Source organism: Gordionus sp. m RMFG-2023, chromosome 4, assembly GCF_954871325.1.
Source record: "Gordionus sp. m RMFG-2023 chromosome 4, tfGorSpeb1-WG-v2, whole genome shotgun sequence".
NCBI classification, from domain to species: Eukaryota; Metazoa; Nematomorpha; class Gordioida; order Chordodea; family Parachordodidae; genus Gordionus; species Gordionus sp. m RMFG-2023.
The window spans coordinates 5,846,666-5,990,844 of record NC_088778.1 but is presented as its reverse complement, the minus strand read 5'-3'; the positions used below and the strand labels follow the sequence as shown (position 1 = coordinate 5,990,844).

The 144,179-nt window shown below is 26.2% G+C and overlaps 6 protein-coding genes across 8 annotated transcripts; 2 read left to right on the top strand and 4 right to left on the bottom strand.

The window, feature by feature from the left end:
- The first annotated feature begins 13,023 nt into the window (after positions 1 to 13,023).
- LOC135928507 (homeobox protein 2-like) lies at positions 13,024 to 32,849 on the top strand. Of its 2 annotated transcripts, XM_065464969.1 has the most exons (18): positions 13,024 to 13,258; positions 13,301 to 13,506; positions 19,897 to 20,339; positions 20,486 to 21,075; positions 22,321 to 22,831; positions 24,134 to 24,449; positions 25,804 to 25,857; positions 26,008 to 26,118; positions 26,317 to 26,381; positions 27,501 to 27,591; positions 30,730 to 30,871; positions 30,935 to 31,006; positions 31,056 to 31,232; positions 31,317 to 31,400; positions 31,621 to 31,785; positions 32,062 to 32,131; positions 32,294 to 32,424; positions 32,505 to 32,849. In XM_065464969.1, exons 1-18 carry the CDS (start codon positions 13,097 to 13,099, stop codon positions 32,643 to 32,645), a joined length of 3,531 nt encoding a protein of 1,176 aa, XP_065321041.1. In that variant the 5' UTR covers positions 13,024 to 13,096; the 3' UTR covers positions 32,646 to 32,849. The 2 variants fall into 2 exon arrangements, 1 of the variants encoding a protein (XP_065321041.1); XR_010572361.1 differs by lacking the exon at positions 32,062 to 32,131 and having other exon boundaries at positions 32,505 to 32,644.
- LOC135928508 (uncharacterized) lies at positions 32,809 to 42,462 on the bottom strand. Its single transcript, XM_065464970.1, has 9 exons — positions 42,443 to 42,462; positions 42,270 to 42,395; positions 38,557 to 39,736; positions 36,927 to 37,145; positions 34,731 to 34,856; positions 34,555 to 34,663; positions 34,470 to 34,509; positions 33,869 to 34,352; positions 32,809 to 33,471 (listed from the first exon to the last, which is right to left on the bottom strand). The coding sequence occupies exons 2-9, from the start codon at positions 42,324 to 42,326 to the stop codon at positions 33,140 to 33,142; spliced, it is 2,547 nt and encodes an 848-aa protein (XP_065321042.1). The 5' UTR covers positions 42,327 to 42,395; positions 42,443 to 42,462; the 3' UTR covers positions 32,809 to 33,139.
- Positions 42,463 to 50,418: 7,956 nt separating this feature from the next.
- Positions 50,419 to 54,211, bottom strand: LOC135928268 (alpha-ketoglutarate-dependent dioxygenase alkB homolog 3-like). Of its 2 annotated transcripts, XM_065464679.1 has the most exons (7): positions 54,012 to 54,211; positions 53,938 to 53,972; positions 53,849 to 53,896; positions 53,609 to 53,807; positions 53,311 to 53,562; positions 53,136 to 53,234; positions 50,420 to 50,730 (listed from the first exon to the last, which is right to left on the bottom strand). In XM_065464679.1, the coding sequence occupies exons 1-7, from the start codon at positions 54,111 to 54,113 to the stop codon at positions 50,638 to 50,640; spliced, it is 828 nt and encodes a 275-aa protein (XP_065320751.1). In that variant the 5' UTR covers positions 54,114 to 54,211; the 3' UTR covers positions 50,420 to 50,637. The 2 variants fall into 2 exon arrangements, with proteins under 2 accessions (XP_065320752.1, XP_065320751.1); XM_065464680.1 differs by lacking the exon at positions 53,938 to 53,972 and having other exon boundaries at positions 50,419 to 50,730; positions 54,012 to 54,190.
- A 14,631-nt stretch (positions 54,212 to 68,842) lies between these two features.
- Positions 68,843 to 84,698, bottom strand: LOC135928357 (endothelin-converting enzyme homolog). The gene is made up of 18 exons (XM_065464807.1): positions 84,642 to 84,698; positions 82,739 to 82,930; positions 82,066 to 82,269; positions 80,737 to 81,140; positions 79,943 to 80,032; positions 79,243 to 79,391; positions 78,673 to 78,898; positions 78,521 to 78,619; positions 73,553 to 73,630; positions 72,469 to 72,572; positions 71,268 to 71,326; positions 71,134 to 71,185; positions 71,014 to 71,081; positions 70,688 to 70,812; positions 70,332 to 70,397; positions 69,587 to 69,682; positions 69,466 to 69,542; positions 68,843 to 69,070 (listed from the first exon to the last, which is right to left on the bottom strand). The coding sequence occupies exons 2-18, from the start codon at positions 82,908 to 82,910 to the stop codon at positions 68,971 to 68,973; spliced, it is 2,169 nt and encodes a 722-aa protein (XP_065320879.1). The 5' UTR covers positions 82,911 to 82,930; positions 84,642 to 84,698; the 3' UTR covers positions 68,843 to 68,970.
- An 18,123-nt stretch (positions 84,699 to 102,821) lies between these two features.
- LOC135928554 (endothelin-converting enzyme 1-like) lies at positions 102,822 to 114,164 on the bottom strand. Its single transcript, XM_065465010.1, has 15 exons — positions 113,993 to 114,164; positions 113,212 to 113,415; positions 111,848 to 112,239; positions 111,063 to 111,152; positions 109,747 to 109,845; positions 109,182 to 109,259; positions 108,447 to 108,550; positions 105,206 to 105,264; positions 105,077 to 105,128; positions 104,966 to 105,033; positions 104,651 to 104,775; positions 104,297 to 104,362; positions 103,413 to 103,505; positions 103,282 to 103,358; positions 102,822 to 102,944 (listed from the first exon to the last, which is right to left on the bottom strand). The coding sequence occupies exons 1-15, from the start codon at positions 114,162 to 114,164 to the stop codon at positions 102,845 to 102,847; spliced, it is 1,779 nt and encodes a 592-aa protein (XP_065321082.1). The 3' UTR covers positions 102,822 to 102,844.
- A 12,070-nt stretch (positions 114,165 to 126,234) lies between these two features.
- Positions 126,235 to 138,086, top strand: LOC135927902 (DENN domain-containing protein 5B-like). Its single transcript, XM_065464147.1, has 7 exons — positions 126,235 to 127,087; positions 131,252 to 131,491; positions 132,659 to 133,096; positions 133,879 to 134,102; positions 134,674 to 134,814; positions 136,905 to 137,366; positions 137,532 to 138,086. The coding sequence occupies exons 1-7, from the start codon at positions 126,250 to 126,252 to the stop codon at positions 137,895 to 137,897; spliced, it is 2,709 nt and encodes a 902-aa protein (XP_065320219.1). The 5' UTR covers positions 126,235 to 126,249; the 3' UTR covers positions 137,898 to 138,086.
- Positions 138,087 to 144,179: the final 6,093 nt, after the last annotated feature.

Sequence of the window (144,179 nt, the reverse complement as noted above, 5' to 3'; positions counted from 1 at the left end):
AACATTGCCACAAAATGAGGAATGAATTTTAATGGAAAAACAACATGTTCAATAATATTTTACCTGCATAAGTTATTAATGCGACCTTTATCTGATAGGATAAAAAAAATAACAGCAATTTCTAGCTTGACTCTCTCACTCGTGGTTGTATAGGGATGGAACATTTTTTTCAAAATTATATTTTTAAAGTTAAATTCATGAAAGAAACGAGAGATATTTTATTTCAAATTTAGGAGAATCGCCACTGATGGCGATGCCCTATGATTAATTTTCAATTATATTCTTTTTCCCCTTCTTTTCATTCTTTTAGAATTAATTAAAACAAAACAACGAACATATTCTTTAAAATGTAATAATAATAATAATCAATCATCTCTTTCGAAATTAATACATCTGTTAAAAGAAATTATTTTATCAAAATATATGTATAGCAAGTTATAAATACAACATGCTGGCCCATCGTTAACCGATCAAGCGCCTTTTATATTTATGAATGCCACAACATAATAAAAATGCGCATAGACTTATAATAATTTATTATTTTTTTCTTTCTTTTTCTTATGTTTTGTGCAAAGTTTTGTTGGCCATTATAATCCTATAAATATTCGAGCATCAGTTGCTTCCTAGTGGCTAGTGTAAACGGCTTCATTTTGAGCCAATTTTTTAAAACGGCTAACTCAATATTTTGATAGGAAAATTATTATGCAACCCTAAAAATAATTTTGCTCATAAGTGGCACAAAGGTTCGGGAAATCTATTAACGAAATCTAGAGGTTTAGACAATAATTTTCTGGATAAAATATTTTGTTAGCCTTAGCCGTTTTTAAAAATCAGCTCAAATTGAGCCGTTTAACAACACTACCAGTGGCTTGTTTGAACATAATTGTTTAAATATATAGGTAGTGATAATATCCTACAGTATGAGGCATTAGTTTGTTTTTCAATGGCTTTGTTGAACATCATTATCCAAATATATTATCAGTGACACATGCGGTGATTTATGAAGTCAGAAGTCCAACTTGGTACTTTATGTCTTCGGACAGAAAGTCCGCTAATATCATTATAAATAACTTCGTAATTTTCTCATCACTTTACACTGGCAATAAGAATTAAGAAATTCGGCTTTCTGTCCATAGAAGGACACCATTGGAATCTTCTTTGTTACGCATTTCCCATAAGAAATGACGCTTTTTTGCCCTTAGGAGGACGTCGTTTAATTCATATTATTTGCGAATATACAATAAAATTTAACACCACGAATTTTCATATTTCGTAAAACGAATTTACTCACTCGATTAATTTCCTATATGATTTTAATTTATTCCAAATTACATTTTTTGGATAATATAGCAGCATGTCGTCATCCCTCGGAAAAACGATTTCGAATAATTTGATGAATATATTCTGTTTCGTAATTATTTTAATAATAATAATTCCCAATTTTGGAATATGTATTATACAATTTTACTTTGATAAAACAATTCCCAATTTTGGAATATTTATTAATCTTATTTTACCATTAGCTATTTTTATATATTCGGAATTTGGGATAATTATTTTATACATTTGGATATAAATACAATTTTTCTTCGAATAATTTTGATACGAGATGAATTTAATTTCTTACCAATAATATCTTTAGAGAATTTCGTAGCAGTTATAATATTTTCAATTTAAGAATATCGTCATAATTAATTTTCCATGATATTTTTTTTCTCATCTTTTTATTCGTTTAAAATCCTGTAAAACATGAAAGATCCACGAAATCAAAAAAGTGATCAGTAAAATTTCTCAATGTAATAATATTAAGCAATTAGCGCTTTCGAAAATTAAAATACATCTGTTAGAAAAAAAAAACTTTTATCAAAATACAAGTTCATAAAAAATATAATGTAAAAAAGTTGTAAATACTACACATTTTTGGTCCAATTTTAAAACCACTAATTTATCTCAGCATTTCTAGCTAATTTTATCGGTTTAAATAAAAATGCGCTAAAAGTAAATTTTTAGCAAATATTACAAATAAATTTATTTTAAATTTACAGATTGTTATATTTGAATATTAATTTGAATAGAGAATAATTGTTATATTTTTATGAATACTTATATTTAATTATATTTTTCAATATATTTTTATGAATACTCATATGTAATTATATTTTTCAATATATTTTATGAATTTTAAATGTATTTGCTTATTAAAAAATCGTATATAATGGAAAGATTTTATATAATCATCATCATTATTATTTTTATTAGATAGAATTGGAATAAAGAGTAAAATTAGTAAATTTAGTATTGAAATTATTAAATTATTAAATAATTATATATTTATTTATTTATTTTAGTTCCACAGATATTCCAGTCTCTCCCACTAATTCGACATTAATTAACAATAGTAACACAGTTTACCACATTGGTGCCTTAGAGTGATTTATCAGGCTTTAGAAAACCAAAGTTCATTCTAATAATACTGTGGAACTAGCGAATTTAAGGTAAAAAAAAATAAAATAAATATATATATATATATATATATTTTCTTTTATTTTTAATGCCTTTTTATGCTTTTATTTTAATCATAATAATAATTACAATTGTATAATTTTGGCCGCAGCATTAAGTTATTTGTGATAAAAATTATTTTGAATTCTTTGTAATGTATCTAAGTCAAATTATTTTAAGGAATTTATTGTTGGAAAATATAATGGCAATAATAATTTCGGTAATAATTTTGCATTTTTATTAGGTTTAATTTTAGGTAGAAATACATCGTACATAAAAATAGAAAATAAGGAATTAGATAAGATAAAAAATATATTAAATGAGGAAAATAAGGAAAGAAACATAAACATTTCTAGAAGTACAGATATTTTCAGACGAATTAGTTGCTATAGCTGTGGTCAGCCAGGCCATATGTCGCGTGATTGTGATTTAACAAAGGATTTGAAATGCGCGAGATGTGGCAGGAATGGCCATTTAGCTATAAGATGTAGATTAAACAATATAATTGTGAGATGTAATATTGGTGGCCAGGATGGAACACTCAAGAAAAATGTAACAAATGACTAAGAAAGAAATATTTTGATAATGAATTTAATAATTTTTTTAATGTTGATAATTTAGTAGCAAATAAGAATAAATATTTTAATTTTAATAATAATTTTGGTAATAATAGTTTTTCTAATTTTAGTTCAGGTAAAATTAAGCATTTTAATTTTAATGATAGATTTGATAATTATAATAATTTTGGTAATGTTAATAATTGTAGTAAAAATAAGTATTTTAATTTTAATAATGATAATTTGGATAATGTTGATAATGCTAGTGCAAGTAAGAAAAATTATTGTAATAAGAACAATAAATTTTGCGATAATAAAAAGTGTTTTAACGTTGATAATTATAATTCAAGCGATATTAATAGAAGTGATATAAAAATAAAAAGTAGAGATTTTGAAATATATAGAATTAAAAAGGCAACTTGTGTAGACGTACTAAAAATGGAATTAGAGAATTTTTTAATGAAGAATAGATGCCATAGAGTAAAGATAAACATGGATGAAGCAGAAATTTGTTTTTTTTTTAGATACAGGAGCAGAAATTAGTCTGATAAGTATAAAGGATTTTATGAGATTTTGGCCAGAGAAAGAATTTATTACAAAAAAGATAAGAGCCAAACAATTGGATGGTAGCATGGTGAAAATTTTAGGGTATTATAGGGTAAGGTTACCAGGAGTTAATAAAAGTATAAATTTGTGGATAACTACGTTGAAGATTGAACCAATTTTAGGATGGTATGATATAAGAACGTTAGGTCCAGTTTACAATTGGTGGAAATTTTTCGATACTATCCCTGTAAGTAATGATGAAAATAGTGAAATAATAGATTTCGAGAAAATTAAGTTACCTAGTATAGAAGATAAACAAGAATTAGTTCTCGATAAACTTAGAAATCGAACACCAGAATTTTTGATTAAATATAGAGTCGAGAATAAAATGTCAAGAGATATAAATTCTTTAAAGGTAACACCCGTCGAAATCAACAAACAAATAATTAAAAAGACAGTAGAACAGGAAGAGATTATCGAAAATAAATATAGCCATGAAATAAGTATGATTTTGGACCAGTACTTGGAGGTTTTTAAAGAAGAATTAGGGACTCTTAAAGATTTTGAAGTAGATATACGATTAGAACAAAATTATCGACCTAAATATTGCTACGTAAGAAGATTGCCGTTTTCGTGGATGGAAGATATAAATAAAGAATTAAACAAATGGTTAAAAGAAGGATTATAAAACCAATAGTGCATAGTGTATGGGCAACACCGTTAGTTCTCATAAGAAAACCGGATAATAGTTTAAGACTGTGTATAGACTATAGAGTATCAGTTAACCCGTGGGCAATAAACGAAAGATATCCATTACCTAGAATAGAGCAATTACTGGCTAATTTAAGAGGAGCAACAATTTTTTCAAAGATAGATTTTTCGAATGCTTACTTGCAAATAAAGGTGAGTGAGAGAACAAGTAAGATATTAACGATCACAACGCATAGAGAATTATTTGCTTTTTGTCGTTTACCATTTGGTTTGAAAGTATCGGCTCCAATATTTCAAAGAACAATGGCGGAGTTATTTCAGGGAATAAAGGGAATAATGTATTATTTAGACGATGTTTTGATATCTGGTAGAACAGAAGAAGAGCACAATGCTAGGTTAATTAAAGTGTTAAATATTATATTAGAAAATGGTTTAAAAGCTAATATAAAGAAGAGTGTTTTTGGAGCAAGAAAAATAAAATATTTAGGACATATTATAAATGGAAATGAAATTACTCCAATTGCAAAGAATATAGATAAGATAATGAGTATGAGAGCCCCAAATAATAAAACTGAAGTACAGGCGTTTTTAGGAGCAACGAATTATTATCATCGGTTTGTTCAAAATTTTGCAGAAATCGCCTCACCCTTGTATGACTTATTAAAGAAATATAAAAGGTTTGAATGGGGAGAAGCACAGGAGAAAAGTTTCGAAAAATTAAAAATAAAGATGGTAGAGAAACCGATTTTAAATTGTTTCAATGAGGAATTAAATATGATATTAGCGGTTGATGCATCTAATGAAGGTATAGGAGGAGTTTTGTTACAGATGACCGATAATGTTGAGAAACCGATTTTATTTTTATCTAGACGGTTTAGTAGCACTGAGAAAACTCCACGATCGAGAGAGAGGCTCTGGCTGTGAAATTCGGACTAAAGAAGTGCAAAGAATATCTGATAGGAAGAAGGTTTGTCTTATATACTGATCATAAGCCTTTGGTAGATTTATTCAAAAAAGAAAATAAGGAGCTAATGATGTCACCCAGGTTACAAAAATGGTTAATTTTAGTTGGTAATTTCGATTTTGAAATAAGATTCAGAGCGGGTAAACAAAATTGTTTACCAATATATTATCGAGATTGTTTAATAAAGACATTGCAGTTAAGGATACAGTAAGCAATAGTTTAGAATATATTAAAGAGGATGAAAAATTAAATAGTAAAGTGATAAGAGCTTTGAAGATAGATGTAAGAGAAGAACCGATAACGTTCGAAAGAATAGAGGAGATGTCCAAAAAAGATGAAGAATTAGTAAGAATTATAACTTGTTTGAAAGGAGAAGCAGAATGGAAAAGTGAAGACAAAGCTTTTAAGAATATAAGGAATGAATTAAATATAGAAGACAATTGTTTATTGAGAGGATATCGATTAGTGATACCGAGTAAGTTAAGGAAAGATACATTAGCCGTATTACATGCAGGACATCAGGGTATAGAAAATATGAAGAATAAAGCAAGAGAATATATTTGGTGGCCAAAGATGAATAGTGAAGTTGAAGATTTAGCTAGAAGCTGCGAGACATGTAACATGTGGGCTAATGTACCACCAAGAGCAGATAAATGGCCAGAAACGGACATTCCATGTAAAAGAATACATGTAGATTTTTAAGAATATGAAAAAAGAAAATTATGGTAGATGCAGGATCGATATGAATAGATTGTCAACAGGTTTCAGGTTTAACGACGAAGATAGTGTTGACTAAAATAAAAGATTTTGTAGGTAAGTTTGGATTAATGGAAACTTTAGTTTCGGATGGAGGACCAGCGTTTAAAGGTAGAGTGTTTGACCAATTTTGTGAAAGGTGGAATATTAAGCATTTATTATCGCCACCACATTACCCGAGAAGTAATGGACAGGCCGAGAGAATGGTTTCCATTGTAAAAAGCTGGATTAAGAATGAAAAATATGGAGAAGGAAAATGGTGTTTATTGTTATTAGCTTACAATAACACTAAGACAGCCAAGGGGAAGTCACCCGAGGAGATATTTTTAGGTAGAAAGACAAGAACTGAATTAGATTTTTTGAAAGAAAGGAGAAAGCAAAAGGAGGATACATATGATGAGAAATTTAAAGTTACAAGTTTAGTATGGATTCTACTGTTTGATGGTCCAGTTAAATGGGGGAAGGGTATAATAAGTAAGAATATAGGAAGGAAAAAGGTAAAAGTAGAAATTGAAGGACAAGAAGGAACTTTTACTAGACACCTGAAACAAGTAAGACTTAGAAGTTTAGGGTAAGAAGAGAAATTGGATACCATTTGAAGAAATAAATTGATGATAGACATTATTATGAGAATTATATTGATGATATACATAATTATGAGAATCAATTTTTAAGAGAAGATAGACATAATTATGAGAATCATAATAGTGATAGACATAATATGAGAACCATAATTTATAAGAAGATAAATTGATTATAGACCTAAATGGAGAATCATATTGTCGGATGAAATGATGATAGACAATTTAGGAGAATAATAATGTATCAAGGGTTAAATAGATGATAGATTTAATTAGAAGAATCATCATGGTCCATGAAAGAAATTAATGATAGATTTAATTATGAGGGAGTAAATGGTTAGGAATGACCAAAGAAATAGTAGATGATTAGAAGATTATGGAATACATATTTTATAGTAATTTTTTTAGATGGCATCTTACTTCAGAATAGGTAATAAGTTCCTTAAGATGGAAATCAGAGAAGTGGACGGATCAGCCGAATCCCACAGATGGATGGAGGCGGCAAGAACAGAGGCGCAATAAAGATACGGGGAGATATTACAGGAGGTACCCCGAAGACAGAGGATTGAAAGAAGAGTGGAACGGTATGGGGTTAGGAGAAACAGATTAGAATGTTGGTCGTGCGGAGGAAGACACAAATTGAGGTTTTGTCCGACGATAATAGCGTCCTCGAGCAATGGTATAGAGTTTGCCGTACTGGAAGATGGGAATTCAACAAAGGCGGTAAAAGACTAATCTTAAGGGGCGGAGATGTTATATTTGAATATTAATTTGAATAGAGAATAATTGTTATATTTTTATGAATACTTATATTTAATTATATTTTTCAATATATTTTTATGAATACTCATATTTAATTATATTTTTCAATATATTTTATGAATTTAAAATGTATTTGCATATTAAAAAATCGTATATAATGGAAAGATTTTATATAATCATCATCATTATTATTTTTATTAGATAGAATTGGAATAAAAAGTAAAATTAGTGAATTTAGTATTGAAATTATTAAATAATTATATATTTATTTATTTATTATTAGTTCCACAGATATTCCAGTCTCTCCCACTAATTCGACATTAATTAACAATAGTAAAACAGTTTACTACACAGATAATTTTGATCCTGCAGAGACTATTCTTTAATTAATATTCAGAAATTAAAATAATAAACGACTAATTATTCACTTGAATTAAAAATTGAAAAGGTCATAATTTTTTTTCCTTACTTGTTCAGGCTAAAGAATACGATGAATTTGTAATTGAAGAATAAAGATAATTTTAGTAAAAAATATTCGAATTATTATGAATTTCTCAGAAGAACGTGACTAGAATCCCCTATTAAAGAGGCGCATATTATAAATACTATTGATCTCTGTTTAGTTCTTCAATATGATTTGGAAAATGTTTTTTTAATTTAAAAAAAAACTGGTAAATTAGTTTTTTTTTTGTGGTAAAATCATTTATTTATTTTAAAAAAGGATATATACAATAGATAATTAAATATATATAAATTAAAAAACAAATAAGCATATATTAAAAATGAATTTAGAAAAATATATGTATAAAAAATAACTGAGAAAAAATATTTAAAAAAGGGTACATATCACCCTAGAGAAGAGTGAATGCTTAAAAAATTGGACCTGCAGATTTTCATAGGAAATCTTCCGACCAAGATAAAATCCTTCACTGGGGTCCCACGCGATCTGTCTCTTTTTTTTCCTATGATTTTAATGAAATTTAGGGCATCACTTCCAAACATGTCTAGGGTATTGGTATATGAACACGATGTTGGTAAGGCCAGCATATTTGTTTTTTTTAGGATTTCAGCCTTCAATGGCAGAAAATGAGAGGTTGGACTTTGCTGCAAAATCGACACAAGTATAGTTCCAAGCGAACGCAAGACCATTAGTCCAGGAGATGAGGATCCCCTCGGGGCATATGACGTTTTCGTTTGAAAAGCTCATTGGTTCGAGGGTGGATGGAATATTAACTTTTTTGAGGGCAGCTAGGAGAATGTTGTTTTATAGATTTATGGCGCGGTTGTCGTCCATGGAAGAACTTGCAGTGCAAGGGATGGTAAGCTATCGATTCAATACGAAAATACAGCATTACAGCCAAGGCGGAGGGCTATAGAAACGCTTAGCTGTTCACCAGTCAAGAGGAGGCCAAGATTGGAACTGGGGATGGCTTTCAACCATTCTTAACCTGAGTTTACATATAATATTAAATTATTGAGATTGTCCTCAAAGGGAAATGTTCGAACTTAGGTATTCAATGGAAAGGGCAATCAGAGGAGCATCCCAGTCTTTTTGAATTCTGGAGGCAGGACGACAAATGGAGGATGAGCAATTGAAGGCCTGAGAAAGGTCAGTATTTGAAGGAGTGGATCCATTATCGATAATAGATTGAGCAGTCAGGCGAGAAAAGATAAAGGCTGAGAGGGATAGTTGTATCGGGTATCAAATACCAGTACCATCTGTAGGAAGAGTGACCTGAAGCCTGGATGGGCTGGAAAATTTATGGTTTAATATATTTTCAAGAATGCCATTGATTTGGGTTTCATGAGAAACGAGCAAGTCGCTACATTTGAAGATCGGACAGAATCTCAGGGCGTAGAGGATTTTAGGTATATTTAAAAAAAAAGATTGATGGGCGGGGAGGTAATTAAATAATGGTTTAATTTGGACAAATTATTAAGGGATTTGTTTAAAAAAATTATTTTTTTCATGACTAAAACAGGTATCCTCACTAATTATGGGCTATTGTAAAAAAAATGATACATGTTTAACTCTTCACAATGACTAAATTTTTTAATAAGTAAGTTAAGATTTTCCTATAAAAATGGCTTGAATTAAGTGATATGCGATTTATGTTTCTGCCCTCTTTGTTGAAGGTTCATCAGAGCTGCGGTAGGTTTTCTTTATCTTCTTCTAGCTAAATAGGTTGGATGAAAAATTAAAAATGGAAAAAGTAAACTGAGAATGGATAGGTAAAATTTTATATATAATTATTTTTAAATAATAAATTTCGATATTTTATTGATTTTAAAATATCATTATTTATTTAGTAAATAACTAATTATATATATCGCTTATGTCATATGTTTATTATTAGTTTTTGGATGGGTGTTTTTCCCAGACAGATTAGAACGATAATTCCCACCTTCTCATTGATTATTTGTGCGTTCTTCGTAGGATAGAGTGCTCTGATTCACATTCGAAGTTTCTGCAGGAAATAGAGGCTCAATTTGATGTGTTTGGAATTGAGAATTGCTTCTTGTGACATATAAATATGAAAAAAACCGGGTGTTTTTTTTCCCGGGTTTTTTTTCCTGAGGTTTATTTTCCTGGTTTTTTTTTTCCTAATACTGAAATAATAAAAGTTGGAAAATAGATTTAATGATATATTAATTAGCTCTGTTTTATATGAAATGGAAATGTAAAAATTATTTTTTTAGTATACAAAAATCGAACGTTTTGGTTAAGCACTTTAATAAAAAATTAAGGTATAAAAAATTATATAGCAAATATTTGATATATAGGGATAAAAAATTAGTGTTAAGTATTTTAGATAAAGTTCAAAAAAGTAGAAACTTAGTGTTAAATATTTTAATTCACCAAAGCTTATCTGGCAACGATTTTAGGTTTTTGAAATTTTACAAATAACAGTAAAAATAAACAATTTAAAAATTATAGTACAATATTAATATCTATTAATAATATCTGCTGTATGGGGTAATATATTATATTTTGTATTTAACTAATATAATAAGAATTGTATTATTTTATTTATCCATAAGTAATTTTTTGTTGATGTACTAGCTTATATAATCGCAAAATTCAAAAATTGTTAATTTTGATAATTTCCTTTAAAAATTATACCGAAAATAAAAGTTCATTCTCAATTTAGTCTTTATTTTCTATATATTTGGCGTTTAGTCATTTATTTCAAAAAATTTAATTTTTATTTTTGAAATAATATGGTAGATACTAACTTAGATAATTTTAAAGCTCAAAAATTACGATTCTATAATTTCTCTAAGAATTTTATCGAAAATAAAAGTCTATTCTCAGATTAGTCATTTTTTTTAAATTTTTTTTAATTTATTGTAGATATTAACTTTATAATCATAAAGTAATAAAAATTTTGGGTTTCCATCATTTCTCGAATTATGCTGAAAATTAAAGTTATTGTCAGTTTACTCTTTTTTACCTTAGATTTTTGGAATATTAAAGATATTTATTTTTAAACGAATTTTGTAGATACTAACTTTATAATTATAAAATGCAAAAAATCCGGGATTTCCACAATTTCTTTAAGAATTGTATCGAAAATAAAAATCTATTTTCAGTTTTGTCATTTTTTAAAAAATAATAATTTTTTTTAAAAAATAATGTAAATAGTAACATATTTTATATAATCTTAGAGCGCAAAAAATTTGGATTTCCATCATTTCTTTAATTATACCTAAATGATAGTCCATTCTCATTCTAGTCATTTTAAAACAAAATTTATATATGTTTAAAGTAATATTGTAGATACTAACTTATAAAATCACAAAGAACAAAAATTTAAGGTTTCTATCATTTCTTGAGTTATATTCATTCTCAGTTTAGAGTTTTCTATTTTTTTAGAGTTATGGAATATTAAAAGTATTTATTTTTTGCACGAATTTTGTAGATATACTATAAAAAATCAGGCGTTTTTATATTTTCCTTAAAATATTCTATTTTTTTAAATAATAGTGTAAATACTACTAACTTATATAATCTTATAGAACAAAAAATTTGGAATTTCTATCATTTCTCTAAGAATTACGAAAATAAAAGTCCATTCTCAGTTTAGATATTTCTATTGTATGCAATATATAGATTTGATCAATATTTGGACAATATCATTGTATTATAATAGATCCATCATAAAAGCATTAATTTTTACAATACATTTTGTCCATTTAACAAAAAATATATTAAATTACCTTTTAATTATTTATTCTGCTCCAAGTTTATCCCCTTAAATGTCTACCCCTATAACTTTAAAAATTAGAAACAGACTGTTCCACTCTCCTGGCCATGTAGACCTGCGTAGAAAGACTCTGATACTGTCCAATCCTCCTGCGTCTTAAGATTAAATATACAAAATATTAAATCAATTGCTCCTATTAATTACTCATAATTTAAATGCTGAAAAGGCCATATTTCAAAATTAAATTCTCAATTCAACTCATCAAGGGGTTGGTATCAAAGGTGGCTGCGATTCTGATGCGCATATCACTAGAATATTTCTTCAAAGTAACCTTCAACAAGCACCATATAAAATCAATTAAAAAGGTCGGCCTTCTTATAATTTTTCACTAATAACTTTTTATGCTACTTTAGTTACATCCTAAGTTGTTAAGCGGAGCTAACCATAATAACTGTTATGAATATATATAATAAAACATTTTTAACAGTTTAAAACTAACAGTTTTAAATATATTAAAATATAAATTTAGCATTCAAAAGATAAATATGAAAACTAAAATATATATTTTTTTTGAGTAAGTAATTAAAAAGGAAACTAAAATATATTTTTTATAGTACAAAAAATTTGTCTTTTTAAGAAGAAGCAATCCAAAAAGATAATACACTAGAATTTATTTTAATCTGTCTTGGAATTGACAGCTAAGTGAAGAAAATTAAAAGTATCCGTCAGCTAGATTCTCGTCTCCATATATAAGATGTGAACGGTGTCCAGAAGATAGTCAGAGCCATAAGAATTTTACAAACGGATGGGACAGATGTTAGCCCCCTCTTAAACATCTATAAAATTGAATTCTACAAATTTATCTCTTAATCTCCCAACTGTTATTTCTTCATAGGGTTATGGCCGGGGATATAATATATCTTGACTCGCCAATTAAATGTTACTTAGCAGTTGAAGCCTTTTTCTAAGCTATGTTAAATAATGTAAACAATATGGAGGAGCTACTCATATAGCTCTTAATTTTATAAGGAATGGGTAAAATATTAGATTATACAAATACTCCTCAATACCCTTAATACTTTTCATACATAGCTATTTATATAGTGTCTAATATAATGTAATATTTTATTTGATTCTACAAATACTACCCAATACCCGTAATACTTTTCATATATTTATATGGTGTCTGATTAAATGTAAAACTATTTTAATAGTAACTTTATTGTTATTAATGTTTAAATTAATTATAAGTATGTGTATGGATTCAATAAAACCTGTTTAACAAGAAAAATATATATTTCAAGAACAGAGAAATAATATATAAAAAAATTAAACAGGATATATTTATAGATTATATTAAATAATATAGATTAAAATTTATTTATATAACTAATAATTAATAAATTTAAATAATATTTTTATTAACATGTGAAAAATGTTTAAAATTTTGTTCGATTGACATTCTTTTTACAACTCCATTTTTATTGCATTTCAAAAAAATCTTTCTAAATGCAAGCGAATATTAGTGGACAGATTCAGCCTTCATGGCCTAACCCACAGCCTAACTTTTGGCCAAACAATTTTCAACCAAATCCTTTTCTAGGAATTCCCCCTAATTTTCAACCTATGCCTAACTTTCCTATGATGCCAGTCGAAGAGAAAAAATCGGAAGTATTTAAAAATTTTATGCCTTTATGATAAAGAAAATTTTAGAGTGAAAAGTCAAATCAAGATGAACAAAAGTTAGCAGCCCTTCAAATCCAAGCTCAACAATGGCAGCAACAGAAACAATATCAAGAATGGATAAATAGCCAAAATCCTCAAGTTGCACCTAAACCAGATCCAGAACTCCAAAAATCAATCAAAGAAAAGAACGAGGAGTTAAATCTAGTTTTAAAAGAGGAAACAGAATTTGACAAGTTTATATAATATATATATATATATACCAACTTATAACATCTATGATTTAATATAAGTATATACTATTTATTAGACTGTTAAATCATGCTTGTCATATTATGATAAATTTATATGAGTTTATTTTATTTTTTTTAGATAAATATCCTTATTTTTCTAGACTATATTATTAAATATGCTTAAATAAAGAATATATATATATAATTAGAAAGCTCAAAATTATTATCCTAATTTGTATATTGTGATTTTGAAATGGGGAAAAATATTGAATCCTTTGTATACTTTCTCAACTGATTTAACATTCTATGAAATAGTGGTATGTTATTGATTGGGAATCTTTATAAGATATCAATAGGCACAAGATGATACTATAAAAGTAATATTACATTTTATGTTACCCCACAAAATATAACAATATAATTAATTTTTTTTTCTGGTCTTGGGTTACTTTATTTGAATATTTACCTTTTTTTTAAAGAGGTAATACTCTTATGTTAATTTAAAGTAACCATATTAAATTTTTTTTTAAAGTAACTAGAGGATTATTATCTAAAAAAATTAAATAAATTCTTATTTATAAAATTCCCAAAATTTTATAAATAATTGGACTGATTTTTAAATATATTTAGCTATAAACAATTTTTAGGATTGCTTAACTTTTAATCATGTTTGATTTACCTAACACATGTTCAATAGATGCTGAAAATGGCAGGGGTATAATAACAAAGTTTTTATGCTTTGAAATTGTCTAGGGTTCTTTAAAAAATGCAATGTATTTTTTTATAGGATTATGATAGTTTTAACACATGAGTCATCAGACATCGTCATCACAAAAAAATGTTTTTTAATATGGAAATGAATTTTGGCATAAATATTTTCAATAGATGTCTTATTTTTATCAATTTATTTATTGAAATTCTGTTTATTTTATTTATTTGGCCCTAAAGTAATTAGGAAATAGTTTACATAATGTTATTTTCTAACCTTTCTTGTATATAACTAGACATACAACCCACTAAAATTAATAGCTGGAAAAAGAATAAATATTAAAGATAAAATAACATAAAAAATACAAACTACCTTAATACATATTTACCTGTTTTTTCAAAAAATTAATGCTTTTAGTAAAGGGATTTCTAATTACCATGTTATTTGGTTCTATTCAGATTGTACAAATAAATGAAAGAGTCAGGTCTGGTGGGAAAAGAGTAGAAATGCCCAACACTTGATTGAGAATTAAAAAATAACTATTAATAATGTCTAATTTTGTTAAAATATTATTTTATTTTGATTATGATTTTAATGACTTAATTATGACTTGCTATTATGGATCTTTTATTTATAAATACTTCTCACATTATAAGCTTATTAGTTAAAAATTATATCATGAAACCTAAATCCTCAATGATTAGGATATATTTCTGAATTTAAAAATGGATAATAAACCTTAGTATTGGAATTGGATCTGGGTTAGTACAACCTGGCCAAACAAAAGCACCCCAACTGGGTTGGACCTGAAAATCTTGTCATTTGCAGATCTATACTATCAACACTAATATATATTTTGATTTATTGCCAAAATAATGTAGTGTTTGAAATTTTAAAAATGAATAAATATAGTAATTATTTATATTTTATAAATGTTAAAAAATTCTATTAAATAAATACAACAAAGGAACTATATTTTGTAATATTTGATTGGTTATTACCAAATTTAAAATCTTTATTGATAAGTTGACACTATAAGTAATAACATATAAAGGCCTTGTTAGAAGAAACAATAAATAAATCCTTTTTAAAAATGGGTCATTCTTTGTCTTTAGATTTTCATGATGCTTGATATTCTAATTAAGGCTAATATAAATATTTGCCACATTTTAGTTTCTTAGCTATCAATGCAAATTGTATCTAAAACAAATTCTATTTTATTTGATTCATATTTTACAAAATGAATAGCCATATTATTTGATTTGAGAATTTGAAATGGAAAATAAATTATTTATCAAATAATTTTTATGCTTTCAAATTATTTGTATTTGATAATTTTCATCTCATTCAAAATTTATCAAAAATATTTGACATTATTTATATTTTGAAACAATTGTAGATATAAAAGATAATTTGTAAGTATTTATAATTATTTGTAAGTATTTAACCTGTTCCTTATGAAACATCTTAATTTTTTACTATATTTCCAGATTTATGACTAAATTTATAATTCACTTTAGATTTCCAAATTACTTTGTAAATTATATTATTTAAAAGATTTTATTCTGATTTTTTCATAATGAATGAAAATCCTATTTTTAATAATGATATTAATGTAGTTTTCCAGATATTTGAACTTCTTCTAGTCAATATAGTTAGAAAAAAATATTAAAAAATGATATTGAATAAATAAGATTGAATTATTGTTTTGATACCAATGTTTTTAACTAAATAGTTTAATGTGTATGGTACTATTTATGCAGGATGCTACAGAGTTTTTTTTATGACAACTACATTCAAAAAAAATAATATATGCCCTCTCTTGGGGAATAGTTTATTGGTGCTCTTGTTCATGGCTCTTATATTATTGGAGATATTAATTTTTAATAATACTTCTTTTATAATTGCTTCAGTTTTTTATTATTATCATGGATACAAAATGAAAGCATTCATTATTGGGGTTGTGTCGAACGACAAAATTCTCACCTATCCCATTCAATATTTTCCTATATTACAAAACAATCAAATCACAATAATTATTGATTTTTATTTACATTTTATCCTTTAACGAATATAAAAGAATCAATATTTTCTTTTTTAAAAAAAACCAACTAACTTTCATAGAATGAATAAATGTATCTTGTTTTTTTTATTCTTCAAAAGTTAATCAACTCATTTTAAATATGGGAAATGTTTATAGCTAAATGCAGGTTGTTAAATGGTGATGATAAATTATGATATTATTGGAAAGTCTGAGCCTCTAAATCAGTCAATATATGGTCAAATATTTTTGTCTTACAAGTCGAATAAGTCAAACCATTTAACAATGCTAGCATAATGTGTTTCTTTAGCCTTTAAATCCTTTACATAATAATTACTTTTTTTAAAACAAATAAAATTTGGTTTATTTGATTATAGAGTAACTACAAATAATTTTAAAAATAAATGAAACTTGGCATAGAAGTTAATTAAATTGTATACTTTATACAAATACAAATTTTTAATGTCCTAGCTTAAATATATCCTGAGTTATGAGCATTCAAAGTTCGATTGGAGCCATTTCCCTTATAACGAATCTCAAAATATTTAAAATATTTTTGGTCTAAAGTAACAAATTTTATATCATTTTGCAGCCATTAAAATTCTCCTTAAGTAAATGAAATAATTATTTTGAAAATATCTTCTTGTCATTGTATTTCTGGTAAAACAAAAAAATATTTTGAATAGTGCTCCATTTAAAATAATCATACTCATGAAATGGTTAATTACCAATAAAATTTAAGTAAAAATGTCAATGGAGAGTATAGAAAAATTAATTATAAAGTGTTATAAATGGAGTATATATATACCTCTAAAATAGTATATTATATGTTACACGATAATGACATTTCTGTCATATTTGTCTCATATCTACTATAGAGTGAGCTTGAGAGTTTCTCTGACTTGGAGTGTAATTACTTTCCGCACTAAAACTTGCTAGCTTTTACTCTCAATTTTCTTTTATTGCCATGATGCCTAACATAGGTTGATTGGTAGTTTATGTTCATTAGATAATTTTATACATTATCGTGGTCATCCTATTTTATAATATTTATTCACAAATAATATACTTTTGAAAATTTGAAATGAGGATTCCAGTTTTTTACAAATTAGATTAATAAAATTAAAATTCGACTGATTTCAAAAATCTAATTTACAAAAATTTTAGCAATAAAAAAAATACATAATCATTTTACTCTCCACTATCAATTTGCATTGTAATCAAAATCTTGGTTATTAATCAACTCAAAATTATTTATCAAAGGGGGAGTGAATATATATAGCGATATCTTAACTTAGAGATATATAATAAGGGGAGTTAATCTATTGCGTTTCCCTGGTACTAGATTGATGAATAATATAAACTATTATTTCTTAATAAAAGTTTGAGCAAGTTAATCTATTGCGTTACACTGGTATTAGATTAATGATTAATAATATAAACGATTATTTCTTAATACAAGTTTGAGCAACCAAAAACTCAATCTATGGTCTTGGTAAAGAGATTTTCAAGTGGAGGTCGATAAATTATAAAAATATTTTCAATGACCAGGTCTGAAGTTTAGAATTTTAAAAAACTTTAGACAAAGTTATATCTATCCATAATTAAAAATTATTACAAATTTTACATGCTGAATATTTTTTTACAGGAGGACAGGAAAACCTTTTAAAAATATTCACCTTCTGGAATTTGAACAACACAATCTATTTGCCATAAATGATAAATTTTTTCTCTATTTTTAAGTTACAATTACTTCACTTTCAGCCTAAATTGAATTATGTCATTTTTAGGGTTGCACTTTTTTTACCAATCCTATATTTTTGATATTTATTTTAAACATTTACATAGATTCTTTTGTCATTGTTTTATATAATATAAGATAAAAGAATAATGAAAATTTGTCTATTTTTTAAAAAAAAACGTTTTTCAGAATATTCACTTATCCCAACTCTTAAAAATCAAGAGTCAAAGCTATAGGAATAAAATATGCCTTATCTTTAAATTTGTAGATTTATATTTAAAGATATATAGTATTTAATTTCTTATTTTATTAAGTTACAGCCCTTAAAGATTAATTATACATATAGTTCCATAATATATCTTTTTATGATGATCAAAATTTTCTTGCCTATTTTAGCTAATAAGTATAAGTTTATATGCTAGCACCATTATATTCATATCAAATTTTATGTATAACAAACTGTTTTTATTATTTCAATAAAAAGTAAAAACAAAATAAATACTATCAATTAATAAAATAATAAATAATGAAATACTTTAAATTATAATTAAGGATATTGCTTATAAAGAAGAGCTTAAAGTATATGTGATAATAACCATCCCATATGAGGACTATATCACTATCTGTTATGAAGACTGTTTTTGATCTTGTTGGAGGAGATGCCAAATATTTACCTGCAAGGTTTGCCAAAGTTGGAAACTTTAGGACATGAACTTTCCAATAATAAAGAGGATTGATTGGAAATAAAACATTGATATCTTTGTTAAATAAGAAATTTAAATTAGCATGATATATATAAAAACAATGGAATATACAATAGACATAAAAATATACAAAAATTTTGGGTAATTTTCTTTTATTACTATCCTTAATAAATATAAAATAAATAATAAACATTTTTATTTTATAAGTGCCACCTTCTTTTACACTTTTTGATTAGAGTTATGATGATTTATTATGAGAATGGGAAAAATTAGTTCAATATATATAAAATTGGTATCGATTAATTTTTTTTAAAAATATCGGTCATTCCAATTTTTTTCTAAAAATCTAATATATACACTTATCATATTGATACAACCCTAGTCATATTCAATACCTTGACATATTATATATCTTCAACAAGATAGGAGCAAGAGAGCTAATATTTTTATTCAAGTTTAGTATTGTATACATGATTTCTCAAAATTGAAAGGGTTTGGCTAAAACATAATTGTATTGTTATGAATTAATGTTAAAATGATAGAAAGAATAAATATCCCTAAGATAATCACAAATTCATTCATTTATTGATTGAGAAATTTTATCTTCCAAACCCTTTTCCAATACAAAGAATACTGATACTATTTTTTAATGCTTATTTTTTTTTCTGAAATAAACAAAAAAGGAGTTTACTGATGTTTCATTTAGGCTAATTAAATTTTTTTTTAACTACTTTGATTATAGTATGCAAAAACTAAAAAAGAAACATGGTAATTATTATCCAGCACTTGATTGCCAAGTCCGACACGATGGGTTTTAAACCAGGGGGATCTAATACAATGCTATTTTATATTCTGTTCACTTAAGATCCTTTTATAATTTATCGTATCTATTGCTACCTATTCCACTCCTATTTTTTGAATGAAAATGTTCAGGTTCAGTTAGTTTAAGTTTTATATTAAAAACATATCAAGTTGGAATAGTTTAGAAAAACTTGGGAGCTTCTGGAACATTTGAATCATATTCCTTTTTTGAAAAATCTTTAAAATAATGTTTCCATTCCCTTATTTTTACAAATATGTCACTTTTTGATTACCAAACATTCCATCCTTTACACTATTATAATCATTATTTTTAATTACAAAGTTTCTTATTCCCTTTGAGTTGAATTAAATTTTCTTAAACATTTTTCTCAATTAGCCAATACAAGGATTGGGAGAAACAGTTTGATCAATGGAAAGAACAAAACAAAAACCATCCTAACAAGGAACAGTTTAAACAATATGAGGAGCAATGGAACACCTGGAAGACTCAAATGAACGCTAAAAAGCAAGAGATTAGCACTAAAAAATCTGCCATTCAGATATCCCTTACTGAACTGAAGACAAAGGAGACTAGTAATAATGCCACTACTGTCAATAATATCAACGCCAATCAACCCTTTCAATCACCCTTTCCCTCTGCTTCTAATTCTATGATGGGAATGGGTTTCCCATTTAACAACTCGTTTCAATCTGCCCCCATCATATACAACCCAAACCAAAATGCTCAGATGATGTCTCAACAGAATAACCTAATGCTTCAGCAACAACAAAATCAAGCTATGATGCAAATGGCAGGATTCAATGTTAATATGATGGGAGGTTTTTTAAAATGTGTGATTTTGAATATGTTGCCTTTTAAATAATTCCAAATATCAAATATTAGATATTACCTTATCTCTATTTATAAAAAATGTAATTTACTAAATATTATCACTTCATCTTATTATATATAAATCCCCAATTAGCAAACAATTCCTCAATGTTCCACCAACAATCACTAACTTCCAACAACCCATCTGTCCAACATCTTCAATCTGCCCAACATCCCCAAAACAACTCATCCACCCAAATCAGCCCATCAGCCCAACATCTTCAAAATAACCCATCTGCCCAACTTCAATTCCAAAACAACTCATCTTTCAATCCATCATCCTTCAACAATGCTAACACGTCCCAACAACAAAGCTCTAATAATATGTCAGGCTTACAACCATCAGCCAGCAATATTGGGGGTAATATGACAGGTTTTAATGGAGGAGGCTTTAACCCTATGGGTGGGGGATATACCTACAACCCTAATATGACGGCAGCTATGATGAATAACTCTTCAGGATTCAATGGGAAGTATCAACCTAATCAAGCTGCCTTTAACTCTCCCAAACCACTTTTCTCACCCAAACCCAAACCATTGTTTCCACCAAATGAAAATGTTAATAGAGGGAGAAATGATGGACGAGGCTTTGATGATAATAAAAATAATAATGGTGAAAGGAAAAGATTTAGTAGATGGGGTGGCAATGACAATAGATCTGGAGGATCTAACACTGGAAAACGAGTTTGCAAATACTGATTTATTTTAATTTTTTTTAATTACAAGTAAAGATGTAATGGAACCAATTTTTTCATCAATATTTGATTCTAAATTTTATAATCTGACTAGGTTTAGTCTGGAAAATAAAAAAATGTATATTAACACATATACATAGATTTAGTGTTGTTAAATAGCTCGATTTAAGCCCATTTGAAAACAGCTAACTATATATTTTGGCCAAAAATATTGCCAAGCCTCGAGATTTTGCTATTAAATGTCCAAACTTTTGGGCCACATCTATGAAAAAACCTTCTGGCTTTTATTATAATTTTCTGGATTAAATATCGAATTAGCTTTAAAATAAGCTTAAATCGAGCTGTTTAACGCAGAGATGTGAACCCGAACATAATTGTTTGGTTGCGCATTTACCAAACAGAGACCGATTTATGGACAACTTATCAACCAGGGGTAAAACGGACCCGAGACAAGTTACCTCTTTAGATTAAGTTCCTGTTATAAAAAATTTCCGTTAAATAAAGGTTATAATTCCTGAACCCGGGTTCAGGTTCACATCTCTAGTTTAACAGAACTACATAGATTGCAATTCAATAAAAATGTATTAAGATATATAAATATATCTTAAACAAATAAATATAATTAATGAACAGTTTTCAATATTTTATTCATAAAGATAAATTTTTTTTGTATTTTAACCAAATATCTTGTTTATTAATTTATCATTTTTAAAAAATAATAAAAAAAAAACCTTTTATTTATAAACCTCACTTGTTTCCAATACAATTTAATTATGAACTGGCCAGATCTATAATCAAGCTATAGGCTTATTCACTAAATCTCCAATTGTAAATTAAGATGCTCTATTGCCAGATGGTTTTTATTTATCATTAATTGGAGATTAAATACTGTTTATTTCATATTAGTTAAAAATATTTTTATTACTACAATCTTTATTTAAAGTTTAATGTACTCATTCACTAATATTTCTACTTGGCAATCATTTTATTAATTTTATATGGAATAAAATAAGCATACATACAACATTAGAAAATCAAAGATTTTCATAACATTATAACCTATGTAGATAAGTTTTTAGACTCAGTCTAAAATTTTAGGGCATTATACAATTTAACTAATATCTGTTTGCTGACCAGCATTGTGCTCTCGGAATATTTTCCTTTTTTGTGTGTTTTTGTTTATGACAGATTATACCAATCTATACATATAAATTTTGCTATTATTTATTTTAAGAATACTTCCTCAAATTATCAAAGAAAGCCAGACAGGTCTCCTAATAAAGGTGGCAATCTTAATAAAGGTGACTTTGGTAACAAAGGTGACTTTTCTAAAAAAGGGGATTTCCCTAACAAGGGTGACTTTTCCAACAGAGGAAACTTTTCTAACAAAGGGGATTTTCCTAACAAAGGTGACTTTCCTAACAAAGGAGATTTTGCTAACAGAGGTGACTTTCCCAGCAAAGGGGACTTTCCAAACAAAGGGGGTTTTCCTAAAGATGACTTTCCTAACAAAGGGGGTTTTCCTAAAGATGACTTTCCTAACAAAGGGGGTTTTCCTAAAGATGACTTCCCTAACAAAGGGGGTTTTCCTCTAGATGACTTTCCTAACAAAGGGGACTTTATTGACAAAGGTGACTTTCCTAACAAAGGAGGTTTGCTTGGAGCTCCGCCAGCCAATAAGAAACAAGGATTTGACATTCCCAATGAACCCAATGATAACGAAGATGATCAAAACAGTGGCGATGGTTAGTGAATTATAATAATAATTTTACTCATGATATACTGGATACTTATTTTGAATGAGGTAGTGGACTTAATTCCAATTTTTTTTTGACACTAGTTTAATTCAAGAAACTAATATATTTAAAAAAAACAATTACAATCGTTTAATTCAATAAACTATTATATCAAAAAAATTCAATTACAAAGATCAAAGCATAATTTATTGACTATTATTTAATCACAATAACTGCACCATATCAATTTATCAATTTGAATTGCAATAATTTGATGTTATTTAAAATATAAGTGCATTTATAGTAGTTAAGTGTATCTTGTTTACATTAAATATAAACAAGTGAAAATATATATTTTTTTATATTTTATATAAAATTTCAAATTTTTTGTGATATTTATTGCAAATATCTTTGAAACCCCAAATTAAAATTTTATTTTAGATCTATAAAAAGAATTCTTGATTTTTTTTCTTCAAACTATATGTACTAGTTAATCACTCTGGTTTTTTATTTTAACCACAAAGATTTTGTACATAAATACTTTTTAAGTTAAAATGTTAAATTTTCTTTTATATCAGTTTCTAATTCAGATTAGCTATGGTAGCTTGGTAATTTTTGAACTCCTTTGTAGAAGCCCTCAGCATGGACTGGTCCAAATTGATACCCAAACCTAGTCTGATATGACTCTTGGGCTGGTCAGAATTAGACAGATTTTCTCGAACTAAATTAGATTTGAACCTTAATTTAAAAAATATTTTTGTCACTTACTCAGACCTTCAAAAAATTTAAATCTTTTTATTTTCCTAATATTTATATGAATACTATTTCAGGAATGATCTCGAACTTGTTTAATAATACTTGAGGTTTAGTGCTTATAATTTTTCCGTTTTTTTGGAATACATATTTTTTTCAGGAATCCAAATGTTCAGACAAAAATAACGGTTCATGATTTAGGTTTGGTTCTATAAGAAGGAAGAATAAATTTTGTGAGAACACTTCTATATGCTAATTTAGGTAGTTGACGTCAAATAGCAATATCTGATTATAATATTCATCTTTAAAAGAGTTGGATTATCTAATGGTTCAAACCAGTTCACATACCTTTTTGAGGTTCGGCTCAGGTTTGGAAAGCAATTTTTCAGTTAGGTTTGGCAAATAATACCGCTTTTATGGTTTGGTTTCACACCCTGATTTTTTTTCAACAATCTAATTTTATAAAAATTTGGATCTGAAAATATAAGTACTTCTATCTTATACACTTATTTTTAAATACCATATTTACACATTAATACTTTTAATATATATTATTAGATGGCGATTTTGTTAATCCAAACTTCATTTCAAATCGTCCGGCCTTTCCTCTCATGGGTAATCCTCGTTTCAATCCTCCTCCAAACGCCATGTTGGCTATGCGTATGATGTGGATGCTACGAATGCGAGGTATGGGTGCCATGAATTTTCGCGGAGGTAGAGCACCTGGGCCTCCTCCCTCCAGGTTCAATGCAAGGGGAAGCCCATTTCCCAGTTTCCGGGGTGCTGGTGGAAGGGGAAGGGGAGACTCAGGATCTAGATATGGTGGTAATAGTGGTGGCGGTAGAGGACGTGGTAAATGGCGGGGAAATAATAGGTCAGCTAAATAATGCGTCATATTATTTTTTATATACTTTCGAGCTTATTCTTTATTAAATATTTTAAAAGACAGAGATGTTACCATTTTTAGTCTATTACTGATAACATTGCACAGTATTGACTAATAGTAAAAAATAATAATTTGATATTTATTTAAAAGAAGCAATGAGATTAGTGTGGACAAATTGAGCCTTTCAAATGCAAATAATGCATTCCAAATGGTAATATAATTTAAGTCTCACAGCAAACCCCCAATTTGTTTGCATTATTATCTCTTAATTTTATCATTTATATTTAATTTATATATGTGTACAAAGCCATGAATAGTATCTTTTTTACAATTTTAAATGTTTAACATCTTTATGTTGAGACCACAGGTATCTGGTAAAATCAAAAGTATCTGCCAATATCCATACTTAGAATTGGCTAATGAAAATTAATTTGATTTAGCGATTTTAATTACCCCGATTTATTTAAAAAAATCATTAATTTATATCAATATTTTTAAAAAATTTTTATTTACTACATACTTGTAATCATGACTTATTAAATAAAAATATTAAATTACTTTATTTATTTTGATTTTCATTATTACAATTTTTGATATAATGTATAAAATATTGTATAATTCTAATATCAATGTAGTGAGAAATTATTCATTTTTGTAAAAATTATAACAAACTTCTAATAATAATAGATTAATAATTAGAAGTATTTTTCATATGCCTGACATTGGTATTTGAGTTTAATTGTTTAAAAGAAAACTAATTTTCCTAAACACATCTTAAGTTTGGAATGCACTCCTAATGATGAAAATACTCTTTCTACTGAAGCTGATGTAAATAATCTTTTTACTATAACTTTACCCTGTATAATGGTCCTGCTAAACCACCTTTCTATTTTTTAAACTTTATTATTTTACCTGAACAGTTTAAAAATGGGTCAGCTTTATATTTGACAAAAATCAAATTAGTTTATGGCTTATTATTTTCTAAAATTTTATGACCTGGTCACCTGTAGCATTACCCGTGTATTTCCAAAGGTGTATATTACTGAATTAAAAAAATTCTTACATGTTAGTTTTGGATCTAAATCCGTACTTCTCTAATTAAAAAGTATTTGATCTAAATCTTGATTTAAATAATAAATATGGAAAATCGAATTTTTTTAAAAATTACGAATTGGGCCAACTTTATACATACTGACCAATACCCTGAGTATTGAATCTCTGATAGGAGGTAATATTTGCTTAAAATTAAAATTGAGTTAGCTCATACTTAGCTTAGAATAAAATGCTGAGATTTGACTAACCTAAATAAATTAATTTTTACATTATAATCTTTTATCAATAGGGATGGAGGGAGAGATAGAAGTCGTTCTCCGAAAGAAAATTCACAACATGGAGGGTAATTAAATGAATTTAAATATTTTTATTACAAAGATTCAAAAAAATGGAAAAGGGATTATTTTGGGTAATATTGTTTTGTTATAAATATACCATTGATAATTTGAAACTATATATAGTATTGTTGTATATATATATTTCTTTCTTGCAGTTCAAATTACAATGATCAGGGTTCCAATTCTTGGCAAAATGAAAACAATGATCAGCAATATCAGTTCAACAATGATTCTTCATACGATGATAATCAAAATGATTCACAAGGGTAACGAATTATATATACATTTTGAGAGCTTTGCAAGGGCAGAAAATGTTTTTTCACATATTTTTTTTACTAATTATAATGATTAATGATATTTAAATCTTAAAATGCATAAGGCCATCTCATTATCAATAAATTGGAAATTTTTTCAAACTATTTTATCTTTGAAATACTGAATAATTTATATTAATTCTTTTAAAGCTATGATCATAATGACTCCAATGATAATTTTGAGTATCAACAGGGGGCTACTGCTCACGATGGAAGTAATTGATATGAACGATTGATAAAATTATATAGTAGTTTAACCTTGTATAACCATAAAGCTCTATTTTTAATTAATGACTAAGTTATAGGGTTACTGCAGACAATTATTTAAAAATTTTTTATAATAAATTATTTTTGTAAAAATTTAATAAACTTTTCCCTTTTATTATTTAAATTCAAGATCAAATCAAATAATAAGGTATCTAAGATACCCTAAATCTATACAGCAAATTGTAATCGCTGCTACAAGATTCCTTTTTTGATAAATACATTTCTCATGTACTATACATTTAAATATTACATTATATCTTATTATATGGATTCCGTACATTAGTGAATTTTAAGCTTTGATGATCCTTTTATCATATTAACAAAAATGATAATTCGAACAGATTTTGTTTAATTAATTTAAATAAAGTAAATGTAAGGTTATTTTTTTAACTGCATTACTATAAGCTTTATAAAGCCTATCCATCGCCCATTTATATTTAACTTGTATTGTAAATAAATTTTCATATTGTTTAAGAAAAGAATAGCATATAAGAGAGTAATTATTTTATTTTAAATTGCTAAAGATAGTTTGGGAACAATATTTTTTGTTGGAATAATTAATTTAAATGTTATAAATATACTATTTGTGCGTGGATAGTGATCTTTCAAAGTGTTTAATGAAACCTTTTTTATATAGTAGATACACCATACATATTATTATTTTATTATATACAAATTATATTCAATGTAAATTTTATTATGGTATACAAAAATAAAAGTGGTATAAAAAATATGATGTTTAATTTTATTATGAGTTTGAATAAAAAAAATTATATAGAAAATTCTTTTTAAATTTAATTTTAATGAATTTTAGGTTATTATCTAAAAATCACTTCTAATTAGGGAATTCTATTAATTAAAATTTAATTCTAGTGAATTTTAGAATATTTATCTAAAAATCACTTCTAATTAGGGAATTCTATTAATTAAATTTATGTTATTACTCAAGAAATAAATAACATGAATTATTAGAAATATTATCAATAATCTTTAATTGATTATATAAATATTATACGTGTCAAAATCATAGGCATTTTTAAATAATAAAATTATTATAAATATGCTAGGTTCAGAAATACGCAGGCGAGACATGCCTCGTCATCATTTCCAAAATGTGAATTATGATTTCCATCACAGTGATTCTCCTAATTTTCACAGGTTTATTATCTTTTAATTTGCCCAATCATTGATTCCTTCCCTTATTGCCATTAAGATTGAATAATATTACACCGAAAAATCAACAAAACAAACGTTCAATGTTGATCACTATTAACTTAAAATAATATGTAGCTCTGTTTTAATGTGCCATAGGCTTTTAAGCTATATTGTGCGTTTCTATTAATTTTTAGATTTTGTTTCAAATTATTAGTTCTGCATATATCGTAAGATCTAATCTATATTTCGAAAATACCATGTTTTTACTTAATTGCATGGAAAATTATTACTTTCAAATTAGGCTTAAAAATTTCCATATGGATTTAATTTTACTTTTCTTACTATGAAGGATTAATCTAACGAAGTTAAGCATTAATCAATTTTATTAGTAGTCTTGAATTAATATAAAATAAAAATTATCTTAAACTCAGCTTTGCAAAATCGAGATGGAACAAATAAACTAAAGAGTAAAGACCATTGAGATAATGAGAGGTTTAAAAAACTAATAATTAATGCCTAAATTGATCTGTAGAATCGATTTTAAAAAGTAAACAATTGACGTTGTACTATTAAATATAATTTTGCATTATATATAATCAAGCCTTTGTTGCATGGATAATGAACCTCCTCCCTCGGACTTTTCTTTTTTTTTATAAATGAAAACATCCCTAAATTATTATTATTTAAATTATAATTATTTTTTATGGCATGGGTGGCGTTGCTAAGATCTAAACCAGTAGCCCACCGAAAATTTTAATTTTTAACTTGTCAGCCATTAGTTTAAAAACAGTTTGACTAGCTCATCCAATTTAATTTTTTCTATCCCCCGCCCATTGCAAACCTGCGTGGCAAAGATTGCACAAACTTTTATAGGGGTTAAAAGAATATGCACCAGCTTTGAAAAATATATCAGGCTGAGATATTAATTAACCTCGTTTTATCAAAATAATTTAACCTGACCTACTTGATAAAAATATTTATATTGAAAAATGGGTATACTTTTATTTTAGTAAAATTTGATAGCTTGGCTATATTTATCTGACAGGGATTATCATTCACAGGGCTGTGCCGATATTTTATACTTAATCGGCACTGGTATTTAGCACCAATCCGACATTTTTATTGTTTTTGTATAAACGGTTTTAGCAAATTTTTAAAAACGGTTAACCTAAGATTTTGACAAAAAGTAAATAACTTATTTATTTTGTAAATAGATGACAGAAAGGTTAGAACTCTATTGGCCAAATTTCGAGGATATTTTGCTAAAACCTTGAGAGCCGTTTTTAAAAATCGGTTAAGTCAAGCCTTTTAACTCTTGCAAATATTTTAAATAAGATTATTAGCTTTTAGTGAATAAAACAAAATACACTTAATAATTTCTTTAGTTGGTTTTTTTAAAATAGAAAATATTGATATTTTTATTGGTTCAAAGATAGATAGTAAATAAGTATAAATATTGGATTGGTGAAAAATTTGTGGATCGACACAAATCAAATCATTAGCCTTGAAAAGCAAAGGTGCTACCATGGTATAATTTTCTAAAAATTTATATTAGTAATAATTAACTTAAGTTTTTTTTCTACCTTTTAAATTATATAAAAAAATTAAATATAACATATTATAGTAATATTGTATTTATAGATGCCACTATATATGCTATCGTCACTCTTATTTTTTTAAAATTAAAATCATTTTTATCGCGTTTTTTAGAACGTAGAAGTATAATTTTACCGAAAATAAAAATGATATAAAGTTCAAATATTCATGGCAAAACTTCTAAATATCGCAGAGTAGTGATAAAATCAGATTTTTTTAAACGTAAAAAACGTGCTCAAAAAATGATTTAAAGTTAAAAAAATAACACTGATACTAACATACAGACATGAAAGTTACTGATGGTTTGTATAAATAAAATCATGATGCAAAGGGAAGGTAATAAAGTAAGTTGAAAGGAATAATTGTAACCAGTAAATCTTGATTGGAAAATCTATAAGAAGAATTTCCGATATCAATTTTAAAATCTATGTGTATATTTTAGTGGTCTAATCTTATTTGAATCAATAAACTTTCTCCAGTTCAATACTACTGGTACACATTTATCTATCTGATTGACACATCTAAATTAATGCTGAATACATATGATTAGGGCCTCTGAATCTATAATTTCAAACTTCATTTGCTTCTTTTCGGTACAAAAATAATAATTTTACCAAAATGTCATTTAGCTCTTAGCTTGCCAAAAATTCTTTATCAAAAAAGAAAACGATTATCTAAAGCTTCTTATTTCCTTGAGGAATAGAATCTTTAGTCCTTGAACAAGTCTTAAAAAGAATCATAATTTTTTGAAAATGTTTAAGATATTATAATAAAATATTTTAAATCGTTTGAGACTAGATCATTCCAAAACCTTATTCTATTTGACCTTCTCTTGAAATAACTAATAATTCAACTTATTGGATAAGGAGTATATTTCCTTGGTAGTTTAAAAATTATTTCCCAGTTATCTAACTTCATTATTACACTTGATAATTTCACTGCCTTTTTTTATTTTCTATTTCATTTCTAAGTGTTAGAGCCTTTTAAAAAATGTTTCTGCCTCATAAATCTTATTAGAATTAGATTTTTCTCACAACTTCATATTAATAAATGGGCTGCCGATATTCTAATATCTCAACCTGAATAGGATTTAGATCAAAGATTTTTATTTATACAGATCAAAAATATTTGGACTCGATTGTTTTCTTCAAATGACAAGAAATCAAGATAAATGTTTCACATGAGGAAAAATATGTGTTTTAGTATAGTTATATTTACAATAGTAGATGATAGATCTTTTAGAAATACCATTATCCCATTAGGTTTTATATCCATTTTCTTAAATTTCTGATATAGTAGGAAGAAATTATGAATTACCTTTACTATTTTTAAAATTATGGCTAGTAAAATATTTAGGTAATTCGATTAATAAAAAGTACTCAGACCATTTCTATGTTGGAGTCAGGTTATCATGATAGCTCTAATAAGATAATTTATTTCAGTTCATTCCACCTGTTTAACAATAGATATATGACGTCTATTGTAATATATTGGGGAAAATCCAAGTTTCATTAGCACCTAATGTCGATTTTTCTTTACATAAAGTTATTCTGATTACCAAGAACCCATTGATCCTCCTATTGTCAAGAAGATCCAATATATTTTAGATTCTCCTAGCAATAAAGCGCTTATTATAATGAGAGGCTTACCTGGTTCAGGAAAATCTTATCTATCCAAACTTATAAAAGTATTATTTTTAACAACATACGAAACACATTCTATAATACTTTTTTTTATATAAAAACGGCAGGATATAATCTCGAAAGTGAACAAAGCAGATATGCTTCGAATTTTATCTTTAGATGACTATTTTATAGATGAGGTTGAATATACTATAAATTAAAAATCCTTACATTTTCACATTGACATAGGATAATAAGTATAATTTTGAAGCTGATATGGAATCCCAGTATGTGCAAAGCTTGACCAAATCCATCAAAAAACTCATGGCATCTGGCACTCATAATTTTATCGTTATGGATAGTGTCAACCGAAAATTGGGAGACCTCGGGGATTTATCTCATTTCGCTTCTCAATTAGGATTTCACGTTATATCAAATACACAAGATTCGTTAAAACATTTATATATACTCTTTTTATCAATTTTATAGTTCTTTTTCTTTAATCCTTAGGTGTACATATGTGAACTAGAGGCTGACATCAAACAATGTTTCGAGAGGAATATACATTCACGAACGTTTGACGAGATCAAAAAGGTTGATATATATTAGATATTTATTACCTTAAAAAAAGAATAATCAATTCTAAATATGAACCGTTTTCTTTTTCGATATATTTTTAATTTTTCGCAATCCATTCTCTATTTTTCTTTTTCGATATATTTTTAATTTTTCACAATCCATTCTCTATTTATCTTAATCGAGATTATAATACTTCATTTAATTAAACTTATATTTTATATTATTTTTATGAAAGTTGGTCAATTATTGGGAAACCTGTCCCAATAATTATGTTAGGTTAGACGTGGATTCGATCTTGCATTATAAATATCTAGATCTCGATAAGAATGAAAATGATAAAAACTTTTTACAAAATGAAAGTACCACCAACCTCCTAAAAACGGACGAAAATACCATTAAAGTGAGTTGTTTGAAGGGCTTAGTAAATCATATAAACTAAGATTTATTAATGAACAATTTTTTTTATTATGGTTTTTTGTTATTAATTATAAAAAAAAATGTCTATAATTTTATCCTTTCTATCCTCTGCGAATATTGATTTTCTTAACGTTAGAACATTGGGTTATTTAAAAATATCATTAAATATAATTTGATTATCTCCTGACTTGCCAAATTTTATAAATCGCGCTTCAACGTTTACAAAATAATACTAAATTGTGATCGAACCAATTTTTAGGCGATTAATGATGACCATTTTTTCATTCCATCTCGATGGGATAATATGGAAACCAAGGAAACGAATTTAGGTAATAAAAAAAATCGCATGATTTATCTATTTAAAAAAATGTTTATCATTTTTTTGTTAAAATATTTAATATATTGATTTTTTTCGCTAGATAGTGCGCTCTTTATATAAATATAATTAGACATTGCGTAACTTAGTTATGTATTTTTTTTGTCTTTATCAGACAAGCTCGATGGTTTGAGAAAATCAAAAAGGAACGACCACGTAAACAAGATCAATTCCATTGAAGAATATTTGCGACTTTCACCTGACACCGATAAATCGGATATCAATTCTAATTCATGCAAAAAAAGGGTATTTAAAAAATATTAACATAATATTTTAATCTAAATACGGGGCATAATACTAATTACTACAAATCATTGTTTAAACAGGTGAGATGGGCCGATATTGAAGAGGCCAAAGATCAAGCAAAGAAAAGAGCCATAGGGTTTGTGGTAGGCAAAACTGATTGGGAATCAATGGTAGAAAATGACCAACCCCACAAAGCTCTCAATAAAACAAAATACATATGATGATTTATATTCGCAGAAACATATTAAATTAAAATTCGCAAAAACGTATCAAATGATGATCGTGAGTTCAAATAATGCTGTATATCTGAAACATCCTAGGCCCACATGAACTAAAATTCTTACTTTAAATGTATATATTAATAGATATATTTGACGACTCTTTTGTACATATATTTATAAAAAATAAAATTATAAAAACGATTATATATTTTGCTATAAATGACGACGAAAAATTGGTTTTATACTAGAAGCAATAAAAATACATGCGACTTTAAACTAATAATATATATAAGGATTTATTATAAAATATTGCACAAAAAAATGGTCCGAAATTATTGAGTTAAATATATGATTGAGGATTTTCTGAATTTTTTTTTAAAAATGAGCTTTTAAAATACACAAAAAAATAATGCTCATTATAATATTGCACATCTTTGGTTGATTTTTATGGCTATAAATATTTTGTTAAACTGGAAACTAAACAAATCACTTTATCAAATATCTTCGCTTTCAATATTATTTGATGTTATAGGAGTGCAATGCCTTCCAATTTTCCCTTTAGGCTTATTCAAACCCCTTGTAATTTTATGTCCATTGTTATTCTGATTACTTTTTTTATTCCAAAGCTTTTTAGCGGCAAAAGAATCTAAAAAATGTTGGCTACCCATACTAACGGATCCATCTAACATTTTGTTATCTTTGAAGGCAACCTTAATAATGTTATTCCTGGCACTTCCTTGGTAATGATTATCAAAATATTCGTTTTTATAAAAATCTTGATTTTCGGCAAATAGTAATGGTTCTAATAAACCTTTTCTATTGGTACCTGTTAAAAAAATAATTTATATTCGGAGTTTCTAAAAATTTCTATTTGAAAAAAAATATAGTAAACTTTAATGAGAGCAAAATTAAATTAACTTGCAACTTAATTCTTAGCAGATTTTGATTTATCTAACTATCATCAAGAGTAGTGTTGACGGCCCAATTTGTGCCGATTTAAAAAAACGGCTAATTTAATATTTTAGCCAGAAAAATATTGACTAAGCCTCGAGATTTGGCTAATAGATGTTCAAATCTTTGTGTGATGTATGAGAAAAATCAGGCTTGTATAATGATTTTCTGGATACGTTTTAAAAAATAGGCTCAAATCTAGTCGTTTAAACAACACTAATTAAGAGTATTAGTAAATCCCAAAGTGGCAAAAAATAATCAATAAAATAAACCCTTTATATTATGTCCATTATGTACCACATCATGAGTATCTTTCCCTGCACCGATTTCGTAGTCCTGACGACGAAACAACTCGTCCTCTAAGATCCCTCCCTCCTTTTCCTTGTTAGTCTCTTTTTTAACGTTTTTTCTTTCGGTATCCTGGTATTCATCATTATCTTCTTCATCTTCGTCATATTGGTAGTCGTCAAACAGGGTGAGACCATTAACGTAATATTTTTTATCAGGCTTCTTAAGCCCGTTATATTTGTTAAACCATTTGTGGTTAAATTCAAAATCGAAAAGATAGGCTAGCGGGAAAATTTTAAAAATTTTTGATGCCCTCCATGATTTATTATTGCCCAGATATTTCTTAGGGCTTTTATTTAGGCGATGGGAGCTGTAGCAATATAAACAGAGGAGAAAAAGGAATAACGAAGCGGAAAGGGTGGAGAGAATACCGATCAGTAATTTACGTTTTTTGAGTTTAAATTTGGACTAAATTTTTTTTTTAAATTTAAATATTTAAGCTGTAAATATGTTTAATAAAATAACTGACAAAATGATAACAATTTATGGTAATATTTTGTATGTATATTTCTATATAATATTTACCCGAAACAGAGATATTTTGCCATAAATGAATGAAGAATCCCTAAATATGCAGATTATATTTGAATGAAGATAAGTCATGTGTTACCTGGAGTCCGCATTGCCTGTTTTCAACAAACGGCTTAGATTTTTTGTAAAAATATTATTTGTGGCATTCATTGCCACACTTTCTTTAGTCTTAGTCTTGCTTTTAAATCCTAGTTTTATTAAGTAAAAAAAAATATAAATTTTAAAAATACGATAATATTTTTAAAAAAATCTTACTAGGACAATCTATTTCATCACTGCCATCTTGGCAGTGTGGTATTTTATCACAAACATCGTAAATAGCTATGCAAGAAGGTGAACCAGAAAGACATTTAAATTCGTATTCACTGTTGCACTCAATATCTGTCATAAAAATATACATTTTTTTTCAAAATAACATAATTTTTAATTAAATAAAGTATATTTTGTGATTGTAATCAATATCTTATTATTTAATAACAGTTGTCAAAAATATATAATGTTTACTTTTTGTTTAAATCTGGGTCGAGTATAGTTTATTAAGCGCCGTTTGGGTCAATTTGAACAGCCCAATTAAAATTTTAGCCAAAATAATATTATGTGAAGCCTAAGGATTTCGCTAAAGATGTAAAAAAACTTTCTGCCATCTATGAGCAAAATTTCCAGGCTTGCGCATAATTTTGTGTCATCTATGAGCAAAATAAATAAGAAATTTATATATGATTTCAGGAACGTTCCGGAAGACCTTCCGATTTTGTTCCCGTTTCATAAATTTACTCAAAGTACCATTCCATGTCCCTGGTAATTATTTGCAATTTATAAGTGTTGCCTGATTAATCAAGAAATTTTCATTCATTTGAGTTATAAAAGTATCCAAGAGGCAGATAAAGATATTTATCTTATAATATTCTTCGACCAGTCCTATATAAATAATATTGGCACGATGGGCTTGCTTTGCTGTGAGTGGAGCTTGACAAATATTAAATTCATAAAGAGCTGATTTTGACTCAATAAAGTCATATAATTATTCATTATCTACATTTACCCCAATTTTTTTAAGCTACAATATAATACTTTCAGCTATTCTTCTGTCTCACAAATCGATGCCATTTTCTTGAAATATTTTATTAGTTTTGCAGGAATTGATGGGAAATTTTAAAATGATAGAAAAATAAAATTTAATGCCAAGAATTTAAAATTATTCATTCGTAGAACAAATTAGTAGCGTATTTATTTCAGCTGTGAATGTGAAAAATAAATGTAATTGGAATATATATACGATAAGAGTTAGGAATGATTATTATAAAATATAAATTAATAATCATAAAAGAGTAATATTTTTTCTTAGCTGGCATCTGAATTTTTTAGATTGAAAGGGGGGGGAGGTTGGTCCTCATGCCCCTCCCCTGCTGCGTAAGTGACTGGTCAAATTCATTAAATGTCCTTATGACAGTATTCATTTATTTGGTATATGCAATATTTTGAATTGATTCATTCTCGCATTCTGTGACAGATAATTTTTTTTCTTCTTGAGAAAATATTGGATTTTAGCATGATTAAATAATATGGTATTCTAAAGAACATATTATTCTTTACTTAAGGCAAAGTGCAATTGTCTCCTTAGAAACTTTAAATTTTCATCCAAACTTGTTCTTCGTTCTAAAAAAATAATCACTTATTTCTCGTGGGCATATTTGGCAAACAGTTTCTAGGAAGCCTATAAAACTTCGTTGTTAGTATTTGTTGTATACATTTTATTGAAGAAACAGGCTTCGTTTAACTAAATGTACTTGGCATGTTGATTTTTCAGTAGCGAAAAAATATTGCACTTGGTATATTTAATTTTTTAAAAAAATAACAATTTTTTATTAATGGATATATGTGAATCAAATAACTACTCGTTCAATATATATTACATTAGAGTATTTGACCATATTTGACAAGTCAATTGACCAGCCTGGAACTCCGGTTCAAATAATCAATTAATATAAATTTTAAACCAATAAAAAGTATGTATTAAAAAAATTATAAAACAATTGAAAGAAAAATTAAACGAATTAATAAGTTAGATTATATTAATCCCAGACAGTTATCACTAAAAAATTACCGGGTTTAAATAAAATTTAACTTGCATATATTATTTATGGAATTTTAAGTAATAGCGCTTTTCAAAGGTTTGGAGCATAGTATCCACCTTGTAAATAAAGGAATGATTTTATTGGAAACATTTTATAAGTAATTTCGTTTTGCAGTTAAAATTGTAAAAATAATCAATAATGAAGTGTATAATAATCTAAGATAAAAAAAATGGCAGAATAATTAATCAATAAAGTCATTAAAAGCTTTGAAGATAAAAAAAAACATTGGAAAATATTTAAATAAATTTTTTCCCGTTTTATCTCCTATACCCAATGTCTTCCAATGATATTCATTAAATATTGGGATAAAACTAACCAATAATACGTAGTTGACTATTTGTTCGGGTAATAGGGTATTTGTAATCGTATAAGGATGTCGTATCCGCCTTCTCGTTTTGATCGTAAATATAATAATTCGAGCGATCGTCTGCTTCGTTGAAATTTTGGATGGATGGTTGATACAATCGCTTATTATTCGATGGGGAATATCTGGCAGCATTATTTCTTTCTCGAGATGTCAAAATCTGAATCTGGGCTACATTTTTATTTTAAATAATAAAAATCTTGAGTCTATGGAAAAAAACGAATATAAATTATAATTAAGTCCAAAATTTCATAACAAGATTGCCTGAAATTCATAGAGTAGGTTTTCCAAACATGACGGAATACATTTTCGACAATTCAAAAATTTAAAAGAAACACGTTCACGAAATGATTTAAAGTTGAAAATATAACGCCATTGCAGGTACTAACATACATAAAAACAATTCATTTCGAAATTATTGATTTTAAACTAAATTCAAGTGCTCAACAATAATTGAAAATATATTTATGATAAATTAATTATCTACATTAAACCCGGGCCATTGTTTATAATTATTGTCAAAAATAAAAAACGTTTTTAAAATTTTAAAAATTTATAACTATGGGCGAAGGTATCTAAAATATTTTGAAAAATAGTGAAGGCATGTCATTTTTATATCAAAAATAACATTTTTAATTATATCCTAGTAAGATACCGATTAGAAATACATGGGAGGGTGCTTGATACCTTGCATCGCTAACCGTGAATGCAGGATTCAGTTAAAAATATTTCTAACATTGGGCTGGATAGCGGGTTAAAAAATATTTTTAAAACAACCCGCAGGTGAGTTAATCTGAAATATAACCCGGATTGAAAATATTAACCCTTTCGCGCCTAGCGAGATCATTTGTCATCAAAATTTTTAATCAATTAATTTTTATATTTAAGAAACTAATGGGTTGGTACTTAAAGATATTAATTAATAAAACTATATTTATTATTTCGTATTTTATCATTAACCTATCAAAATCATTATTTTATTATATCAAAATACAAATATTTTTTGTTCATAGGAAATATTCCGGGCGCCGGAAGGGTTAAAATAAATAAAAAATCAAATCAACTAATCAAATATTTATATAGATAGGTGGGCGGATGAATTTTTCGCCTATGATATATCAATACCTATTAATAAAGGAGGTTATTGAATTTAATGTTTTTTTATCATGTTTTAGGCTAGATTCTGGGATTCGATCCGGCAAGATTTTATAGCTAGTCGATTTTTAAAATCTGTTTATGGGATTAATTTTTCTTTGTTAAAATCAAAAATTTTTAGATTGATTATTATCATGAATGGAATTATAGAAAAAATTGATCTTAAACGAATTCTATAAATCGATCAGCTATTAAATCCGACTATTCGACTATGAATGTAGGTAACTATATAATATTTTTAAAAAAATTGAAAGGGTTCGAATTTGAAGAACGATCGATTACAGAACAAATCACTTACCAGTCACAAAATATATATCATTAAAATAAATAATTATATTGTCGATTAAGAATTAATTAAATATTAAATACCTCTGATATATTAAATGTATATTTATAGATTATTATAATAATAATATTAAATGGAGACCTGCGTTAAAAGGTGAACGGGGTGGAGGCATTAAAGCATCGTTGGGTTCCTTCATTAAAAACAACTGCGTGGCTTTTATTTTCGGATAATTCCGTGGTCTAGCACTCTCTAAGTAAGGCAGAGGCTCTAAGCCACTATCAAAAGACGCTTGACGTTTGAATGGATAAGGTGTTGGATATGGCGCGAAATTCTTTGACTTTACATCGGAAAATTGGGTAAGCTTGAGCCATCTAGGGGAAAAATTATTTTGTTTTCCTTTCCTGTTGTTATGGGCATGATCGAGATGCCGGGTAGAATCTTGCCTCGCGCGTCTTTTAGGCTGTTGTGACTTGACATTTTGGACCAACTCCTCGGAATTTAGATAAGATTTTCTTCCATCGTCGTTAACGAAGATATTAGCCAAACTCCTGAAATCGTTTTTGTTATGCTCCACTTTGGAGTAACTGAATGGTAGGTAAAAATAATTGAAATTTCCAGGATACCTCTTAATATTATCATCATTATCTTCATAATGCTTACGAAACCAGTCATTGGGATCATATTTCGGAGTAAATTTAGAAGTATTCCCGTCATTTTTATGGGCAATTTCGGATTCGATTTGGTGTTTAGGGTAATGCGTAATAATGTCCTTCGTGACGTTATTGCTCATCGCAATAAGGCTCAATTTTGATGCATTCATTTCATTCGGCATATTCCTATTATTTACAATGAATTTGACTTCCTTAGGTATATCGGCAATAGGTTTGAGTATATAATATTTGGTTCGAACTCCCTCATTCGCATCGTGCCTTTCCATGATTATATCGTATTGAAATGACAAATTCTTAGCGTTACTCGAGGGATCAAATTTTCTGTTTTTTAACTTCATGACGCCATCGCTATTCAAACTTACGTTACCCCTTTCAGTTGGTCTGAAAGATTCGTTTTTTATTTTTCCATCATGGTCACCAACCTCATTTTTAGCGATAGAGTCGTATGTAAATTCCTCACGGTGTATATTGTGTTCCACATTAGGATTGAAGTAATAAGATGGAGGATAAATGTTAGGATCAGAATTTATATTCTCAGGAGATTTGGGCCTATGAAAAGAGAGGGAATAATGATTGTGTCGAGCGAAAGTACATAGTTCGGCATTCAAACCACATGAGAATAAGTAACAATTAGGGCTCGAATTATCTTTCTATCAAATAAAATATAATAATTAATGGAATTTTTCCTTTAATGTAAATTTATTGAGTTATTTTTGACATCTTGGAGGTTATTTAATATTTTAGGGATTTTAAAGTTCATTTTTTTTAAAGTAATATATAAATTCTTTATCTATGAATCACAAAATCCTTGAACATATCAGTCATGGATGTACGAGACGGGCCCGAATAGGAACCAGACTAAATCGGGTTAAACCAGACCCATTTTCAATTTTTGAACGGGTTATAATTTGATTTTCATCCAAAATTATAACATGTAAGAACCTTTTTATATAATATCATAAATTTATGATATTACGGTGACGAAGCAGCGTTCAATATATCATTTTTATACAAACTTTAAGATATTATGATTGATTAATACATTCGGGAAGCAAATTAAATATTGGCCCTCCCCTCTATTTTTTTATACCCTGTTGCTAAAACGTTGAAAAAAAAAAATTTAATTCGAAAATTTTTAAAACCTTATCGAAAAACATGTAACATAAGTCTTTTTCTTTTAAATGGAAAATAAAAATTCATGTTTTTTAATAATGTAAAATTTTTATAACTATGAATCTTTCTTAGAGTTTTTAAAACGTTTGAAACAAGTTTTGGCAATAACCTTAAATAAATAAAAGAACATAGATATATTTAGTGAGGGTGGGGGGGGGGGTCACTCCTTACAGTATATTTTAAATTATTTTATTAACATTTCTTCTTTTTGACTCCTTGCAACCTTTTTCTATCCTGAAATTCATATTTCCCAAATTCATAAGATTATCCCAAGCCAATCATTTGTTTCACACATCTTTAAAAATAAAAACTTATTAAAAACAGGACGAGTCACAATCAATTATTAGATCTATCATTGATTTCAATTGAAAACAAATTATTAAAATTTAAAATCTAACAAGCTTATAATTTAGTACCTATATTACTCAAAAGCAAAGGCAAATTAAGCTCATCAAAACTTACATACTTTAACCAATTACATATCAGTTACAATACAATACTTAAAATCTTTTATTTAAATGCTAAAATTCCCCTAGAGATAATAGTGATCAACATCCATTTTACCAAAATATTAGTTGCCAGATAAAAATATTAAGATTTGACTATTTTAGAAATGATATATTGCTACTTTCTGCACCATTTATATGCTAGACACCAAATTTTTGCATATGAAGAGTGCACACTTTTCTTTTAAAAATGCCAGACTGGATTATGTTATTAGATAATAAAATTATTGTTGGCACAATTTCCTCTTCTAATGATGAACAAGGAATTCTTAAGTCGTAAAAAAAATATGAAAATAATATTCATTAACAATGAAAGACATTAGACATATATTTTACTGGCAATTTCCTAGATCAGATCATTGATTAATCTATTTATATAATTTAAAATCCTTCAATGATGATCTATAAAATTAGGATTTAAGAAGACCCAGTCTGACTTTTTCAAATTCTAAGATCTTAGGAGTTTTAATTAAATAAATTACTTAAAATTTCTATTGCGACTATATAAATCTCAAATTTATTTCTAGACTTAAATAAAATTTAAAAAAAAGAGATATCTATAATCATACTTTTGATATTTAGGACTGTGCCAATATAAAATATCAGATATATTATGTAAGAAAAATAACTCAGATTAAAAAAAAAAAAAAGCTCAGAAAGTCTGCTTAAGTAATGTCAGTCAAAAATAATATTTGAAAAATTGTGAATCCCAAATTCCTTATTATTTAGTACTTATTTATAGTTTATGATAGCTAATGACCCTAAACTAATAAGAAATTGATTTATAATAAGAAATGCAAAAAATTACATAATTAGAATGATTATTGGGAAATATTAAATAATTTGAGACAAATTTTTAAAGATGCAATTATCACAAAAACACAAAGGACAAATAAAAGGTTGGGTTATATCAGAGATATGACCACCTTTTTTAGCATATTTAATAAAGCAATACAAACATGTTGACTGTTGATATCACCTATAACAAAAAATTATATGATTATTTTATGTAGAACTTATATAGGAATGGCCAATGTTAAAATTGTTTAATATTATCACATATAATTAATTTATAAAAGAAATTAACCACCTTCTTTCTTTTTTATAGTTTTAGAAATTTGTAAGTGAAATATTTATTCATGACTTAAAGCTAAAAAAATGAAAAGTCTAAGAGCTTTGATAATTCACCTTATAAATTACTTTATAATGCCAGGCCATAATTTCTTATTTGTTTATAGGCCTAACTGAGCCCAACCCAACATAAGCCTAGTCCAAAATTCTTTCACATAAAAATATTTTATTTTAATAATTTGTTCAAGTTTGAAGTGATTACAAATATCAGTATATGATTAATTTATATTTGTTTACATAATTAAAATGTGACCTTTTTTAAATTAATCATGAATAGGTTAAATTTTATAATAGATAAAATTAATTATACTAAGAAGGTTATTCCATAAAAACTTATATTTTAACTTAAGTAAAAAATGATACAAAGGATTACTTTATCAACTGGGTTTTCAAAAATAGAAACGGAACATGTCATTGTATGGCAACACATCCGAGAGCATTCTTTTATATCTTTGACTTTAAACAATGTTAAAAACAGAGCTCCACTTTGAATGGAAATCTTGATGTCAATAATGTTATGATCTTTTATATGTGTATTTAATAAACATTGTTCCATATTCCATTTTTGATAAGCGTATGATAGATTAAATAAAAGACTTAGTAAATATGTATAATATCTATACATATCTTAAAAACAAAGCAATCAATAATAAAATAATGTCACATTTATATTTATGACTAATGATAATGCACGTCTAACGTGTAATGTTTTTCAAAAATAACCATCAGCTGTTTTTAGATTGTCATTAATGAAAAGCATTCTTTAGCAGAGTAATATGGAATTATATATTATTATTCAATTTTAGATACTATTGTCATGTAATAATTGTAACTATAGAAATAAATTAAATTTTTTTATACAAGTAAATATATAATTCTGTAACGAAGCGTTGTACTAAAAATTGATTTTTATACAAAATATTAGGATTTATAAATGACCAGAATTTGTCTGTTTTAGAGTAGAATTTTTAAGAACTAAAAGTGTTAGATTTTAAACGTTTTGATAATTTTTTTAAATTGAGATATTGAACTTGAGGTTGTTTAGACCAAAGTTAATTTTCAAGTTATGTAAAGTTGCTATTAGTCTTTTTTCAAAAATCAATTTCTTCATAATATATATCAAAATATAATAAATTTATAATATACGATCTATTTTTTTATCCAAGGTAAATCAATCATATAATATTGTATATATAAAGTAACGTTATCCAATTACAAATTATAATATTAAAACGATCGCCTTAAACCTTCATTATCTAAAATGGAAAAGTATATTAATACAATATGAATACATCGTTAAAAAGTTTATATAGTTCTAACATGTAACATGCACTTCCAAAAAAAAATCATAAAATAAAAATAATAAAAATTGGGAAAAGTAGGGAAAAATTTGCTTAGCAAGCGAGAGATATCCTAAGTTAGGATAATACAATCAAAAGTACAAACAACATAAATACTTTATCAATCTTTTAGAAAGTGAAAAATAAAGTAAAGAACTATATAAAAAAATTATAGAGAGTCTTTAGTTTATGTCCAAGGGAAATATTGTTACATTTTTTGAATGCAATCAATAAACAATATATTTTAATTTAATACTACTAAAGGAAATAATATATCATGTTAACATTATCTTGTTGTTGTATTTTTTTTTTTTGTAAAATAGAGGAATATATAAATTGGGAAAATTTTATAATTAAATTGATTAGGTAGGGACAGCGTCTACATGACAGGATTTTCACTGGATGCAAACCCCCTTCAAAAACCCTTGCCTATCCCCCTAAAAAATTACTACCACATTCGGCGGCGATGTTTCCCTATTATTATTTTTACCTTTTTAATTTATTGATATTCTTTTCAGAGAATTTATAAAGGATAACTTAAATTAATAAATCTCTACTACCAACTAGTGTTGTTAAACGGCTCGATTTGAGCCTATTTTTTAAAACGGCTAACTCATTATTTTATCCAAAATAATATTACGCAAGTCTGAAGATTTTGCTCATAGATGGCACAAAGGTCTAGACATCAATTAGCGAAATTTCTAGGTTTAGTTAATATTTTTCTAGCTAAAATATGGATTTAGCCGTTTTTAAAAATCGGCTCAAAATGAGCCTTTTAACTACACTACTACCAACTATCGATATTTTGTGAATATAAAGAATTTATTTTTTAGATAATAAATTCTTTTAAAACCTCCATTATTTACAATGAATTAATTATCATGGCATTATGGCATTATGAGCTTGCTGAAATATTTAAATCTTTTAAATTACGTATAAACGGATAGCAGGAAGTTTTATTTTGCAAACAATGTGTATGATTGTTTGCAATATATAAATTTGGTCGATGAGTTGTATTACTATTACAGCAATAAATTTGTCCTATTTCATCTCAAAATTTAATAGATAACCCCCCCCCCCCCCCAAAAAAAAAAATTTATCCTACCCCCATTAAAGCAGCCTACCCCCTAACCCCCCCCCCCCCCCTCAAAAAAATAGGATGCAAACTTTTCCTACCCCTCCCGCTTATGTAGACGCTGTAGGGAATTAGTAAGACTGTTTATATATTTTCAAAAAAAATACATTGGACATAATATATATAGGAAGTAGTATATTATTATGTTAATAAAATAGGGAAATAGTAGGACTATATATATTGGGAAAATTATATCAATAAGTTGATAAAGTAAGGGACTATAAGAACTATATATAAATACATTGGAATTTATATATATGAAAATCATTATGTTGCTAAGATAGGGGACTAGGAGGACACTATATATACATTAAAGAAAAATATAATACTTTATACATATTTGGAAAAAAATATATTGTTGATCTGCAAAATACAAAAAAAATATAAGTGAAAATTTACTGAATATTAAGTGAATAAATGAAAATCCAATTAAAAACCTCTAATTTGATCTATGTGAACAATCACTATAATATTATCTATATCTGGCTTTGTATTTTAATGGCTAAACACTATTTAAAGTATTATTATAAATAATTAAATTTTATATGATATATAAAAGTTTATATAGTTAGAATTAGGCAAATTTTTTTTATAATATATAAGAATATTTTTTTGTTCACTTTAAAACTATTAATTTCAAACTTTGCTAATATATTGTTTAAAAAAATGGTATTTATATATAATAAATAAATTTAAAAAAATTTTATTTATGTTTTGAATGAATGTGAACGCGTTCCTTTTTTTTGAAAAATTTAAAGCACTACAATTTTATATTTGGTTCCCCAATGTTTAATTTCTTAACGTAATAAACAAATTACCTAAAATATATGGTATGGGAATGGTTTTTTTCTTTGATTTATTTTAAATAATTTAAAATTTTTTTTACGTAGCAAAAATAGTATTTATTTTAACGTAGCATAGAGATTATATTAATTTTTTTAAAAAATTTCTTAGGAGAAAATTACAGGGGAAGCGATGCTTCCCTTGCCTTTTAGTCACTAATATAATTACAATCTTAATATTTCGGTGAAGCTAACTAGATATAGAATTTTATGTTAGAATATATTTATTATATATCATTTATAATTTGTATTAAATAATTCATTCTTATTAATTACTATTATAAATTTGGATTTTTTTAACCTATATTGATTATCATTTTAAAATATTAATTTAATAAATGTAACTTCATTTGCTTCAAATTTTGTTAATTATATATTCATTTTTTTGACTATTAAATATTATTAGGGCAAAAATATTGATTCATATAATCTATGTTATTTAACAAATTAGGTTTGGACCAAGAGCAATTTTTTATATTTTGTGTCTAGCTGAGTGTTTTTTTTAAAAAAATTTCCCCCTCTATGCTTTAGTTAAGGGGATGAATGGTTATATTTTAGGCTTCGTGGTTCATGCTAAAGCTTGTTGTGAGCTAGGTTTAACCTAAGCCCAATATTAGATGATTATGATTCTAACAATAGGTTTCTATTAGCTTTTAATGGACCGTGTTAGCAGTTAGCTTAGGGTTATGAAACAAAGATAAGGGTTGTTTATATTAAATCAGGGGAAACACTAATTTTATTAGACACCAAAGCCCTCAAACTTTGTAAAATCTAAAAAACAACGAAGTAGGCAATAAGTTTAATTTAGTTTTTACCAAACTATGCGGCTCATATTAAGGCTTGATAAAATTCTAGTTGACCGAGTTAGCTTAGGGGAATGATACAAAGTAAGGGTTTATATTAGATGCAGGGCCGTAGCCAGGAATTTTCACTTAGGGGGGCCAAGTGCTTACTTGGAAGGGCCACTATTTTTTTAAAATCAAACAAATAATTACGCATTCATAGAAATTTTTTCCTATTTTTATTAAAAATTTAATAACAAAATAATACTATAATATGAATATACAAAACAAAATAATACTATAATATGCATATACAAAACAAAATATTACTATAATAGAATACGGCGATTTTTATTTTTAAATTTTAATATAAATGAACTAAAAGATAAATTCTGCGTTATTCTTTTTTTCATACGCAATTAATACTAAATTTTGTTTACGTTTATCCTTCATAGACTCTCTACTGCTCGATAAAACTATCTTTAATGTAGAGAACGAGGCCTCACAAGAAGCCGTTGATATCCCAATGATTATCGCTGATGAGTAGCATTTATATAATTCTTTAAATGTATGATTATATTTTTTTATACATAATATGTAAGATATTTTCAAAATTATGATTTTTTTTAGCTTCTAGCAATCCTTTTGCTATCTTCATTTCATGATGCAGTGTTTCCATATTTAAGTTTAACATGGATTTTAATGGGGCCATTTTATCTGATAAAAAATAATCAGGGTCAAGGGGGGACAATGTATTAAAAGATGAAAAAAGATTAAAATCATCTTCTGTAAATCGGTCTACACAAACGATCTTTTTCACAATCGAATTCTAGTTTGTTATCAACTAAAAAATCTTGGAAATTTTTAGGCGTTTTACGTACCCGTGATGATTTTTAGGGAGTAAGATTAAATTTTGATAAAAGTTTTTCAGCCTTAATCATAATCAAAGCAAAAGAATTATCACTTCTTTTATTTTTTAATATATTGATAGTAGAATCAATACAATTTTTAGCATCCACTAGATTAGTATCTACTGATTGTAGATAATTATTTAGTGGATCTATTGTAATTAATATCTCATAAATTATGATGGCTAATATAATGTAATTTATATTAATACATTGAAATAAAAGACCAGAGGCTTCGACTGAATCATGATTTGAAACCTCTGAATTAAGAGTTCTATTGGAAAAGTAAAATAATACTTCACCAATAGCCTCAAAATTCTCATAAATAATGCGAGATGTTTCCAAATGACCAGTCCACCTCTGGTCTAAAAGTCTCTTAAGGGTGTGGTGGTATATTTACAAGATACGTTAAAACGCCTGAGAAAATTATACAATGCATTTGATAAATTAAAAAAATTAGAATAATATTATTATACCAATTTTGAACCACAAGATGCAACTTGTGATTGTAGCAATGTATAAAAGGAACATTTTTATTAATTTATTTTTGAAGAAGTGTTTGCACTCCTCCATTTCGGCCAGACATAACGTTTGCATCATCATATGCCTGGCTTATTATATTAGCTGAATTAATATTTAGATCATTAAGTTGCTTTAAAATGCAATCTGTAATGCTTTCAGCAGAAAGACACCCTAAATTTATGATTCCTATTAAATTTTCTTGGATTTCTCCAGAATAAATATAGCGAATTATTATGCTCAAGTTTTCACAACCTGAAGCATCTTTTGTCTCATCAGCCTTAAGACAAAAAAAAGGCATCTCGCTTTTATTTATTATTATACTTGTCTGAAATATGTTCAAGCACCATATCTGCCATAATGGATATTACTTCGTTTTGAATCTGTGGTGATGTATACTGGGCATTTTGGGGTATAAATTTCATAATTTTATTTAATTCAGGGTCTTTTTGGATGGTGAAGGAAAACATTGCTATAAATAGCCCAGAAGAATAAATTATGTTTTCATCTTTTGCAGCAACCGTAATATTTGTTGAACCAGTCCCACGGAAAGGTAGCTCTTGTATGCTAAGAAATAGCATCAAATCAAATATTGATTTAATATAATATTGATTACGATTTTGATCACCTTCCAACATTTTAGTTATTTCTGTACCTTTGTTTATATTTTGATTTTTATCATGCCGTATAGTAATTGAATTTAAATGAACTTTTGAGCTCTCGTGTTTTAGCAGTCCCTTCTTGGCAGCTAACGCATTTTTCCAATTTCTGAATCCCGTTTGTCTAAATTCATCACTTGAATTACACAAGTATTTCCTACATGGAAAACAAAAGGCAGCGTCAGCTTCTACACTATACTCCAACCAGTCTTGGCCTCTATACCATGATTTTTGAAATGATCTTTGCCTTCCATGGATATCTTTTTTCGCGTAATTGTTTAATTTGATTTATTCTGGCCAAGGTCACCTGGGATTTGAATTGAACCATTAGAGGACTTTTTTAACACTAAAAATATTATAATTAATAAATTGTAATGAGGGAAAGGGTCATAAATAATAATGGTCAGCAGGATGGTCGAAGGAAGGGCATGCTGAAAATGAACAAACACAAAATTTATCTTGTATTTAAGATACAAGTATTTGCTATACTGTAGTGCCCAACCCTGATGAAGATCATCAGTAAAGTTGATCAGTAAAATTATAGATATTCAGTATTAAAAACTAGAAAAAGGTCAAAAACATTATATCTTTAAAGATTAACAAAAAAATATATTTTTATATTTATAAATCAATTACTAATTCCCTCTTGACAATGAGAGACTGAGCTGCTAGATGAAGATGATTGAGTCTCTACTTCGTCTTTATTTGTTTTAAAATCAAAATGTAATAATGAAACACCATAATCTCCTACTCCTATTGATATTGTCAAAAATATATAAATAGAAAAATTTGGGTTAAATTTTAAACTATTTACCATCTTCCTCCTCCTGAGTGTAGTGAGGATCATTTTCTAGATTATTAGCTTCATTCATATCTTGAAATATGAGTGAATATATTTATTTTAATAATTAAAATTATTATACAAAAATGATAATATTAATATTAAATGTCTGTCTTTTATCTTATATAAAATAAATATAATAATATATAGGTATTGCCCTATATCAATATCATATAAGTCATGAAATAATAATATAAATTTATACTAACTATGAGAAGAATCAGTTTCTGAAATTGCTGATGTAATATTACTAGTAGTTTGTAGAGGTGATGTTGCTTGACATTTGTTTAACTTTAACTTAAAATAAGAGTTAATAACTGATTGTTTCTACATAATTTTAAAATAAACGCTGTAAAATAAAATAATTGGTTATATATTATAATATAAATGTGATACCTATAGAGAATGTTATACACAACAAAAACAAATGAAAAAAAAAATAAATGAAAAAAAAATGAATGAATGATAATTTAATATTGGGTAAAAATAAAAATAAAACAGGATAGAAAAAAATTTACAAACTAGACATGTTTGTAGAATAAATATTCAAAATTTATTTTAAAAATATAAAAATAATCATTCTAAATAGACATGTTTTTTGAATAAATTCAAAATTTATATTAAAAATATAAAAATAATCAATTCTAATTCCGGGGGGGGGGCAGGGATTTTTTTTTTTGGGGGGGGGCGGGCCCCCCGTGGCTACGGCCCTGATTAGATGAGGAGAAATATTAATAATTTTATGAATTAAACTAAGCGGTTCAGGTTAAAAACTGATATTGAGCTCGTGCTTAGAGCTATGCAAAAGATAAGGGTTATTGTTTATATTAAATCCGAAGAAATTCAACTTTTATTTATGTCCTTATTTTTTTTGACTCCGAACCCTCAATCTGATTCAGGAATTTTCCACTGAGCCCTAACTCTTTTTTTTAATGAGGGCTAAGAGCCTTGATTTCAATAACCCTCTATTGCACTGGAGTATAAAAAGATGGAATCAAGTATTCAAATTATATTATTTTTCTTATTAAACTGATCTAAGACAATAATTTTTCCTAATCAGGTTGCTAAATCTATAAACAAAGAACAATTATACAAAATTATTAAAAAATATATTTCCTCTTAAATATTACAAATTTTAGTTTTTTCTATAAATCATTAAATACTCATCCATTCTTGAAAAGAATCTGCTTTTGCTTTACTATAAAATAAAATTATATTCTTTGTTCCAATATGCAGAGGAAACTATTCAAAAATATGTTAAATATGAATATGCCAATTTTAATCAACGCGATTTCTTTTATATTAAATATTTTTATACAGTACATACTGCAATACCTATAGCCATGGCAAAATTTTATGTCAAATTATTTAATTATATCATGTTTTTACAAACTATCTTCATACTTGAAATATTATTCATTTGAATTGGATTAATTTAGTAAAAAAAAAATTAACAAAGCAAAATCAACTTCAATTTTATAAAGCTTTTAAACAATATGAATAATACTATTGTAATAGAATCAATTAACCTTGAAAACAAAGGCAATTGGTAATATGATTAATTGATGATTTATAATGATTTGTAAAAAATATATAAACTGAAAATTACAATAAGATATATAAAATAATTCATTCTTTTCATCATAATAGTTCAAATATATTATACAATGTGTACCAAAATTAAATATAAACTTAAATAAAACCGAAGAATATTGCTATTGTAATTTAAGAGCATTAATGTCATAAGTTCGTCTGAAGGTTAAATTGATCCTTGCTCCTTTATCGTGGTACTCTTTAGGAATTTTGTGCTTTTCAAAAGAGATTAAATACAATATAATATAAGGCTATAATATTCCATCGTCAAATAGATCACACAGTTTTTCTGGAAACTTAGTAATTTGTTTGAAATTTAATATACAAACGAAGTAACACGTAGGAGGAACAAAGAGAAATTCAGGACTTATTAAATGTTTTGTCTTGGTATAATTTTTTTTCCTTTGTTTTTAATATTGATCTTTTTATTTTTGTTTTAAAATTTTTGCTGGTTTATTTTAATATTATTTTTTTTACCTATTTAAGAAGTGCATTTTCGTTTAAAAGTACATCATTATTTTATTTTTTTATAGGGTTTAATATTGGTCCCATCACTAGGTAGACGTAATTAAAATAGTATTCAAAATTTAAAATCATAGCGCTCATATTTTTGAAGATATCAAAGAGCAAAATTATAAAAATTTACCTATTTGTATGCTAATCGATTGTCATATAAAAAAAATTTACTAAAAACTACTGGATATTAAATAATGATTCTAATACCAAAATTAAGTGTGCACATTCAATTTTCTTTACAGTGTAAAAATAATGAGCTTCTCAATTCTAATAAAATTAATAGCAAATGCCATTAAGACCAATCTAAATCTGTATATTAAAAAAAATTAGACAACCAAGTTTTAGTCATGGAAAAAAATAGATAAAAGCACTAAAAAAATACAAGAATATTATTTTATTCAATAGATAAAATAAAGTAATTAATTGTTCTTATTTCACTTAAAATTTACCTATATGATATTAGTTTTTTAAAATAATATTAAAGAATCTACAACAAATATTTATGCAAAATTTTAAATTTTACAAAAAATTCTGTTATATAATATTGAATGTTTTATACATTTTATATTTTGATATCAGATTTATTATTAAATATTCAGTAGTTTTCGTAAATCTTTAATTGAATGACAATCGATAAACCTAAAAATAGGATATTTTTAATACTTTGACTCATGTATTTACAAAAATATAAGAGCTAGGATGCTAAAATTTAAACGTGTGTTAGTTACGTATATCTTAGTTTGCATACAAAATTTCATAGAAATCCCAGGGAGTCCTGAGAAAATCATGTTTTTTTTATAAATCGATTTGAAAATGAAATGACCTCCGAACCAAAAAACAAAATAAAAATTAATCAAAAAGGAAAAAAACAATTATAGCGAACTTGATGTTATGATTAAAATTTAACACCTCACCCAAACTTTTAAAAGGAGAAAAAATAGGTTGGGTTTTGAGTTATAAAAAAACAACTAAGCTATATAAATAGAGAAGAAAGAAAGAGATATAGTGATACTACTAAATGACATATAATACTTACTTTGACTGATAATTTATTCCACAAAATGTATCTGAGGCTGATTAGAAATCAGCTGGTAACACGTCATAAACAAACTAGCTGTTAATCTTTAGTTTAGGCATTATTATGTTTTATACCACCAATACCAAAAGAAATATAAGAATATTCATTGGGCAAAATTATAATTTTTATTTATTAATTTACATTTGTAAAAGTAAAAAGAAACAAGAAGCAAAAATTCTTAGCATCTTTTTTTTCTTTTAATTTATGAAATCTAAATTTAACCGTTTTTGAAAAATCGACTAATTAGACGTTTTCAAATACTAATCGGTATTGGTGTATATTTTATGATTGCAATTTGTGTCCATTCAATTATATTAAAAAGCTGCAGTTATAGCGTCATTTAAGGAGAGATGCTTAGGGGTTCAAACCCCTAAAATTTTGGAGGGCCCCTTAAAAATTTTAATGTTTTTCTCCTTTAGTTAATTTCCTTTTTTTGCTAATTTTTGATAAAGTTTCCTATTTTTTGGCTCATTTTAGGATAGAATTATTATTTTTTGTCAGTTTAGAATTTTAAATGTTTAAAAAGATATGATATTTTTTTAAAAAATAAATAAAGTATCTATTGTATGTTTTAAATTTTTTTTGTTTAAATTTCACTAATAATTATAGCAAGTTAAACAATTTTATAAGAATTATATATTAAATAATATAAATGGAAATGTGTGATAGAAAATCATCTAAATACTGTAGGTAAAGATACCTTTTAAATTAAAAAATTAAGTTATAATGATGAAGCCACACTTTTTTTAAATGTTATAAACTTGATTTTCATTTAAAAATATCAAATGATTTAATATAATAAAAAAAACGTGTGTAAAGTAAGAGTAAAAATAAGTTTGCCTGATTGTGCATATTGCCAATAATATATATAAGCTTTTTATAAAATAAACTTATTCATCTACAAATTATTGCTATAATAGTGGAGTAAAAAAAATTAAAATTATAGCAAAACTATGCTTTATAAAGATTTAATTTATTTACTCCAAAAATCATAGGTTGAATAATTTTGGTATTAAATAATGTTACTTGCCAGTCTTTTTGGGTTGCACCTTGCATAATAAACAAACTACCATGGTTTAATGGAACCTTGATCTGTTGTGTGTATTCATAATCTTCAATATTACCCTGGAAAGTGTTTTTACAAAAAAATTAATTAATAGATCATTATTAGATTGAGTATATATAAATTAATTAATATTACTGAATCAGGAATACGTCTTAATAAAAAATTTCTGATTTCTCCCAAAGATAAGGAGGCAATAAATGGAAATTTACCCAACTCTATTTCATCATCACTGTGCCAATCAACTCCATCTTTTTCATTTCTATATAAATTGCACAAACAAGAGTTGAAACTAATTAAATCTGCTTGTTGATTATCTTCTGAAAATTTATAGTTAGTGTTGCAATATCTTTCCACATCAGCCTTAATTTTAATTAACAATGGGTGCCACTGATGATAATAATTAAATTTTGTATATAAACTAACATTAAATTACATTATTATTAGGTACATGATGTGTATTAGAATATGTATAAGATACATCACCAAACCATGTTATTAAACGTGATTTATATATTTTCTCACCAGTTAGTTTTGAAATATCATACCGATTTTCCCAATTTAATGAATTTATTAATGTTCTATATAGATTATCAGCCTCCCCCAAACTGTATAAAGTTTGATTTATATGAATTCTTTAAAAATTCTATTTATAGATATGCTTGATTAAGTAAACTTTGATAATCCATATAATGAGGTACTAATAGTGTAATCTCCGGATTCACTAGATTAATATTTAAAAAATAAAGAGGAAAAATACAATACCTTATATTAATATCTTCAGGTTTAAATTTTATATTCTAATTAATCTATTAAATATGAATATTCATATTTTTAACTTGATCTGGTGGTTTATAAACAATTGTATTAGAGGAAACATTATTTCTAATAATAGGTTGTTGTGGTTTTTTGTTCCAGCCTCCTTGAACTCGGGATTTCATAATTGTATTGAATATCAACCATATGATGGACCAATCATCATATTCAGATTGCGAAAATGTATTAAAAATTCAAGAATAGATTGAGTGACCCTTTAGACATACTAATGTTAAATAGTCCGATTTATTATTTTGTAGTGTCAGATCAGGCAATTAGAATGCAAGTTTTTTTAGATATCCTCTATCTCAACTCCTCTCAGAAATTAATGCAATTTATATATATCATTGCGCAATAATTTTTTTTTTATCTTGTTAAAGTTCTGAATGGGCACAGGCTTATAAATTAATAAAATATTTAATCAAGGCTTGTGTTAAAATAATTAGGTTCTACTTAAACCACGAAATTGTAAATGGAAGAAATTCCCAAAAAATATTTCTCCTCCACCCCTTTAGTATGATTATGGTAATACCCTTGGGTCAAACCTAAGAAGATCTCAGACTGTACAATCAACACAGCCAGGATATTTAGTTCATATAACAAAAATATTTTTCATAATTAATAAAATTAATAAAAAAGTTTTAACAGGCAGATAATGTTTATACTAAGTTAAAATAAAATTATATCAACAGAAAGTTAAATATAATATTAAATTATGTATAGACTCACCCATCTTAAAGTCTTACGGCGTTTAATATCACCTTTTAAAAATAAATGGTTCAACGAATTAGATTAAAATTATTATTAACATATGTTTCGTAGAGAACTTATTTATTTGAGCAATTTTTTTTATATGATCTGTTATTCGTCAAAAATTTGAAAATAGCTTTCAAATCTCTCTACATTTATATTTGTTAGACTATCATATATGGAAAAAATTAAAAAAGAGATGAATTAAAAACCTTTTTTTTAGAGTATTGCAACAAATAATTCGCGATATATGACTTTTCAGACCAGTTGTCAAACAACAAAAAAGGACTTTAGTCTGAATATAAGAAAACTGAGATCCTATCCAACATTGATTTTGATAAAAAAAATTAAGAAATTATATATAAGTGTATTTCTAACATTTAAAAGGTAAATATTTACTGAACTGAATGGAATAAAATGACACGTACATAAATCTTCATAATATATATTAATTTTTTTCAGAGTTGTTGAGCGGAGCTACAGGAGCGCCTTTAATTTTTTCAAAAACACCTGGAGCGCCCCTGCTTTTTAAAAATGAGGAGCGGGGAGCTAGCTCCTTTTAGGGCTAGAGTGGAGGAGCGCCGCTCCATCGCTCCTTTAAATTTATAGTATAAATTAAATTAATTTTTAATATTAATAATATTTGTTAATTAAAATTCGATAAAAATAAAATTTTATTTTATTTTATTTAAATTTATCAGAGTTGTTAAAGTAACGAGCTACTTGTAGTAGCGCGCTATCTTTTTTGGTAGCTATAGCTAATAACGGCTACTTTTTTTGCAATTATTTTATTTTTTAGCACGCTACTTTTTTTGAAAGTAGCGCTACTTTTAAAAAATATAATGAAGGTAAGTATAAACATGAAAATTTAAATAATATCATAATTAATTAAGATTTTTGATTTATTTTTTAATTTTGAAATTGAAATATATTCTCAATTTGTAATTTATATTTTCATTTGTATTATAAACCTAAATCACGTGTTAATAATTTAAAATGTCATCGCCTATGGATATCCAAATCGTTGAAAGTGATTTAGACAATGATATTAATGAAATGGAAGATACCAGCGAATAAAATATTCTTAATAGCTATAATACAAATTTCCCATTCCCTAGATTCGAAATTTTTTTAATAATAAATAGAAAAACCAAAACTGGCTTCAAATTTATTTGTTTAAAATGTAAAAAAAATATTTCCTCAAATCAATCTAGTTATAACCTCAAGAAAAACCTAAAGGTAAATTGTCATTTTTACATTCTAATAGTAGTTATTTTATAAGAATGTTCATGCCAATAGTTTTAAGGAAATGGAGAAACATCTAAATAATTTTGGTATAGGCGACTCTACACTAATTCAATTTTAAATTAATTAATAATACAAATGCCAATATTTCTCAGAAATTGGCTGATAAAGTTATTGTTGATTTTATAATTGATACAGTTCAGCCAATGTCCTTGGTAGTTAATCCTTATTTACCATGATGATTCCCCTGGTGCGACAATTTTATGTCGCCAGACGTTAATGAATAAAATAGCAGATAACTTTTAAGTGATGAAATGCTCTAATAGTAGAGTTATCAGGGATATCATATCTATGTACCACGGCAGATAGTTGGACACATAACACAAGGTAAAAACATAAAATGCAACAAATTGCCATTAATATTTATTTTTATTACATAAATTTTTTTATAATCAAAACTAACTATATTTTAATATTTATAAATGTTGATTTTTATATATTTACTATACAATAACATTATAAGCAAAAAATAAAACAAATTTGTTTCTAAATTTTTTTTATAAAAGGTAACTTAAAAAGTAGCTAAAGCTGCTTTTAAAAAATAGTAGCTAATAGCTGGCTACTTTTTTTGGCAAATAGCGATAGCGGTAGCCCGCTTATTTTTTTGACAAATAGCGATAGCGGTAGCGCGCTACTTTTAAAAGTAGCTATTAACAACTCTGAAATTTATCCATTATTAAATGTTGAGCCGAGTTTTATTTGGTTCTTTTTCTAATCTTTTAAATATTAAACATCAAGTTTTTCATTTTTATATTGAAAATTTTGTGGAAAATCTTGTAAGTTTTTGATATTATAGATTTAGCGATCACAGAAGAAAAAATCAAATTTCCATTTCTATCTTACAAAAATATTTTAAACTTCTAAAAGATGTTGATCCAAATGATCAAACAAATTTAAGGGCAAAATGCCTTTTGTGCTTAAGTAAAAGTATTTCATTTTCAAAAGTGAGCAGCTCGAATCTAAAAAAGCATCTAAAAGTAAAAAATCTCTCTTTACGAAATGATAACTATATTTTTTTTATTTTGGAATAATTTTTTTAAAAATAATTATTTTTGGGCAATTCATTATAGTTGAACTTGGGTTGTTAGATATGATACTTTTTTAATATATTTTAATATTTATTTTAATTTTCTCATTACTTGTTCAACCTCCTTTTTTATACCTGAATTAAAAAATATCTTTATAAACTACAATACCCCGCTTCCCTCTAGTTCGCAAAACAGGTCTCAGGGGGGAGGCGTGGATGTTTGTTAGATTCTAATTTAGAAAAATTATTACTTTTAAAGGCTAATAAAAGATTACAAATAATCATTTAATTAATATAATAAAACATTTTGATAAAAAAATATGATTTTGTTTCGTGCACCTTCTAAAAAAAATGAAAATCAAAGGAGAGGTTATTGAGTGACACTCCATTATTTGGAGCGGGAGCTAGCTCCTTTTAAAAAAGTAGTAGCGGGAGCGGGAGCTAGCTCCTAGGAGCGCTAACAACTCTGATTTATTTAAATCCGTTGAGCTGTTTATTTTACGAATGTTTGAAAATCATTTTTGGGCCATAGGTATATAGCAACATATATTTTGTATCAAAATAAATTCAGAATTAGAACTGTTATGCAAATTTGATAATTATAAACAGCATAAATATTAAAAATTTTTGAAATAATTTAGCCCTTGTTAAAATATTTATAAACAAAAAGCTTATCTACGCTAATAATCTGTAAAATAGTTGAAGAGGAAATCTTTTTCGATATCCTATAAACTTTCCTTCATTTGAAACATACAAAAATAGCCTTATTTATTAATAAAAATTTGATCAAATTTGTGATACCCGATGACATATTCATGTAAAATAAATTTGTAAAGTATAGAATTATTGTATATTATGAGGAATGTTTAGAAGAATATCTAAATTATTCCTTTCATATTATTTTTATTTATAATAGCGTGAAATTCAATTTTATGTTTCAGATATAAATGTTTTCTTCAGTCTACAAAACTAATTTAGATAATATTTTGTATATATAGTCTAACATACGGAAAATAAAACATCGACTATGAATATTGTCGTGATTATCATCGACAAAAAAGTTTTATATGCAAATTTTATTTTGGCAAGGTTAATTGAAAAAGAAGAAAATGTCCTGTTTTCTTTTCAATATGTAAATAAAACTAATATATATAGCGCGATTGTATTATTCAAAAAATAATTAACTTACGTTTGTATTAAATAAGATTAAATTAAAGTTTTTAATTTTGTAATTGCAGTACTTGTATATTAGATTAATAAAGTTAAAATTCTTAAGATTCTTAATTGGCAACTTGTGTCTTATTATTACAAATTTTACTATTAAACAGAATTTTATTCGAATTATATCCGTGGATTTTTAAAATTGGTGATTTTAAAATATCAAGTTTTGCAGAAAGGTTTACAAATCAACATTTTATAACTATCATTAACATCGGATGAGTTTGATGAAATTATTTGGGAAGACTTGATGAGAATTTCTCTCATTGAAATTCTATCAAAAATTCAAATTTATTATTCATAAATAAACCTTAAATATAAATAATATATAAATTTGGAGAAACCAAAATTTTTATTTATTTTTTAAAAAATTATAAAACAAAATATTTTATAAATATTAAATATTATGGCCCCAGATTCTGATTGGTATGGTTAAAATAATTATTGGCTTGACGGCAGCTTTACACATATTGGCCCCATGAGGCAACATTTGGTACCATATATATATATGTCAGTATTTTAGCCCAGCCAATACGCTATCAAAGGCACCGACTTATAAAAATGTTTACGAGGGCATGAATATTTTTAAAAATATAGGTTTAAAACTTGCAAAAGAAACCTAATCAAATTTTAATTGTAAAAAAATAGAAAATAAAGCTTGTAATTTTAATTTTGCATGAAAATTATATTCTTATCCTTAAAGTTTTTTTTTATAATAATATAAATGATTAAATAATATTTAAAATTTTTTAATTTTTTGAATGATAATATAAATATAATAAATGTTAATATTTTTTTAAGGTAAAATGTGTTTCTTCTTATTTTATTTTATCTATATAAAAATTCATTATCACATTTAAATCAAGTTATTTAACTTCTTCTTTATTAATATTTAAAATTGCGATTCGTTGCCGTATCATCGTAGAAAGATTTAAGACTTGGTAGCCTTAAAAACGTTCTGCAGAACAAGCACCTACTACCATTATAATATATTTTACATACTATAAATAATCAAAATAATTTTTTTCTTAAGCTCTTCTTTTAATATGGTTATGATGCCCTCTAAAGAATTTAATGCATATTTTTCCCAATTTGGAGTAGTCCAAAACCATTTGACCCGATGCCTTTAAATTAAATTCTCTCCAAAACATATCAAAACTATAATTTATATCGCATCTAGAATTGATCAGGATTTTTATATCATATTTATCGTTTTGAAAATGCAATGATAAAATTTTGATTTCTGCATTTAAAACGTCTACACTCTCAATTATTCTTATCAACACTTAAAAAATAATGCTCTCATAAAGCTTTATTTGTTGATACAAATTTTTCACGGTTGTAGCAACCTCACTTCGAAATGTTCTTTGCATACACCGGCGTGTATGACATAATTGACTTGAAGAAGTTGAACTATTATTTTCTGAATATCATTTTCATCTGGCCTTAAAGAAGTTGAACTATCTTTTTCACCATAAATGGAACGAAAAATTTTCATGCGTTTGGGAGAATTTTGAACAAAAGATAATGAATTTTTTATTATTACTATAAAACGCAAATATTTGCAATAGCATTAAATGAATCTTATACCGCAAGATTTAATGTATAACCTGCACAATATACATAGATTGCTCTTGATATTTCATTACAAAGACGCAGTTGTAAACAGGATATCTTTCCACTAAATTTAAAGGCTTCTTCATGACCTCTGCATTTTCTTTTATGTTTAAAGAATATTTAAGCAATATATCTTTGATTAAGTTAAGTAAATGTTCAAAATATTTGTTTCCGAATAAAATCCGAAATATATTTCATTTAAATAAATCCTTTTTAACTTATCGAAAGCTGTTCTTTTATGAATATATCCACGGTTTCATCAATTATCGGCAGTCAAATTTGTATAGATTTCACTAATCTTTGCAACTTGTGAGACATTATGGTGAGAATTTTATTAGTTATTATGTAATAATCCATCTATATAGGGATCGAGAAAAAAGAGACGTAAAAGCAGAGTAATAGAGAAAATTCATTTTCAGATGAGATACAATAATTTATCTATTTTTTAATGGTGTCCAGAGAGAGAGGAGGAGTGAAAGAGCATAGCAATATGGAAATAATATTTTTTTTCTTCTTTGTTTCATTTTTGGATGAGATATAATACTTCATCTATTTTTTTATGGGAGCACAGCCGTCATATAAATATAAATGTAAGCAAGAGCCCGCTGCTTTATTAAGTTGCTGTCATCACCTCGATACTATTAGGTATATGGCTCATTTAGAGAATTGACAAATTTGGTATTTGCAGGTAAAAGAATTTGCTACCGAATCCAAAATTTATTTTCGGAATAAAACATAAAACCTTATTCTATTTAAGAAGGGAATGGAAGTTTTATTTCTCATTTTTTTACATTAAGTAAATTTCCTAAAAAAATTATTAAATGTATCTATTGATATTTTTTAGCAAATAAAATTTGCTAAATATTAAGGTGAAATTTTTTTTTTAAAGAAATATAGAATTTTTAATTATTATATGTGAATTAGAATAATCTTACGAATTCAGGTTAAATTTGGTTCAGAAATCTAAATAACTAGTTTGAACTTTTTATAAAAATTAATTGAAATTAATAAATATGCATTGAAGTCATAATCACTCTTTCTTAGCATAAATACACACCACTTTTGACCTTTTCTATTCCACCTTTTAGAGAACATTTCTTATTTGGCTTGCATAAATGATTACAATATACTTTGATATAAATCAATTATCGCTTAATTTAAAAAAGAAAGAACATAAATATATAAATCAAAATTTCGTTTTAAACCCAAATCGATCAGCGTTATTTTCCAGAAACTTATTAACTTAACGAGAAAAATATAATTGATAATTATTCCTGAAAAAAATATATGCCTAAAGTAATTAAATATATAGACTTAATTCTTATTTTCCATGAATAGTTAAAAGTTGAACAAACATATTCATTTTTTAATTCTTATTTCCTATGAATAGTTAAAAGATCAAAAAAATTCATTTTGAGACGAAGACACGACGTAGATGATGTAGTTTTCTTTAATATATTACGCTCTGATCTAATGACAAATTCATATTTATATGCAAGTTATATACAAATAAATTTTGTATTATTTGATACATTTTAACCTGTCGAGAGTTGTCGTTTCTAATCTTGTTAGAGGCTAGGAAGTTAAAAAATAAATATAACACAGCATCCAAAAAATGTGGCTGATTTTGTCGAGTTGGATATTGAAATCTTCCCTTCCAGACTTATCGTCATATAATATTGTAAGTAAAATAGAAAAATTTAATAAATATATTTGTTTTTTTGATTCATAGTACATGCTAGTGGTGTTCTCATACTAAAAAAATATTTTAAGCTACACATACCCATTAAAGAAAATAGAGCCATATTATCTTTTCTTAAAAATTTAGAGCACACCTATATCATCTATCTCCATTAACACCACACCCTGCCATAGACAAAATGTGAAATTCCTTTATTTAAACTATGTTATCATCTTCTTTTCTGTTGATTGTCAGATTGAATACTACTTTCAATATGAAGAAACCCCCTTTTTCTATACCAGTCATAATTTAACTCCCTGATGATCCTAATTAAATGATAGTTTTCGCGTTCAACATCTTGCTATTTCCTACTATTAGTTTAGAATAAATGTTTACAATCATGATATTATGACAAGATAAGTTAAATTAACCAAAATTAAATGTGTTACCTTTCAAAATTAAATGTGTTGCCTGCCTTTAAATAAACTCGAAAATATTTTTATATAATATGGATCTCCTATTTCATTTCTGTCGTGTAATCAGATTCTATAGTTCAATAGATTTAAAATATTGGTTGATTTTCTCAAATTTATAAAAAAAAACTTAGGATAAACATATATAGTTGTTTTTTAAAAAAAATCTGATTGTATTAGCATCTCATATTATGATGGTAGACGAATACCACAAATTATCTTATAAGAGTTTTCATAATACACAGATGTTCAATTATATAGTTTTCTGCTTTGTTAAATATTATGTTGATGATATCATGAGTATTAAATTGTTAAAAAATTCATTATTTTATTTAAATAATAAATATATCAGAAGTCTAACAATCAATATCTCAAAATAGGCATAATCATTATTAACTATTTATCCTAAATTTATGAAAAAATTTTATGCAAAGTAAATATGATTATGAATATAAATTTTGAACTTGAATTAGTTATTAATATAACTCAATCTTGTGACCAGCTAGTGAAATAATTATTAGAAAAGATTAAGCGGGGAAAAATATCTACAAGCCGTAACTTAAATTCTCAAGTTATATATATAATTTATCTATTTTAGGTTGTAGACAAATATTGAGAATAAATATCAGTGAATGAGGACAATGCTTTGTATTGTGAAAACTTAAAGAAAATTATAACCAAGATTCTAACTAGGAAACCAAAGTTGAAGTTTAATTTTGTTTTTCTTACTTAAATAGTTAATATGAGATTTCACATAAAATAATTATATATGGGGGAAAGCCATCATGATTACCTTAAACTACTTAACACTAAAAATTTTCTAATAACTTTTTCATTATATAGGTTTAAAATCAATAGGAAATAAATGACGCCATCTATTGGTTTTATTATTATAATATGTTATAGAAACTTTATAAATTAAAATCGATAAGTTATAACTTTGGTATCGGGTCCGGGTGGTGGTTCAGTCTTTAAGAGAGGATATACATTTTTGTTTATTTAATGTATATTATTTTATATTCATATTAGATTATATTTACAATATGAAAACAAATTTATTTAAAATATAATGGTTTACCTATATAAATCTTTGGATAAAATTATTTAAATGCTAATACTTTGAGGTATTTAAATACAAATACTTTGACGAATACTTTTTGCAAGTCGATTTTTATAGTAACACTAACAATTTTTATTTACTTATGTAATTTAATTATTATTTTGTAAATTTCTAATTTATGTAAGTAATATCATCGTGCCAATCAGAATTAATAGGCGAACATTGGCTCAGCCTACTTTTGTTTTCTTTATATAATCTAATTAGCTACCATCAAAATTTATCACTAAAATATTTAGTGATATAGAAAATGTTCGGAGGTCAGCAACTCATAATAGAATTTCAAGATTAAAAAAACACAGGTAAAGGTGAAATATTTATTATATAACGCATTTTTATAAATATTATTTACACAATTCATATTATATATAAATATTCAAAATGAGACAATTTTAATTAAAAGAATTATTCATTAAAAATTTATATATTCATGTTGATGTGTCAAATATAAAATATCTACATACATAAATCAACAAAACAATGCTTGGTTTAGACATTTATATAAACTTTAAACAGGATATTATAGGTAAAATTGACCCTCTAAAGTTACAAATATTTTCGTAAAATGTTATAATAATCACATCAAGTAATTTAAAATCAAAAATATATCATTCATATTTTATATGACGGTCTACTACCATATTACATAACTTCAACTTGATTAATAAAATAAATGGGCAAGTAAAAGGTAAAATATATATTTAGGATATATATATATCATTATTTCAATACTTTTAAATGGAGAATGAAATCGATTCATTTATTATTTTGGTATTATTTTTAATTGAATATAAATTATATTTATCTTTGATGATTCTAAAAAATTAACCATGTTAAATTACATTTAGAGGAGGAGGTTGATGTTGTAACATTTCATTGTAAAATAATTATAATATAATAGCTAATTAAAAAACCCAGTCGGAATAGTGGTATTTATATTTTAGTCCATTATCAATCGGATGAGATTAGATATTAATTTTTTGCTAACTCGGGTCAAACATTTCATATTTTAATTAATAAATCGTTAATTTATAATTAAAATTCAATTTATGAATAAAATTCAATTTATGAATAAAAAAAGTATTTGTTTTAGTATAGAATTAAAAAGGTCGTTATAAATACTAAATACTTTTTATTTTTTAGATTTAAAAAATATTAAATATTTTTTGAAACGTTCAAATAAATATAGATACAAAAAAGTATCTGTATTGCCTCAACCCTGATTTTAGATTGTTTATTATTTTACAATTTTGTGTTCATTTTAGATTATATATTATTTTATAGTTTTGTTTATTCAATATTGTATATTATTTTACAATTTTATATTTATTTTAGATTGTATATTATTTTACAATTTTATTCATTTTAGATTGTTGCAAAGAATATGGGTGGTGACGATATGGTGCGAGGTTCGAGTCAGTAAAAATATATTTTATTAACTCATTTCTTTTTCTTTTGTTAAGGTATTTATACATTTTCTAACATATAAATTAGAATATAAAACGAAATACAAAAAAGTAAAATAATATATAAAAAAGTAAGGTTACGCCGTTTATAAAATAAAATTAGATTATAACAAAAATAATAAAAGTTCAAATGCAAAAAACAAAAAATAAGATAAAGGAATAATGCAACATTCTCCCTCTTCTGATAATTTCATCGGAGAAGTCATAGAGAGTTTGTTGTTCAAGTGGTTTATAATTTTGGTAATCAAGTTGTATCACAAATCATCATAACGTTGGCTTGTCCAATCGTTGGTTTGTATAAATCGATTTTGCACGTTGGTTTGTTTAATCACAAGCTTGATATCCATATAATTGTCTCCATTAATCATAGCTTGTTTGATCGTACTCAATTGTTAATTATCATTTTTCCAGTTTGGAATTTGGAATAAATCAGAATATGTAATTTGGAATAGTTGATCAAATCAAATATATGAATAATATGCACGAATAAAATTTTGAATTTCGGAACAATAAAATATGTAATAATATGTAATAAGGAATGATAATTTAAGGAATAAGGAATAAAATCCAAAATAAGGAATGATAAATGATTATATTATTTTTTAGGTGTTTATACTTTTAGCGTTTTACATTTTTTACGTTTTACATTTTTTAGCGTTTCATTATTTAATTACTAGCGTTTTAATATTTAATTTATTTTTATTTATTTTCAAACTCCGAGGTTAAAATATGCAAATATTATGCACATTTCCCTCTCTTAAAAAAAAAATTTAAATTTCACACCCTAATTTTAATTCAAAAAAAAAAAAATTCTTCATAAGATAGTTTTGAAAATTCACCATATATATTTAAATATATTTTTCTAAAATGAATGTTTTTTTACATAACTTTTTGTTATCATATTAAGTATTACTTATAAGGGTTATTTGAATCAATCATGTGATTTAAAAATTACATTTTAACATATTTAAAATTAAGTTTTATCTTCTTGTTTAGGATTTTTAATATTTTTAATTATATTTAAGAATTCATCTTTAGGTTTATGTTAATTTACAACAATTGGTCATCATTCAAGAAATCAAAAAATATCAATATTATCCATTATGATTTTACATTTTAGTAATTTTAAAAATTTATAACATGCCTTTATCCTGGCATAAAATTTTAATTTATAATACTTCTTACGTGGATTAGAATAATAAGTAACCATCATTGGTCTCACAAAATAGAATTCATAACCTATCGTTCAACTTCCATATCAGTTCTTCCTAGGTTGTCACATTAGGTTAGGTGCTGGCTATTATATTCCAGTCCAACATCCAGAGCCGGGACACCATAAAGAAAGAAGCTTTTTGCATGAAAGAACGTACTAAGGTTTGATTCTTGGTAATCTCAGTAGTTTAGGTAGTCACAATAGATAAGGTAGTCATAACATCACAATAGATAAGGTAGTCATAATAGGTAGTCATCTCCATAGGTTAAGCACAAGGTAGAGTCATAATAGGTAGTCATCTCCATAGGTTAAGCAATCAACACAATAGGTAGTCATATAAATAGAGTCATCTCAATGGATTAAACAATCGTCACAATAGGTAGTCTAAATAGAGTCATCTCAATGGATTAAGCAATCATCACAATAGGTAGTCATATAAATAGAGTCATCTCAATGGATTAAACAATCGTCACAATAGGTAGTCATCTTTTTCTAGTCCACCACCCAAAGGGCACCATGTAAAGAATATGGGTGGTGACGATATGGTGCGAGGTTCGAGTCAGTAAAAATATATTTTATTAACTCATTTCTTTTTCTTTTGTTAAGGTATTTATACATTTTCTAACATATAAATTAGAATATAAAACGAAATACAAAAAAGTAAAATAATATATAAAAAAGTAAGGTTACGCCGTTTATAAAATAAAATTAGATTATAACAAAAATAATAAAAGTTCAAATGCAAAAAACAAAAAATAAGATAAAGGAATAATGCAACAACAGTGTTGTGATGATTTAATGTAACATATTAACGATTTAATTTAAACACATGCATATATAATTATGATCCTTACAAATGTACAACAAAAGAAATAATTTAATTATATATGCATGTATTTAAATTAAATCCTCATTATGTTACATTAAATCATCACAACACTGTATATTTCTTTATAATTTTGATCATTTTAGATTATATATTATTTAAAAATTTTGTGTTCCATATTATTTTACATTTTTCTTTATTTAATATTATACATATTATTTTACTTCGTATATTTAATATCGAATAATATTTTACTAATTTGTTTTATTGTATATCATTTTACAATTTTTTTCATATTAGATTGTACATTATCAATATGATTTGTTGTAAAACATTTCCATATATTTGTAACAACCTTCTTAAAAAATTGTTTAACTTGCGATATTTTTTTTAAATGGTATGGTATCAATATGTTATTTTTACAATAATTATAGCAAGTCAAACATTTTATAAGAAATTTGTTACAAATATATGGAAATGTTTTACAACAAATCATACACACACTGTATATTATTCTATAATTTTGTTTTTAATCGTATATTAATTTATAATGTTGATTATTTTGGTTTGTATATTATTTTAAAATTTTATTTATTTTAAATTATATATTGTTTTACAATTTTAATTTATTTTGAATTGTATATCATTTTATAAATTTGTTCGTTTTAGTTTTTATATTATTTTACAAGTAGCCGATCACCCCAAAATGACGGTTGGATATCAATTTTCTCGTTTATTTTATTTTATGATTCATGAATTAGAAATTTGACGACTCGGACATTTACCTTAATTTTGATGAAAGGTAATTCTGAAATTTGCCCAAAATCACCTCTTATCCACAACTACACGAAAACTACAAATATTTTTGTATATAAGGATAAATCGCTTTATAATATTTTAATAAAACACAAAAAACTAATAACGTTCAACGCAATACATCGTTATTCCAAATAATGGCAAAAATTGATGCTTATCTGCTAGTATTTAATAATTGCGTGTAAAGCACATGTTTTTGCTTGCTATCTTACAATTTTCGACCATTCTAAATGCAAAGGTAAAAAAAGATATATGCCTGGACGATTTCTTAACTTATATAAAAGGATAATCAATAGCTGCCCAATTTTGTTTACTTTTTTTTGGGCTTACTAAGCAGTCCATGGTAAGGTCTATGATCATAATAAATCGAATAATTTGAAATTCTACATTGGCTGATTATATAGTGTTCCATATCTACATTTTAGTAAAATGCATTTTTTTTCGATAAATTAATTCTTCAGTTTAGTGTTGTTAAACGGCTCGTTTTGAGCCGATTTTTAAAAACGGCTAACTCAATATTTTAGCCAGAAAAATATTGCCTAAGTTTCGAGATTTCGCTAATAGTTGTCCAAACCTTTGTTCCTCCTACAAACAAAATCTTCATGCTTGCGTAATATTATTCTGGATGAAATATTGGGTTAGCCGTTTTTAAAAATCAGCTCAAAACGAGCCGTTTAACAACACTACTTCAGTGCTGTATTCTTCCATATCAACAATAATAATATTAAATATAACCCTGCATTCACAGTTAGCGGGAATTAGCAGCGAAGTATATAAAAATACCAAAATAGAGCATATTTTGATTCGCCGTAAATTCGGACGAATTCCCTTCAGAGAATACAAAAATGTGGCGTATTTTGTATAATTCGTCGCGAATTCGCTCTTACTATGGAGGGATATTAGGATAATACCTTTATTTACATTTTTATAATGTGATCTCCTATTTTAAAATTTAAGAAATACGATTTTATTTTTTTAAAAATGGATACTAAAAATAAGACACTAAAATACTCAGCGATATCTTGAATTAATTGGATATTTTGGTAATTATGTGTTCGCCTAATTTTGTTTTCCTCTATAGCTTATTTCAAAATTCTTTCCAAATTTTTTGCAAATATTATTTTCTTAATAATTTTGGATAATCTTTTTATTGTCAGAAAATTTATTATTTTATAGTATCTCTTTTTAATATTTGTTATAATATAAATAAACACTATCATGTCTAATTTTAATATATATATAGTATTACAGATCTAATATACAAAAATTTAAAAAATTTATATACATATGGTACATTTCTAATAACATCTAGATTAATATAATTCATATTGATAACATAAGGTGTATAAAAGTATATAAATGTGAGAATTAATTTGCGTAAATATAAATTGATTGTAGAATATTATAAAAAGGAATGATTTCGCTTTTTATTTTCGTGTATTGTATTTTTTCCCTAAAAAACTTTTCTAAAAATTACCATAAAGTGCATTTTTTAATGGGATTCATGATTGATTTGGCTGAACAGTTATATGCTTCTGAAAACTGTTTTAAATTCGATACAACTCCGATTATTCTGTCCATTCAATATAATAAAAATGATAATTATATTTTTAAGAAATAAGAAGTTATATTAAAGTCGCACAAATTCGCGAGCAGAGTTGAGTTTTGAACATAGAGGTACATTGAAAACGTTTTAAACGGCACGTTAAGAAATCTTTTATAAGAAGGTCTAAAACAATTGTGCTTGATACAGTTTTTAACTTTATTAAAAGGAATTGAAAGTTGGTAATTATTAAATTTTAAAAGATGTCTATCAGGACACTAATTCAATTTAGCTGGGGGAATTATGATTCGCTTGGTTAATTATAGAGGACATATAAGTTTAGGTTTAGAAAGAAGATTCAAAATAAAAATAATTCATTTAATGATACATTTATATACTATATATATTTTAAATTTATAAATAACCTGTATTTGTTTGGGCTGTGAAAATCGGTCTTAATTTGTAAATATTGTGCCTCGGGTGTTTCTTTAGAACAGAAAGCCTAATTAGTATATTAAATTTATAGAAAATTATTATATTATAAACTTGGGCAAAAGCAAGATAGAACAGTTGATCATCAGTTATATTAGAAATAGAAGTGAATGTAGCAATCTTGTTCTTGGCCTGATAATTTTTTAATGCCTAATTATAAAAATAAAATAGTTTCATAAAAGTATTAAAATTTATATCGAAAAAATAAAATACTGGGTTATAAAAAAAAAATTGTTATTATTATAGTGCTTAAGAAATGGAATCGTTTTGGTTTTTTTTGGTGTCCTTTTAATAATGGATATCTAATGTTATCCACTATGTTGAAAAACTTTTTATTTTGCGTTAAAATCAAAATAAGAAAAACAGATGGCTAAACGCTTTTGCTTAATTTGTAAGCACTATTATAATGAAATAAGAGGGGATTGGAACGCGATATTTGGCCTTGGTTTGTGTTGATCCGTTATTTAAAAATATTTGAAAACGGAGGGATTAAGATTTATTCCCCTTTTATTTATTTTATGATTATATATATTATAGTAAGCTTATTGTAGCTAATATAAACTGAACCATTCTAACTTAATATACTAGGGGAGACCGGGGTTCATATGAGCCTGTAGTTTTGATGAGTCTGGTTCTTATAAGATTGGGATTTTTATCAGCATGGTGTTATAGAAAACCCTGTAGATTTTTCCTAGACCATTAAACTCTAATGTTTATTTTTTACTAATATTATAATATTATTGTTTTTATAATTTTAATCAATTATTGATAATTTGCTTCACGAATAAATAAAATTAACTTGTAATGATATGGCGACCCCACCATTATCTGCTATATTGTCTCCTAATGCTAGTTTGCCGTTCAGCTTTAAATATTTTATGAGTTACATAATATATATTATAGTTATAGATATTATACTGTTATATATTAGAAATATTAATAATATGAAAAATATTTATTCACCGGCCACACGCTACATTATATACAAATTAAATTCGTATTTCATATGGTGAACATTAAGTCCGAACTTGGAATATTTTAAACGTTGTTTTGTAAACAACAAGACAAAAAAAATATATAACTCTCAAAGGCAAAAAATATGAAATAATCCTAAAACAGATCGCTTTTATTCTATCTATATGAGAGAAGATAAACCTTATGGCCATTAATCGAGTAATCTGAATATTGATCTTTATAACAATTCGTTTTGTCGACGAAAGATACTATTGATTTGTTGGTCCACCACAGGTTCCAGTTCCCATCTTTATCGAATTTCCTACCTATAAATTGTCAATTTCAGTTATTATTATTATTATATCTCATTAGGTGGGAAAAACGTGAGTAATTAAATGGGTTATTTCCTCATCTAACCAAACTCTAACCTTACCTTATCTTACCCTACCATACCTTACCTTTAATATTCTTTCCTACCTTACTTTTTCCTTTTGCCTTTATATATATTTTTTTAACATAATATTTACCATTATCATCAAAACCATGTGTTATTTCATGAGATATAATGGATCCTATAGCTCCAAAAAGATATGGGCTATAAAATGAATAATATATTTATTTAGTATATACATATATGTAATTTTTACTCTGGATAGGCTTTATCATAGTACGGTTTTCGCAAAATTCCAGCCAAAAACACTTGTATTATATATATAATATACATATATAAAATGTGCCATTTATTTAAATTTTTTTTATATATATTTAAAACGATGAAAACCTATTTCATTTTTGGAAGGATAGTAATATGCGTTAACGGAGTGAGGAGGTAAAAACCACCTATTATATATAAAAAATATAATTAATTGTATATAAATTCATATCCTATTTTGATGGAAACGACAAGAAAAAATTTTAACAAAGCTATCAAGATTTGCTAGAAAAATATTGGAAATTCCAGCAACCAGTGCTTCTTCTGAACGAGGAATTAGCATGGCTGGAAAGGTTTTAAGTATATTTTATATTATTTCATAAATATTTTATTAGATCAAATAAATTCCTTATCCCTAATTTAAATGGAATATTTTATTTTATGCTTAATATAGCAATTTTCAAAATTATAAAACTTTTTTTTTAGGCATGAACCGCTGAAACTAAATCATTTTTTATTTTATAAGATATTAAAAAAATTGAAAGAATGAGCTTATATTTAAATTTTATAGTGTGGCGTGGGTTAATGAACGGGTGGGTAAAGAATTTTATAAATTGGTGGGCGGGTATATTTTTTATTAACTAAGGGCGGGTTGAGCGGGCTGGTTAAATTTTTTAAAAGACGGGCAGGCTTGTGGGCTAAAAATCCGCTTATTGCATCTCTAGTTGCAATAATTTATATAATTTTTACATATTGAAAAAAAATCTATATTTTGTAACTCAAAAACTCCTAACGGGAAAGCTTATTCTTCCTCGGATGTAGTTTTCATCCTTTCCCCAATTTTTTTTTCTGGAATAATGAATACCGTTAAAAAATAAATATTTCAAAGAATTATTTTTGTGTATATAGCATAAGTGGGAATGAATTTTTTTATACATAATTATTTACAAATATCGTATTGGGATATTGAATCCATGGGAATTTTTTTAATCCCTTTTAATTTTAAATAATTTGTTGAAGACGATTTTTAAATTTCGAAAATCTGATTTGACCAGAAATATATTCCATCCCATATGGAATAAGTATCCACACTGAGAATTTCAAACAATTGTGTCGTAAACATTTGAAACCACACTTAAACTTATATTCATTTTTATATAGATTTTTTCATAATCAAATCAAATTTTCCAAATTTAAAAAATTCCTTCAGAACTCCAAATCACAGTGGATTTTATACCCCATTACGAAATTATATACAGTTATCTTGTGTATGAATAATTATCTAATAAAAAATATATTTTTAAAAAAAAAATTAAAATATTGTTCTTACCGTTTCTTATCGACAGGCCTAAAAACTCTATTGATCACGTTTACTTCGTTTACCCTTTTTTGGCGAAAGAAATTTTTAAAGAAAGTGTCACCTCTCATATCTAGCTTTTTTTTTATATAAAATAATTATAAAGGAGAAAATGAAAATAATATTTATAATTAATATACAAAAAAAATATTGGATTAATTTTCTAAAATTAAATTTAATTGGAAGACCGGTATATGTAAGACAAAATTTTAGGGTGTGTTCCTTATTTCACTAATTTTTTAGGATTAATAAATAAATTTTAACCAAAAGTGATATAAGGATTTGAAAAATATTTATTATTTTTAATTTTTATAAAGGTATATTATCGAAAGCGTTAAATATCTCAATAAAAAGATTTTAGGAAAGTTTGCATCCTATTTTTTTTAGTCTGATAATTTTACAGAATTATAAAACAAATTAATATGATTTTAAATAGCATTGATGTTGGTTGGTTTTTATTAATTATTGCATTATATTTTATTTTAATTGAAACGGTATGCGGAAAATAATTCCCCAAAAAAAAAAATTCCCCGGGAAAAATATCCCCAATAATAATTCTTAGAGAATAATTCTCCGGAATTGATTTTCTTAAAATTTTTAAATGTATTATTTGAGGATTTTTATTCCACGGATATATTTATTGGGAATTTTTCTCCTATTTTATTAAATTTGTAATTTTTAATAGCAGGAAAAAAAAGGAGATTTTTTCCTGGGAATTATTTTTATAGACTCTATTTATCTTGAAAGTATAGAACTTATCAAGGTGAGCCCCAAACCCCCAGTCTCCCCTCAAATAGTGTTGCTAAATAGCTCGATTTGAGACGTTTTTTACTCATATTTACTAAACCTCTAGATTTTTTGTTTAATAGATATCCAAATCTTTGTGCCATCTAAGCAAAATAAGGCTCTTATGTAATATTTTTCTGGATAAAATATCGGGATAGCTATATTTAAAAATCGGCTAAAATAGAGCCGTTTAAGAAACACTAAACACAAACAATGATCTAATATTGATATAGTATACTAAATTTTTGTAAGCTGCATTTTATTTATATACTCCTTGATAATCTTGGTCCAATTCAACGGGATCTACTACGTATTCAGGATAACCTATTTTGGATTTCAGCGAATCAACCTAATTATATTTATTAATTTTGTTAAAATTTTTAATATTATTTACAATTTTTTTTTTAATGCTAAAATTGTATTATTCATTTATCTTTAAAACATGTAAACAAAATATAAAAAATAAAAAAATGAATATATATATATTAAAAGTGAATGTATATTTTAAAAATATCGATGGCTCTAAAAAGAGCTTATAGTAAAAATGTTCCTAAAAAACAGGTATAATTATGTTTAAAAATTTCTAATTGGAGTTTAAGACCAAAAAAAATGTAATCTTGTTAGATGAGGGTTTTTGTATACCTTATTTTCCATTTATTATTACCCTCATCTAGCAAGATTACATTTTTTCAACTACAAATGTAGAAAATATTTTTAATTTGGCATTTAAAGACAATTTTACTAGAAATTATGTAATATAGATATATTGAAAATCTACAAATATGATCAAATTATTTGTATAATGAAGATACTAAATATATACTTGACTAACATAATCAAAATAAAAGTAAATTTCTTAACTCATGTAAGATAAGTTGATTCCATAATCAAATAAAGGATAAATGTGTTATTACCCGTCATTCTTGACGGGTTATCAGCTAGTTATAAATAAAAGACTATTAAAAAATAAAGTAGAATATCTTATTACTATAAATCAGGCGCGTACGCAGCGGGGGGGGGGGCAGGGGGCAAATCCCCCCCAAAGCCAGAAAATGCAGATGCCGGATTATATTTTTCAAAAATATTATTGTTAATATTAATTTATATTTGTTAATATTTATTCTTATCTCATATATACATATATATATATATATATATATTTAATTACATTTATTTATCACATTCATCTACTAAGTTATTTTATCAATCAATTTCGATTTCAAGTTTTCCTTGGTGTAATTTACCTATTATTTTCAAATTTTAGTGGCGTAATATTTATCTAAATTTCTAATAAAATAATAATTATCTCTGAAACTCCTTGTCCAACAGGGAGAAAAAAATTGCAAGCTTGTCCAACGAGATCGAGTCTCCGCCACAGTAACAGCTATTTTGGAGTTAGAAGAGCTGATTATTAATGCTATTACTGAAATATCACAATGGCTTGAAAGAAATATTTCCTCAGAAGCAAGAAAATTATTGGTTTCAATACTTATTCCAAATTTATTTTCTCATTAGAATGTATTATTTAATTATACAACTATTTTATGTAATACTTTTCAAAAACATAACATTGACTTGATTAAGAAGATGAGAATAGCGGAGAGCATTTTATTAGAACTCAAGGAAATAGAGCTAGTGTTGTTGAAGAATTTCATATTTTATATGTTATTGTTGAGTCAAAAGCAGAGCTATACGTGTTAAATATTTGTCCCCCTCGACTTGCAGCAAGCAAGCTCATCATCAAAACATTAATATAGGATCAGTAGAAGAGTATTATAAAACAAATGTCCCCTCTCCCAACCTTTTTCATATGGTGATAGAAAAAAATGTAAATATTTGTTATATTTTTATCATGAAGATGTTAAAATATCTTATGATGCTTAGCTGAATAACTATGATTAAAAGATTAACTATGGTTGATACAGTCCCAAAAAATGCTATGGATGCTTTTTATTTCAAACACATTTTAGATTATACTCCCAATTATTAAAATGGTTATATATATATTAGCAGCTCTTTAGTAAACTAATGAGAGAACATTCACTTTTTTAAGAAGAATAACAGAGCCTTGCAGAGGTACCATTTGCAGGACCAGGCCCAGATTTTTTTAAAAATTTTTTCCGGCCCGGGTTTTTTTTAAAAAAATTTTCAGGCCCGGCCCGGCTAGCCCAGCCCGAATTTTTTAAAATAAATTATATTTATTTTTGATATTTATAGCTAATAATGGCGATTTCAAATATTTGGTTTTAAAATATACAACTCGGCTCGGATATTTTTTCTTAAAAAATTTTCAGGCCCAGCCCGGGTGTTTTTTTAAAAAAAAATTACGAGCCCGGCCCGGGTATATTTAAAAAAATTAAAATTCGAAGGCCGGGCCTGCAAGTCTGTGAAAAACATACCTATGAAATACAACATCTGAAAGTAGATTGAATGATTTGGATCTTTTGAATATTCATAGACATTTAACGCCAAGCAAGGATTGATAATTGAAAAATTAGCTCAAAACATACAAAATACAATTATTCCCAAGAAACTTTTTGTGTATTAATTTATATTTACAACATTTAAATTTTTTATACTTTATATATTTTAAAAGCTCAAAAAATTCAAATTTCAATTTTGGGTCATTTAAGTGATTCATATCGTGGGTTATATTCACTTTATATTTTATGATTCACATTTAAATGCCGGTTTATATATATAATTTTTTTAATTCACATTAGTTTAAAATTGTGTATTAGAAAAGTTATTAATCCTAGTAAATTTATGCTTAGTATTTTTAATTAAAAATATTATTTCTTAAAAAAATTTATTATCCCCCCCCCCCCCCCCCCGCGTACGCGCCGCTATAAATGTTATATTTTTTTTCCCCAATTTAAATCTATAAATATCAGTCCAAGATTGTGAGGATATTTTTTTATTATGTACGTTTAAAAACTTACTGCAAACAAACGCTCAATTTGTTCAAACTATAGAGTAATATATAAATCCTATGACACCCATTATTTATTAAAAAACAATACAATTGATGTATCAACTATTTTATGGAAATAAATTTTTAGAATTCATTAAAATAATTTTATTGATATTCCCCTGACTTTTAATGAATAAATTATAAGTTTAATGTAAAAATTTTTTAAAATAAATTTAAAGGTGAATTTGTTCGTAACAATGCTAAAAATAGGAATGTTGACATATTTTTATTATTATCTTGTTTACATATTTTGTGCTCTCATCAGGCGCAGCGGGGGGGGGGGTGGGTGGGGCAGAGAGTCACAATGGCCTGAAAGATATATTTCTTCAGAAGCAAGAAAATTATTGGATTCAATGCTTATTCCAAATTTTATTTCTCATTAGAATGTTTTATTTAATTATACAACTATTTTAAATATTATTTTTCAAAAACATGACATTGACTTGATTAAGAAGATGAGAATAGAGGAGAGCATTTTATCAGAACTCAAGGAAATTAGGGCTAATCTTGATGAAGAATTTCATATTTTATTGTTGAGTCAAAAGCAGAGCTATACGTGTTTAATTTGTCTCCCTCGACTTGTAGTAAGACAAGCTCATCGTTAAAACATTAATACAGGATCAGTAGAAGAGTATATCTTAGATACAGATATATTTATAACCCAAATAAATGAATTTTTGATTCATCATGCAGCACTGACTAATCTGCAAATATTACTTCCACAAAAGCCTTCCCAACCTTTTTCAGATGGTGATTAAAAAAAAATATTTGTTAGATATTTATCATGAAGATGTTAAAGTATCTTATGATGTCTTACTAGCTGAATAATAAAAGGGTTTATAAACTCTTCCCATTAGTAAACTAATGAGAGAACACTCTCTTTTTTAAGAAGAATAACAGAGGCCTGCAGAAGTACCATTTGCAGGGCACGGCCCGGATTTTTTTTAGAGATTTTTTAAGGCCCGGCCTGGGTTTTTTTAAAAAAATTTCAGTCCAGGCCCGGCTTTTTTTAAATTTTAAGCCCGGCTCGGCTTTTTTTAAAAAATTTTCAGGCCCGGCCCGGCTTTTTTAAAAATAAAATTTTCAGGCCCGGCACGGATTTTTTTAAAATAAATTATATTTATTTTTGATTTTTATAGCTAATAATTACGATTTCAAATATAGGCTTTTTTAAAAAATACAGCCCGGCCTGGGTGTTTTTAAAAAAAATTAAAATACTGTCCGGCCCGGGGGCTGGGCCTGCAGGTCTCCGAAAAACATACCAAGAAGTACAACATCTGAAAGTAGATTGAAAGGTTTGGATCTTTTGAATATTCATAGGGATTTGACGACAAGCAAGGATGAGATAATTGAAAAATTAGCTCAATCCCAACGAAGATTGGATTTTACATTGTAAATATATAACATACAAAATACAATTATTCTTAATCAAATTTTTATTTTGGGTCATTTAGGTGATTTCTTTACATATAATTTTTTTATAATTCACATAAATTTAAAATTGTGAATTAGAAATAGTTATTAGTCCTAATAAATTTATGCTTGATATTTTTAAAAAACAATATTTTTTAAAAAAATTTATTATCCCCTTCCCCCCTACCCCAGACCAAATTCCCACGTACGCGCCTGGCTCTCATAATAAGAGTTTTTATTCGAGAACAATGGTGAATTTTATATATAAGTATGATAAAATTTGTATCTGTATGTAGATACGTTTTTAAATGGTGTATCTTTATCTAGATCCATTTTTAACCGATGCATCTGAATCTAGATCCATTTTAAAGAGTATCTTATAACAACTATTAAATATTCGATATATGAATTATCTATTTGAAATAAAATTTAACCCTTTAACTAACTTGGTGGGGTCTATATGACCCGATACGTGTTTAAAATCAATTTTACATAAATGCTTATCGTGACCTCAAATCTTCAGGGGATTCATTAAAATTAATCTTAAAAATATATTATCCAAGATTTTTTAAATTTAATTTAATTTCGGTATTATCTTCGTTTATCATTTTTTTCCCCCCATCAGATTATATATGGGAATTTTAGGAAAAAGAAAATTTCTGTATGAAATTAAAAATTAAGGCTTATTTATGTTTTGTACTAAGGAAAAAAAATTTCCCTCATTTTTAAGTAGTCAGAATATTTTTTAAAAAAATTGCCTGGGTCGTAAATATCTTAAATGGCCATTATTATCTATAAAAATAAAATTTTACTAAAATTATACTTTTTAAAGATTTTTTTTTTAAAATAAACCTTTTCCATAGATTTAATCTTCGTGAGTTCATCCATCCAATCAAGATTTTTTAAGCGTTCTTTATAAGCCACCTTTATCAAATCAACCATCCCTTCCACCTAAAAATCAAAATTTGGTTATGAAATTCGTGATTAGTAATAAATATTTTTACTTTAGCTTTATCCTTGGAATTAAAATTAGATCTCAGATATAGGGAACTGAGCGGGAACTGCATGAATTTAGGCCATTCCTTGAGGCATTTTTTCCAAACCGGCAATTCTTCGTAATCTTCTTTATTATTCGCCCTTTGAACCGGGCCAAAGGCATCCCTGTAATTTTGCGATAGGTAATTTGTGAGTGGTTTTGTCCGGTGCCACATTATGTAGTCGTTTAATACTCTGGTATTTTTAAGAGTATATATTTAGATATAGTTTTAACATGATTGTTTTTTTATTATTTAAATTGTGAATATTCTTTTAAAAAAATATAAAAATACGAAAATTAGTGGGTAAGACCTCGTTTATAGTAGCCGCGATGAAGGTTAGGAAACGCGCTGAGTATCGCTAAGCGATGTCACAGCTGATTTTTTTGAAGCAAATTGTCTCACCGCATTACTTAACACTACTATAAATGCTTTTAATTATTCTGGATTTTTGTTACGCATTGTAATGGAGAGTAATATCGAATACCCATTTTAGAAAATATATTTTATAATTTTCATATTGTTAATAAAATACTTTACTTAGACAATTTTGGATCATTTAAATAACGCTTGACAAGAATAGTTAGCTTTTCCATGTAGGGCAAGGACCTGACCCAAAAAGGGTGATCGGGAGATAAGGATAGATTATGAGGTCCAAAAATTTGATTTGCGTATCTTGTCCAATTCATCTATGTGATAATTGAATATTTTAAATTTCCTTTATGATGATTATTTGTTGGTTTGTCAGTTAGTTTTGAATCGTTAACATAAAAAAATTTCATTTAAATTTCTACTCAAATATTTTGTCCCCACTCTATAGCACTTATCCTTTTCATTTTCATTACCCTGATATCCTTTTCCATTAAAAAAATTTAGGCGGAAATCGTAGTAGAGAAGCGTTACGACCTGACCTAACAGCTGATCTAGCTTATAAAGTTTTTAAATGCAATAGACATTTCGTTAATAATATTAAAAATTCTTATATTAACAGGATTCGAATTAAATACAACATTAATAAAACGATAATAAAAGATTTTGATACATCTAAAATATTTTATAGACTCAAATCAGTTGTTAAATCGTTTGATTTTTCTTGTGGTTGTCAAATTTGGCCGATTAAAATGGTAAAATAAATTATTGAATGATAGTTTATAAAATTTATAAACAATAAACTAAGTAAGTGTGTCCAGCTTTAAAAAAAAGTTCTAAAAAAAATCTTTTATTTTTAAAAAAAACTTACGAAATCAAATTTTTCGTCCAACTCTTTCAGCGACATTACGACATATCGCGATTCGTCAAAAGTGTAAAGAGTTTTCAGTGGTGGAGTGATCTGAATTAAAATGGGTATAATGTATTATATTTGATATATAACATAAATCAGATTGTAATTTTAAATAATGCGAAAGCAAAAAAAAATGTATTGTTACCTTTTGTCAATTAAATCAAAAATAATTTATAAATATCGCTATACGCGCAAGTTTCATCAAGTCAAAAAAAACAAACTCTTTTTAACACTCAAACCAACTAAACATCATTTTATATTTGCTTAAAACTAATTTACAATCTATGGGATTTCAAACATTCTTATATACTAACATTCCTTCATGAATTTACCAAAATATTATTTTAAAATAATAAAGATAAAAACAATTTTTTCTTAAAAAAGGACCAAAGCTTAGCTTTACCTCTATTTGGAAAAACAGAATGCACACTATTTTTTTGGTTTTTTAAAAATATAGATTTGCTTATAGGGTGCATATTTATATATATTTTTGAATCTAAAAAATTATAAATAATTGTCTAAATAGAAATGTGATTTTTAGACTAAAAAAAATGAGAATAACATATTCAAAATCTTATTTTGCTTTCTCTGTTCAGAATTACGAGCAAAAATTATGACAAGAAGTTTAAGTTAAAAAAAATAAATATTTTTTAAGGGGGTTACTAACTAGAATAAAATTAACGGCGTTATAGCGGGGAAGGGGGGCTTGACATACATATGTATTTAAATTAATAATGTATTTATTTTTTTACGTTAGCGATAATTCTCTCGAATTCCAGAACGTTCGACATAACGTTTTTGAGTTGATCACCCATCTGTTTCTGTCGATCTTCTTCGTTCAGCAAATCGTGAGTCTTATTAATGTCTATATAACTCAATTTTTTCTCCTTCTCTTGTGAGTCAAATTTTTTGGAAACGTGTTGACTGTTCGATAACAACAAATTTCCAATGTTTGTCATGTACTTCAAGTAGGCATTGTAAAGTTTTAGATTCCTAGGCGTGGCATTGACATCGTAGATGTCCCTGTTTGGGAGAGTGAGCTTGCCTACAGAGATGGTGAGTAAATATCTGGAAGAGTTTTTGGGATCTATGTTCAAATCGAGACTAAATAATTCAGTATCCGATTCGTTAGCGAAACCGCTATCGGGGAATCTGACTTTATTTAATAAATGAAAGAAGAAGGAAAGTTAGATCTTTATTTAATATAATGTTGTTATATCACTATATTACAACATAATTAATCAAAAATGATGTTACTTCATTCTTGTTTATTTTTTACATGTGATATGCCAATAACGTTAAACAAAAAAAAATCCCCTTAGTAAATGCTCCAGTATGGACCTTATACTTAAATGAAATATAACATTATGCATCAGCCAAACTCTCATCTTAAAATAAGTATAGCTTCAATTATAAACTTATACATATAAGGCGATAGAAGAGCGAATTACCGACATTCGTAGAAACTCCTAATATTATTGGTTAATTTTGTTTGAATTAAATTTAATGAAAAAAAAATTAAATTATGCTTATTTACATCACAATTTAATATAAATATTTTCTATATATTAATTCTTTTTAAATTAAATAATTTGTTTTATCCCAATACCTAATTGACTTAAGCTTTCCAGAGAAACTTAGTTTCATTCCATCTCTTCCTTAAAATTTGCTTTATAGTAATCATCAACTTTGATTGAGTTATTTTTTATTTAATACTAAAATTTTAAGACATTAAATATAATTCTATAATGATATGCAGTAACAATGAACATTCCGAATATGGCCATTTATTCGCGGCAATGGCCTATTAAAAGGACCCGTCTTGGGGAGATTGTAAGGCCTCAGAAATTTTGTTTTACTAGGATTTCATTTTATTTCGTATTTTATTTATTTTTGTTAATTTTAGATCTTGGATTTCCCTTTTTCGATAATATTTTTCGGGTCCTAAAATATTTTATTGGTTTATGGACACTGCCAAAATTGCATTCAAATATTTAAATATGTTCAAAAAATAACATTGAATGGCAACGTTTTTTTAGGACTCAATCAGTGTATTTTATGTAAAATATAAACTTAAATACTTTGTTTGAATCCGGAAGATTCGTCTATAAAAGGGGAAGGTTTATTATCGGCGTTAATCACGTCCCAGCCCCCATACAATTCCAATAGATTGATTAAAGGATTTCCTTGTAATTCTTCCCTAGTGTTGGCTTTATCTATACAAGAATCATAATATATTTTGGCTTGTCTCTCGGCTTCTCCTTCGTATTTGGTGTTTGGATTTTCTTTATTTATTTATTTGTAAATATTTTTGAGATATATTTACGCGTAAGGTTTGCCCATTAAAAGAATTTATGATAATATTAAATTTTTTAAAAATTAACTATAAACTTTTCTATCACTTCTTTTTAAATCAAATTAAATGCATCTTTCATTCCTCCACCCCCTCCCATTCATTCATTTATCCATCCATCCACCCATCGATCCAATCCAATCCATCCAACCATCCACCCACCCACAATATTATCAATTTAAACTCAGTTTATTTTTAGTGGTCTTTTATTCAGGATGCAATATATCTGTTTAAAATGTAATGAGTCGGATTTTTTTTTTAAAACTTAGAGAGGTATAAAATAAACACTAATGTTGCAAGAAATAATTAAATTACAAATTTATTTTATTTAAAAAATTTGGTAGACTTCATAAGGTGGATGGATGCAAATTTCAAGTTAACTAATTAATGATTAATTTTACCTAATAAATTTTTGATGATCAAAAGTATCGTTTCGTAATTTTGGGTAAATTGGTTCCATTGATTATAACCGACAGGAATGGAAGTGCTTTTAATGTAACCTCCGCAAGCGAATTTGTGAAAATCTGTGCATGGATCTATACTTTGATCCATCAAGGATGTTATTTCACTCATGTTAAAAGTATTGGTCAGATCTTTTTTAAAAAATAAAAATATATGTATGACATTCTAAAACGAAAATAGTTTTATAAAACTAAATTATTACAATAGTCTAAAAATTGTCACCAGAAAACTTTCGGAAAGATTTCCTTCCTCCAAATGAAAATTACAAAAAAAATTGTCTTTAATTACTAATAACGAGTGGCGTGAAAATTATGTTTTTTAGAAATATTAAAGAAAATATTTAAGTTTCTAAAGAAATTTCTAATTATAAAAATATTGGCCTAAAAAACATTGCCTTTAAGTGTAAGGAAGAGAATTTTTTTTAGTATTTATTAATAACTATACGGACGTTTTACAATGCTAATTCGTCAATTTCCTAATAAGAATTGGAATCTTAGGGTCTTTCAAAGAGCTACAAGGGAATTGCAACTACGATATTTCTAGTTTAATATTTTGAATGTTCCAAAGAGTCGTTAAAACTAAACGTATAAAGAAAATCTTTCACACGTTTGGAAAACTGGAATTTCATAAAGAATAAGATTAGAAATGGGGCCAAGATTCATAGATAAAATGAGCTAATCTGGAGCAAGCAAGCCTTTTATATGATAATATTTCCTTCTTTTTTTCTATTTCGGGGAATTTTTTTTGTATCAAATTTTATTTTTAAACACCCTTTAAATCAGGATTTAACAAAAATTTTCAAATGAGCATTCGAAGATTTTTCTTCGCTCAAAATTTTGAGTATAAAATATCTAAAGAAAGAGCAAGGATTTTTGAATATTTTTGAATTTTGAGCAAATTGTTAACCATGCTTTAAATAGATAAGTTATATATTATTTATATATAAATAATGTATGTAATTTGGAGAAATATAATATTTTATTTTCAGATAAATTGCCTTTTAAATATGTTTCATTTTCTTGTTTAAAATTTTTTTATAATAATTGGAAAAATATCTTTCTATCGTTTTTCAAAACAGTTGAATAAATTATTAAACTGGCTAATAGTAACAGTATAATTTTCTAATCATCTTCCAAATAATCTATAAAAATAAGGAAGAAAAAAATTTAAGACAGTTATTAGATGGAGACGCTCAAAGGGGAAAGAATTTATATTATTCAAAAAGATGATATTTCTAAAAGGTAGCATATTTAACACAACAATGCTCTTATACTGCTTTCCTAGTGGAATGGACAACCGATCGGTAATACCATTTAAAGATGATATAAATGTTCATAGTAGCATATGTCTTGATACGAATCGTCTCGAATAATATATCCGTTAAGATATTCAAATTAGAGATATGCAAAAGTAGGCCCAATCCGTACTCAACCCAGGCCAAACGGATTTCGAGCCAATTTTTTAAAAAAAGAAATCGAGTTCGGGCTGGGCCGGGCCAAAAATAAATTCGGGCCGGGCCGGCCCAACTTTTTAAAAAATATATCGGGGTCGGACCGGCAAAATTTTTTGAAAAAAATTTCCGGCCGAGAGCCGGGCTTGAAAAATTAGGCCCGATACAGATCACTAATTCAAATCTAGGTAATGAACATTTATATAATTTCCAATGAGATAGACTTTCGACGGATCGGATGTTCGATTCCACTATGGCTTCCTTAGTCTAGTTTTTGTAATTATCCCTCACCCGCCACTAACCCATAAAATTGAATAATTGCCTCTTCCGTCTCTAGGAATAATACCCTTTATTATACTACATATGTATATACTATATAAAAAGAAATTTACTATTTTCTTGAGTTGAATATCCCGGAATATTAAAAAAAATAGATGCTAAGAATGTTGCTATTAATATCGATAAGCTGTAAATCGAGTTAAAATCCTGATTAGCCATTTCAAAATTATTATAAAATTTAAAACTATTTTTTTAAAAAAAATAAATTTGATGGGAATGATTTTTACACTTTTTATAAAAAGTTGTTCAAATTTTTTTTTTTTTAAGAAAAATGATTAAGAATTTGAATATTTTCAAATTAATTAAAATTATTCCGATAAAATATTTAAAAAATATAAATATAAAGTTAAAATTAATATTAATATTTTAATCTAAATAAATTTGTCGATTAAAAAAAAGTTTTCTTTTTTAAAAGAAAAACATGAAAATGATTGTGTTTAAATAAAAAAATAATATATAATATCTTATTTTTTTTTTAGCTTGAAGGAATCGATCACTTTATTTTGTGATATATTTAAATTTAATTGATATTTGAAAAATTTAAATTATGATATGAGTTTGGGATTTTAATGTAAAAAGGCTATAATCGATAACCGATCAATCAATTCCATGATCATTGATCAGGAATTTATTTTTTATTTAAATTATAAATATGAAGGGGGGGGGGAATATGACTAGGTTTGACCTATTGAATTGGAAAATATAATATTCACTATTTGATAAGATTAGTAGTAGTTAGATAAAATGTAAAATTAATAACTTTTTTAAAATTATAAATAGATAGTTCAAGGATTTAATGCCTTTGTTTCCATCAATTTACAAAAGATGGGATTCCTATCACTACTATATTATACTATTTGACCAAGATGAGTAAGGGATGGGTGGAGAGATATTTATTAAGAATATAAAAAAAATTATTTTTATTTTGTTTACACTTCTTCTTTTTTTAAAAAATTTTTTTGAATTTATTTTGATTTGATATTTATAATCTAAATGATGAATATGTTTGGTATGTTTTGAATTGCAATTTAAATAATATTTCAAGTTTTATATAATATTACGATATCGGGACTATTTGGGATTAATTTCTTCATATACTATCTAAATCTATTTATTTTAATTCTGATAATATAGGAAAAGCCTGGGGAAGGGGGGGGGGTGATTCTTTCTTGGAAAAATCGTTAACAAATTTTGCCTTTAAAATATTTCTCTTTATAAATTTTTATCTAATATACACATTTATAAAAATAGATGATATGCCTACTAAATAAAAATCTTAAATCTGGTCTATATATATTGACTTGGTTTTTTTCTGTTGACTCCAATTTTATTTGCTAAATTGAAAAAGTTTATGCATTTTAATGGCAATAATTTATAGATGTAATCCATTTTTATTTTGAGCAAAACAACTTACATTTTTATTTTTATAATTTAAAAAAAAAGTTCTTGTCAGATTGGTAAAACTGAACCTAGGGTCCAGGGGAAAGATTAATATAATTATTTGTATATAATTATGGAAGTCATTTCAATATATATTTTTTGCAATATATTTCAGTTATTATATAACTTTTTAAATAGCTTATTAATATAATAATATTAAATATTTTATTTAAAAACGTATTCCAAGTATAGGATGTTCATTTATGGAGTTTCGATAATATAAAGCTGAGATAATTGCTTTTTACTATAATTAGAGCCATCTTCTGACGTAGGTAGTAACCTCCGATGGGATCCTTGGTCCTAACTGAAATCCGGTGCTCTAACTCGTATTCTGTATACGATACGATCATTTATTTCATATGAATAGTTATTGGGAATTAATTTTAGGTTTCAATCAAATTAGCACTTAAAAAAGGTTAAATAAATAAATAAATATTTTGCTTTGAGTATACCATAATAGGGCCAATTCCCTGCTAACTGAGTATTAACTAAATAAATATTTTTTTTTTTACTATGAAAGAAAGTATTGGGTTCTTTCAGTTTTTACTCATCACTTATCTAAATAAAAATATATTTATTCTTACTTTGGGTTTTAAATTTCCAATATAGGATTGATTTATCATTTATAACTGTAAGTTATATTCTTTACAATTTAGACCCAAATAATTAATAATGATGCTATAGATAAAGAAGAAGAAGAAAATGATGATAAAGAATTAGAAGAAGATTTGCATCTCATATTTCAGGCCACTATATTTAAAACAACATTATACCACAAAAAATTAGAATCTTGGTAGAATTTTCCAAAGATGGAAAGAAATAATCAATTTTTGAATGAATGTTGATATCACTAAATCGAAGATTTAAAAATAGATTCTTAATTTGAATTATTATATACCTTTTAAATGATTTTTATAATAAAAATTTGTATTTAAAATGTCGTGAAAATAAATGAATAATTTTAAAAGTATATATTTAACACTTCTGCTATACATTTTATATTATTTATAATAACTTTATAAGAGACCGATAATCTTATATAATTAGAGAAAATTACATATACTATTCAGAGGAAATTATTGATTAAAATAATGATTGCGTGCCAACAACTTTGAATTTTGGGTTACATCTTAAAATATTCGGTCATATTTTATATATATAATTTATAATAATTAATTTATTATGCATAATTATTTTAAAGAATAAATTTTAAAAGGGTAATCACAGGCATTCTTGTATGTTTTGAAACATTTTATAAATATATTATGTAAATTTGCAATAAAGATACAATAACAAAAACATAATAAATTTGGGTACATGATAAGGACTTCAATAAGTTAAAATAATAATTTTTTTTTCTACAAATTTAAACTGATCACAGGCGAACTTCAACGAAGGATTCCACCTCCGTCAGCAGATTTCTCTTGAAATCTGCCGGTCCAATTTTCTAAGCATTTACTCCTCTCTAGGGTGATGATATGCATCTATTTTTAAAGTTCTTTTAAATATTTTTCTATATAAAATTTATAAATTTAATATTTATTTTTTTTAATATAATTTTTTTAATATATATTCCTTTTTTTTATAAATATATTTTTAATTTGTCTATTGTACATATTTATGTTTAAATTTTTTAAAATTGAAACCTCTTTTTTAAAAATAAAAAATTTACTATTAAAAAAAAAGGTATGTGTTTATAATTATTAAAAAAAAAATTTCTGCATTTTTTGTATGTTTTGAAACATTTCATAAATGTATAAATTTCTATTAAAGATACAATAGCAAAAATAAAAAATAATTTGGGTACAATCCCCATTGTTTAATGAATCCAGGTTTGTTTAATATCATTCTAAGAGCTGAAGTTTATTAATTCAAAATTATTGTACGAAAATTTTTGTCACTCGTAAGAATTGTTACATGACAATATTTTAAGGACCAAATACGCTGCCAAATTTTTAATAGCCAGCTTTTTCGTAAATTATTACATCACAGCTCAATTTGAATTTTATTGGAAAATAATTGGGGCATCCATGAAAAATTATAGTGCCATAATAAATGAATCAAGTTTTCCAAAATATTTAAGCATAATTTTATTCTTTGCATATAATCTTTATGGTAAAAATACAAGTTTTTTTTATTAATATAAAATTTTTTTAAAAATGAAAATTTAAGAGAAAATTAAAACGTCCTGGGTACCTATTAGTCTTTCGGGACTTGTATTTTTTTTTAGTTAAAAAAAAATTGTATAAAAATGTTAATCCTAAGTAAATAAACGAAAATGCATTGTGTTAGGTGTATAGGTTCATCCATATTATATATCACACAGAAGAACTTATTGTCACTTAAAATTGCCATATAATTGTGGTGTCTAGTGTTGTTATAAGTATAGTTAATTTTTTAAAAAAAATAAATACCTTAAAGATAGTTAACACGTATCCCGCCATAACCTGCCCCCCCCCTCCAGGTCTTCACATTTAATTAAAATTTAATTTCAAGATATTAAATTACAAAAAATACTGTAAATTTTTTTTAATGATAAAATTGAGATTAGTTTATCATTTAGAATGTATTTTACAAAATTAAAAAGTAATTTTTGACGTATTAAAATTTTAAATTTGCATTTAACACTTTTCATGAGAATATTTCTGAGCAACAGAAACACTAAAGCATCTAATTAAAATACAAATATGGTTTTAAATTTAAAATATCGAAGTTTATTATTTTAAAAATTACTTGTCTCGGAACAACTATCCTCGGTCTCCCATATACATATATTTTAAAAATATAATAATTTAAAAAATTTATAAGATATCGTTGATTTTCACATTCGTATTTTTAAGTTATTTTTCTAATTCGTGTGATTATGGCCACCCTTGATGATTTTGTCATGATATTATAAAAAGTGTGGCATCCCAATCTGATAAATATTTATCTAATAAATGTAACATCATTAAATCTGCCATGTATATATATTTAACGAATTTCTATCTTATGTGACTATTTTATTTATCAATCTAAAACATCGAGAGTCAGAAGATTTAATAAAATTTTCCACGAAATCATCTAAAGTCATTTGGGTTTATAATGATTTTAAAATTTTGCATAATATAGTAATTTATGTTCTTCTTCATGTGAACAGATTATTTGAAAAAGCCAAGCCTTATGTTTTATTGGCACAGAAATAGACTGGTAAATTCAAAAAGATAAATGGTAAACACATGATTTCAATACTAGAAAGTAGTCACTCTCTGCCAAACTAAAATAAATTTGATTACCAACGCTTTAAAACCTACTTGTACAGGTAGCAAATTTTTTTAATAATCGGCTCCAAAATTGATCTACCCATTATATTTTAATTTAATACAATGCATTTTAAAAAAATAATTATAATTATATTTAAAATTTTATTTTAAGCGAATTTTCAAGATATCTATCAAAATAATCATCAGAAATAAATAACAAACAAATCTTGAACCTTAAGCTAAAAAAGAGTACAATAAAATCTCCAGTGTTCGGGTTGAGGGTTCGGATTCTCAGTCCTGTTTATTATACAATATATTGGATACATTTATTCAAATAAAAAAATAATGGCATGGAACGACAAAATTATGTAAATTTGTATCTACTTTTACATGTAGTGTAGGTAAAGTAAAGGTCATAAAACGCAAGAAAGAAATATACAAAATTTCGTTATTTATCTTTAACTGTCCCTCGCTTTCCTTTCTTTCATTGGTAATTTTTACTAAACTCCTTAACAACAAAGGTGAACAATACAATACTTTTCAAAAAATAACTATTCAAATATTTTTTTTAAAAAATTCTTAAAATCATATTAATTCCGTCGCAATTTTTCCATAATCAAACAAAAATGAAAGAAATTATTTCAAATTTCCTTGATCATTTTTGCAAAAGTATGTAAAAAAATATATACTGGACTATAAGGAAGTAGAATGCGGCTGACAATTTTTCTTTTTCTTTTTTGGTTTAAACTGTTTAAATTTTTTATTTATTTTAATTTATATAAAAAAAAACACTATATTCACCTAACATCCATTAATCATGCGATATATGATCATATTTTGAATCCCATTGATTAGATTAGTTTGAATTTAAGATGCTACCGATTCCCCAAAATATGATTATGTAGTTTATATATTTATATGAAGAAAGAAAAATATCTCAAAAATGTTTTTTTTATTAAAGTCAGGGACCATCATGGCCCTTAATTTTTTGATCAATCCAGCCCAAATCTCCAGTTAAAAAATTATATAAAGCCAGGCCCCGTCCATATTTAATATTTTTAAAAAAATTCCAAAGCCCATAATAATTTACAAAAAATTTCCGTAGTCCTATTAGAGACCTTCATGGTCCTAATTACAAATTTTCTAGCGGGCCTGGGCCGGGCTTGGGTTCGTTGGAAATTTTTGCAATAGGGCTTTGGGCCTAAATTTTTAAATTCAAATTTAGATTATTTTAAGGATATTTAATAGGACAAATATAACAAATCATTCTGATTTGATTAGTGTTATTTATCAAATTTCCTATACACCGTGGGAGAGTATATATTTTTTAAATCGGAAATTGGTAAAATTTTACTTAACTTAACACAACGGCCTGGACACGAAACAGCGAAAAAGGAAACAGCGAAAATCAGGGAATATTCCCAAAAATGTTCCCAAAGATGGCCAACATTTTCGATATGACTTATATTTTCCCAAGTTGGCGTCAAATTCAAAGCAAAATCCCAACAGTAGCAGAAAATTTAAAAACAATTGTTAGACGTAGACAAATAGATATTCAAGTAAACTTTTTATAATATTTGAAAATAAAATTTTAATTAGAAAACTCAAAAAGGACATTTCATAAACTATAGAGGTTATGAATATATACACCATAAAATTTGAAAATATAAATTAAAATTTTGTTTATATCATTTATTAATATTATATATATATTTATATTATTACTAAATAAAATATTATATTTCTATTAGTGTTACTTCAGCATAAGTTAAGTATTCATAAAATAATTTTATGGGCTTGGGCCGGGCTTGGGAAATTTTTTAAATATTATAGCGGGCTTAGGCCAGGCTTGGGAATTTTTTTAAATATTAAAAACGGGCCGGGCCGGGCCTGGGCTTAAAAATTTTTTTTACGATGGACCTGGGCTGGGCTTGGTCCTAAAATCTAGACCCATGAAGGTCTCTAAGTCCTATCGCATGTGACCGAGGGGGGGGGGAATTCCCCCAGAAATATATCACCTTTTGTGAATATAAATTTTTAAGCCAATAAAAATATCCTCCTTAGCCCCCCCCTCTACCTCCCAATCCCCTGTCCCCCCAAAATGCATTCATATATTATAAACAATAATTTGAAAGAATGATTATATACAAACTAGTAGTGCGAATAAATTGAGCGTTGCCACGCATCATTTTAAAAGCTAATAATGCATTTTAAATGGTCGAGCGAAAATTGGTTTTCTATGCGTTTTTTATTTTGCGCTAAAATTTGAAAATGGATGCAAAATTGTTAGCATAATTTATTTCATAAATTAATTGATTTATTATAATTTAGAATATATTAATTGATATTTATATTATTTTAAAATATATTAATTGGGTTACCTATTAATTGATATTTATTTATATATATTAATTGAAATTTATTAATTTTAGAATATATTAATTGATATTTATATAATTTTAGTGTATATTAATTGATATTATTATAATTTTGAAATGTGATGATAAAGTAACCAAAAAATGTTGTATCTTTCTGGAACCTCAACCCAGACCATATTGGATGATTTATCAAATATTAGTATGATTACTCAGATAATAGAAATTTTTATCAGCAAAATTATTCTTTTATTCTTTTATATTTTTTAATTTTTGATTTTAATATTGTAAATTTATAATTTTCTATAAAATCTACTGCGCATGTCAGGAAAACCTATTTTACTATCGTCTTACCAAAAAGGTACAAAAAAAAAGAAAAGAAAGACACACATAAATCATTTTAATAAGATAATGCACAATATACTGGTTATTTAATTTACATTTTTGTATAAAATATATATGAAAATATAGCAGATCAGTGGGATTTGAAAAATTACAATTATAAAAATAATAAACCCGAAAAAGTAAAGTGCAAATTATCAAATATTATGGTCTATGTTATAATTTATATTATATCAAACAAAAGGGATTCAAACCGGTCTAAAAAAATTATAAAGGTTCGATTTTCCCCTTTAATTTGGAATAAAGGTTCGGTTACGGTTAAGAAAATTATGAAGGTTTGTTCAGCTTGCTTCAGGTATTCTGGGCGAAAATCTACTATGTGATTTTTAAAATTTCTTATGAAATTTCAGCTTTAGATAATACATTTGTTTTCCCATAAATTATGTATATGGTGAATTCCATATCAAATCAACTCGACCCCCTCAGAATTTTTTTATATTTTATATATTGGTGGTATACTATAACTAAGAAAAAAAGGAAAACTTAATAGCTATGATGTGGAGGGGGGGTACTTTTTTGACAAAATGCACTTAATTAACTTTCAAATATCCCACCAAGAATAAATTAAGTTAGAGCACTAATTCAAATTTTATTATATAGATTAATAATGGATCATTAATATGATATATAAATAAATGTGATAGAAACACGATTATACCCAAAACCGAAAATGAACATAGAAAAAAAAGGTGTTTTTTTTGAAATTTTTTTCCCGTAGATGTATACCATCAGCTTTTATACATCTAGACTTGGATGAACGTGGGTCTAGGAGTTATGATCTTTTATATGACTAAAATTGATCAAATTTAACATAAATATCATCATATTTAAATTTAATGAATACTTATGTAATAAATTTCATTTGAAAATTATGTCTAAATAAAAGGCCCTTACTTAATTATTTAAAAAATATATTGGAGCTGGGAGGGGGGGGGGGTAGGGGAAATAATATTTTGTTTATATTTTGGATAAATTTTCTCTTGAAATTACTTCGCCTAATAATTTTGATATTATTTTAGCATAAATCAAAAATAAAATAAAGACTTGATTTTTATTTGATGCGAATTCAATATACTATATTTTGAAACGCTGACAAAATCTGCCAACAAATTTGTAGATTACTAAGAAAAATTAAATAATTTGATTCCTCATTCTTATAGTTTCTCAACAATCCTTATTTAAAAAAATTTTATATATAATTCTTAGTTATTATAACACCCTTAAGATAATTAAGCATTTGTAGTGCAGAACCATGCACTTCCATTGGACCAATAATCATTTCATATGCTCGGATAACTTGAGTGCATATTCTCGCCCTAAAATAAATGAAGTTTATACATGGAAACAAAGATTGTAAAATTTTGTCAACACTCTAAAAAACAGGACAACATTTTTTTAAAAGGAAAGATTTATTATGCAGCCACTGCATAATGTAGACTTAATTCTAGATCCGAATTTAAGTCTTTAGATAAAGAAAAGGAAGATATATATAAAACAATTAAAAAATGCTAAATGATATAAAATTAGATAATATGCATAGGTCATTGGTCAACTATCATTTATAGTTTCTCTAATTCATCCTATATACATAGAAAAACCGTATATTCTAAATGAAATATTTATAGAATTTCTAGATGATTCTGATAAAAAAATTTATGAGGATGAACCTAAAAAGTTCATCGTTCAATAACAATGTTAATATTTTGATGTTTGGAAGCATGAAAATTCTTATTTTTTTTGAGAAGATTAGCTAGTAAAATTTTGTCATGCAAGCTTTTTAAAAAAGAAACAGATTCCTTATAAAATAAATGTATCTTTAAAAAGATCTAAGATATATATAAAATAGAGTGTTTTAGATAAGGACATTTTTTATGAAAAGATTCATCTACACCCTTCTATATAATAAACTATAATGTCAACTAGAAGTTCAAAAAATCCCGTGATTCATAAAAAAATTGCATCACTTTTTCACCCAAATGCCTTTAAGAAATTTGTTGTTAGGAAGAAATAAAAGTAAAAATGGAGAGATGTATTTAAACCAATCAATAGAAGTATAAACAGAGAAATACCATGTATTGTTTCAACTAGCTGAAAAATTAGTTCCAAAAAAATGACCTCTGGCTTGTTTATTTTTAAATTGGGTATTAGATTTTGATGATTAACAAAGATATATGATTGATTATTATTTGAAAAAATGAGAGATTTAGTTAGATTACCTTTAATTTAATTCTTGCATATGTTCGTTTTCTTTACAATCTGTTAGCTATAAAAATGCCTATTTTTATTAAGTACCAATTATCTCTTACCTTACCATAGCTTCAGGAGCATTAATTTATGTGCGCATTAATAAATCTTTTAAACTAAATTTTTACTCATTTGTATTTGTAGTTATTTATAATCTAAATAATATATTCTTGCTAGATGAGTTTTGCATAACTTATTTTCGATTTAACTTTATTTTTTAGATTATTAAATTTATTTTAAAACATTTTTTATTGTACAATTACTAAATATATACTTCATAAACATATTTTATCAAAAATAATGGAAAATTTTAGAATAAATACTCATCTAAATAAATATAAATTTCTGAATCACATCTCATAAGATAGGAAAATTTATTATTCATTTATCATCAAATAAAGGTAAAATTTATTATTCATCCATCTAAATAAAGGAGAAAATTCTGATTCCCAATCATTCTTGACGGCCTATCAGCTATTTTTCTAATAATTTCCACATCAATTCATATGCACTCCACATATCGCGCATTTAAATGTGATTTAATTTCGTAATATCTATATTTGTAGCAACATTTATCGTACAGCCATAGCCCACTTAAAGATATATTTTACCAATGGATGTACAAATTTCGACGTTAATATGAGCATTAAATTTTAACATTAGATATCGATTATATGGAATAACATAACGATTATCCATTATTTACCAGAAATAATTGTATTGCCACTATCTCGCCTTTTATAGTATGTAAATCCATCAATATTTAGTCTTGTTTCCAATTAGAAATCCTTAGGAAACTTTTTGATACATATGCCATTTTCCATGCAAAGCGATTTGGGGTTAAATATCCGGCAAGGATTATGTTTCATAAAATGGGTGACAATCTGAAAAATTTAGGTTCGAGAATTTTATCTGGCATTTGGGCATAAACAAATTTATCTATAGCTTGATGTGTTTCAATTTTACTATCATCGTTTAAAATAATAAATATATGGGCATGAGGCAAATTTTGTTTTTGAACTCGATTGTATATATAAAAGCCATAGATATACCAAATAAATTATTTTTTATTTGTTAAATCTTTTTTTTCCTTTTAGCTTTCACCGCTTCTTCAATCTATCTCCACTTTATTACTCATACTATCTATTTTTATATTTTTTATCGATACCATTTGGATCTCCCATCGGAGTATCGCTATCGAGGTCATTGTAACTTGGTCTCACACTGAAGTATCAATATCGACAGATATCCCATGTATTCTTCACTTTAAAGCATCAATATCGACAGATATCCCATGTATTCCTCACTTCAAAGCATCAATATCGACAGATATCCCACCGGAGTACACCGGAGTACTTATAGATTCTATTGTAAGCTTGATCTCCCACACTGGAGTTCAATCCCGATAGATCTCCCACCGGAGTATCGTTATTAAGTCCATTGTAGCTTGGATACATTGTGCTTGAACGGCTCCCGAGGCCACCATTATCCCAGCGCTGGCCAAGAATCGTTATCATCCTTGAATGACCCACGAGTTCAGCTGGTCATCTTATTTGGTTTATTGGACAAGTATCCTAGCACCCGGCTGTTCAAGCCTGTCGGTGACCGGGGTGACATTTCTTAGCTCAGAATATCATCTTATCATATGTCTGCACACATCCGTCATAGAAGAAAAACCCGTTTATTTATATCGAACAATACATTTAATTTTAATTTAAAAACACGGGCTATTAAATCAAGTCTATCTGAAGGACTTTGCCCTGGAAATAGATTTTCCTTAATTTCACGCCAATTAGGATTGCATGTAAAAGTAATAGGTTTACCAAATTTGAGCACAATGGCCATTGCATCATGTTAGCGTTCTTGCTTATTTCTTTTAGAACCTCGAAAAGATGATAGTATTACTGCTTTACAGTGAATATATTGTTTGATCTTACTTCAAATATTACAATCATGATGTTATGACACATAGGTGTAGCCGGAGGGGTGAGCCTCCTTAATCTTTTTTCCTGTCCTCCAAAAATGTATGCATTTATCATAACAATGATTTGAAAAAAAGAAAGTAAAATTTTTTTAAATTTAAACTATTGATTATAATTCATACTTTTTTGGAAAAAAAGCATTTTAAAAGTGAAACCAAAATATTTTTTTAAGAAATGAAATATAAGCCAAATTTAAGTTTTAAGACAAAAGTAAAGTGTGTTATAATTACTATTAATAGATCCATAAAATTACTAAATAATATAATATATCAAATATAATTTTCTATAAAGTGACAGTGAGTAACTTTAATTTATTTTTCTTAATAAAAGTAAAATTTAAAATAGCCTTAACAGTTAAAGCTTAATTGATTTTATTATAAATAATTTTATAACCCAATAAACTAAATATGATCATTTATAATTAAATTTAAAATTGTAATTAACCGATTTCAAAATGACTAATCAACTATATTATTTTATTTTTAAATTTAATTACCATGACTGTTCCTAAAAATATTTCCAACGTTCAAACTAGTATAAATTAGACATATAGTGGATAATCCTCTATTATATAAAATTGGTTACAAAATATTAGGTACAATGCCACTCTTACTGACATATTAGACAGTTAGAGAATATATTACATTTAATATTTTAATAAATTTTACTAATCAATGCTTTTGATAATAAATATTAGCAACAATTTGCATTCAATTTTTTACCGCCATCTTTTTATTTTGAATAAAAAAAATATTATTGAAAATTAATCATCATATTATTTATCCCGCAATGGATGTAATCCTTATTAGATATCTTTTTTTCCATGTTTTTTTTGACGTGTTTTTAGGAAAGCTATAAAACAGTTTTGAGTTAAATTTTTAATAAATACAAGTATATTTTTGATATTATTACAAACTACTATTTTTTTAGACATAATATACCAACTAGAGGTGGTGTGAAAATAATATATTTCATCATATCCCTCTGGTCCTTATTTTCTAGTAACTAAATCTCATTTCTAACATGGCATCCTAACCGTATTAATAACTCATGGCTTCCTTATATTTGCATAATTATTTCTTCAAAAGATTTTTAGCGCTATATTTCATCAATTTATCAAACACTGATATGAGTTTATATCATGGGTGCCATGGCTGTGACTACCAGCATATTATTTGTGTGGCTTTGCAATTTAAGATTATTACTTCTGATGCTGAGAGCATTTGATTGCATAATTTAGATTAGCAACAATGGTTAGCTGTCTAGTCGCTTTTATATCATTTAAAATGGAAGATAATCTAGAAATTTAATATCTCACAATAATTCTCGATTACTTATCTAGCTCTCATAATATTTAAGAGAAAATTCTTATGATTTGGACTAATCGTTTATATTCCCCCCATCTAGTTGAAATGTTTTATGACTATATATAGACTAGGGAAACCAGGTCAAAGGCCAACCCAAAATGGGGTCTGGGAGCGAAGACCAAAATTTTCTAATTACCCCCCCCCCCCCCCATTAGGAAAATCCTGGCTACGCCTATGATATGACAAGATAAGTTACTAATTAAAATGTGTTTCCTAACTTGAAAATATTTTTATGTAAGATGCATTTTTCATTTCTATCATGTTCATCGTTCAAGTTTTATAGACTTAAAATATTGGTTGATTTACTTTAATTTAATAAAAAAAATTAGGTTAAATATATAGTTGTTTCTTTTTAAAATCTGATTATACTAGCATCTCGTATGATGATGGCCAACAAATGCCACAAATTAAAGTTCTTATAAGGGTTTTCATAATACACAGATGTTCAATTATATAGGTTTCTGTTGTGTAAAATATTATGTTGATGATATCATATTGTTAAAAAATACAATATTTGATTAAAATAATATATATATCAGAAGCTTAACAATCATTATCTCAAAATTACTGGCGTAATCATTATTACTATTTATCCTAAAATTTATGAAAAAAGTTTATGCAAAGTAAATATGATATGAATATAAATTTTGAACTTGAATTGGTTATTAATATAAACCAATCTGGTGACCAGATGAAATAATTATTAGAAAAGATTATGCGGAGAAAAATGCGGTAACTTAAATTTTCAAGTTATATATAATTTATCTATTTTAGGTTGCCAACGAATATCGAGAATAAATATTAGTTAATGAGGACAATGCTTTGTATGGTGAAGACATATAAATTATAACCCAGATTCTATCAAGGAAACCAAAGTTGAAATTGTTTGATTTTGTTTTTCTTACTTAATTAGTTACTTGAGATTTCATATAATATAATTAAACTAATATAAGAAGGAAAACTCTCATGATTACTCTAAACTACCTTAACACTAAAAAAGTTTTCTAACAGTGACTTTTTCTAAATGACGCCATCTATTGATTTTATTATTAGAATATATTATAGATTTAAATGAATATCGATAAATTTTAACGTTGGTATTGGGTGGAAGTCCAGTCTTTGAGAGGATATACAATTTTGTTTAAACAATGTATATTATTTTATATTCATATTAGATTATATTTACAATATGAATACAAATAAGTTTTAAAGAAATGTATTAAGAATAAAATTAATTATCCACAAAATCTTTGGATAAAAGTATTTTAAATGCAAATATTTTGACGATCACTTTTTACTAATCGATTTTTATAGTACCACTAATAATTTTTTATTACCCTAATTTATTTATTATTTATAAATTTCTAATATGAAAATAATATATCGTCAGGCGAATCAGAATTAATAATATATTAAGACGAACATTGGCTCAACCTACTTTTGTTCATATTTATTTAATATGATAGTATACCTCATTACATAATTACAACTTGATGATAAAATAAATGGACAAGTAATTAGAAGGGAAAATAGATACATTTAGGATAAATATAATTATTTCAATACTTTTAATTGGAGAATGACATTGCCGGAGGATGAAATCGCTCCATTTATTATTTTTATTTTTAATTGAGTGGAAATTATATTTAAGCTTACATTATTTATTATGCTGGTGATTCTAAAAATTTAACTATACAAGATGGTGAAATTACATTTAGGATAGTAGGTTGATCTTATAACAGATTACCTGTAAAATTTATTGTGGCATAATAGCTAAATTAAAATTACCTAGTCGAAATAGTGGTATTTAAATTTTAGTCCATTATCAATCGGATGAAATTGGATATTAATTTTTTGCTAATTCAGGTCAAAAAGTTCATATTTCAAATTAATAAATCGTTGATTTACAATTAAAATTTAATTTATAAATAAATGAAGTATTTATATTTGTATGAAATTAAAAGAGATTGTATATTTTACAATTTTGTGTTCATTTTAGGTTCATATTATTTTATTTTTGTTTATTTTATATTGTATATTATTTAACATTTTGGTTTCATTTAGATTGTATATTATTTTTAAACAATCTCTTTTTACAATTTTGTCATTTGAAATTTATATTATTTTATAATTTTGGGTCATTTTGGTTTGTATAGTTTATAATTTTGTTTTTTAAAATATTTTATGTTATAATTTTTTGTTTATTTTATTTTACGATTAAGTTAATTTGAGATTATATATTACTTTACAATTTTGTGTTCATTTTAGATTGTATATAATTTTACTTATTCATTTTGGATTTTATATCATTTTACAATTTTATTTACTTAATAATGTATATTATTTTGTAATTTTGTTAATTCAATATTATATATTAGTGTTGTTTAACGGCTCGTTTTAAGCCTATTTTTAAAAACGGCTAACTCACTATTTCATCCAGAATAATATAACGCAAGCCTGACGATTTTGTTTGTAGAAGGAACAAAGGTTTGGACATCTATTAGTAAAATCTCAAGGTTTAGGCTATATTCTTCAGGCCAAAATATTGAGTTAGCCGTTTTTAAAAATCGGCTCAAAATAAGCGTTTAACAACACTATTATATATTATTTTACAATTTTATTTATTTTAGATTATACAATGTCTCCAATTTCGTTCATTTTAGATTATTTATTAATTTATTTTACAATTTTGTGTTCATTTAGATTGTATATTATTTTTAAACAATCTCTTTTTTTCATATTTGTCATTTGAAATTTACATTATTTTATAATTTTGGGGCATTTTGGTGTGTATAGTTTATAATGTTTTTTTAATATTGTATGTTAATTAATAATTTTTTTGTGTAAGAATATATATAATTTTGGTTTCATTTAGATTGTATATTATTTTTAAACACTCTTTTTTCATATTTGTCATTTGAAGTTTATATTATTTTAAAATTTTGGTTCATTTTGGTTTGTATAGTTAATAATTTTGTTTTTTTAATATTGTATATTAATTTATAATTTTTTGTATATTTTAGAATTATATTATTTTACGATTAAGTTCATTTGATATGGTATATCATTTACAATTTTGTTTGTTTTACATTATATATTATTTTATAATTTTATTCATTTTGGATATTATTTTATAAATTTGTTTTTTAGAATGTATATTATATTATGACAAGTCGATCTCCAAGAATGATATATGAATCACAATTTTCTCTTTTACTCTATGATTTATGAAGAAATTTGACAATTCTGAGATTTTAGTTCAGAATCATCTCTTATCAAAATTAAGGTATATATCTGACTCACACCGCCTCAACTACTCCTAAACCACAAATATTTTTTGTATATAAAGAAAAAATTACGCCGATATAGTATAGAAACCATTCAATGCTATACATCATTATCCCAAATAAAAGGAAAAATTGTGATTCACCCGTCTTCCGCGACCTGCTATCTGCTAGTATTAAATAATTGCGTGTAAAGTGCAAGTGCTTGCCATCTTAATATTTTTGACCATTCTAAATGCAGAAATAAAAAAATATATAAGCCCGGACGATTTCTTAAATTATATAAAAGGTTAATCAATAGCTGCCCAATTTTGTTTACTTTTTTGGGCTTACTAAGCAGTCCGTGGTAAGGCCTATTATAATAATAAATCGAATGATTTGAAATTCTACATTAGCCCATAATATATTACCGGTGGATTATTATATTTTTCTATATCTACATTTTCGTAAATTGCATTTTGATTGGAGGATAATTTAGAATACTATAATGTGATCTTTAACATTCAAGAAATCTTATTTTATTAAAATGTTATTAAGAATGGATACAAAAAATAAAACACTACAATACTCAGCAGACGATATCTTGTATTAATTGGAAGTAATTTGGTAATTACGTTTTCGACTAATTTCGTTTTCCTCTATTTCGTTTATTTCAAAGTCTTTCCAGAAAATTTTTTAAAAATATTATTTTCTAACCTTTTTATGCCAGAAAATTTATTTATTTTATAGTTATCTCTTTTAATAGTTACAAACAATATCATGTCTAATTTTAATATATATATCATTACAGATCTAATATATATAAAAATTTATTATAAATAAATGGTTCATTTCTAATATCACCCAGATTAATATAATTCAAATTGGTAACATACAGTATAGAGAGTAGGGGAGGCCGGTGATATAATGAACCCAGGGTTATAGCGAGATGTGGCTTTATTTTCTAGAGTATTAAACTCTAAGGGTTAACTTTTTTTTAACCAAAACTATATAATTATATAATGCATATGCGGCTATAATTTATATTTCTATCTGACAGCTTGAAGAATTTTTATACGGCATTAGATGATTCTTACCTGCAAAGTAACTTTTTTAAACTATACATTTTTTTACCACCCAAAAACCATCTTATATAAAAGAAAAAAAATTCTATTTTTATAGAATATCAATGTACCCGATCAGAATTGAATCAAAATATGTGGGGATATTTTTATGAAGTTAGAACGAGCCTTTTTCTCCATTTTTTTTATAAATTTTAACATGGAAAAAAAGACCATTGGAGAGATCAAATAAAAGAAAAAAAAATCAAAAAATATTATTAATAAGAAAAACATGTTAAGTGTGCAAAAAAAAGATGTATTACAAGCATCATAACAATCAAGACTGGTTTCAATGTCGTAAATATATTTATTGATCACATGGAAGATGTTATAATTTTTATCCTTTTTTTATTTGCAAAAATTGTGAATAATAATCCCATTTTTTTTGTTTATAAATGATTATATGTATTACTTTTATGCTTAAAATCATTAAATAAGTTCTAATGAAAAATTAAGCAGAGCTTATAATAACCCCGAGCAAAGGCTAGTTCGTTCCCGAATAGGGTTCACTAGTTTCCAAAAAAAAATTCCAGAAAAGATAAAATTTCGAAAAAGGTAATAGATCTGTATTTTTAAAATTTAAACCTACCATCAAACTAATAGAGCTGAACAAAATGATATATTTTTTGTTTAATTTTATTAAGGTTTGCTTTTTAGGGTTCGCCATAACTCCGGTTTTACCCTATATAAAAGTAATAAATGAGAGAATTAATTTGAATGAATATAAATTCTAGAATATTATAGAAATGAATTATTTCGCTTTTTTTTTGATTTGTTCTTCTTGTATTCTTTTTCCCCCCAAAAAAAAATTTTCTAAAAACTACCATAAAGTACATTTTTTAATGGGATTCATGTTTGAATTGGCTGGACAGTTATACGCTTCTGAAAACTCTTTTAGGTTCGATACAACTCCGATTATTCTGTGCATTCAATATAATAAATATGATAATTATAATTTTAAATCAATAAGGAAGTTATATTACAGTCGTGTATTTTGCTAGTTAAGTTGAGTTTATTGAAAGCGTTTTAAACGCAACGTTAAGAAATCGATTATAGCTAGGTCTAAAACAATTGTGCTTGGTACAGTTTAAGGAATTTATTAAATTTAAAAAAAATGTCTATCAGGACACTAATAAAGCATGCTTTTTTTTATAGTACGTTTCGTTAATTGTAGAGGACATATAAGTTTAGGTTTAGAAAGAATTCAAAATAAGAATAATTCATTTATATACTATGTATTTTAAATATATAAATAACCTGTATTTGTTTGGGCTGTGAAAATCGGTCTTAATTTGTAAATATAGCGCCTCGGGTGTCTCTATAGAACAATAAGCCTTATTAGTATTTTAAATTTCAATTTTATTCATAGCAAATTATTAATTATAAACTTGGGCATAAGCAAGATAGAACAGTTGATCATCAGTCATACTGGAAATAGAAGATGTAGCAATCTTGTTCTTGGTAGGATAATTTTTTAATGCCTAATTTAAAAAAAAAATAGTTTCATAAAACTATTAAAATTTATATCGAAAAATAAAAATAAACTACTATTTTATTTTATAAATTTATCTGAGCAAAGTAAAACGTTCATTGGTTTGAACTTGTGTGCTCTGTGGTGACAATTTGTACGGTTTTTTAGAGAAAATTAACTATGAAATTTTATTATAATTATAAGTATTAGCATTTAAATGTGATTAACATCTTATATTGACTTTTAATTTTTTTTTAAATTTTTTTAAATAAGTATAATAAAATTGTATGAAATAAAATTGCTTTGTTTTTTTGGTGTCTTTTTAATCATGAATATCAAATGCTATCGACCATATTGATAAATTTTTTATTTTGGGTTAAAATCAAAATAGTTTGTGTAAACAGATAGTTTAATGCTTTTGCTCAATTTGTAAGCACTATTATAATAAAATAAGAGGGAACGCGATATTTTGGTCTTGGTTAGTGTTGATCCATTATTTAAAAATATTTGAAAACAGAGGGATTAAGATTTATTCCCCTTTTATTTTATGCATTATATATATAATAAATATTATATAGCTAATATTTGCTGAACAATTTTAACTTAGATACATTAAAGGAGACCGGGGTTCTTATGAGCCTGGGGGTTTTATAATTCTTATAGTTTGGAATTTTTAGGAGACAGGTATTATAAGCAAGCCACGTAGATTTTTTTCTATAATATTGTTTTTTTATATAATTTTAAAAAATTAATAATGATCAATTTTTGATGATTTGCTTCACGAATAAAAAAAATATAAACTTGTAATGATATGGCGACGCCTCCATTATCTGCTATATTGTCTCCTAATGCTAGTTGGCCGTTCAGCTTTAAATATTTTATGAGTTACATAACAATAGTTATAGATATTATACTGTTATATGAAATATTAATAATATAAAAAATATTCATCCAACGTTCACGCTACATTATATACAATCAAAATTAAATTAGTATTTCATGGGGTGAACATAAAATCCGGACCAATAGATTATTCTTTGAATATTTAAACGTTGTTTTGTAAACAAGACAAAAAAAATATAAAGCTCAAAGGCAAAATAATATGAAATCCTAAAACAGATCGATTATATTTTATCTATATGGGAGAAAATAAACCTTATGGTCATCAATCGAGTAATCTGAATATTGATCTTTGTAACAATTCGTTTTTTCGACGAAAGATTCTATTGATTTGTTGGTCCACCACAAGTTCACATTCCCATCTTTATCGTATTGCCTACCTATAAATTGTCATTTCAGGTATTATTATATTTCAATGGGTGGAAGAAACATGAGTAATTAAATGGGTTATTTATCTATCTAACTGAATTTAGCCTATGTACTTCACTTTACCTTACCCTACCATACCTTTCATATTCTTTCCTACCTCGTTCCTTTTACCTTTATATATATTTTTTAACATATATTTACCGTTGTCATCAAAGCCATGTGTTATTTCATGAGCTATAATGGATCCTATAGCTCCAAAAAGATATGCGCTATAAAATGATAATATATTTAGTATATTTATGTTATTTTTACTCTGGATAAGCTTTATCATAGTACGGTTTTCGCAAAATTCCAGCCAAAAACACTTGAATTATATAATGTATATAAAATGTTGCCATTTATTTATTTAAAATTATTTTTATATATTAAAACTATAAAAACCTATTTCATTTTTGGAAGGATCGTAATATGCATTAACGGTGTGAGGAGGTAAAAACCACCTATTACATATTAAAAATATAATTAATTGTATGAATCCATATTCAATACAAATATAATATAATATGAATTTTAAACATATAAATTCAATTTTTACAAAGTAGAATAAAAAAAAATTAACATTATAAACGGATTAGTTATAAGAAAGAAAGAAAGAAAGAAAGAAAGCTGACCCAAAAATCTACATAAACCCGTGCACGCTGTAATTGTTTTACTATTTTATAATTTGATTTATTCAGTAAAAAAAAGTTATTAGGTTCAGTTTAAACTTGATTTCTTGTTTTTACTTCCTAATGTACAAGAACAACTGTCCTAATTTGATTGACGTTTTTTTATCAATTTTTATTAATTAATAATATTTTTATGTATAAAAATAATATTAGCTATCGAAAGCTTTTTTTAACTCTTAAGGCGTCATTCTAATTAGAGAAATTAGAATGACTATCACAAGATTTTAGTATATTCTTTAAAGGAACTTTGGTTATTATTAATCCTCGAGGAGAAAAGGTGGAAGCTTATGCCATTTGATTACATAAATAGACTTACAAATCAGCTGGTGACATGCCATTTTTGGTTTTCCTTTCCTTTAACTCCGATTTAAAAAAGATATTTCAAAATATTTGATCATATCACCAATTGATTTGTATTGGTACACATTTAAATGAATGAAGTGTTATTCTAGGTATTTTTATATGTCATTGGGTGTAAGAAACGTTAGTGAGTGAGTCGGGTATAGTAAACCTCCATTTTCAAATTGTTTTATCTCATTCCATATTTTATATTATACCTTGATATTTTAAATATCTATAATAATTAATTCAATATATAACCATTGAATAAGTACAAATTTTATAAAAAAGATTGTCAAAAAACTAACGCGAAATTGCTTTATTTAAATCTACTTAAAACATAAGCAATAATCAGGCATTTTAAACCTGCTTTTAAATGCTAATGTATACTATATATTTTTTTTTATAATTTTTAATAGTGTTTGCAAATCGAAGCGTTTTATGTTGCATATTTCAGATTTTTTTGCTTTCAAAATCGCAAAATAGTTTATATTTTTATCATAAAATGCCATCTTAAATTAAACAACCTAGCATTTTTTTTAGGGAATAACACAAGGTTAAACGCTTTAGCTCAATTAATAAACACCATTAGAGTTAAAATATGCATCTCTGCCTACAATAACTTGTATTGAACCCTGTATGTAGATAAATGATATCCTAAGAATTTAGTATATCTTAGCAAAAAAATGAATAAATAGGTTATAACGGGGTTCTTATAAGCCCGAGGTTCTTGCGAGCCTCAGGGTTTTCTTCTAAAGTGCTCAACTCCAATGGTTAATGTTTTTTAGCCAAATATATATTACTAAAATAAGCATCTATTTTTAACTTTGTAAATGCTACGATTTATCAAAAATAGTCTAATTATTCAATAACTTTCTTATATAAAGGATTAAACCTTATTCTACATATAATTATTCTATATTTTAACAAAAAATATGCTTAAACTAGCATAAATAAATTTTAAAGCTATTGAGGGTCTGAGACTACTTTTCAGACGTAAGAGCTTTACGAGCGCTTATTTTACAATTAAATTTCGTTTATTGAAATTTGAATATGGTAAAAAAAATTATATTAAATAAAAGAAACAATGAATATATTTGAAAATAGGTTCTTTACTGTAGCCATTATGCAGAAAACAAATGTAGGTTTCATGACAGAGCAAGAACCTACATTAATTATCTAGTAAATGCATCTTAATTGTTCATGCGTATTTGTCCGAATTAAATCATATTTTTGGGCACAAGGATCCTTGTTGCAATTTTAAAATTAATTCTTCATAATTCTTCATAATTATTATCTACTATGGCTTATTTTTATCAACAAAGTAGATGCAACTAGAGGTTTGTATTGGGCGGCTTTTTAACCCGTCTACCCACGCCCACCCATCTAAGTCAGCTGGCGGGCGAGCTATTTAAAATTTTTTAAAGAGCGAGCGGGGGGGGGGGTTAAATTTAAAACCTTATTTATTATTTAAAATCAGTTGAAGTAAACATTTAAAAAAATATGCTCCCTGTAATTTTAACTTTATATAGCAATTTCCTAAATTATAAAAAAATTTTTGTAGGGATTTATTATTAGATGCCAAAAAATTTGAAAGAATATTAAAATTTTATGAGTAGCGTGGGTTAAAATTTTTTCCATAAATAATGAGCGGGTGGGTAAAGAATTTTAGACTTAAGGGATGGTATATTTTTTTAAAACTATGGACTGGTTAAATTTTTAAAAATTGTTGGACGGACAGGCTTGTCGGCTAAAAACCGCCCATTGCAGCCCTCTAGTTGTAATAATAAATATCATTTTTGCATTTAAAAGAAAATCTATGTTTTGCAGCTCAAAAAACCCTCACGGTTCATTCTTCTTCTGATTTTGTTTTTAGAAAAATGAATACTGTTTAAAAATAATTTTTTAAAGAATAATTTTTATGTAGCATAAGTGGAATTGTGATAATATTTATTCAATATTATTAAGTAGTTTTAATTTTATTGACTTTGCCTTTCATACCATGATCCCCGCTCTTCCCTACTGAAAAAAGATCAAAATATATCTAGGTCTTTTCCGTTAAAATGATAAAAATAGTTTTTCCACATAAAATTTTCTTGGAATAAGACCAAACATAGATTTTAGTATTTCTATCTATACAGATTGCAACGTTATTTTTTTTTTTTAAATTTAGAATATTTAAATATATTTTTATGCACAATTATTTTCAAAAGATTATATGTGTCGTATTGGGATACGGAATCTATAGGATTTTTAATCTCAAATAATTTATTTTAGACGCTGATTTGACTGGAAATATATTCCATCCCGTATAAAATAAGTATTCACACTGTGAATTTCAAACCATTTTTCCGTTGACATTTAAAAACAAAACTTAAACTTATATTCATTTTTATATAGATTTTTCTTATTGAATAATTACACAAAATTTAAGGGTTAAAATGCATTGAAATTCAAATGTTGTAACACTAATTTTTCATAATTTAAAAAATTGCCCCCAGAACACCTAATATACACCAATACGACATTAAAAAAAATTATTTTATCTGTAATCTTGTGTATTATTAATGATCTAACAAAATTTTTTAATAAATTAAAGTAAATATTGTTACTACCGTTCCTTGTCGACAGGTTTAAAAACTCTCTTGAACTCGTTTACTTCTTTTACCCTTTTTTGGCTAAAGAAATTTTTAAAGAAAGTGTCTTTTTGCATATCTAGCTTTAGTTTTATTTTATTTTTTTTTAAAAAAAAATAAAAAAAATGATAATGAGAAAATGAAAATAATAAAAAAAATATTGATTACAAAATTTTAGGCTTGTGTTTTTTATTTTTGTAACTTCGTGAAGATTCATTAATTTTTTAGGATTAATAAATGAATTTTAACTAAAAGTGATCGTAAACAAATATTATAAAAAAATCAATTCTCATATCCACAATTAAGATATAAATAAAAAATAAAAGAGTTAAATATATTTAAAAGTAAAGTATGTTATAAAGAAACACCGGGCATGGGGACAGAGGAATGTTGGTCCACTCCATTTTATTTTAACTATGATCACACAAAAGGGGAAATTTACATAAAATTATTTTATAATTTTTAATTTTTACAAGCGATAAACCTCAATAAATAGATTTTAGGAAAGTTTAACTCCTAATTTTTTAGTTTGATAATTTTACAGAATTATAAAACAAATTAATATGATTTTAAATAGTATTTATGTAGTTGGTTGGTTTTATTAATTATTGCATATTTATATATATTTTATTTTAATTAACAAATGCAGCTAATTTTGAATAAATATTTATCATTCTTAAATTAGTAATCTTAATTATTTTTCTATTTATATACTCCTTGATAATCTTGGTCCAATTTAACGGGATCTACTACGTATTCAGGATAACCAATTTTGACTTTTAGCGAATCAACCTAATAATATATGTATATAAATTTTTAAAAAATATTTTTTAATATTTTTTTGTTAATTTATTATTTGACTTATTGTTAAATGAATTGTCAGATTAAAAATATTTTTCTACATTTGTAATTTAAGGGCCAAATAAATTAATCCTGCTAGCTGAGGAATTCGTATACTTTATCAAAAAATTGTATTATATTTGCACAATGAAAAATATTTTAGACTTCATTTTTATACATTTGTATTTACAATTTAAGACCTAAAAAAAATTAATATTGCTAGATTAGGGTTTTGTATAACTTATTATTGTCATACAAAACCCTTATCCAGAAAGATCCTCATTTTGTAGTCATAATTTTTTAAAAAACCCTTTTGGGACTAAAATATATTAAAATTTTTTAAAAAAAATGGCCAGGGTCTTATGTTTTAAAACCAAAAATAAAATTTTACTAAAATTATACTTTTTAAAAGGAAATAAGAAATTTTTTTAAAATAAACCTTGTCCACAGATTTTATCTTCGTGAGATCATCCATCCAATCAAGATTAGTTAAACGTTCTTTATAAGCCACCTTTATCAAATCAACCATCCCTTCCACCTAAAAAAAAATAAAAATTTGGTTTTCAATCGATTCCTGATTAGTAATAGATATTTTTACTTTAACTTTATCATTGGAATTAAAATTAGATCTCAGATATAGGGAACTGAGCGGGAACTGCATAAATGTAGGCCATTCATTGAGGCATTTTTTCCAAGCAGGCAATTTTTCATAATTTTCCTTTTTATCCGCCTTTTGAACTGGGTCAAAGGCATCCCTATACTTTTGCGATAAGTAATTTGTCAGTGGTTTTGTCCTCTGCCACATTATGTAGTCATTTAAAACTCTAATATATTTTTTTAAAGATATTATTTTAACTCATTCTGATCTTGATTGTTTTTTATTATTATCAAATCATTTAAATTGTGAGCAATACTAAAACTCGTAGGTAAGACCTCGTTTACAGTAACCGCGATGAAGGTTAGAAAATGCGCTGAGCAGCGCTAAGCGATGTCACAACTGATTTTATTTTACAGCAAATTGTCTCATCGTAATACTTAACACTACTATAAATAGAGATCAATATAGAATGCCCCATATTAGAAAATATATTTTATAATTTTCATATTGTTAATAAAATAGTTTACCTAGATAATTCGGGGTCATTTAAATAACGCTTGACAAGAATAGTTAGCTTTTCCATGTAGGGCAAGGACCTGACCCAAAAAGGGTGATCGGGAGATAAAAATAAATTATGAGGTCCATAAATTTGATTAGCGAATCTTTTCCAATTCATCTTTGTTTTAATTGAATATTTAATATTTCCCGTTATTTTTTGGTATCAGTTAGTTTTGAGTCATTAACTTAAAACAATTTCATTTAAATTTCCCCTCAACGCACTTATCTTTTTTATTTTCTTATAGACGGATTTCTTAGTGAAGTGATAGGACTTTATTTAACAGCTGATTGAGTTTATAAAATCTTTTAATGTAATAGACATTTCGTTATTAATATTAAAAATTCTTATATTATCACAGGATTCAAATTAAATACAAAAAATCCTACATGATACCACTTAAATTTTTAGACTCAAATCAGCTGTAAACGTCCACTATGATTTCTGTCGCAAACGTTTGATTTTTTTGGTAGTTGTCAAATTTAGCCACCAATATAAAATAATTTTAAAAAATTGTGAATTATAGTTTAAAAATTCACAATAAACTGTAGGTCCAGCTTTAAAAAAAGGTTCTAAAAATTTTTATTTTCTAAAAACTTACGAAATCAAATTTTTCGTCCAACTCTTTCAGCGACATTACGACATATCGCGATTCCTCAAAAGTGTAGAGAGTTTTCAATGGTGGAGTAATCTGAATTAAAATGGGTATAATGTGTTTTTTTTGATATATAACAAAAGTCAGATTGAATGTCGAAAGGAAATAAATCAAAAGTAATTTATAAATTTAGCTATACGCGACAAAGTTTCATCACGGCAAAAAAAACAACTCTTTTTAGACACTCAGCCCATTAAACATTATTTTATATTTTTTTAAACCTAATTTACAATCTATAGGGTTTAAAACATTCTTAATAACCATACTATATCCTTTTTTTCTAAAATTTGGATGTGCCTGAACCTTAGTATACTAACTTTCCTTCATTATTATACCGAAATATTATCATTTATAAATTAATAAATAAAACAAGGGCCACGACTTCTATTTAGAAAAACAGTGGACACTATTTACTTTGGTTATTTGTTCCTATTTTTTAAATTTAAAAAAATATAAAATAACTGTCTTAATAGAAATGAGATTTTTAGAGTATAAAAAAATGAAAATAACATCTTCAAAATCTATTATGATTTCTTGATTCCGAATTGCGAGCAAAAATGATGACTAGAAGTTTAAGTTTAAAAAAAAATTATTTTTATGGGGTAGCTAACTATAATAAAATTAACGGCGTTATAGCGGAGCAGGGGGCTTAAGGATAACTAAAACTAGTAAATCCTTTTCTAAAATATTATAAATGATACGTAGTATTTAAATTATTTATTTTATTTTACCTTAGCCATATCGCTCTCGAATTCCAGAACGTTTGACATAACCTCTTTGAGTTGATCGTCTATCTGTTTCTGCTGACCTTCTTCGCTCTGCAAATCGCCATTAATGTCGTTACAACTGACATTTATCTCTTTTTCTTGCAAATCACATTCTTTGGAAACATCTTGACTGTTCGATATCAACAACTTTCCAACGTTTGTCATGTACTTCAAGTAAGCATCGTAAAGTACTTGATTCTTAAGCGTGGCATTGACTTCGTAGATGTCCTTGTTTGGGAGAGTGAGCTTGCCTACAGAGATGGTGAGTAAATATCTGGAAGAGTTTTTGGGATCTATGTTCAAATCCACACTAAATAATTCAGGATCGTTAGCGAAGCCTCTATCGGGGAATATGACTTTTTGTTGATAAAGAAAGATTGCATAGAAGACGAATGTGATTCATTTTAATTAAAATAGAAGATATATGCAAAAAAAACGAAATAAATGAAAGGGAAGTTAGTAATATAATATTATTATTTCACTATATTGCAACATAATTAATCAAAATTGATGTTACCATTCTTGTTTATTTTTATAAACAAAAAAAATCACCTTAGTAAATACTCTAATATGGACCTTATATTTAAAGTATAACATAATGCTTTAGGAAAATTTTCATCATCTAAACACTTATCTTAAAATAAATATAGTTTCAATTATAAACTTATACATATAAGGATATAGAAGAGTTAATATTATCGACATTCACAAAACCTTTAATATTATTGATTAACTTTGTTTGAATTAAATTTGATCAAAAAAAATTTTTTTTGATTTATAATTAAATAATTTGCTTATTTCCTAATACCTGACTCAAACTTGACAGAGAAACTTAGTTTCATTTTAAAATTTGCTTTGTAGCAATCATCAACACTAATTGATTTTAAATTTATTTTTCATTGAATCATCAAATTTTAAGACACTAAATATAATTCTATAAAATAATGATACGCAGTAACAATGAACCTTCCGAATATGGCCATCAATGGCGTATTAAAAGGACACATTTCGTGGAGATTGTAAGGCCTCAGAAATTTTGTTTTACTAGGATTTCATTTCATTTATTTTGACTAATTTTAAATATGGATTCCTTTATTTTTTATTAATTTTAGATCTGAATTCCCCTTTTTTGATAAACCTTTTCCGGTTCTAAAGGAAATATGTTATTGAATGTCGAAAATGATGACCACCCTCTAATCGTAAGTCTAGACCCCATTATTGACAAAATTACATTCAAATATGAAATGGGTTCAAAAAATAACATTGAATGGCAACGTTTTTTTTAGGACTCAAGCAGTGTGTTTTATGTAAAATATAAATTTAAATACTTTGTTTGAATCCGGAAGATTCGTCTATAAAAGGGGAAGGTTTATTATCGGCGTTTATCACGTCCCAGCCCCCATACAGTTCCAATTGATCGATTAAAGGATTTCCTTGCAATTGTTCCCTAGTGTTGGCTGTATCTATACAAGAATCATAATATATTTTGGCTTGTCTCTCGGCTTCTCCTTCGTATTTTGTGTCAGGATTTTCTTTATTTTTTTTTTAAAAAAAACTTTTGAGATATATTTACATGTAGGGAGGGTTTACCCATTATCGTAAAAGAATTTATAATTATATCCAATTTTTAAAAATTAACTATAAATTTTTCTATCATTTCTTTTCAAATCAAATTACTTCCATCTTCCCTACCTAAATCCCCTCCCATTTATCCATCCATATTTTAGACATGCCAAAATTAAATATAGATGTTGTATTTGACGATCATAAGATACACTACAGTTTAACTATCACTTTTATTTTAAGCAAAATTTACAATTTTTAATTAGTTTAGATATTATTAATAAATCAACCATAAAAATATTAAACTCGGTTTATTTTTTAGCTGTCTATTATTTAGGATGTAATATATCTGTTGTTATGAAATCGTGTATTTTTTTTAACTTAGAGAGGTATAAAATAAACAAAAAATATGTTATAAGAAATAAATAAATTATAAATTAAAATACGGTTTAATTTAAACATAAAAATTTTTTTTAATTAAAATAACTTTAATTCTTCATAATGTGGATACAAATTTCAAGTTAACTACTTAATGATTAATCTTACCCAATAAATTTTTGATGATCAAAAGTATCTCTTCGTAATTTTGGGTATACCGGTTCCATTCATTATAACCGTCAGGAATGGAAGTGCTTTCAATGTAACCTCCGCAAGCGTATTTGTGAAAATCTGTGCATGGATCGATACTTTGATCCATCAAGAATGTTATTTCACTCATGTCAAAAGTATTGGACAGATCTAATTTAAAAATATATGTATGACTTTAATCTAAAACGAAAATAGTTTTATAACTAAATTATCATTATAGATTAAAAATAGCCACCAGATACCTTTGTCTATACTTACTATTTTACTTTATATAACGAGTGGCGTAAAAAATATATATTTTAAAAAATAAAGGTAGAAATATCAAAGAAAACATTTAGGTTCCTGAAGAAATTTTTAATTATAAAAATATTAGCCTAAATATTTGCTTTAGGTAAAAGGAACTGGATATAGTGATGTTTTATAAGCTGCAATTCTAATTCGTGAATTTCACTAAGAATTGAAATCTTCAAGTCTTTCAAAGAGCTATAAAAGGATTTCCACTTCATTATTTCTAATATTTTGAATGTTCCAAAGAATCGTTAAAACTAAATGTATGAAGAATATCTTTTATGCCTTTAGAAACTAGTAATTTCAAAATGGAGAAGATTGGAAATGGAGCCAAAATTCGCAGATAAAATAAGCTAATCTATGGCAAGCAAACCTCTCACATGATAATATTTTCTTCTTTTTTTCGATTTCGGGGAGTTTTTTTAAATATTGTTAGCTAATTAAAGGTATTTATTACCAAATTATGTTATATAAATATGGTAAACAAATATAAAAAAAAATGAATATTACTATAAGAATAACTTATTTTTAATATTCCTGGAAATAATTTCTATCGAATTTTATTTTTAAATACATTTTAAATCAGAGTTTAACAAAAATTTTCACATTTTTTGATCATCAAAAGACTAAGAATCTTTGAAGATTTTTGAAATTTGAGCATGTTAAACTTTGCTTTAATCAGATAATTTATGTTATTTATATATAAATAATGTATTCAATTTGGAAAAATATATTATTTTATTCTCAGATAAATTGCCTTTTAAAAATGTTTCATTTTTTTGTTTTAATTTTTTTTTAAAATAATTGAAAAAAATATCTTTCTATCGTTTTTCAAAACAGTTGAATAAATTATTAAACTGGCTAATAGTAACAACAGTATAATTTTCTAATCATCTTCCAAATAATCTATAAAAATAAGAAGAAAAAAAATTTGAGATAGTAATTATATGGGACGCTCGAAGTCATGTGATCCGTAAAAAAAATCAATCCAGATGATATAAATGTTTATAGAAGCATACATCTTGATACGACCCGCCTCTAAAAATGTACCCACCAGTACGCTATTCAAATCAAGTTAATGAACTTTTACATAATTTCCAATGAGATCGACTTCTGAAGGTTCGGATGTCCACCTCCATTATAAAAGCCGCCTTAGTCTGATTTTTGTAATTATCCCTCACCCGATACTAACCCATAAAATTGAATAATTGACTCTTCTGTCTCTAAGAATAATACCCTTTACTATTATTATAATACTATATAGGTATATTATTATAAAAATAAGTTTAACTATCTTCGTCAGTTGAACATCCCGGAATATTAGAAAAAATAGATACCATGAATGTTGCTATTAATATAGATAAGCTGAAGTTAAAATTCTGATTAGCCATTTCAAATTATTATTTTTTTTTAAAAAAATATTAATTAATGGGATTATGAACACTTTTATGAAAAGATGTATAAATTTTTTTTAAGACAAATTAATTAAAATTATTCGGACAAAATATTTAAAAAATATATTTCAAATAAAAAAACGTTTCTCTTTTTCTAAAAATTAAAATTAAGTTAAAATTAATATTTTATAAAAATATAAATAAATTGTCGATTAAAAAAAAATTTTTCTTTTTTATAAGAAAAACCTGAAAATGATCATGTTAAAAAAAAATAATATAAATAATATCTTATTTATTTTTTTTTAGCTTGAAGGAATCAATCATTTTTTATTAGTGATATAATTTAATTTAATTGATATTTGGAAAATTTGAAATTACGATATCTATTTAGGGATTTTAATGTAAAAGGCTATAATCAATCAATCAATTCCATAATCATTTGATCAGGAATTTATTTTTTATTTATATTATAAATACGAAGGAGTATGACGAGGCTTGACTTATTAAATGGTACAATATAATAGTCACGTATGATAAGATAGCAGTAGAATAAAATCTAAAATTAATTAACTTTAGATATAATTAGTTCAAGTGTTTATTGACTTTGTTCCTATCTATTTACAAAAGATGGAATATTTACTTATCACTACTATATTATACCATTTGACGAAGGTGAGTGAGAGATGGAGGAATGAGATTTATTAAGTATATAATAAAAATTCCTTTTATTTTGTTTATACTACTACCTTTATTTTTATAAAAAACCTTTTTGAAATTATTTGTTTTGATATTTATAATCTAATGAATAAGTTTGATATGTTTGAATTGCATTTTAAATAAATATTTGTTTTTATGACTCTTTATTTCTAAAAAAAGATTAAATTTGTATTTATTGATTTTAATTATGATAATATAAGCAAAGTCGGGGGGGGGGGGGAGTGATTCCTTCTGAAAAAATCGTTAACAAATTTTGCCCTTAAAAAACTTCTCTTTTTAAATTTTTATCTAACAGACTCATAAAACAAATGATACGTCTATTAAATAAAAATCTTAAATCTGGTCTATATAATGACTTGGTTTTTTATCGTTGCCTCCTATTTATTTTTTTGCTAAATAATGAAAGTTTATTTTTTATTTGACCAAAACTCATAAAAACATTGCTATTGTAAGATTACTACAGCTGAACCTTAAGTCCAGGGGAAAGATTGTGTCCACGCAGACCTCTCTAGAGTAAGCGGGGTCCAGATGCTCCTGACAAAATATTTGAATTTTTTTATAGTGGTATTTTAGTATATTATTAATATTTTTTAATGTAAAATAAACATAAAATATTTTATAAATAAAATGGTAGTATATCCATGTAATTGTATTTTAATTCAAAATTAATCTTAAGGAATAAACATTAATATCCTATCATACATTGACGTTGATTAGATCAAGGTTTAGAATTAGCGAAGCACAATGTAATAAAATGTTTTACAGACGTGAACTATAAAATATTCATTGACCCAAAATCACAAAATACAATTTATATAGTCAGTTAGATGTTGGATCAAATAGCTTTTGTGGACATTCGGTTGAAGATTGAGGATACTTAATTGTACGATGGGTGTCTAGCAGTTTTAGTTTTGAAAAGCCATGAAGCCCGGTATATACATTTTAAGAATTTAATTCAATATATTTTTTTGCAATATAATTCAATTTTTATATAACTTTTTAAATAGCTTATATATAATAATATTAAATATTTTATATAAAATGCGTCAATATAAGCTATTTAAAAAAATTTCAAAATTTTTTTTTGCCTCGATGAATCCATTATCAAACTGGGTAATTCAAAACGTATCCCAAATATAGGATGTTCATTTATAGGCCTCGTTTGTGATAATATAAAGTTGAGATAATTACTTTTTACTATTCCTTCTGACGTAGGCAGTAACCCCAGATAGGGTCCTCTGTTTTAGCTAAAAACCGGTCAATTTTGAATTAATATTATTTTTATATGATTTTTATAATAAAAATTTGTAGTGAAAATGTCGTGAAAATTTATGGATAATTTTAATTATTTAATACTTCTTCTATACATTATATATTTATAATAACTTATAAGAGGCCGATTATCTTATAAAAAATTTATACACTATTCACTGAAAATTATTGATTAAAATAATGATTCCGTGCCAGAAACTTTAAATTTTGGGTTATAACCAAAATATATTATTTTATGGCCATCGGTCATATTTATATTATATTATTAATTTATAATAATTATTTTATTTTGATTTTTTTTTGATTTAAATTATTAAATATTATAATTATTTTAAAGAATAAAAGGTAATCACTGGCCATATTGTATGTTTTGAAACATTTTAAAAATATATTATGTAAATTTGAATTAAAGATACAATAACAAAAAAAAATAATTGGGTAGAAGATGAAGCCTCAATAACAAATTTAAACTATAATAGGGGGAAAAAAAGAGGTAGATCACAAGCGAACCCTAACAAGGATTCTATCTCCGTCAACAGATTTCTCTGGTCCAACTTCCTAAGCATTCATTTATTCCTCTCTAGGGTGATAATATGCACCTTTTTTTTAAAGTTCTTTTTAATATTTTTATAAATATAATATTTATTTATATAATTTTTTAATATAATATATTCTTTTTGATTTTTTAGAACCTATTTTTTAATTTGTTATTGTTCATATTTGTATTTAACTTTTTATGAAAACACTTTGTAAAAATAAAAAATTTACAAATAGGTATATTTATATATATAATTATTTTTAAAAAAATCAATTCTGGCATTCTTGTATGTTTTGAGAAACATTTTATAGTATTGTGTAAATTTGCATTAAGATACAATTAGTAAAAAAATGAAATATTGGGTACAAAATGAAGCCCTATTGTCGCGAGACTCTCCTGAAATTTAATAAAATGATTATTTTAACTTATAAATGGAATAATTCAATTTTATTATTGATTATGTGATTTTTATACCAACACCTAAAAAATCTGGTCTTGTTATCTAAAATATAGCATTAACCCTGTTTAGTAACTAGGAGCTGAAGTTTAAAAAAAAAGTAGAGGAAATGTGCCATGAATGGCCATGTTTTTTGCTTTAAAAAAAGGTATTAAGAGGGTTTAACCAAACAAATAATATATTAATGTGTAGCCTAATTATTAATCTTTAAAATAAATTAAATCAAAGCTCTATCTATAATAGTTTATGAGCTAGATGAGATTATGTGAAAGTTGTTTTCGTGCCATATACTATGTGATAACTTGCCATAATATATTATTTAAGAATTTTTTTTATAAATATGAAATAATTACAATATGAAATACTTGTAAAAGACCCATGTTAAAATTTCTACAGTTTTTAATTATATAAAAAATTAATTAAACACGAATTTACTTAGTATGAATATCTCCATTTATCATAATCTATTTAATGGTAATATTATAAATATCTTAATTATCTTTTTGCTAAACATTATTAAGTTTGTCCATCATTTGAAATCTCATCAAATGTTGTTTTGCACAAGCTTTTCATTTCAAAATGAATATGTGAATTGTGGCCAATCAATACATGGCCAAACAATACTCATCTCTCTATTATTATTAAACGCCTTTATATGTAAATTAAATAAAACTTTTAAAGTCTAATTTTTTTTGTGAATAATATTAAATGCCTAAGGATAATATTATTTATATAATATATAAGTAATCTAAGTTAATAAATTCTTCACCAAACAAAAAAAAAATGTGTAACGTCATTTTTCCAGAAAGAGGTACCAGTTTATTTAAAATATTATTCTATTGGATAGCTCTATTCAATAAATGAACTTAGGTAAGGTACATATCATAAATATACACATTATGACCAATTTTGAGAGAAATCGGTCCAATAGATAAAAAGCATAAAGGAAGGTTGCCTGTCTTCAAACAGCATTTATGGCACATCTCCCCTATTGTTTGTTTTAACATTGCAAGGAATAGATTTAAAATTATATTATACAACTTTTGAAATTATAAACTTAAAAAAATGTAAAATTATCAAAATCTTAATTGCAAGAACTAAATTATAAGGAAATTAATTAACCTTTTTAAATAGCTATAACGGAGATTTAAGAGTTTATAAATTAGAAAAATAATTCCTAACTCAATTCATTAGATTCAATGGCATGAGGGAGTGGATGGGTACGTTCAAGATTTACGTCTAATTTCCAGGAATCAAGTCTTATGAGCCTATGACCCACACATTCTTGTACGAATGTTTTTACCATTTGTAAGAATTAAGTTTCTTGATAATATTTTAAGGACCATAACTAGCAATACGCTGCCAAATTTTTAATAACCAGCTTATAAATTTTCACTTCATAGCTCATTTGTATTGGAAAATATTTAGGGGGCGTTCTAAAGTGCTATAAAAAATACGCGAATCAAGTTTTCCCTAATATATTTACGTATAGTTTTACTCTTTACATACAATCTTTATTCTATAAATTAATATTTTAAGTTTTCTTTTATTAAGGCTATGTCCTAAATATCAAGGAATTGAATCGCGCTTGCGCGTATCTTGCGGAAAAAAAATCATTTTTAATAGAAAATTAAAATGTTAGCTTAAATGATTTTTTCTAATTCGCGCAAAATTACGCGATTCCTAATAATTTTACGATTGGTAAAACTTTAATCTTTCTAATATTGTTCTATAAATCAAATATTTAAATTAATATATTAATTGATTCAATATTTATATACACAAAAATAACTATATGAAATTATCAGTTAATAGATTATTTGTTTTTATCTTCAAAATACTCGGGAAATTATTTTTTGAATTATCACGTTTTCTATTTGATATAATTTACATTCATTATTTTATTTACTTAAATAAATTTCTTTGATTCTTGTCTAATTAGTTTTTTGAAAATTGGCTTGATTTGAAAATGTGATATAAAACTTTCACTACTACCATAAATCAGATAAGGATGATGTTTTACTTGGCTAATAAATTTTGGGCTTTGCTAGCATTTCTTTTTACCTGTAGATACCAAATTCAATTTTCTAAAGATAAGCAAATGCCCAAGAGCATCGGGGTATTTTGCCTTATTTTAACTTATTATTTTCCTATGCTCAAATATATTTTATCTTGCTTATAATTAACGCTTTCATGATTCTCCTTTTTTCAATTATGCATCTAAACTAAGAGATTAGCATTTCATTAATTAAAAGTTTATAAGAGGAGTTAGCTGTAGCATATTTTTGTGATTTCCGCGTCATTAATTTAAATGAATATAGTTTAATCAACGTACAAACCATAAAATGACCCTACATCTTACGTCTATATATGTAAAATGCATTTAATACATAAATTTCAAGCTAGTAGTATATACATATCATTGATTTTTTTTAAAACTAAATTTATATATCATTTAAGTAGGGAGGAGTCTACAGATAGTGTTGTTAAAAGGTCGGGTCGAATTTTAAAAGACCTGATTGAGACCTTAGCCAAAAAAATATTAGGTAAGCATCGATATTTTGTTCATATAATGGTAAAAAGGTTTGAAGGTCTATTTACCAGCTTAGATAATATAATTTTGGCCAAAATCTTAATTGATCCGTATTTAAAAATCGACTCTGGCCCTTTAACAGCATTACTCTAGAATGATCATTGTAGGACTTACAGTATATTGAAAAAATATTTTTCTACATTTCCTTTTTTTTTAAAAATTCAAGTTCTTATATAGTGGAAATATGTGGTATATGAAAAAAGGTCTCAAATAAGAAACTATATTTTATCAATTAGTATCTAAGAGATAAAATAATATTAACCCAAAATTTTCAACCATAGGCTGAAAAATATCCAACCATTCTCAAATCCATATGTACACAACTTCTGGACTCCATAATCCTTAATCATAAACAAAATTTGGCGCCACGCCACTTTTTTCAGAATACTTGGATTATTATAACACTTTGAATGTTTTAAACTATATATTAAGTCTAAATCTGAACATGTAGTAATTTATCAAATTAAACAACAATAAAAAAAATCTATCGAAAAACTTTTAAACTCAAAAATGATCACCTAACAATATATACGGCAAGTCGTATTTTTACTACCACCAAAAGTACTTCATTATCTACAGTGCTTAATATAAAATTAATCTCACTTTACACCTCCCTAATCACATTTCTACTCAATCGGGCGTGGGCCTTTTCCCCCTATCTTTTCCCTTATCTGGTATTAAGTAAATTCTTGTGTCGACAGGTAACTACGACATGATCTTCGCACCATAGTTAATATTTCAATATTTAGCAAATTAGGTAGTTTAAGGGTAGCTTTGTAGCAATTTACAACTCAAAGAAATATAACTTTAAAGTCAAAATGATACACTTTGTAATAATATAAATAAATTTTAGTTATCGCTTTGTATTATTATTATAGATTACATTACACTTGTTTGTAGTTTTATTCACCTGTTAATTATTATTGGTTGTTTTATTATCTATAGATATATTTTTCATAAATAAAGTTTACATGGAAATTTAACAATGAATTCGTCAGTATAATTGGTACTAATGTTATTACGTGATATGTGATATAGCGCTTTTGCCCCATATTGTTGAAGGTTCAACAGAGCTAAGCTAGGGTATGTGGCGTAGCAGGGATATACCTATAGGGGGTGGGGGGTTTAAAATATTTTTTGGGGACTTTGTCCAAAAACTCCCTTTCATCCGGCCTTCGAGGTCCTTAAAAATATTATATAATACTAATTTTTCATAGTTATCTTTATATCATCTTTGTTAAAATTGACTGAGCAATTAGAATTACTAATTCCAAAATTTGCCAATATTTTGTGCTTTATTAGTGTCTAACCACGTAAGTAGAGAGCATAAATGGAAATATATTAATAAAAATATTTTGGCCAAATTTATGATTAATAGGTGACTAAAAGCATTATTTTGAAAATTTTATCAATAAATTAATTCAATCCATATAGTTTAAGAAAAAAAATTGCCTTCCCAAAACTCCCATTTTTTATGATCACTCAATATATCTTATTCTAAATTAAAAATAATTATTTTAAATATTTTTGCTTATAACAAAATTTTACAAAGAATTTCATTATATATTGTAATAATTATTAAAATACCTTAGTATAAATAACAACCCTTTATCTAATTATGTATTTATTATAATGATAATATACAATAAAATAAATTTAAAATGTACAAATTTTATACAGATTATTATATTAAAAATTTATTGTAAATAATTTCCGGTCATGGGTTACTTTATTTGAATATTTACTTATGATATGTTGTCAAAATGTAGTATCAATTTTTAAAAAGGTAAAATAAATATAGGTGAAAAATATAGAAATAGAATTTACGGGAAAGGATAGGGGATAAAAAAAAAATAGAAGCTTGGAAAATGGAAGGTTGTATTTAAAAAAAATATAATTACAATAAAATATAAGTAATTCTTGTTGCAGATAATGGTATTTAAAAAAATATAACTTGAAAATTATAATTAAAACAATTAATTATATTATCAATATATAAATAACTCTTATTTAAAAATAGTATAATATAAAAAATATATAAATATTATGACTAAGAATTTATTATAATTAACATATAAAAATTTTATGAAGAACATATTATATTATATAGCAATTTTATTATTTTTGATAAAAAGAGATCTACTTTTCTCTGAGATTTGGCTAATTATCTAGAATCAAATTTTTATCTAGAATAATCTCCTAATGGTGTTAATACATTTAAATGGTTTTCACCCGTTCTATATCTTAAATAGGCTTTTAACCTTTTCAAAGTTGAAAACCTTTCATTAGTGCATGTATTAAACGGTGAGCTAGCGAAAATAAAAAAAAACATTGTTTTGATATTAGGCAGGTAATGTAAAATGCAATTACACATGTAAACAAAACATTTTTTGGTCTCAAAGTGTACTTCTGTCAAGATTTTATACAAAAATTCGATATCACAAAGAATCTTATCATATGATCCTTAAATCATCAGAATAAAACTGAGATTTTCTTAATAACCTCTCGCGTTTCAAGTGTATTCAAAAATAAAATCTTGCTGTTTATTTGCACTAAATTAAACAATTTTTCTTTTAATTAAAAACTATAAAAAATAAATTAAAATTTTTTAAAACTATCTAATTTGTTTAACAATATAAATTATATTATTAAATTTATAATTGTTTTTCAAAAATATCTTTCGAGATATGCATATAATATTTTTTCTCCATCTTCGACTCTACTAATACTATGCCAGAAACTATTTACAATATGTCAAAATTATGACGAAAACGAAATTCCAAAAATAAAAAAAAAGCAGAGAAAAAGAAAATGCCCAACTACAAATAAAAGGATTTAGGAAATGTTATATATTTATTCAACTACTAAATCAACAAATAAATGCTTTATTGTAAAAACAAAAATAAGACGCAAATTAAAACTAAAAAGAAAACAAGAAAAGAAAATGCCCAACTAGAAATAAAAGGACCTAGGAAATGTTATATAATAAATTTATTCAACTACTAAATCAACAAATATTTCTTTATTAATAAAAATATTGATAAGTCATTTTACAAATATTAATAATCATAAGTAATTTTCATAATAAAATGGATCATATTGAAAGGATTGGTTTTTGTAAGTTCCGTAAAAAAAAATTAATGATCATTTATCAAAAAAAAATCTACAATATATAAAAATCTCTAATATTAAAATGACTGACATTTTAACTATATACAAAAAAAATAGATAAACAAAAATATACATATAAAATGATTGACGTTATACTACAAAAATGTATCATTTATGACACAATATATTTTTATAGCCCCACTCCCCTTTTTATTTAATATTTTAGTTCATATAATTTTTAATTTAAACCATATAATTATTTAAAATTAAAGGTATTACTCATTTTCACTTAACTGGAATACATAGAGCTGGGTTAAAAATTAGTAGCTCTCTACACGTTTTTCGACAGGCCGCACGTACTTGCATGCAGCGTCTACATGACAGGATTTTCACTGGATGCAAACCCCCTTCAAAAACCTTTGCCTACCCTCCTAAAAAAATCGCAGCCTGTCTCTTTATCATTATTTTCACCTATTTATTTATTGACACTCTTTTCAAAGAATTTATAAAGGATAACTTAAATTAATTTATCTCTTCTACCAACTATCGATATTTTGTGAATATAAAGAATTTATTTTTTAGATAATAAATTCAATTAAAACCTCCATTATTTACAATGAATTAATTATTATGGCATTATGAGCTTGCTAAAATATCTAAACCTTTTAAATTACATTTAAAAGGATAGTTTATTTGGAAAACAATGTGTATGATTGTTTGCAATATATAGATTTGGTCGATGAATTGTATTATAATAATACTATAATAAAAGTATTAATTTTTACAGCAATAAATTTTGTCCTATTTCATCTCAAAATTTAATAGATAACCCCCCAAATAATTTTTCCCACCCCCATTAGAGCAGCTTACCCTCTACCTTCTCAAAAAAATAGGATGCAAACTGTTGCTACCCCTCCCGCTCATGTAGACGCTGCTTGCACGTACAACAGTCCAAAGACTGACATTTAAATATATAGATTAAGATAAATAGAGTTAGTCAGCAAAGCAAAAGTCTATACTCTAGAATTGCCCAATATTTTATTACTTTATGGGATAATAGAAGGATGATTTTTTTAAATATCTATGTTTAATATGTAAATACTATTGGTGTTGATGTTAGTATTAAATTTAAAGTCTTATTTGTTGACCATCTAAAACATGTATAATTAAATAAATATAAAATTTTTAATCTTGTTATTCCATCGAAATTCCCAATTTATTTATAACATTTTAATCTTGCTGAATTCATACCTGTAGGGATTTTAAGGATCGAGTTAAGCAAGAATTTATAATATAAGTGGTGATAAATTAATGATCTTTATCCCAATTTATTAGTATATATGTATATCTTCAGTAAAAGTTAATTTTATATAAAAAACATCTGATAATTATTTCAATGATATAGTTATATATATCATTGTATTATTTCAACAAGAAAATAAATTAACTTGTACAATTATCGACACTCAAAATATTTGTTTATAGCCTCTATACAAACAGATAATATAATATTATTAATAAAAGCCCATAAAAATATAAAGTAGAATATATAAAATATTACTACAATACCTATTAATGTTTATATATAAATTCTTTAGTTTATTTTAAGAAATTTAAATATCATTCTTTCATATTTTACAAATCTATGCAGAAACGTAAAATTTATTTTATAATGCAATTATGCTTAATATCTTCATAATATTTATATTAAACAACTATTTCTATAACTCAACTGTATTTCAAGTATTATTTTAAAATGAAGATATAGAAGTTATGAATAAATATAACAACACTAATCTCTTTTCAAGAGTAAAAGATGTAAATTCTACACCGTTATTTAGATGTATGGTAGAATACATATATACAATAGAACCTTTTAACTCGTTGTCTATACACTCGTGTAATGCAAATAAGGATACTATTGATTTATGTAATAATGATTCAATTACAGAAAATGTGAAAAGTTCTCATAAAATAAACACCACAATTTTAGGTAAATCAATTAAAAAGTTATCACAAAATGTAATTATGAATTACAAAATCACAAATATGTGTATTCCAGTATCAAATATGTCAGATTTAGATATTTCTAAAATTATTCAAGATACCATCCCCGAATTTGCCTTTAATCCAGCCATTCTAACAAATCAGATTCATAACATATCCTTAGATTTACTGACCTCAAACAAATCAAATTTTCCTCAATATCATACATTTACAATTACAGATTCAGATGGCTACTTTTTGTTTGGATTTGTTAGAAATATATTGCTTCACAAAGTTGTTGAAAAAAAATCGAAATCCTTGAGTTATATAAAATGCCTTGTGTTATTAAGTCATAAACCTTGGCATAAATCATTTTATTTATTACTTGATCATTTAGGATATTTATCAACACTTTCAGAGTCTTCCCACAAACCTCAATTTTGCTCAGAAAATATCAATAAATTCTTAGATATTTTATACCATAAATACCCAGAAAATAAATTCAAATTTTGTTTTGATAACAAAAATGTTGATGAATATCATGTGGATATAGTTAATAATTTTTATAGATTGCATTGTCCTTCACATAGTCGAGTTACATTGATTGATTTTCCTTTAGAATCAAGAGATTATAAATGTGATAATAATATCTGTGATAGTCCTTTTTATGTAAACCTTGCCTTCCCATCTATACCAGGTATACCATACCAATTTATTTATTTTTCCAAAATTCAATTATTAACTATATTTATATATATATTAATCAAACCAATCATGATACTATATTGAAATAAAATATTTAAAGAACATTCTTAAAGGTGCCAATAGCTAATATTATAACTTACTATTAAAAATATTTCATGTATGAAAAACAAACTTAAAATTATATAAAATTATTTTTTTTTTTGGCCTGCTGGCATGTAACCCAAATTTTAAATCATTAACCTGCAAAGAGCATAATTTTAAGGCCCACTTAAAAATGTTTAAACTAGCTTAAGATTATTTTGAAAATTTTTTTAGCATGGCAGGGATTTTTAATTTCAAATTTATATAATATGTTTCAATTTTATATTTCATAATAAATTTTTAGATACAGATACATTATTTAAAATGTATTAAGATATAGATATTTTGATAAAAGTAACTATGAGAGATACAATTTTAACATATTTATGTAAGATGTGTACAATGCATAATTTAGGATATTATTAAAATTCAAATTTTCAAAGTGAGCTAAAAAGTTTATAGAGCTAATATGCCTTATATCAGAGGTATTCATGGGCCTCAACTTTTTGACCAAGCTCACCCCAGGCTAACACTAAAAAAAATTTAGGCCCAGCCTGGCCCATATAATATTAGAAAAAATTCCCAAGTCTGGCCCAAACCCATAATAAGTTTCAAAAAAAATTTCCCAAGCTCGGGTTAAGCCCATATCCAAATTTATTTTTTTTATATTATGAAAATAAACAAAATTTAAGTATATTTAGGCGAACATTTTGTTTACAATACTGAAATTTATTATTATTAGAATAAAAAAATGGCAATATTTCTTTAAGTTAGCAACTATTTTTAATAAGTTAAATTTAATAATTTTTGGCCCAAGCTCATTAAAATAAAAATTTTAAAAATCCAGGCCCTCTAGAAAATATGATATAAGGCCATACCTGGTCCATGAAAGGTCTCTGATCTATATACCAATACAAAATTAAATTATGATTTTTTGATTTTAAATTGTACAAAATATGTAATTATTAGATTTTAATAATAAAACATTCTCAAAATTTTGATCATTAAGGGACCTATATTCATTTGTAAATTTTTAACCACACCCAAACTCTTTCTACCACCACAATATGACATAGTGGTTGCTATATCTAGTGTTGTTAAACGGCTCATTTTGAGCTGATTTTTAAAAACGGCTAACTCAATATTTTGTACAGAATAGTATTACGCAAGCCTGAAGATTTTGTTTATAGAAGGAACAAAGGTTTGGACATCTATTAGCGAAATCTCGAGGCTTAGAAAATATTTTACTGGCTAAAATATTGAATTAGCCGTTTTAAAAAATTGGCTCAGCCATTTAACAACACTAGCTATATCCAATGAATAATAACTTTATATTGGTGTAATCATAAAATATATTAAAATCCCATCACTCATTTTTAAAAAAATCATTCAATATTATTTTTAATATTAAAAAAAGTTTTAGATACTTTAACAATTCTGGTGTTGTACAAGACCATAAACCAGGGAATTAGGGGAAATGTAAATCCTTGGCAGTACATTTATCATCAGTTTAACATTGTACATAAAATACTAAATTTAAATAAATCAATTATTGTAAATAATTAAATTCAGGTAATATATTTAATTTAAAGAAGAAGGATTCGATTTTTCTAATGGCATGTATACTGTGCAAAACAAATTATAAATAATATACAAAAATTCCACAGGAAGATGGGGGGGGCACTCTATAGTTGCACATTATATTTTGGTTTTGGAGACACCTTATATAATGCATATCAAAAATGATGAAATCATCAAGATGGGTTCTACTATTTGTTTCTTATTATTATATTTATTGTGGTTTATAATAAAATAATTACTCCCCCCCCCCTCTCCTCTAAATAAATAAAAAAATTTTACTTTTGTAAATATCATTTTAAGCCAATAAAAAATTATCTCTCCCCTCAATAAATACACATTAATTTTTTTTAAAATGGAATATAATTATGACAAGAATGGCTATAATTAAAATTCAGAAAATAATTTTAAAAAATAAGTCTAAAATTATTAAATTAAAAAAATATATATTAAAGGCATTCAAAAATAGGGTCTGATGTTACCCAATAGAATCTATGGAGGGGAGGGGGAAGCAACACAAAATTTTTCCCCTTTAAGAAAAATCGGTATAATTTAGAACTTATTGAAATTAGGGCAAATGTAGATGAAGTATTTCATAAATAATATGCCATTTTTGAGTCAAAAGCAGAGATATAAGAATTTAATATTTATTTGTGTCGACGACTCAGCAAGGCAAGCCCATCGTTCCAATATTAATATAGGGTATAGTCAGTCGAAGAAAATAAATCTCTTTATCACCTTCTTGGACACTTTAACTCAAATGAGGCTCTTGATTAATTAGGCAGCACTTATAAATCTGAAAATATTATTACCTCAGAATTCATCTAAATCTATTCAAATTTTGATATATTATATTTGGCATTTTTATTACTAGTAAAGTATCCTATGATGCATTACTAGTTTAATGCAAACTATGGTATAAAAGTTTAAATATGGTTGATACAAAAAAAATGATATTTATGCTTATCATAATTTCTAGACTATTTCTCTAATATATAAAATTTATTATATATTTTGGCAACACCCATTTGTACTTCTACCAATAAAAAAATATATTTTCTTCTTTAACGAGAATAAAGACATACCTGAGATGTAATATTATTAAATGGCTCTATTTGAGCCGATTTTTAAAAATGGCTAACTCAATATTTTAGCCAGAAAGATGTTGCAAGATTGAATTTTACGTTATGTCTTAGTTATATTTTTCCCCATTGGTTAATACACCATATTATTTTTCTTGAATAACTTTATAAGTTTATTTACATGCAATAATTCTTAAGAATATATATTTTTAAAATTAATCTATATTTTCAACATTTTTACAAAGTTCTTTTTCAAGGCTTCTATTTTATATTGATTTTGAGATTCATACACCGATTATATACATTTAATATTTTATCATTAGTTTATATTTTGTGGAATATAACTTGTCAATATTCTTATAGTCAGCCACTCCTAATAAATTTCTAAAACTTATGATATTCTTAAATGAGTCCTATAAGAATTCTAAAAATATTCCACCCCCAATTCCCGCTTACGCGTCTGTTAGCGGTAGATGGCTAGATTGATTACCTTCATTCTTTGGATAAGATTAAAAAAACACATCTTCAAAAATAAAATGCTTAAACACAAAGATATGAAATTTAATAAAATTATAATATAAGGCAATAAAAAATCACGAAAATTAATAATAAATTTTTTTTTAAAATAACAATAAGAAATTTTATATCTCTAAATTGTATTCTATCTTTTATAAATGTATAATAATACCAATATAATATTATAAATATTTATAATATCTTAGCGATTTCAAATTTATTCTTTAGTTAACTTATAAAATAATAATTAAATACGGTTTTTATTTGCATTTTCCTATTTTTTTATTGATACAGGGGCATGTATTAATTATGTAATTACGTAATTCATCATATTTATAAATATTAACTATGTCGTATATCGTATTTATTTCGCTCTCGGCTTTTTTTTTAATATTAAAATAAATAAATACCCAACCTTATCTTACTGTCATCACCGCGTGACGTTAACTAAGCACAAATATTATAATATAAAATTTATAAGAAAGTAGGATTTAAGATAAGATTTCGGGAAAATGAGAATCAATTAAATTAATACTGATGTTTTATTTATTTGTCGTTGATGAAATGGTAGCACTAAAAATTAGTGGAATTTAGGCTTGAGGATAAGCCTGGCTCATTTATTCCACTACTCACTCCACTACGTCTTCAAAATCTTTTTTAAACGTTATCTGTATTATACATAGCCTTAAAGAATGAAAAAAAAATAAAAAAAAATTTATAAAGGTATATCCTTTATTTCATAAATTATTCACAATATAAATGAATATCGCGTATGAGTATGAATTTGAATATGTAATGCGCATTAAACTTTTTTTTATAAGTCAAGGAATCTTTATTTTAAAATCAAACATGCCTCGCCTCCACTTTTGAACCAAATTAATTATAATTTTTATTTTTAGAGAGCATCATAATGACTGACCTATACAAATACCTTTCGATTTCTTCCATGATTTCCTATTGGACCAACTTGCTGCGCGAAAATAGAATAATATTAGTTTCCGATCATTTGGACAGGATATCTCACTGCGCGTTTGCCGGCATAACTCTTCTATACCCGATGTATTGGCAACACGTGTTTATACCAGTGCTTCCGGCCTCCATGCTGGAAATCCTAAATGCTCCTATGCCTTATTTAATAGGTTAATTTATTTTTCCTTTTTCTCTCGGTTCAAGCCTAAATTATATCGACCTTTTCCTTATTAAAAAAAAATTATCACCTCTTCACATTACCTAAATTCACGGTTATCATCTCAAATCAATACTTTTATAGAAAAATAGATGTTATAATAATCATCATTTAATAAATAAAATAGCTTTTCTCGTATATATAATTTTGAGAGTTTTAGTAACCTACTAACTATTATTATTTTACTTTTATTTTAACTTTGCAATTTACATTAAAACGATATAAATATTATTTTTTTTTAGTTTTTGTTTTAACGAATAAAAATGAAGTTTTATCACTATGGGATTAACCTAGTTACTATATAAATAAAAATAACATAAAATATTTTTTTTCAAAATATATGAAAATATAAAATATCCTGTTCTAAAAGCAAGGAACATGGAACTGAACTCGAGCCAAAATAATAGAACGGAAACGACGGGATTATTATTGAAGAACTTTCCAGAACATTCCAAAAAAGATGGAGAGAACCATTTTTTTTTCGAACACGAATCGAGTGACTAGATAAACTCAAAATATCAATTAAACCGAATATTCGCTCCCGTAATAATTTTAATCAAACAAAATCGCTTAATTTAATAATTTGTTTATTATATATAAAAAAAATGATTTCCTTATAATTTTTTTCTTGTATAGTCGCTAACATCAATGTTTATTTAGCCTACATTCGCCTTAATATAATATAACTAATTACTTTTCTATTTAAAGCCAATTAATGCCTAATTGCATCATATTTCATATATATATATATAGTTACGATATAAGATGAAGGAAAAGGAGAATAGATTGTTTTCATAAACATTATAAAAATAAATATAAAAGTACATGAGTCATCCCAATCCAAACCGAACCACGTTTGCACTATTTTTCAAATATTAATTAGTAAATAAAAATTATATATTTGCCCTAGGCCATTTCCAAGCAGAATGTTTTTTTTTTCAATGAGGGTTTTTGAGACTTATAATATAATATTTGATTTTTATAAAGACGCCATTTAATCGTTAATAAAAATCAAAGTTAGGATATGGCCATAGGCGTTTTTTTTAAGGCGTTCATGGTTGTTTATCACGAAAGAGAATAGATATGTATTTTTTCCCCTCTCAATTTTTTTTTGTTTTAGGCATGTCACGCCCCCTTTTCGATTCCTGCAAACTTTCCCGCCATCTTACTCCCGCTATCTCTTCCAACGGATTTCCTCCACCCGATAACAACGTCTCCTCTACTACATTTTCCGATCAAGTTATAACTATATTCGACCTGGACAAATGCCTCATATACACCTACACAGACTCATCATCTTTCCTACCTAATAGCATCAGCTCTAACACTTCTAGCAACATTTTTACGTCCACTAGGGATAGCGAACGACGATCCCCAAAAACTGGTAAAAACAATAATAACGGAGCTAAGTTTTTTAACCCCTCCACTGAAACTTACTCCTCTTCGCTGTTGAACGGTGCATCTAACGCGGCCGACGACGATGTCGGCAATAATAACGGGTCACTGCTACCGAATTACTTAGTGACGGAATTGAAAGAAAAACTAACCCAGTTTGAAGGTTATTTTTTTTAAAAAATACATTTTGAATTTATTGGCATCAAATAAAAAATAACGAGAAAAAAAAACAATGCCAAGCACTTAAAACAAAAAGAAAATATGTTGTGCTATTTCAATAGCTAATTAAGTCGCGGGAGCAGGATATCGCATAAACGCTTAAATTATTAACCCTACTCATGTTTTTATTTTGCACATATTTTTTTTTAAAAAATAAATGAAACTTCATAATAATATTACTTGAATTAAAACTTTTTATAAATCTAAGGCTAAGGACATACTAGAGAGCTCTAGCGTTTGAAAAAAGATCCTTTAGAGAGGACATTATGTAAAAAATTATCGTTATAAATTACACGATAGTTATAAATAGTCAAATATATTATAAATAAATATACAATACATTTTATCATCATCAAATTTTTGAAATTGACACTGTAACTCTACCTACCGAGAAGGGTTTAACTCTGTTAGCGGCTTTATGAGCGAGGTTTTTGTAAAAAAATTTAAAAATCATATTTCAGCATGTTAAAAACACCTACCCTGTGGATTTCACACAATTTCCCATTAATTTTTGAGTCATATATAATATATAATTTTTTTAAAAAACGCGTTCTTAAGAGTAGACGATAAAAATTGGATGTGGAAAACGCTACGAAATATTCAAAATTTTGGAAATGATATTTTGCAACGCTCGATTTTTTTTTTAAAAAAAAGTTATAGTTTTGATGGAGCAACTCTTCTGTCAAACGATCTTATATTTATAAAAAAAAATATTAATTTTTTAAGGTCTTTGTCGCGAAGCGTCACCCGATACCGTAGGACCTTGCAAGATTCCCATCGCTTTCATATTTTTTCGTACTCTCCTTGACTTGATAGGCAATTACCGAGCCGGTCTCAATTTCGACCCAGGTCAAGTTATAACGTTCAACCCTAAAAACTTCGTTAAAACTGCCAGGGCCAGTTTAAGACCTTGCCTCGAAGAAATCGTCAAGAGCCAGATGTTTCAACAAGTAAAATAAATTAAACACCGAAAAGGACACGAAATTTAAGATGAAAATGTGATTTTGCTATTATAACTCTTGACAAATTTTACGATGATTAATTTATTATTATGCTAGTTATCATATCAAATTAAATTTATTAGCTACCACTCTAAATCCCATATAAATTGTTGGTAAATAGACAAATCCAATTCAATAAAATAAAAACTTATTCTAGAGGGATATTGAGAAAATTAATTGTAGTGGATTTTTACAATTTTAAAGTTATTGATTTTATCGGAGGTGGTACCAATACAGATTACCATTAAGTCTATGAATTTATATATATAAATCATCTGAAAATATGTTTAGCCTAGTGTTTATCTTTAATCAATTATAAAACAGCGTAGCCATCTTTTTATCCAGAAATATTCTAGTCTATCTTCAAGTTGAGACTCAGCTTAGAAGCTTAATTCAATATTTTAGTCTTAAGGCTTGACTAAGAGACACAATAGAGTGGATCTAAGTTAGGTATTTTAACAACAATAGTTTAGGCATCAGCGGTACCTGCAGATAATGTAATTTTTTTTTTCAATTATAGTTTATTACAGAACGATTGCATTTACTCAATGGAGGCCTAGGCTTTAACGACGCCTTCGAAAGGGCAATCAATGAAAATTCCTTGCAAGTCGGTAACACGAATAGCGCCACACAGTTACAAAAATACGTCAATTACATGAAAGTTTAAACACAAACCTTACCATTTTTTATTTATTATTGAGTTTTAAATCAATCCAGGAATTTTGAAAAATAGGGATTGTTATCCAATTAAATTCCCCCGCATGCAATTAACAAAACGCGCTAATATGCGTTTGTAAAAAGCGAATATTTGCTAAGTCACTCATGCCGTATTATATTGTTTACAAATTTGCCAAAATAAAATACGAAAATATGCGCACTTTTAATTGCTTAGCGAAGACACTATGACTTATTTTTGGAATAAAAACTTGGCACAATATATATTCGTATCTTTTAACATATCGATGCCAATCATTTTCCAAGTGGGCCGTATTTACGGTTAAAATAATACTAAAGAAAGTCTATCTAATTTCTCTTTTCTACTAAATATTACAAAATAGACATTTCATGTTTTTTTTTAAATATTTTTTTGTTAATTTAAAAAATGTAATTTTTTTTTACCAATTGGCTGACCTGGTAGTCTGAATTGTTTCATAAATTATATGTTGATTTTAATAAAAAAAAGTAGTCAGTTTTTTAAATTATAATATATAAGCAAAATTATCTGTGCATGTGTTATGATGACATGCAATCTAATTATCTTATATATTTTTTTTTTACAAACTCTAAGATACGTTTAAACCTAATTTAAATATATTTTAAAAAAAATGTATTTAAAAGGTGGAATCAAATTCGATATAATAATAATATTATCTTTTTTCCTAGGGATCGTTTTGATACTATTTATTAAATGAAAACCTTTTTCAATTTTTCAGAAACCTTTCGACCCAGAGCGTGGCCCGGGTAACCGGCCGGGAACTGACGAATAAATGGTGTGATTTTATAAATCCGGGCGGGGAAATTTAAAAAAATGACAAATCTGGAAATTCGTTAAAATAAATTCTTATTAATTAGTTTAAAAATTACACTAACCAAGTGTAAAAAACCTATAATCAAAATAAAATCTATTTGACCTCAGCAGGTCTTTGACGTTTCGAGAAAAATTCAAAAATTTTCTCCAAATTACTAAGATCACATTTATTGTTAGTAAATTTCGGGTGGTAAGCTTCTTCAGTATCTCTTACCATTTTATGTTATTCCTATAATTAGTCTTATTTAATTTTACTTTACAGGGCCCATTAAAGTTTTGGCTTGCCTTTTTGCCGTTTATCCATCACTTTTACTCACCTTATGCCTATACCATCTTAGTCCATTTACGATGATTTTTATGGGTACTATTTTTAAACTTCCCAGTATATTCCATGGAATTCCTAGTTGGCCTATGATAGAACAGCTGTCACTATTGTGAACAAGACTCTTTGGTTATCGGAAAGTCTGATGGTGAGGATGTACCACTTGTGCTTTAAATTGTAGTATGGTTCTTATTCTTATGTATGATTCGAATATTTATTTTTTTAATGATCTTTTTGCCGTATAAGGTCCACCAGATAAGTTTTTTCGGAGTTATATCTAAAGCCTTCTCTAGATCGAGAGAATGACCAAATGTCGCTTCTTTTTCTCTTAATATTTTTCACTCATTTGTTTAATTGCTTGGATGACATCAGTTGCTGATTTTCCAGGCATTTAGCCTAACTGAGTCTCTCCTATTTCGAATGTTTCTTTTAGCCTTTTTTATATTTTTTCTTAGAGTTTTAGACAATGGGATATTAGTTGTATGCCTGTTATTTTGGAAATCATTTGGATTATCTTTATTTTTGAAGATAGGAACTAGAAACAATTGAATTAGTGATCTTAGCAGTTATTTTAATATCAATTTTTTGGACTCTTTGTAAAAAAAACTTAAAACTGTCGTCACAGTCACAAGGAAACAATGTCGAGATCATTGTATGGTATTCTCATATACCCACAGTCACGTGGCTATCATGCTATTAAAATAGTGACTCGTTTAATCGTACCTTCATCATGTTTATGGTAAGAAGTTTTTAAACGAAGCCCATCATTAGCCTTTAATAATTTTAGTCACGTGGCGTCCCCTAATTCTCATTCCTCTTTAAACCTCGCTTGAAAATTTAAATTCTTATTTCTATGTTTAAATAAGTTATAAATATAATTTTTTTTATTTTTAATGTGAAGGGCGAAGGCGATTTTTACCTGACCGTTCTTAAACGCAAGACCAGCCAAGTTCTAGAAAAGGAGTTTTTCCTAAAGCGAGCCGCTAAATTGCTGACTTCCAAACTGGCGAACCCTAGCCACCCTTTCCTAGGTCATAATTCTAATAACCTCAACAAAAATATCGATGCCGATGACCCTCTTAATAATGGGTCGGGACATTTTTACGACGTATCTCCTCCCTTTGATAGTAGCGATAGCGATGGAAAGAATAGTAATAACAAAAGCAAGCATTTAAATGGCCATTTTTCGTCCTGCGAACGTCAATCATCCCTTTTCTCAGAAAACGCTTCCCCACATGCTTCCAATTTTTACCTGAACGAATCTTCGGGTGCCATTCGAAGATTTGATCCTGAGAAGATTCTCATGAATAAAAAGATGGTTCTTAACGATGATTCCGGTTATGCAACTAGCGGTGCTCCTAACGTATGTATAAAATCCTAATTTATTCACATATTATTAAAATTTTAGGGGTAAAAAAACTGAAAAAAATATTCAAAAGAGGATGATTTTTAAGATAAATATGATTGCATTCTGCCATTTATTATCATAATCACAAAACCTTCTTTTAAAAATTTCTTAAATTAATAGAGCCTAAATGGTACTATGAACGGGGCTTCAATATCCTTCGAAAACGATTTCAACCCCGAAATATCCTCTTCCTATCCTGACAATCACAGCTCCGCATTTAAATTATCCAATGGATACATTAAGAATAAAAAAATGTATCTCCCCCAAAATTTGCCATTTTCTGTCGACGTTGGAGCAACAACCAAAGAACGCAGTTTGATAGACTTAGATTGCGAAATCGAAGGTCCGGGTCACTTTGCCTTGCTAGAACAAAATCTTTTGGGTTACTCGCTAGCAGATAAAGTTTCTGACATGAATCACATTCAAAATATAAAACGCCAGTCTCATTCTTCAACAGGAGGAAGGCAATGGGAAAAATTTGAATGAGGATTTCGCTTGTCTAATACTTTTTGTAATGTATTTAGATTCGTAGGTGTCACATGGTTATATTCAATATAAGGTTGTGTTTGAGTATAGATTTAGTTTTAATAGATTTTATTATGTTTGATAGGTATACCTTGTTTAACTTCAAATTTATTATGTTAAGATTTAAGAACAAAAAATGATTTTTTTAGCAATAATCACACCATATCAAATAATTATTTTATTAAATTTTTTTTTAGATTTATTGTAATATAAAAATCAAAAGAAAATATATTCCATTATATATTTAGAATATATCATAATATAACAAACGTTTATTCATAATATTTAATATATTATATTTTTTGATTATAAATTATATACACACATTGTGTTTAAGAAAGAATTAAAAATATGCAATGATGATAATTTTTTTTAAATTTGACCAATCCTTTCTAAAATTATATTTAATTTCCCTTAATTTATAAATAATATGCATAACATCCTTTAAAAATAAGAGTAAGAAACAACGTTAAATTATATGTAATACGATAGATGTATAATATAATATACATCAAATATCATGATATTTTTTTTATGTACATATATATATAAATATATTATAGCTATATATATATTTTTTTATAAATAAATGCCATAAATTTCTTCTAAAAAAAATTTAGTATAAATTATAGTGTTGTTGAACGGGATCCATTTATCCGATTTTTTAAAAACCACAAAATCAAAATATTAGTTAAAATGTTATTACCCATGCAGATGTCCAGACCTTTCTATCATCTATGGGTAAAATTTCTAAGCTTGGGTAATTTGCCTTTGGCTATAATCTGAAATAACCGTTTTTAAATTGGCGCATTTGATGTATTAAACATAAAGTGATTTTACAGCGCTGTAAAGAAGCATTCGTTACTATTTTTGAATTAGTGACATTTTTCAAATTATGCAAAAACTTAAATATAATTGCCTGAAAATTTTGTTTAATTTTCCTATAATTATTTTATTGGTTGGTTCTTTATTTTATTTTAATATTCTTACTTAAACTTGTAAAATATTTATTATGAAATAAAAAAAAATGATTTTTTTTAATGAATAGAAATTGTTTAACTAATTTCGCCCGAAAAGTATTGCAAATTCGCCCACCCCCATTGTTTTAGAAGCCCGCTCACACGCCCATTATTTAAAATATTTTAACCCACACATTGCATACCTCCTAATTATTACGACAAATATACATGAAATATAATAAATACTAACATATAATGATCAAACTGATACTTGCCTTTTAGAAAATATTAAAGTACTATAAAAATTTATGAAAGATCTGTAGATTACTAATTTTTTAAATTATGAATTAATGATTTTAGCCTTTAAATTTTTTAAAATAGTATCAAAGGTAAAATAAACCAGAAATAGCTAACATATAGTAAAAAAAAAATCAGTTAGCTAATAGTAATAAATCTAAGCACAACAATGAGATTCGTTTATATTTGCGCCATTCAAATGATTAATATTGGATAAACTATTCATTAAAGAAAGATAATAATACTAGTATTGATAAGGGTTCTTGATGGGAAGAATGGAGAATTGAATATATGGCATGGAAATGAACTTAGAAACATTTAAGTTCCATTCAACAAAATTTCCATTTGCGAGAATTCATATAAATAATTTTTTTAAAAATCAAATTTATAATTTTAGACACAAAATCATGAATTAAATTGTGATTTTATTTTTTTATCTTTTGGTTATTAACAAGGGTAAAGGTTAGCAATATTATCGATAAAAAAATAATATTATTGATTAATATCTCACTAATTATAAAAAACTTAGGCTATATCCTAGGTCGCCTATATACTTAATACTTAATAGCCGGCTATTTAGCCGTCTTTTAGTAGCAGCTAAATGACAAAAGAAATTTTTTTTAAAAAAAAATGAAAATAAAATGATTAAAAATAGGAAAAATATTAATGTCACCAAATATTTAAATAATAAACTAAAATATGGTGTCCTCGATCAAATATTTTTTTGCTCATTTTTGTATTATTTAAAATTTACCTTGAAATTTAAAAACCCAAATATATACTATGGGTTTTAATTTTGTAATCAATGATTAAACAAAATCCTATTTTATTAGTGGATGTATAAAAATTAATATTATTTTATGCAATAATTTTAGACGAAACATAATATTGATAAATTGTGGGTTTTATATGCTAAAAGGAAAGTTTGATATTGCATATATCAATTAAAATTATAGTATATAATGTATCCGTTAGATATGTAAATAATGTAACCTTTAAAAAAAGTTATTTCGTACTTTTCTATTTATATATGTAAAAACTTTAAATTAGCTTAAATTATTCTTTTCTTAAATTGACATTAAAATAAATCTAATTTTATAAAATCCTTCTTTTGTATATATGTAAATATTTATAAAAATAATAATATATATAGTATGGAAATTGTAAAGATATAGGATGTATAAATTATTTTAGAAAAATAAAGTCTTTACAATATTGTTTTTCACAATAAATTTTATCATTAATTTTCTCTGCCTTCTGTGTTTTATCAATATCTTAAGAAATTAGGATTTTTAAATAATAAACATAAAACCATTATAAATAATAAATGTAATATAAATTAATAATAATATTTCATTATGATATATTTATAATAGATCGTTGAAAAATATAATTTAAAAATCGGTTTGACTAAATTACAAATGCCAAGGTAAACTGCAAATGCTTAGGTAAAATTTTTTCATATATTCTCTCTTGAATGGAGCGAGGTTTATTTTCTTATACAATAAATAACTTATAAAAAATTATATTCTTAGACATATTCAATAATAAATGAATAGACTTTAATAGTTGTATTTCCTTTTATCTCTTAATAAAGAGTTTAAATCCTGTTAGATTTAGGCGTAATTCATTTTTATAAATACGCAATAATTTGATTATGAATTATATTATTATATAATGAGTTGGTTTGTGAATATGTTATCGACGGTTGTATAAATTGAATATGAATTATATGATTATATAATTACTTGGGTTGTGAATATGTTATAGACGATTGTAAAGTATTAATACTTGAATATTCAGTTTTGAAATTTATTATTTTATGAACTTTAATATACTTGTAATTTTTTTTGCATATTAAAATAATATACATAGATGGGAAAAAATTTCTAAATAAAAACTTTTTTTTCTTGTTTTGTAAAATTTGATTGTGGAAACTTCAGGAGATTAATAGCGTGGTAAATCGGTTAGTGAAAAAAAGACTTGTAAGAATTATTAGCAAATTAATTAATTATATTAATCTTCCTTTTATTATTAATACTGTCGTAGTTTTATATATATATATATATTCATATTACGTAATGCCAATCAACCGATTTAAATAAGGTTGATTGGATTATAATTAGAATTACCATTGAAGAACACGTGATAAAAATATTATTTTATTCTTTCGTGTTCAAATATAATTGTAAAAAAAAGAAGTATATTATTAAAAATTATGGATTTTTTTCGTATTGTAAAATTATTAGATCTGTATAAAAGATTAATATAAAAAACATCGTATTTTTCTAAAATATCTATTCTGTAATTGTTGGAATGGATTCTTCTAATTTATTTTAGTTAGTTTTTCTTAAATTGTAATTTGAGTTTAGGAAGGGTTGAAAGTAAGGGGATATATTTTCATAGTTTTTTTTACAGTGGTGCTCGTGACACGGATCAGAAGGTTTGGAGTGATTCGGTTGTAAAGGTAAAACAAAATTTTTGTTGATATATATTTTTTATCTGATAAATTTTTGACAACGCATAAGTACTAACTCTAGATACGTATTTTATTGTGAATTTTTTTTTGTAATATCCATATATTCTTATTTTATATAAGCATTTTTGTTTAATTTGAATTAATTGGGCGGTGATCTTAATTAAAAATTTATGAGCAAATGGGTTATTTTTTTAGGCATGGTGGGGAGCACAGTTTTAGTGATAAGGTTCTCTATTATAAGGATTTGGGTTATAAAGTTTTGTATAAGAACTTTAATGAATTGGATTTAGGTAGACAGTTGTTTACTGTTGGGATATTGGTAATTATGTATTTAGTACTGCGGTACTGGCAGAAATGTATTGTAATTTTAAAAAGGACACTCCGGTGTTGGCTGATTATGTTAAAAAAGTAGCAGACGGAAAGTAGTCTAAAAGATGTTTTAGATGAAATTAAGGCTGGGAATGGTTTGGAGAGGTCCGGCAAGATCCTCCAAGAAGTGAAAGAGATGAAAGAAGTCATCATTGCGTTGATGAGGTTGAGCAGAAATTCCGTGAAGTGCCATACATGTAAACAAAATAATAATAATGGTAAAAATAGTTACAAGGAAAATAATGGAGTGTCAGTAAATAAAAAATTTGAGGAGATTACCATTTGCAACCGTTGTGGTTCGAGGGGACACAAAAGGGATGCTTGTGTGGTCCAGGTTTTAAGAGGGATTTCCGTTAAAAAGATCTGAGATATGAAATGCTAATGTAAAGATGGTCAGTATGAACGGGGCTAGATAATTTTTTAGGTGTAAAAGGCCGGGACATGTGGCCGTGGACTGCATGGAAATATCTCAATTGTGTTGACTATATGATTGCAGAGTGAATCATATAGGAGAGGGGCTCCGAGAGATCGGAATTTTTTTTATAACAAAACATTTGATATTGTTAGTCGTGATAATGGGAGTGATAAAATAAAAATAAGTCATCCTCGTAATCCTCATGGAAGGGAGGGTAATCAGTTCAAGTGGGAACAGTATCCGAGGAATATTGTCCGTTATTCCCTTAGAAGGGATGTCAGGAATTTTAGTTGGGAAAAATGTCCCACAAATCTTGTTAAAAGAAATGTAGTTGTCAGTAGTAAGCTTTTAAATTCCGAATTGGATTTAAGGGACAATGTGAATTCTAATGAAATTGTTATTTCCGATGGAATAAACACTGACTCTCTGATTAAAACATAGGATATTTTAATGACGGAGAGAGTAAATGGATCATGTACGTGTCCGAGGGTTAATTTGGAAGTTGACCATAGGAATATAGAGGTGTTGTTTGACACCGGGGCTAGTATTTTTTTGATGTCCCAGGAGAATTTTTATAGGTATTGGCCTGGGGGTAGACTGGAAAACTATGTGCGTCAGGCAGTTTGATGGGTCAGAAGTTGCCGTTGTAGGCAAGGCAAAATTGGGGGTTAATCTGAATGATGTAATATTTTTCTTGGATTTATGGGTTGTGAAGGAAAATGTGAAAACCATTATGGGTTGGGATTGGATTACGCAGCTGGGTCCTCTTAATAATTATTGGAATGTTTTCACCATAAATAGTAATGTAAAAATTGATGTTGAACGGGAGGAAATTTCGGAAAACCTCGATAACAAATTGGCGGAATTTCGGAGGAGGTAATGGGTAGATCAGGCAAATCGAGGATTGATGTTGAGAGCCATGAGGATCAAATTATGGCTGGGGGAATAAATGAATGGGATAGAGTGAACCATGCTATTCCAATTTTAGTTAGACAATATGGTATAATTTTTGAAGAAAAATTGGGATGTTTAAATGATTATCAGGTTGATGTTCAACTTAGAGAGGGTTTTTCACCTATTTTTTTGGCTTGTCGGAGGGTTCCTTTTGAATGGAGGAAGGAGATTGATGAGGAATTGGAGCGATGGGTAGAAGATGGTATCATCATTCCGGTGGAATATAGTGATTGGGCCACTCCGTTGGTTCCGGTTAAAAAAACAAATGGTAAACTGCGACTCTGTGCTGATTTCAGGGTGACAGTAAATCGATGGGTAGTGGAGGTTAAATATCCGTTGCCTAGGATTGAAGAGATTTTGGCTCAGTTAAAGGGGGCAAAATATTTTTCAAAGGTTGATTTTTCTTCAGCGTATTTACAATTACCATTGAAGGAGAAAATTCGTAAATTATTGACGATAACGCCCCGAAGGGGTTATTTGCTTTTTGTAGATTACCATTTGGTCTGCCCCTATTTTTCAACGTACCATGGCGTCAGTTTTCCAAGGATTGGAAGGGGTATTTTATTATATGGATGATGTGTTAATTACCGGGGTGACGCCGGAGCAGCATAATCAACGTTTGGAGGAGGTGTTTAGGAGAATTCGTGACAAAGGCTTGAGAGCCAATAAGAAGAAAAGCGTTCTGGGGGTAATGGAGGTTGAATATTTGGGTCATCGAATTAATGGGATTGAAGTGAAACCATTGGATAAAAATTTGAAAAATATATCGA

Coding starts and splice junctions, on each gene's coding strand:
- LOC135928507 (XM_065464969.1), top strand. CDS start 13,097: ATGCAAGCGAATATTAGTGGACAGATTCAGCCTTCATGGCCTAACCCA. Junction 13,507..19,896: donor GAGGAAACAGAATTTGACAA/GTTTATATAATA, acceptor TTTCTCAATTAG/CCAATACAAGGATTGGGAGA. Junction 31,401..31,620: donor CGTTTGACGAGATCAAAAAG/GTTGATATATAT, acceptor TTTTTATGAAAG/TTGGTCAATTATTGGGAAAC.
- LOC135928508 (XM_065464970.1), bottom strand. CDS start 42,326: ATGTGTTGCCATACAATGACATGTTCCGTTTCTATTTTTGAAAACCCA. Junction 34,857..36,926: donor TAGTCAACTACGTATTATTG/GTTAGTTTTATC, acceptor TTTTTATGACAG/ATATTGAGTGCAACAGTGAA. Junction 33,472..33,868: donor TAATGGACATAATATAAAGG/GTTTATTTTATT, acceptor TTTTTTTAACAG/GTACCAATAGAAAAGGTTTA.
- LOC135928268 (XM_065464679.1), bottom strand. CDS start 54,113: ATGAAATCCCGAGTTCAAGGAGGCTGGAACAAAAAACCACAACAACCT. Junction 53,973..54,011: donor TTTATAAACCACCAGATCAA/GTTAAAAATATG, acceptor TAGATTAATTAG/AATATAAAATTTAAACCTGA. Junction 50,731..53,135: donor CAACCCAAAAAGACTGGCAA/GTAACATTATTT, acceptor TCTTTTGAAAAG/CACAAAATTCCTAAAGAGTA.
- LOC135928357 (XM_065464807.1), bottom strand. CDS start 82,910: ATGAGTGAAATAACATCCTTGATGGATCAAAGTATAGATCCATGCACA. Junction 80,033..80,736: donor TCGAGAGAATTATCGCTAAC/GTAAAAAAATAA, acceptor ATTTTAATTCAG/ATCACTCCACCACTGAAAAC. Junction 73,631..78,520: donor AGATTAAATCTATGGAAAAG/GTTTATTTTAAA, acceptor AAATATAATTAG/GTTGATTCGCTGAAATCCAA.
- LOC135928554 (XM_065465010.1), bottom strand. CDS start 114,164: ATGAGTGAAATAACATTCTTGATGGATCAAAGTATCGATCCATGCACA. Junction 109,260..109,746: donor AGATAAAATCTGTGGACAAG/GTTTATTTTAAA, acceptor ATATATTATTAG/GTTGATTCGCTAAAAGTCAA. Junction 104,776..104,965: donor ACATGGCTTTGATGACAACG/GTAAATATATGT, acceptor GACAATTTATAG/GTAGGCAATACGATAAAGAT.
- LOC135927902 (XM_065464147.1), top strand. CDS start 126,250: ATGGTAGAATACATATATACAATAGAACCTTTTAACTCGTTGTCTATA. Junction 127,088..131,251: donor TGCCTTCCCATCTATACCAG/GTATACCATACC, acceptor TTTTATTTTTAG/AGAGCATCATAATGACTGAC. Junction 134,815..136,904: donor AATACGTCAATTACATGAAA/GTTTAAACACAA, acceptor TTTAATGTGAAG/GGCGAAGGCGATTTTTACCT.